This window comes from Dermacentor variabilis, chromosome 6 (assembly GCF_050947875.1).
Source record: "Dermacentor variabilis isolate Ectoservices chromosome 6, ASM5094787v1, whole genome shotgun sequence".
In the NCBI taxonomy this organism is placed as follows: domain Eukaryota; kingdom Metazoa; phylum Arthropoda; class Arachnida; order Ixodida; family Ixodidae; genus Dermacentor; species Dermacentor variabilis.
The window spans coordinates 60,664,155-60,808,333 of record NC_134573.1 but is presented as its reverse complement, the minus strand read 5'-3'; the positions used below and the strand labels follow the sequence as shown (position 1 = coordinate 60,808,333).

Below are 144,179 nucleotides of genomic sequence, written 5' to 3'. Positions count from 1 at the left end.
AATATTTGTGATAACTTTTACGAGTTTGCAATATCATTACCCAACATCAATTGCAGACAACTTCAGTTTAATTTGCAAAGCCGAATGACAGTTTTGGGGGAGGGGCGAACACGGGTATGAACTTGTTCGCGAACAACTATGTACGTGGCTCTATAAAAATTGCCGCTCCCGAGTATTTCTGTCAGAAAAGTTTATTGAAAATTCTCTCAGAGCTGAAATATCGATTAAATGTGTCCGGCCTTGGCGATAGCCGTGGTCCTTTTCTAAGCAAACGTGAACTTATCTATTAAGACTAACGCACAACTCCAACGCGAAAAGCTAGGGATGAAACAAGAAGTATTTTCTCATCTCACTAATACATTGTGATTTCGAAGCCTAACTTAAAGCTGTGGGAACTTTTTCAAAAATTTTTCAATCTCTAGGTTTTCCTAAAGCTTTTGCACAAATCATAATGCATTGGAAAGTTTGCACTTACCGTTCTGAAATGTCCGGCGATTGTATGTGCCACGTGTACATTGCTTTTCTAGAATCCATGTCAAGAGATGTAAGTTCAGCACTTAGACACCTGAACTGCTGAAAGTCTGTGCTTCCCACAGCCAACACCACGTTTGGAATTTCATAAATAGCCTATAAGTAGAATTAAGTTGAAAGAGGGCATCGTAAGTATAGTAGCTCAAAGAAATTTAAATACTGATACTCTCTTTCTTCCCCACGTCGATGATGGAATTACTACAGTTTCGCGGCAAAACCATATAGCAAAGACCTGGAAAAATGAGGAATGTTAATTTTGTGTGGTATATTCTATTTTCGTTCTGCAACGTACATACGTATTAGGTTGATACAGATGCTTACGTGTAATGTTCTACAAATTCATGTGCATTGCCATCTAGTTAATAATTGAAGCACAATACCACAATTCCCAATTAGCCTGTCAACTTCGCGTATAATAATATTCCATAACAAAGTGACGTATGGTTGTGTTGTGTACTGTTACGTTTCGCCTCCGACGTACGGTATAGCCGGCGCGGATGCAACGGACGCCGGGGCTTCCTTCACAGCGGCGGACATTTTGGCCAGTTCAGCGCTGTCCCGACGAATCCTGCTAAGCGCGTCCAGGCATGTGTCAATGCCACGTGTCTTCGTGTGTGTGTGTGTGTGTGTGTGTGTGTGTGTGTGTGTGTGTGTGTGTGTGTGTGTGTGTGTGTGTGTGTGTGTGTGTGTGTGTGTGCGTGTGCGTGTGCGTGTGCGTGTCCTTGCGTGTGTGTGTGTGTGCTTGCGTGTGTGTGTGTGTGCTTGCGTGTGTGTGTGTGCTTGCGTGTGTGTGTGTGTGCTTGCGTGTGTGTGTGTGTGTGCTTGCGTGTGTGTGTGCTTGCGTGTGTGTGTGCTTGCGTGTGTGTGTGCTTGCGTGTGTGTGTGCTTGCGTGTGTGTGTGCTTGCGTGTGTGCTTGCGTGCGTGTGTGCTTGCGTGCGTGTGTGTGTGTGTGTGTGTGTGTGTGCCCACGCTTGTCAAAGCGCGAGCTCCCCAACTGTGAAGCGAGGAGGTCTGACCGGCGCCGGCCCTGCGGATACGTCACTGCTTGTCACAACGTGTCCGTGCGCCGCCGTCACGTGCGCCTCTTCCGAGCCATTTCTTCTTGCCCTCGACTTCGAGAGTATAAAAGCAGCTGCCCCGGGACGCCAGGAGAGAAGCTTCGATTTATTCAGTCGAGTAAAGTGGTCTCCAGTTTCTCCACTTAGGTCGACCTGACCGGCCGCTCATTTGCGATGCTAGAATAAACAAGTTGTTCTGTTAGCAGTCGACTCATCCTTTGCCAGGACCTTCGGATACTTCCAGCTGTGCCCCAGGCCGCCAGGCCAACGCTACCCTTGGGGCTTGCGACCCATTCGCAACAACTGATTGCCAGCGGTGAGATCACGACAACGGAGGCCAGCAGCGAAGATATGCGGTCGACTGTATGCTGAGCAGCACAACGACCATCCGGGAGCAGTGCAACGAGCCCTGTGTGATGACTGGTTGCCTGCAGCGGAACGACTGCGCTGAATTCTTGGCTGCGAGGTTTGGCGAGTGCGGGACTTTCTTCTTCTGAGTTTTTCCAGGCTTTTGTTAGTGTCAGAAACAGAGCTGGTAATTGTGGTTCTCGTTGCTGCCGGGTTAGTTTGCGGCAAGACAATAGTAGGCAGTAGAGAAAGCAGCATTCAGAGCAGCCATGGATCGGAAGTCGTTGCGCAAACCGAAATTGCTGGAGCTTGCAAGAGAGTTGGGTCTGGATGTCTCAGACAAACTCAGAAAACCAGAACTGCTAAGGGCTATTCTTGAGTTCGAAGCTGAGGATGACGAGCTGTCGGAATGCCTTGAGACTATTGAGGAGAGGGAGACGGCAAAAAGACAGGAGCGCGAACGTAAAGAGCCAAAAGAGAAAGAGAAAGAGGAGCGCGACCGTCAACACGCTTTGGAAATGAAGCGTCTCGAGGTAGAGATGGAACGCCCTCAAAATGGAAGTAAGGCACACGGTGTAGGAGAACGAGTATCGTTCAAAATGACTGACCTGATGCGGCCGTTTAAGCTTGGAGAGGACATTGGTTTGTTCCTGGTTAACTTTGAGCGAACGTGCGAGAAGCATGGGTTCTCTCGGGAAACGTGGCCACAGCGCTTGCTCACTGCAGCCGACGTAGTCGCTTGCTTGAAGAGAGAGGAGGCAGAGGATTTCGACCAAGTGAAATCGAGTCTCCTAAACAAGTACAGGCTGTCAGCGGAGGTGTTCCCTCGGAAGTTTCGGGAAAATGAGAAAGGCAGAAGTGAGTCATATGCAGAGTTTGCCTACAGGCTTATGTCAAACATGCAGGAGTGGCTCAAAGAAGAGAAAGCGTTTGGTGACCACGAGAAAGTTCTGCAGTGTTTCGGGCTGGAACGGTTTTATAGTCGGTTACCTGAGAACGTGCGGTACTGGGCCTTGGATAGGCCAGACGTTAGTACGGTGGCTAAAGCCGCCGAGCTAGCCGAGGAGTTTGTGACGCGTCGGGCTCGCGGAGCTAAGGACGGTCAAAAAGGTGAATTTGGCTCCAAGTTTTAGAGGCCGAAGTTCACGACCATGAGAGCTACCGGGGACACACATAGTGCGGATGCGAGTGAAAGCAGTCCGACCGAACGTAAGGAGACGGCGGCAGCCGAAGCCGAGCGCAGAAAGCGGTTCGAGGCGAGGCAAGCGCGCGTGTGTTATACGTGCCAGAAGCCGGGTCACTTTTCGGCGCAGTGTCCAGAAACAAAAACAAAAGTCGTGTTTTTGTCATTATGCAGCACTGACGAGAACATGAAGCCTCTCGAGCCTTACATGCGAGACCTCCTCGTGAACGGGAAAGAGTGCCGAGTGCTTCGTGATTCCGCAGCTACAATGGATGTAGTTCACCCCTCTTACGTAGAAACCGATATGTTCACGTGCGAATGCGCATGGATGAAGCAAGCCGTGGAAGCTCATGGCGTGTGTCTGCCCGTAGCAAAAGTGCTTATTGAAGGACCTTTCGGAGCACTTGAGACGGAGGCCGCAGTGTCATCTATGCTGCCCCCCCCCCAGTACCCGTACATATTTTCGAACAGGTCAGGTCACCTCTTGCGCGAGAAGGGGCTTTTGTTTGGTGAGGCTAGCGTTCACGCCTTAACCAGATCGAGAGTTCGGGAGCTCGCTGCAAAGGTGGTAGTTGCGGGGCTAACGTAGTCGAACAATGAGGAAGGGTCGGAGGCGCAGCAAGCTGATATTCAGAGCACGTCCGAACTGAATAAAATTGAGCCTGTAGCGTTGACGGCACCAGAGGAAATGCCCGACACGGGAAAGTTAGAAGAGCTATCTGCAGATTTGCCCATCGCGCCTACGTCAGATGGAATTAATAGGTTGCTAAAAGTCGGCCGGTCGGCTTTGATATCCGAGCACAAAAAGAATGGCAGCCTAGAAAACATGCGCTGCCATGTCAAGGAAGGTATCGCCAAGAAAAATGCTCGTTTTGTGGAAAGAAGTGGCGTCCTGTACCGGAAGTATCTAGACCGCAGGGGAGTGGAGTTCGATCAGCTGATCGTGCCTGAGTGCTACCGTCAGGATCTGTTGCGCTTGTCGCAAGGGGGTTCGTGGTCCGGACACCTAGGAGTTAAGAAGACTAAGGACCGTCTCTTGCAAGAGTACTATTGGCCAGGGTGTTTTCGTGACGCAGAACACTTTGTGAGGACATGTGACACCTGTCAGCGGGTGGGCAAACCAGGGGACAAATCGAGGGCGCCGTTGAAGTTGGTACCTATCATTACGGAGCCTTTTAGACGGCTCGTTATTGATACAGTGAGACCTCTGCCTGTAACAACCACGGGGTACAGACACATTTTGGCTGTGATCGGCCCAGCGACAAAGTTCCCTGAAGCAGTGCCGCTCAAAGAACTCAGCTCAGTTGAGATAGTCAATGCACTACTGTCCATATTTGCGCGAGTTGGTTTTCCTGCGGAAATCCAGTGAGATCAGGGCACAGTGTTTACTAGCGCTTTGACGACAGCCTTTCTTGAAAGGTGCGGGGTAAAGCTGTTACTCAGCTCAGTGTACCACCCACAGTCGAATTCCGTTGAGAAGCTCCACTCCGTCATGAAGCGCTTGTTGAAAGCATTGTGTTTTGAACAACAAATTGACTGGGAGCTGTGTCTGCCTGGGGTGATGTTTGCATTAAGGACCGCGCCGCATGCGGCTACGGGATTTTCGCCAGCTGAGCTGGTGTACGGTCGCTCGCTGCGGTCTCCGCTTCGCATGCTTCGAGACCCGTGGGAAGGCAGGGGCGACGACCCAGTCGTGGTGGAGTACGTGCTTGGGCTCCTCGAACGTTTAAGAGGGGCACAGGAGTTGCCAGGTGAAGCAATGGCAAAGGCCCAGCAGAGGGCCAAGGTTTATTATGATCGGACAGCCAGGGGCCGTCGTTTTGAGGTGGGCGATGAGGTAATGATATTGGGCACATCGCTAAAAAATAAACTCGACGTGCAGTAGGAGGGCCCAGCACGGGCTGTTCAAAAACTCTCGGACGTTAACTACGTAGTGAGTCTGCCAGGAAAATGGAAAGCACAGCAAGTTTACCACTGCAATCTGCTCAAACCCTATAGACAACAGGAAGCAGTGGTGTGTATGATGGTAAACGTTCCCGAAGAGCTTCCGGTAGAGCTTCCGGGACTAGGCTCAGTGACGAACAGGGAAGACACCGATCAAGTCATTAGAGACTTAATCAGTAAAGCACCGCTGTCGCCTGAGCAGAAACCAAACTACACCAGCTCTTACAAGAGTTTCAAGGTCAGTTCTCTGAGAAGCCTGGTAGGACTTCTGTCCTTACTCATGAAATAGAACTTACCTCCCCAGAGCCAGTACGATCCAAGGCGTACCGGGTGCCACCCCTCCAGCACGATATTATGGAGGCTGAGGTAAAGAAAATGCTACAGCTCGGTGTTATTGAGGCGGGTGGGAGTGATTATACCTCCCCTTTGATTTTAGTTGAGGTACCGGGCAAGGAACCTCGTCCTTACGTCGACTACCGCAGGCTTAATTCCATCACTAAGGATCAAATTTATCCGATCCCTAACATCGAGGAGCGCCTTGAGAAAGTTAGTAGTGCTCGGTTTATTTTCACCCTAGATCTTGTCAGGGGTTATTGGCAGGTCCAACTTACAGAAGAGGCTAGTAGGTATGCGGCGTTCATTTCACCAGTGGGAACATTCCGTCCTAGAGTATTGAGTTTTCGTTTGAAGAACGCGCCATACTGCTTTTCAAGCCTCAAGGATAAAGTGTTGCGGGGACAGGAAGAATTCGCTTTACCGTATTTAGACGACGTATCGATATTCTCCACATCCTGGTCTGAGCATATGGCACACTTGCGGGCAGTGCTAACTCTCCTTCGCGAAGCGGGCTTGACAGTCAAGGCTCCCAAGTGCCAGTCAGCACAGGCCGAGGTTGTCTACTTCGGTCACGTGATTGGACGGGGTCGTCGCCGCCCCTCTGAAATAAAGGTGGCCGCTGTGCGAGACTTCCCGCAACCGCGCACGAAGACCGATATTCGGTCGTTCTTAGGTGTCGCCGGCTACTATCAGAGGTACATCCCCAGGTACTCTGATATCGCGGCTCCCCTGACGGATGCTCTAAGAAAAACTGAGCCCCAAACAGTCGTCTGGGATGAGACAAGGGAAAGAGCTTTTAGCGCCCTAAAGAGCGCCCTGACAAGCCAACCTGTGCTACGATCGCCAGACTACACAAAAGGGTTCGTTGTTCAGTGCGATGCTAGTGAGCGAGGCATGGGCGTTGTACTGTGCCAACGGGAAAATGGAGAAGTGGAACACCCCGTCCTGTACGCTGGTCGTAAGCTGACCAGTCGTGAGCAGGCGTACAGCACCACCGAGAAACAGTGTGCGTGTCTCGTGTGGGCCGTTCAGAAATTGTCATACTACCTAGCCGGCCCGAGGTTTATCATTGAGACGGATCACTGCCCTCTCCAATGGCTGCAGACCATCTCTTCCAAAAATGGCCACCTCCGGCGCTGGAGCCTCGCTTTGCAACAATATTCCTTTGAGGTGCGTTACAAAAAGGGGAGTCTCAACGGTAACGCCGATGGCTTAAGTCGAGGCCTCTAACGTAGGAATCAGCCTCAAAGTTGTTTGTTACTGATGTTTTTCTTCCTGAGGCAGGATTTTTAACATATTGCTTTTGTTTAGTGTTTCACAGTCATGACGTGCTTTCTAGTGCAATTTCCCAATTTGTGGACGCCTTCTGAGTGCTGCTAGACTACTGTAAGGAACTAGGGAATAGTATAAAAGTGGAAAGAGCCTGGCATGGCTTAGTGAGGGTTGTGTCGTGCTTGCTGACTGAGCGGTTGAGTTTCGGCGTAGTGCTAACGCTTGCTGGGAACGAGAAAAAAAATGGCAACTCTCCCGAAGTCACTTTGCAGTGTCCCGTGTGAACCTGAACGTGAGAACGAGGCCTTCTCTGTGCGCTGTGCTCAAGAAATGCCGAGGGAAGACCGACTTCGGTTATGAGCATCATCGAGCGACATCCCTCCGGACAGCGGATGCAGTCCCCTGACCATCGGGATCTCCTTCTCCTGGCGGGGCGGTCTGCTACGTTTCGCCTCCGACGTGCGGTATAGCCGCCGCGGATGCAATGGACGCCGGGGCTTCGTTCACAGCGGCGGACATTTTGGCCAGTTCAGCGCTGTCCTGCTACGCGCGTCCACGCATGTTTCAATGCCAATGCCTGTGTGTGTGTGTGTGTGTGTGTGTGTGTGTGTGTGTGTGTGTGTGTGTGTGTGTGTGTGTGTGTGTGTGTGTGTGTGTGTGTGTGTGTGTGTGTGTGTGTGTGTGTGTGTGCGTGTGTGTGTGCGTGTGTGCGTGTGCGTGTGCGTGTGTGTGCGTGTGTGCGTGTGTGTGTGTCTGTGTGTGCGTGTGCGTGCGTGCGTGCGTGTGTGCGTGTGTGTGTGTGTCACGCTTGTCAAAGCGCGGCAGCCGGGGAGAGGAGCTCCCCAACTGTGAAGCGAGCAGCTCTGACTGGTGCCGGCCCCTGCGGATACGTCACTTCTTGTCACAACGTGTCCGTGCGCCGCCGTCACGTGCGCCTCTTCCGCGCCGTTCCTTCTTGCCCTCGACTCCGAGAGTATAAAAGCAGCTGCCCCCGGACGCCAAGAGAGAAGCTTCGATTTATTCAGTCGAGTAAGGTGGTCTCCCGTTTCTCCACTTCGGTCGACCTAACCGGCCGCTCTTTTGCGATGCTAGAATAAACAAGTTGTTCTGTTAGCAGTCGACTCATCCTTTGCCAGGACCTTCGGATGCTGCCAGCTGTGCCCCAAGCCGCCAGGCCAATGCTACCCTTGGGACTTGCGACCCATTTGCAACAGTACCAACAACACTAGCGCTTTTATTTACTCAATAAACACGATTTAATGCTAGCATGATTATAGCATTATCTTCGTATAGATAACAAGAATACTGTGCAAAAAATTACAAATTTGATTTAAGTTTCCCAGTGTTTCCTCTCATTGTGTTTCTTAAGTTGCGCTGCGGAATTGCGAAGTGAAGCGCGTCGTGTGCAAGGGCTTTTGTTCATTACGCGGCCCCGAAGAGTGTTATAAAATAGTTCGTACTGGTTGTTATAAGGACAATTGCAAATAAGCTCATAAATTACGTTTGTTCATTATATATATAGAAAACGAGAAAGCTGCGGTGTGGTTACCTAAAATGCACATAGCCAATACCGCTGCCACTTACAATAAAGCATCGATGTTTACATTGTAGATGTCCTTGTGCACGTTACAGCAAAATTTGGCTAGGCGGAGTCAAACCGAGTACAAATCTTTTTCTACACAAGTAGTAAAACATACAGAAGATTGCGAAGAAGGGAATAACTAAGTTGTAAGTTTATAAACGTGCTCAATAATACCTTTCAGATGGTCAATTTGCACGAAATTTGGCCAGAAAGCAAGCAAGTCATTCCAGAGGAAGTGTAAAAGATCCAAAAGGTGAAGCTCGCATCTGTTCTGAGGTTCCCGCAGAAGTGCTCATGTTGCTAAGAGTGATCACTTTGCGAATTGTGAGGACGCCCGACTCCACCGGAGTGCGTCGAATTCCTCGAGCTGCCAGTCGTGCGGCAATTTTGCCTGTATTTGCGGGCTTCTTTCTCACTCGGAAAAGCACTTTTAGTGTAGCCCGTATTGAGGAACGGAGAGGCGTATCGGCAGTTTTTCATGCTGCTCTACAATTTTCTTATTGACACTTTTCGTTTAATTATAATAGTTTGAGAAGTTGATTATTTAATTAATACTAATTATCTAATAAGGCGGAATGAGAGAAAAAATAGTTTTAGAGTCTTCAAGCGACGGCAAACAACAATACCTTTGTAATGTCCAGCTACGTGGCATTCGCATATATTTAAACTCTGGCTAAAGTTAGCTCGACAGCCTGTAGATACAGAAGCGGCGATCTTCTCAACAGAGCTTGAAGGAAATATTTTGCACCAGAGCGGCCAAACCCGGCTTGTGGGATACTGGGCGGCATTTCGGAGTTTTTTTCCTGAACATAGCAAAAACCTTTCACTTCTCAGTCTCTCATTTTAGGCTTCACCTGAGCACTGGTGAAAAGTGGAGAACGAGGTAGTGCTCGCTTGTCGGCATGCCGGAAAATTTCATCATCTTAACAAAACTTGTGTATCTGAGCCTCATTTGTAGAGCTGGAATGAAATCTGACGCCCTACCACTACCATGCCTGTATTAAAAACATATTTTCGCAGCCTTGTAGTTGGAGAAACAGATTAATTAAAATACATTAAAAAGGTTGTGGAAGCCTCATTTTTGAACCAAAATGTTAAGTAATATTTAAAAGTACAATTCCTTAGACCAGCATCTTCCCTTCCATAGATAACGAGATAATGAGTCAATACCAACCTAGAGAAATAGAACGACTAGTTCGCGTGGTAGTGCTTCCACCCTTTCGTATCATAGGAAACGGAATGGGCAACGGTGATTGATTAGAGTTCTTATGAGACAAAGCAACGTTCACAGTTTAAAACAATGTATTCACCCTGACAGGTCGCAGTGTTTGAGTGGAAGTTTTCTGCCCCAAACTGACGGTGCAAGCAAAGTAAATAATTATGAACATTCACAAGGTAAGTCACGGTTGCATCGCCTGACGCTTTTCGTGGATGCAGACATACTCTTGGCAAGATGTTTTTACATGTGCTTCATGGAATTTAAGTATCTTGACGGTGAAATCAGCGACCGCACAAGTCGCTGATTTCGTTGAAAAACTTGTCGCTGAAAAAAGTTGGCACATGCGCGAATAAGCATTTTTCTACACCGTGACGCAGCTGGGAATCGTATCGAATGCTGAAACACGAACATTCTCGACAGAAAATCAAGAAAGTAAGGCTGGAACTAGCACTCGCAAACTGCGTTAGACAATGAGCGCGAAGCTGTATAATGCATACTCACACGCAAGCCGTCAACAACGTCACTGCTTCTTTCATCCTGGCTGAAGCATATTGCTGGCATCGAAACCACAGTAAGCGCTAGCACTGTTACGGAGCACATTGCGTTTCCGATCTGATGAAACTCCGTCCGCCCGCTTCCCCTCCAACACACAAAAGTTTTACGCATTCGCCCTGGTTTCGCATTGATATAGGCGAAAACCCGCATTAAACTAAAGAAACAAAAATGCAGAGGACTACACTTGAGTTAGAGGATCTAATTTTCCAGTCCCTAATAGGTTTTTATCGGCTGTACCCTTTTCATTCTGCTCTCTTTAAACAAAGAATGTTCATGGATGGGCGCAGGCTATCTTTTCAAAAGGTGTATTAATTATCAACCAAATGAAAACACTGCACTGCAGCAAAGCAGAAAAAAACATGAACGCTGCAGGCTATATTGTAGGAACTTCTGAGAGGGCACGGCGGCACATTGAACCCTAAAGGTTAGCGTCATAAAGAAAAAGCATGTCATGTTCTCTTAGAACGAAAGGGCGGCGGCGCGCTGCCGGACAGCGCGTGGCTTCAAATATTTCATCGTCGAAGCGGTGCTTGCAGTGCCTGCAGGTCGAGTCAGATTACATTTCTTGGCTTGAAACTGCAGCAACCGCTAAATAAGCTCATCACGCACTTGTCGCCGAGTGACGCAGCAGGCGGAGTTATCTTTTGACACGGGGACAAAGAGTATTCTCCTATACATGCACTTCAAAAGCGAACATTCGTATTTGAAAACATGTGTGCTGTAGGTTTAAGAGCGCGCGAACTGATGGAACTTCTGATTTCTCATATCAAAAAGTGGCTAATTACGGGTCCGCATCTAGCACATCGCTTCGAATGGCCAGCTGGAGCAAAATCGAAGTACTCCAGGTTTCTGTGGCGAAATATACTTCCCGCATTAAATCTCATGAGCAAGCGGGATGCTCAGAATAAAGCGGACGAAGAACGACGTGGCTTACTCAGTATATTTGGCTTGAAGCACAAGTAAGGGGGACAGAAGAAAGGGAGACCACACAGAACGAACACTTCTTTTTTTTTCTTTGCGCTTCAAGTCAAGTATGCATTTTCACAAACCGACCCAAAGTTCAGCTCTTATAAGGTTGTCCCATTGCTTGATTACCTATTTTCTATTTTTTCTGTTTATTGAATCCAAATGCGAAGTTGCCACCATGCCGTGGCGTGCAGGGAAGTATAATACATAAGCAATCTTTTCCTCGAGACAAACTGATCAGTGGCGAATGCAATGATTACTTGCCCCTCCCCCCAGCCTTATCTTATTTTTTTTTCTTTTACAGAGAAGCTGTTTGTGAGACTAGAGGAGCTCGGACACGTTATATGCTTGTTTTCAGGCTGTCCGGAGTGAGGTAAATATTTCACAGCCTTTATAAATGATTGGAGGAATTTGCTGGAAATTTCAGAAGGGTGTGCCTTATTTACTGGCTAGACCTAAAATACTGAGTCCTTTTTTTTCCCCTCTTTAGAGTTCTTATATGAGACACAAAGCTTCTCCGATACCCTGGGAGAAGCAGATATGGTAATAGCTCTATATATTGTGGACTGAGGCCCGTGGCTCCAGAGCCAGTAGCCAGCTGAGTCTCTCCGACACGACGCAGAGTGCAAGGGCCATTCAAGAGACAACCTTCATTGCCCGGAAACCAAGGCCAACTGTCCAGGGTGCTGGTCACCGCTCCTCGCGCTCCGGCCCCAGGCTTGCTGCGCGTGGCACGGGCGCATGAGCAAGGCCCTGATAGCTAGTGACACCACCACGTCACTACCACGTGACACTATGATGGAGCCACAGTGGCGCAGCCATGCAGCCGGCGTTCCCATAATGTGCATAGATTCGCGTTGCGTCAGGGCTGACGCGTGCCGAAAGCTTCGAGTGGGTAAGTTAATTGCAGTCTTTTGAGAAAATTACCCGCCGTGGTTGCTCAGTGGCTATGGTGTTGGGCTGCTGGGCACGAGGTCACGGGATTGAATCCCGGCCACGGCGGCCGCATTTCGATGGGGGCGAAATGCGAAAACACCCGTGTACTTAGATTTAGGCGCACGTTAAAGAACCCCAGGTCGTCGAAATTCCGGAGTCCTCCACTACGGCGTGCCTCATAATCAGAAAGTGGTTTTGGCACGTAAAACCCCCTAATTTCATTTTTTTAGAAAATTACCTACTCAAGCGTTCCAGAGCTTTACAAGCTTATTTTATGACACAGCAAGGTAAAAGGGTGGGCAAGTTTGTCGGTCATCCTAGAACGTATGCTTCCACCTCAAGGCATAATGTGGACAGAGACAAGAAACTGCACACAGCGTTGACTCGCAGCTGCACTTTAATCGCGAAAAGAACGCCTATATAGGGCTGTGCAACAAATCACAAGTTGAAAAACGCTTTTGCCATCTAATCACGCCACGTGTAATCAGTGTGATTTTTGGGGCATGTAGTTATTAACCGGGAAGTTTGCTCAACGTCTTGAAAGAAATGAACGTGCCGCAAATCGCACAATCTGACGGCTTAAAGAACATCTGACGTGTAATGTGCGGGCGCAATTTTAATGCGCCAACGTAAATGCTGCCATTGTTAAGAGTTGCTAAAACGACTACTACAAAGCACAATACGGCCGCTATCTGCTTTTTTCTAATTTTATTTTTACGACACTGCTTCACAGCGCCATTACATTTAATGAAAGATGTAGCATGTTAGGTTTAATGGGCGTGGAGAAACTCAAACGTTTCTTGAATAATAACTAGTTGTGTATATATTTACTGAATCCTCGTTTTTCTCCCTATATGCATGTGTTATATGAATATGTTTGTTTCCCCAATGCCACCGGTTACCAAAACGATTCACCTCGTTTATATCTGAGGAAAATGAGGGGTAGCTTAGGGGAGATCTTCCCACGAAGTGATAGGGAAATTGCAGTATTTGCACCAAATTACCGATATAAGCGTTTTAGAGCATTAAAGGTGCGTGTACGAATGGCGAAGAATTCGGCCTGTCGCCCAGGGAGAAATATAATTGCCACTAAGATTTAATTGCCACTAAGAACACGTCAACGTGCGTTTGAAGGTAAATGTGTCTGCATAAGTTAGTCTCTACAATAAATTCCTCCATGAGGTATTTAAAAATTCTATAACACTATTGTTTCCTATGTTTACCACCTTTCCGAGAGCTCAACGTAACATCAAGTTCACATTTTGTAAATATTAGAGGCATGTTACATATAAAGTGGGGCAATATTGTCACGCATTTGAACAAATTGTAAGCTTTGCAAATATTTACTAAACCCTTCCGCGCTTGACTAAACCAGTCATCTCGTTTATATTCGGTGGAAATGAGGGGGTGGCGGAGGGGAGTGAGGGAGTATAGGGTGATGTGTTGGCAAAGTTCAAAGTGTGTGGGCTAATATATTTTTGCAATAAATTACGCATGGTATAGCTGCGGTGTGTTATATGCGTGTTTACGAACGGTGCCGAATTCAGCCCACAGCTCTGGAAGAACCATACATTGTCCCTGAGACCACATTAATTGAAAAGTGGGGAACATCATTGCTAGTGTGCATGCGAAGATTATTCCATGCGAAATATTTACAGCTTTTGGAAGATTTTCTTGGAAGATCTTTGGAAGAAGACAACAAAATAATAAACAAAAGTGGAGAACAAGCTTATTCCTGTTGTATGCCTCTCATGTGCTTATATGTTTCCGTCGTCATTTCACATAAAATAAAATGATTGTATACCAGATAAAACTTCTTGCATCCAGGCCACTATGTAGTCTGGAACAGCTCATTCTGTTAATATTGAAATTAACATTTCACGTTAAACACTGTGATCAGCTTTCGAAATATCTAATTTTACTAATGCTGAAACATCTACTGATGGTGCTGCAAGTCTAATGCGGCGTTCCATATTTGCATGAACTGACCATATTGAAAATGCAGGCCTAAATCCTAATTGTCTCGACCAGAGATTACGCTAAGAAGTAACGTCATTAAGCCTAACATGGATTATTTTTTTCAATTATTTTGACTAGGTACGGGCAATTGGCCCAATATTATCCAAGACATATCTGGTGCTTAGATATTTAAGTAAAAACACCGGTTATGCAGTTTTCTACGAATTCTCAATCCATGTATGCTGTAGTGAAATGTTAACAATATTCAAAAGTTCATTAGGAAATGAGTTAAAAAATTGTCTAAACATAGCCATCGGGATACAGTCTGGTCTGGAAGCCGATTCACGTGCTGTTCAAATTATATCAAATAATTCCGTCATGTTAATTTCTACAAAAGTGATGTGAAGCCTCTAAGGTCTATGACACAATTTAAAAGAGAGAGCGTGCTTCAAGTCACTTCACGATACCTCCTAGCGAATCAGCTGCTTCTTTGGGGGATGGAACAGCAGAATGTGACCACACGGACTGTTAAAAAAATATCTTATTCCGTAAAAACAAGAAGAGTGGATCTTCCATCTGTTCTTCAAGAAAATAAATGCAGTCAGTTTTTGTGGTCATGTTTAGCAAATGTCAAAGTTCGTTTAAACAGCTGAATAAACTTATAGTCCATTCAATTTCTTTGTGAATGATTATGTTGGAGACTTTTCCATGCTGTTTTCCTTGGTGTATATTCATGTGTGAAGGTTTCATTCCACCAAGAAGAGTTAGCCGACGAGCTTCCACACATAACCGTAAGTTCTGTGGGATGACTAGAACAATTTAAGAGCAATAGCACTGATTTACCTCTCCGTTGCTCATCACATGTGGTCAACAATGGTAATCCTTAATTTATAAGCATATTTATAAACTTTATAACTGACGAGCCACCTTTGCCGTACTATAAGGACTTGATGTGATAGCATAAATTCGAATGTAATGCGTAAGGGATCGCGACTTGTTCCATTGTGAAAGGTGTTCCAAGGTAAAAAAGGACATAAGAGCAAAAAGAGAGTCAGGCATAATGCTGATAAATATCACCCGCGTAGACAAGTAAATCGACCTTATTTGAGGCATTGATAATTTCTTATCCTACACCGAATTCCCCAACAGCTTTCCGCAAACGTCAGTTTTCATTCCCCAAGAAGTGGGGTGAGAATTAAAATTCCCTGCCACGACCATCGCACCTGGCCAATTTCAGAAGAGCAACACCAGGGGCTCAGTGCACCTGAGGCGCTCGGGGAGTACGCATTAACCACTGTAAACGCAGGGAAACCAGTCTCTAAGTATCGACCCTAAAATAGCACAGTTGCTTTATGATAAATTTTTCATTAATCTAATGCTAGCAGCCTACCGCCTCTACCTGGGAGATCTAAACGGAATGGTCAAAGATTAATAGTAAACCTCTCATGCGCCGAAAGCCATGACTCTCGAAGTAAAATAATATCAGAAATTAGTTTGTGTCCTACATAAAGAAGGTCAACGTAACAAGGGGCTAAAGAGGGCTAAAAGGCTATACTGACACGTGTACATATTTATCCTTTTCTCGGCGACTACGGTTCACCAACAACTTGAATTTATCGCTCAGCGCAAGACGGGCCCGCATGATTGGAACTTACTGGAATGTTATCGATGGTTCTATCCGTTGTCTGTTGTCACCGAACCCCGTGTAATCTGATTTTATACGCGACGTGAATTGTGTAGTACTTTCTGGAAGATAGGCATGCCGACCTACGAGACGTTCATTTGAGGGATCGCCAGCCGTTTGTGCGTATGTTGCGAGTAAGAGCAGGCGCGAGAGAGAAAATCTAGGGGCCTTTGCTCCTTGAATATATGACTGTGCCTAGGCACTACGGAGGAAGTTCCATAGCGCGCGTTGTATTTGTTTGTCCCCAGACATGCCGGCATTGCGGAGTGCGGTCGAGTTTGTTTACGCTCCGCCGCTGTCTGCCCGCGCGTTGAGGCAGTGGGCCCGCACGGACGCCTCATTTGGTGATCGCTGGGCCATGTTCTGACTAGTGTTCTACAAGTCGCGAGTCGCTTTTTTCGTCGCGGCATTAGATTGGATTTTTTTACAAGCACTGCTCCAGGAGGGAACATGTAACCGGCAAACGGAGGCCTCAGGAGAGCACCTGAGTTTATAACAAAGCAGGCGGCGCAGGATCTCCAGGGCACCCAAGGGGTAGCGGGGCGATCAAAGCTGAAAGTAGGGCGGTCCGTGGTTTGGGCCCACGAAGGCCGAAGCCTGCCAGGGGGTGTTCGTATAAAAAAATTAGCTGTCCGCTGTCGCGGACAGCCGATCTTATACACCCCTGGCACGCGCAGGCCTCGGCGAGCTCCAACCCACGGACCAGTTCGGGTTCTAGCTTTGGTGTCCCCGTTGCCCCTTTGATGTCCTGGAGGCGCCGCCAGTAATGCGAAATAATGACACGGTGTCGCAATTAGTAAAAAAACACGATTGAATAAATATAATTACGTCCAACCGCAAACTCGTGACGCTAAGTTCAGCACTACCGTGCCCCACGACTTTTTAAATATATGCATCCCGGGCTCTACTACGGTCGCTACTGCTCCCACAGAAACATCTGTGATGTTATTTACAAGGCACATCGCCATAAGGCGCGAGAAAGCCATGAGCTTCCACGACTGACTAACGGCACTCGACTGACGAGCGCCGCAGGTGCGAGACAGTCTGTCCGACACAGCGGCCGCCAAATCGGGCGTCAGTGCCCACTGCTTCAACTATTTTACAGCGCCGGCAGCCAGCGTCCGCGCGTAAACAAACTCGACCCCACTACACAATGCCTGCGCGCCTAGAGACAAACTCCTACACCACGCGCTAGAAAACCTCCTCGGTAGGGCCTACGCAGAGTCATAAGATCAAGGAGGAAAAGCCCCAAGATTTTCTATCTCGCGCCCGCTCCTACTCGCGCCTGCGCACAAATGGCTGGCGGTCCCTCAAATGAACGTCTCATGGCCGGCATCGGAAACTCCGCCGCTTCCGTGGCAGAGGTAATTGGTGCCATCCATCGCGAGGGCGGGAAAGCAACTGCGCTTTCCTTGCACGGCCTCTGAGATTGGCGCGCGCGGCGCGCGCTGATCCAGGAGGCTGTGTCCTGTCGCCCCTCCTCTCAACTCCTCTCCTCTTGCCCTCTCGCTTAACTCCCTCATTTTTGGCTGTCTTCGCGCGCGCCCGCCGGCCCGGCGCCAGTTTAGCCCGTTGCCTGAAGTTTCATGTTTCGTTGTCTGCTGTTATCGGGAAGCGTGCGTTGCTGTGCGTTTACCGACATAGCCTCGATAGCTGTGCGCTTGTGCTCCGCGATGTTTCACCCGTTTCACGACTCGCACCGCTCGTGCATCTGAACAACAACCTTAACAACAAGCCCTGCAAGCTTCTTCCGTGTGCCTAAAGACAACAGGTGAGCGCGCAGACCTAAGGACATAAGAAGACGGATGTGCAGTGCTCGCGGTATGAAACGCGACAGGGAGCATTTAGTAGAAACATGCATATGCGCAAAGTACTCGAGAGTACCATATCATGTCGCTAGGAATCTGGTCACCAAAGGTGACGCTGACTGCGATCTAAGTGTACGCGCCAAAATTACGTCAATGTGTCACGAACTGCAGCCGGTGGAAATGAAATTATGCGCATTAGTTAGGCCTAAATTGACGCGTTTCATTCTGTGAGCAGTGTACACGAACACGGCACTGTTCATGTGTGTGTTCCATGAGTTTTCGGATGTCGTTGAGCCTTGGTTGTGCTACACGTCTCCCTTAACGGTATATAAAGCTGACAAATAGACTTTCCTTCTCATTGTCACTTGGTCTATGGCTTGTTTTTTTGTGCTAAGTCTCATTCTGCAACTTCACTAACACGCCCAGCTTTCCACTCCGCCCTCACTACTTTTTCTGTGTCACCGTTCCACAAATGTACTAACAGCGGAAAAATACCGTTCGTGTTTATGTATTATCTCAGTAATTGGCGATGGCGAAACTGCGCGAACAACCTTCATGTGTAGGCATGACACGCTTTTTTTTCTGGAAAGCATGAGCCTTGCAAGTGTCCTATATGCGTATTTTAGTAGTTCATGTTTTTTACACAAATGAGTGCCCAGTAGATATCACTTAGTGTTTTAAGTGACGTAATTTCGCTGCTTAGCATTGCCTTCGTGGTGAAAGACAAGTCGTGTTCCTGGCTTATTTCACCTGGTCCTTGATTTATAAATACGCCTTTCTGCGAATGTTTTATATGTTCTACTGCAAAAGCTGACTACCTTCTGCTCCCCCTTGCCACTGCTACTAAATTTGTGGCCAAATGCAAAATAATGTGATAATGTGTATTTCCGTTTTCAGTGCAATGTTTTTGTTCTGTCATGTCTTTTTCATTTCGTTCAGTAGTAATGAACATGTGACGCATTTCATATACTTTTGTGCAACTTTATAAGTAAGTTCTCGTGTTTTTTTCTTGGTATGGCTGTCAATAAAACAATCTTAGTATTTTGTTCTATATTTTAGGTATTTCGCCAGTCATTGTTTTTGCCATTACCAGTGAATTTTCCCTCTCTTCAGTTTACATGACTATGTAATACACGTCGTCCAGTGTTGTGCAATATCTCCGTAAGTATATCAGAAGCTCTCAGTGCGCATATCAGACGCTCTTCTACACTTTGGTCTTAAGGGCTAAAAATAAAAATCTCTTATATGTGTGTACATGAACATCCCTTCGGGTTATCTCGAGTTTTATCTATTTATTTTTTATTTCACTGTCTGGTGAACTTTTCTATTGTTTAGTAGTCATGTACATGCAGTGGCGTAGCTACGTCGTCTGGCACCCGGGGCCCATAGGTCTTTTGTCGCGCCCCCCACCCCCTGATGTAGTCGAGGAAGGCGAGCATAACGACAATTTCGAGGTTTCAGCACCAGTACAGCCGCCTTGAATACCGCGCACTTTCCCCGGGTCCCCCTCTCCTTCGCTTTCTTTCCCAGAGATCGCGAATGCAGCAAATATACACGCTGTTTTTCCTGAGCCAAATAACACAGGGTCCTGCACTGATAACGTGTGACAAGCCCATGTGCACATCTTCTGTCAGACTGTAAGACTGTAAGGCAGCCAATACAAATGCGGCATCGTGGAAAACATGACTCACGTCACAAGTAACAAACAATATCTTTATAATAAAGCTTTAATTACAAATTTTAGCGGCAATATTGCATTTGCAAAATTGAAGCCCGACATTCATATCTCGCCCAACAACAACTTCACAAAAATCGTCGTAGGTACTATGGCACGCAGCATTTTGTCGGTGGGCAGCCCGGAACGAAAACGAAAATTAAATTGTTTGTCACTGACGCATTACGAGTTCTCTTCATTCTGATCAATAAAGCCTTGTTTTCATTTGCTGCTATACGTACAAACGTGATTATCCAAGCTGCGGTACCACCGCAATATTGGGAACAGAATAGAGCATGCTTCGCGTCGATTCTTGGCGTCACCATAAAAAAAGAAAGAAAAGGCCGCGATGAAGCCCGTGCCAGTGAAAGCTTGCACTACTGTTGGTCTGCACTCGCAATGGAGAGGATTAAGGGATCAACATCACTGGTCCACTATTTCATATTTATTTCACTGCTGCCATATACTGGGCGCCGCCCGCAGTGCCAAAGTACTGTAGGTTGTAGCACCCAAAGCGATTTTGTTTAAGAAGTTTTTGTTGAGCTAATAATATGACTTTGAGTCCTGAATCCTCGAATTGAAGTGCTTCCTCTATAAGTACTAATTACGCGATTATTAAGGATATCGTTATTACTTATCTGCCATATTTTTCGCGCTACCGAGTTCCTCGTAATCACAAAAACACATAACTTCATAGAATCTCGATCGGGAAATATCCTCACAATATTCACCTTTTTTCATAAAATTCTGTGCAGCTGATACAGACACTGTACTTGTAACATGAAGTCACGCAACAACAAAAGTTTTCTGAATCTTTCGAGGGTAAGAAGGAAAGCATGAAACTTAGTTTCGCAGCGGCTTTTCGGAGCGAGCGGGAGAGGGGAAGTAAAAGCAAGGCGAGCATCGCATCGCGGCGGGCCCGCGACTACAGCCTGTAGGGTCATACGCCGCCAAACTCTTCGGCCGAACCGAGTCTGAAGACGATCCAGAGAATCCCATTCGCGACTTTTGACGGCCCCACTTATGCAACGTCGCTCTCAACGAACGCTTCGCCGTAAACGCGAGTGCCGGGCGCTGTGGTTGAACGCCCTCTTGCTGCTGTCTTTGTTCGTCTTCGCTGCGCGTTCTGAACAGAAGAGGGACCCAAGAGCACCAACGCCTTACAACGCCTCACTGTATGTTTAGCGACTCCTGCTCCCAGCATGAACGCAAAGCACGAGCGCACCCCACATGAAACGTTCCGCTAAGGCGAGTATTTAGCGGCCATTTCGCGAATTAAATATTTTAGCTCGCACATTCGTGCAATTATTTCGTGGGGTGTTGATAGAGCTGCAGTCGACAATTCTGCGGCGCAACGCATCGGGTGCATGAGCTCGGGCTACTGGATACCGGAGCATTCTTTGCAATTTGCGCCCAGTTGCGCCGGGGGAAATAGGGGTGTCTTCAGGCGTAAATGACCCCCCCCCCCCCACTGGCCCCTTGCACCCGGGGCCCAAGGCCCCCCGGCCCCCCCTGTTGCTACGCCACTGTGTACATGTCATGCTTTTTTCACTTTTGTTTACTTTCTGAGCGTGCATAATACCAAGTTATGCAAAATTATTTGTTTTCGGAAACGGTAGTCAGTAAAACGAGGGCAAAAATCTGTTTGTTAAAAGTGGAATTTATATACGTTCTGGCGCATATGGTGGCATACTCAAAGTATGGACAAGACTGCGTGCGTGCTAACGCATAAGGAAACCACGGCTCACCACTCGCCAGTTCACAAACAATACCTGGGGTAGCGCGCACGCACGGTAGAAAAAAAATACGCGCTGTGGACAGGCAGAAAGAAAGCGACAGTAAAGGCGCGCGGGCATGGGGAAGGGTGGAGAGGGAGCGGAGAGGGTCATCACAATAAAAATAAAGAAAAAACAAATGCCGCCAGGGTGAGGAGTTGCCGCGCGGCTGCTCTTCCTATTGCCATGACAACGCAAACAATTGTGTGCGCCGCCATATTGCTAAAGCATCGCCCTCCTCGAGGGCCATAACTGAAGGGGACGTTGACGATAGCGTCAAAAGAGCGCCTGCTTCAAAACAGCCAATGGCAGCCATGCGGAAATTCACCCCTGGTACGCAGGCACTAACGATTACCAGGCCCCGCACACTCTCAAGTTCAACAAATGGCCACAGAGGGCGAAAAATCAATCGAGGCGCGTTTCAGCGTAAGCGCGCAAGTGTAGCTACTGTAATTTGGTCGAATACTTTAATTGGTGCTTTCTCTGCTAGGGGCGCTGAACATGCTGATTTTTTTAATTTACACAAACCATTGACATGAACAATCGAGGTGTCTAAGGATGTTTTTTTACCTAAGGCAAATAGGCAGTTGATTTTTTTTAATTTGATTGTTGAAGCTGCTTTTTAGTCATAGCGTCAAGGTTTTTGCACTTTATTAACCACCGACAGCCGACAGCCTATTGGTATCGATGTGTTTCCTGGCCGTTGGCGTTCGAATACTACGGCGGTAAAACATTTTCGAAAGCATGCTGGTTTCGTCTGCGAGTCGTTACACAGACTTGCTGTAAAGAGGTCTACTCTTGGCAAAAAATAGTGCCTCATTTTGTTTAGACGTTGATTATCATAATGAATGCGGCGGAGGTTGACGGAATACGCTTGAAGGTACGTTTTTATGCCGTTGATCTCCATAACACCGTAAGTACGCAAACCGATGTCACAGAACACCCGATGCATCATTGTGTGTTCTCCGTCATCGCTTGTTTGCTGTACGCCTACTAATTCTTCACTTCTTCTTTAAGTGTTTCATCCTCATTTTGTCCTTGTTCTCTTGTGCTTCACTTACAGTATGTCGTTCCGTCAGCTGTAATGCGCATTTGCAAAACCAATACGTTTGATAAGACGCAGTGGTTATCATAATTTCACTACACATGTATTAAGCTGACATATGTGGTTCAGATACAGATACCTGTATGCGGACTTGCACGACGTTGATGCGGAGATTAGGATAATTATGACACCCGTAAGGAAGAGGCAGCTGACGGCCGTAAGCTGTTGCGTTCTTTTCGCCAAATTACCCGGCCTGGTAGTGATCTAAAGATGCTGTATAAAAGTGACACGCGGTGACAGGGAATTTATGTTTAGCAGCCGACTGTACGTTTTGTAGCTTAGGTCTTCTTTCTTGTGCGACTGTGCTACCCTTATTAATGAGCCATTTCTTGACTATGTTCTTGACTATGTAACCGCGTTTGTGTGGATCCGTAGACGTGTGCTTTTTGTTGTACTTGTAAAATGCAAATAAAATATTTTCAAGCTTACTCAATCTTTGGTGTGTGCGTTTATTCCAGTCGAGGCCATCGTGCCACCTGGAAACCGCACTCTGTCAGTAGCCCTACACGAAATGCAACAGCTGGAGCGCGGCGGCACAACTCGGGGTAACGGCGGCGTAATAAACGAAAAACCGCTCGGGATGCCCTTAAAAGTCAGTTCAGAGTGTGCCTTAACTGGATATGACTCAGCGCTACATATATTCTGCTGCGCCTTGATCGTGCTCCCGCCAGTTTGGTTGCTGTGTGGCAAACGTAGCGCCTACATACGTATGTAGGCGCTACTTTTGCCACACATCAACCTAACTGGCGGGAGCACGATCGATGCGCATCAGCCAGAACCCAGTAGGTAAAGCGACCATACTGTGCAAAACCCCGTTTCCGTTTCCTGTTGTACAGCGCCACCCGTGGTCACATACTTTAGTTCACGACGCCACCGCTACGCTTATTTCCGTAGCACTGTGGAAGGTACAGTTTCCCTTCTCTAAGTTTGTATAGGTGTTCTGTGCGATTACTCTGGAACTTTCGATGACTCATGTATAAAAGCCAACGCGCTTGATCCGCAGATCATATTTCTACGGTAGGCGACTGTGTTCGCCTCTGTCGTTGAGCTTTGAGTGTAGCCTGTTTTTGTGGGGACCAGGCTGGCTAAATAAAAGTTAGGTCATTCCCAGTTTCGCTAATGTGTTCTCTACCGTCCCCACTACGTGACAATATCATAAATGTAAGTAGATGGCTGCGGAAGTGGCGGCTTGCGTACCTGTCCTCTGTTCTAGCCGTCTAGTCCTCTGTTCTATGTGATAAACTTGGCGCTGTTCAGGGTCAGCTCAAACGTGCCCTCGCATCAGTCTCAACTTTCGGTAGCTGTTCCACACAGTGCGTTGGTATTATCACTTTTGCGCAGACGTTCGAGTGCTTACCGCGTGAAACACCTGGATCTACTGCTCGTTGTTCTCGCAAAGGGCCAGCGGCAGTCGTTAGAGATCCAAAGTCGGTGGGAATTGAGATGAAAACGGGCCCGGCTCGTGGCGCGCTGGATATCATTGTGGTATTCGAGAACCTCTGTAAATTTTGCTTCGTATCCGCCACAGTCGCTCACGAGGTCTTTTATTATTGCGTTTATTTCAGTGAGGCAGCAGTCCTTGCCATCGACTTTGGTTAAGAGCACTTGCAAGTCGATAGGCTTCGGTTCGGTTTCTTGTAAGGCTTTGGTTGCAGCGGCGATCACTCAGGTAGCGGCGCTTCTAGTGACGCTGCGCGGGCAGCGTAGTCGGTCCCTGACCCAGGGAACCAAGTTGTCTACGAGACCACAAAGAGCAGCCAGCACCGAACCCTCTATTTAGGCACATGCCGAGTGGTTCACGTTGTCTGCTCAGCAAGACAGCAGCCAGCACGTACCTAGTAGCCCAAGCTGGTAGGTAACTTGGACCACCGGGTGAAAGAGGTTATTCACACCCAGACGTGGCCTTGTGGGAGCTGTACACAGTGCGTTGCGAAATAAGATTTCGTTTGTTGTAGGGCGTACTTCTGCAAGGATGGCGCTAAGAATATAAGAAGCAATCAGTGTATGCTGAGAGTGAGAGAAAATTAGAAGTTGCTAGGCAATCCAATTTGCAACATAGTAGGGCGCCAAAACAAATACAAAAGCTAGCAATACAGCACTCGCTAAATACTTCTCTATGAAAATTTCTCATATAATTATGTACTGTGTAGGTAAAGAAATAGGGCGAAAAACGTATATAGATTACATTCTTTTCTATATTCCTGCTGTGTCGTTGAGCAGAATACAGGCCTAAAGAAACGATGTAGACATACAGACGCTCGTCTTTTCTTTTCGCCCTTATAGTGCTCACCCACACAATATTATGTAGCAGCTGGTGCAACAGTCAATTATTAACTTTGTTTCTATACTCACCACCTCCGGCCACCTTGTGCGATCCTTAGCTTATCGCATCAGCGCTACAGTGAGTGCATTCGAGCGTATCACAGGATAGTATACATGAATTGGCCAACATTGCAAAAAGTAGGGAAGGCTCCACGCGAAGTCAACGTTTCAACACGGGGAATTGTGTTTGCGCTGATGAACATTTGGCCCAGTGGGTAAGACGCCCTGCTCGGCTGCGGGAGCTGCGTGGTTTGATAACCAACACCGGGGTCACCATGGTTATATAATGGGTACAAGCAGCCCCCCGGCCACGCATCCCGATTCTGGGGACTGCGCTGCTTCGTCGAAATTTCCACAAACAACTATGATTGCTGTTCAAGGACGAAGACAAGCCTAAGCCATACACAACATTCAAAGGAATGATTGTAAACCCCATTTGTGAAATTTCTGGTCAGGTGGTTCTCCTACTCTCCTTCCAAAGCATTGAGGTCTCTGAAGGTTAGCAAAGGCACATTCCGAGGCGTGGGGTACGGGGAACCTGTAATGGACGAGGAGTTCTTACGACACAAAACATTATGTCAAATGGACATGCAGGCACTACTCATTTTAAAAGCTCAATCAAACATAAAGGGTACTAAACTAAAGCTAGTCAGTCTCACAAGTTCGCATGCGCGAAAGCTGAAGACTTACGGTGCTTCCCCTTGCGGTAAAACGACACTGCTGCGATGACAATTTTACGGAAGAAGGCAGCGAACTCGTAGAGTTTCAGCGTCGCACTTGTCGCGATGAGCCGCGCGCTCTCCGTCCTGCAGACGGGCGCGTGGTCTTCAGAACAGCGCGCGTAAATGTCGTCTCAGTTGTCTTTGTGGGCCTGATCATGCCTACCTGGTCCAGCTGCGTTTGAACGACCTCGACCGACAGCTGTTCACTCGCGCTGCACGAGCGATTTTTTTTTCTTGCGCTGCAAGAGACCTTTCTGTTTCGCTTGTGCTTATTTTACCGGTGGTTATCGGGTGATGCCAGTGACTCAGTTCCTCTCACGTTTGCAGCGGTTGTTCAACCCAAGGCTGTACTTGATTGGACAGGGGAATCCACTGCACCTGTACTCAGAGTGGTGTATTCACACAGAGACAGTGCCAGCATATGTCATCTTCTATATGCGACCTTCTTTTTTGATACCCGAGCACGTGGGGGGAAGACATCTGTACCCATTAGCCATCACTGACAGCTCGGAAGTGGCCTATCACAATGCACGACAGCTGCTCAATTTAATGGTTGTAGTGTACAGGCAGGAGAGACCGCCAGCAAATGCGACCCCCTAGCGTAGAGGTCCGTTAAGCCGGGGGCGCCAGCACTTTGCCAGGAAGACGCCCGTACCATCTTTACAGATAGGTACGTGGTGTGCTTTTATCTAAAAAATACAATGCCCACATGGTAAGGCGGATGACATAAAGCAGAGCCACCAGTGTTTCGAAAGACATGGGCGACCAAGGAGTAATCCAGCTGAACTGCATTCAAAGCCAGAGCCACTCTAGTCAGCGCATTGAGATGAGGACTCACTTCACGCAGCCGAGCCTTAGGCAGGGGTAGTGCTCTACCCATTAGAAAAGCACTAGGTTTCCAGTGGCTCCGTAATTTTAAACCACTACCCTGATGCATACAAGGTGGATGTTTTACCACTTAACCACCGCTAGAGCAGCAAAACGGTTTCGGTCAGAAAGTGCTTCGGTAGTTCCTTAGCTGACACTTCCTGAAGTGTACTGACACGTGTGACGTCACCGGTGGGTTCGCGCGACAATTTGATGAATTTGTTCGCTTCGATTTATCTATCAAACCGCGTCCTTCAGGTATCGGTGGGGACCCACGCGTCTACAGTGACTACTTCACGATTTCGTCAGTGTGAATATGAACTGAATGTAACCGTGGTCATAAATAAATCGAAACCACATTGTTGTCTGTTGTTTGTGTTGTTTGTTGCCGTATTCGCTCCATATATCGCGTAATAACAGCTGTAACTGCTGTTCGTTACCGTATTCGCTCCATATATCGCGTGCCATGCCTTCTACGACGCCAACTCCGCGTGCAGAAGCAGCGATGGCGCTGCGCATTTCGACTTCGACCTCATCGCCACCAGCTCAGTGACGAAACGCGCCCTCGGAGATATGTGCGCGCAAGCCATGAGCAAAGCCGGCGCGTGCGCACCTTGGAGGCCACGGACAAAGACAGCCTAGAAAACTACGATTTTGTTAAGCTACTGCGCGTTCCGACCAGTTCTTTCTTTTTTCCTCTTTAGTTGCTTGCGGCATATGTAAACAAATGCTCGCGCAAATGTGCCCCAAATGTTTCCACGGCGCAAAAATTTTGCGCGATGTACGTTTCGTATGAACCATTACTTGAACTTGCTTGATTGGACCCGATATCGATAAAGAAGATAGCAAGACTAACGTTTGGCCGGGACACTGCCTGTCGGATGGATAGATAGGAAAACACAGTCGGGATTCCGTCTCGCCGCAGCCTCAGCTTCTTCAGGGGTATTCCAAACTCGGCAAGCAGGCGCAAATCGTCGTTGTAGCTGCCTAGCGGAAAGTGTTCCGAGAACTAAACAACAGCGTCAGATGAGCGCTAGTCCTTGCTGCCCACATTCATCTCCCAAACCTAAATACGGTACGCAGCATTCCTTGCTGCGTTCGCTCTGGCACCCAACAGAGCTAGATAGGCGCCGCGGTGGCATTGTTTCAGCCGCTGCAAGTTGAACAATTCCAATGGCAAGCTGAAGAAAGCAAAAGTTTACCGCACGCGCGCACAGTTGAAACACGGATTCTTCACCGGAATATATATGCTCGCTCGGCAGCGTGCAGCCTATGACGCCACGGCTAGCGAGTGTGCCAGTGTTGCTCGACTGCTATGCTGTTCGAGTGTAATGTAAAAAAAAATCAATTGCAAATTACGTGCTGGCTCAAATGCACCAAAATTTTGCCAACGTGTTCTGGAACGCACAAGGATTATCTTGCGCCGTACAGGTTACGATCGAAAATTGGGTATCATGCCCCCTTTGACAATGGTTATTTCGCACACTACAAAACGGAATGTCAAAGAATAGGTTTATTGCGCAGACAATTCGACTGCTTGACGCATGTCACACAGAGTGCGTGCGGGATCTAGGCGTCCTGCTTAATGCTGCAATAACGTTCCGTGCACACATGTCCAATATATAGTGAACGCATCTTACAGAATATCAGGTGTGGTCTGAAGGATCGCAAAATGTTCTTCATATTAAAGATGTATTTTTTTATTCATTTACTCTTTAGCGCAAATTTTAGTTTTGTTCATTGGCCTCGAACGACGTAAACCCACGTACTCCCAAAGAAATTTCAGACTTTAAAAAGGCACCTTATTTCCGTGCTCTGTGTCTGTTTGCTGGGGCGCAAATAAAAATATTCATGACTATGACCATGTTTTGCAGAAGTTCAGCGTTACCTCGATTGAGGTACCCTGTAAATTGTATGAGGATGTGTTTTGCTCAAAATCAACGTTGATGGTTAATTAATGATTTTCGAGCTCCCACATGGTTTCTTTAGAAAAATACATTATTAAGCATGAGTACTACAATATCAATGGATAAGAATACAGAAAGGTACTGGAAAAATAAAGGCTAGAGAACTATCTTGTTTTGGTTGTAGCGCAAGCTGAAAAAGGACAACAGGAAGGCACATCTGACACACACAGCGCTAGCGCAGTCACGTAGATGCCTCAGATAAAGATTCCAGTGGAACTCTGTCATTTGGTCTGCCAGCGGTAAGTGCTTTCGGACTTGCACTTCCGCTGTGTGGTTCATAGGCGCTGCGCAGCTGCGTCCCCTGTGCAGCAAACGTGCCTTTCTGTTGTCCTTGTTCAGCTTGCGCTACAACAATATAAGATATGCCGTACCAACAAGCCCCTATAGTCATCCTCATCGGCAAGAGAACTAGACTGTTGCAACGCCAAAATTTTCCAGGCGAAGCTGAGAATCTTGTTAAGATCTTCCGCAACCCGTGAAAAAGTGGCAATGCTCCCATTGAGGTCTCGCGCGATCTGTCTTCTAAGGCCGCCTCCGCATGCGCCAGAGCCTTCGGCTAACAGCGGTCGGCCAGGGGCGGTCGGCGGCGCGCGCTGCATTCCTTTTGTTGTTGTTGTTGTTTTCTTTTGTTGTTGTTGTTTTCTTTTGTTGTTGTTGTTTTGTTGTTGTTGTTGTTGTTGTTTTGTTGTTGTTGTTTTGTTGCTGTTGTTGTTTTGTTCTTGTTTTGTTGTTGTTGTTGTTTTGTTGTTGTTGTTGTTTTGTTGTTTTTGTTTTTGTTGTTTTTTTTTTGTTGTTGTTGTTGTTGTTGTTTTTTTTTGTTGTTGTTGTTGTTGTTTTTTGTTGTTGTTGTTTTTGTTGTTGTTGTATGCGCCGACTGGAGCAGCCGGAGTAAAACCTGCGAGCACGCGCAATCTCGGAGGCCCTGCTCAGTGACTCAAGTTGGTGCTACGAATTGTTTCGAACCCTGTTACGTCGGCCAAGCAGCCCGATGCGCTACCCATTCGACGACGGGCTACCCAGTGCCCCATGTAGGCGTTAAAACGGTTAAAGACAGTCATACATAGATACAGAACCCCCGGAAAGTCCATGAAGTACCCTAAGAACGCTAACGCATTAAAAGATGGAAACTCTTCACTAAATGAAAACGCCGCCATTGCAACTCGTTTTCTTCAAGATGTTGCTGTCCGGCTTTTCCTGCCTTCCAAACTCCTAGGCGCAATTCGCGATACAGTCAGGAGTTTTCTCAGAGCACTGTTAGGGATCCAGGCACGCCACCTTCGTTGTATAGAATTTTGGTGGCCTTCGTCACTCGAAAACACGTAAAGACATACGGACTAACAGAGAACCACAATCAAAGCGCGCAGACTCAGACTTCCCAATTAGGCACAAGTACGGAGAGACTTCGTACTATGGAGCTGCAGGTTGCGCGAGCAAGGAAAGACGGGATACTCGAATTCCGATAAAGAGCTATCCGTGGTGAAAACAATCATGCATCAGTGGAATTGACAGCAAACTGAACCATTGAACGGTAGCGATCATGTGATGGCAGGGCCTTTCACCGAGCTCTCGGGCGAGCAGGGTTTCCTTGATACCATTGGCGCTCCACTGATTTTTCAAGAAAAAATTTCTTTGCGTTCAGGAAAAACAAAACATTTATACGAGTCGAGATTTGAATTTATACCTTCCGCGTAGTAGGCGCGTACAGTAACGCTGCGTTCAGAACAAAGTTAGTTTTTTTTCTTTATTGCTCGGAAATATCAGTAATGTTGACCAAACGTTATTTACATTACATTCAAATATATACATGAAAAACAAACGTTCCCATGCTACACAATCAATGTAAAGTTCCAAAATCCGGCATACAAACACAAGCGTAAATTTGTGAAAACCACTCAGGAAGGGGATCGAATGTTTCGACAACGCTACGCACCTGGGCAGCGTCTTCTCGAACGGTAGACCTTGTCGAGCGAGGTGGCTCGGCGTGCATATCCATTATGGGGCGCCTCCGGAATGAATAAAGTCCCAATAACATTAGCAACTCACACGATGTATTACTGATAATCGTTTTGAACGGGAAGAACCAGGTACCGTAATCTGTGATAGGAAGTTCTTTTCTCCTCTCTCGGACAGCGTTGTTCTCATGGGCATTTCAATGTGTTGTAAGGCCCCTTAGGTTACTTTCGCAATATCTTTTTCTCATCTCAGCTTGTTAGGACATATTTGCGCTACATTTTCGGCAAATTCTGCACAAAAATTGGCTCTCTACCAGATTTGCAAACTGCGGTCACGCCTAAAAGCTCCTTTCGTTTCAAAACTACGAGTGTTCACTGTATAGACATTTGCGGTCACAGAGAAACAGGGCATCCTGGATGGGATAAATAGTTGTTTGGACGCACAGCTGAACGGCTTGATTAACAGTTGACTGAGCAGCGTTAAGTTGTGTACGTACATAACCGTAGCTGTCTATCAACGTGCGCGTGCAAGCAGTACGCCCGGTTCACATCGGCCAGAGCTCCAGCTACACGTCCGCGACCACTACATCTTGTCGTCTGGCAGTGTGGCCTTAGATGACTGGTCCTTTCGCCCTTGTGCTTGCTGGCTTTGTAGCTGTTTTGGGTTCGTTTCTTGTCTAGTGTGCACCGTCTCGTACACGAAACTTCGCCCGATGAAGCGCGCGTAACTGCCTGCGACGGTACAAAAAACAACACCGCGGAGGTGAAGCTGGCGAGACTCCGGGGGCAGCCATTTCAGAACGTCAGGCAAGGCGGCCTGAAATGGTGGCTCCTGATTGGTGCGCGTGCACCGGCGCATGCTCGTCGCTTCCGGCGGCGAAGTTCGCCCAACGGCAACATACGTGAAGATGGGCCAGGCGTCATGAGCTCTTTCGCCGCAGGACATTTCGCCAGCGGGTGAAATTGCGCCGCTTTCGCGCCGGATATTCGCTCCAGGAGGGCTTGCCTTATATAACTATACATGTTTGTGCGCTTGTATGTGGAACGTGGAAGCAGCGATTTGATTTTGGCAAGAACCCTTCGTGCTCAAGTAAACACTGTCGTGGCAAGTAGAGCACATCTGTGACAACACTAACTGCTACAATATTAGCCACATGTTGTACTTTAGAAGTAACACGAGAATAAGGTATACTTTCTTTAATACCTGCGACTAGCCATCGAGAATGCGAAAATTCCTGCACATCAATATCGGGTATGAGAAACACCCTAATAGAGAAAAAGACACTGAAGAGAAGAGCTCCGAGCTAACATTCAACAGCTTGGTTTCCCAGCACGGACGGAAGTCTAAACACGCGAGCGTTTTCAAAATTACTGACTGGTTGGGGTGGCCACAAATCCAACCAGTGGCCTCGTTCCACCATAACCACTAAGCTTTTTGTAAAGATGTTGGACATATTGCTGACAGTGAGCGAGGTGTCAGAAAAAGAGTTAATTGTAATTTTCATATTTCCTACATTATATCTTCGGATTGAGAGGCGTTGCGCTTTCGCAAAAACTTGATGTAATAGAACAAGAGCCTTGGCTGTGGTTGAAATTTGTTATATTTAAAGAATAGCATGAACAAAACACTAACGCGGACCCGCAGGTCTTTGTACTATGGTTTTCGTTTGTGTTTGCAGCGTGTTATTCCTTACGAACAAAAGCAGCCTGGCGGCAGATCATAAAGAAGTGCTGTAACTACAGGCAAGACATAACCTTACTTCTTGACACGCAGACAGTTGTGACAACAGCTGGAAACACCCGCAATGGGCATCTCGGTATCCGTGAGAGAGCAGAAACACCAACCGTCGTGGAACCTCCACAATGGGAATACGCGCATCTTTGGCACAATATTTATTTGAGGCCACTCGTTTGGAAGGCACATTTCAAGTCGTGTCTGAAGGCTCGACAACCGTGCAAAGTTTAAATGTGCCCAGCAACATTCAAAGATAAGAATCCCATGCGCGTAAGTGATACGGAAGTATCAGTGAACAATTTAGTGGGATTTGGCTGGAAGGCCAGCCCTGGAAAAGCAAGCTCTTTGTCATTGCGCTTGTACAAGTAATGGGTCAAAGAACAGAAAGATACACCATGAAAAGGTCAACCGCTGTTATATAACAAAGTACCGACATAGCATGCAACGCCGGAAAAGCCTAACTTTCATCTCCCAGTCAGAACTGCATAGTCATCGATTCTTCAGCTTACTCCAGCAATTAAGTTTTGCCTGCACGCTGTCCAGCACGACGAACACACGGCAGTGTGAAACGCTGCGGTACTTATAGGCTGCCTGTACTTGCATTTGTACGCGACTGTAAACGCTGTATACTTCGAGAAACGTACCTTAAAACGCCGCTCCATGAGAGGTTTCTGCCAGTTACATGTGACCAAGGACGCGTCCTCACCGTGATCAGCAAATTTGTTAGATATATAGCCGACCATTAATACTGATATCCCTTGCAGTTCATAAGCATGCATTGCCAACACGGAAAACATTAGGGGCGTGCGGACAGCAACTTTGTGGCAAAATTAATCGAATTTGAATCGAAGAGCTCCAGAAACGAATCCACTCGAATAACAAATAATTGTCGAATGGCCTTCAAATAAAGGACAGCTGTTTTCCTGAATAATGTAAAACGATGTTCACGTCCTATTATCACAACGCTAGCGAGTTTTAATGTCATGGCAAAACGGACGCGATAATTTGCGGCAAGCAACAGACGCGCAGGCGCACATAAACACCCAACTACACAAAACAAACTGGTAATGCCAAGCACTTATTTGCCTAACAAAGCTTTCTTAGCAAATTTCTGTCATATCATTCTGCACTATGAATCGTGGTTTAATAAGTGCACATAAAGGGCATTAAAAACAAATAAGCATTCTACATTCTGGACTTTCCGGAGCCCATATTGTCACCCCTTACCAAAAGGAAGATTAAAACAGCATTATTGTGGACTCCCAATCTAACATGTGACGATGGCTTTTAAGACTACGCGCACTGGCACATTTTCCTAGGGCGATACTATTCAGCGTGCTTTCCAGCAAGAAAGTGTAATCCCATACACACGCTCGGCTGCCCTGTGGTGGCGCTGCTAACCGAGGGCTCTGGTACTGTTTGTCACCGCCTCGTCTGAAAGGTCATGCCGAAATATCAGCATCATCTAGTAATTAAAATTGAAGGTTTTTACTTTTCTAAGAGATATAACGATGCCTTAGAACGTGCAGTTATAAAGTAAGGTACACCAAGGAAGAAGCAGCACGGTTTGTATTCTTGAAGGGCACATAATTACCAATACTAACAAAACCAGGCGATTGAAAGCGTACAAAAGAACAAAAAGAAATACAAAGTCTTTAATTTCTACACTAACATATAACACATCAGTGACGGGATACCTCACATCGGACAGATAGTATTTCAACGTGCCTGATACAAGATGATCATACGAAAATAAAACGTGATCACAGAGTACGCTTAATTTAAAAGGTAATGAAATAGATCTTCAATTCATTGTGAGCGATATTAGTGATGAGAATGCTTTTATTACGGATTTTGGCAAACTTTGTTTGTTGATCTGCAATTTATATTCTGTGCAAAAGCGTGGTTGAAGACAGGGATCAGGGTTTCCGAGGTGTACCAGTATTTCATAAGTTGCAGAGTCTTTACTGATCTAAGAATATTCCTCAACCTTTCTTTTTCTTGCAAAATAAAATAGCTATAGAACGCGGTACTCCTAATATATATCTACCTTATGACTTGGTATTTCTGTGACAAAGCTTTTCTCGTCGATATACTTGCAATGTGACGCAGGAGTACCTTTTGTATTCGTATTATTTTATTCATGGTTCGTGATGTGGTCCGCCGAACTAAACTACAATAGTTAAACTGCCAGGTAAACAGTGTATGGTAAATTGGCGGCTTGGTGTTTACCGGCATGAGAGCTCAAGAGCGCGCCAGCACCCCATCCAAGGCAGAAAGCTTACTGCGCATTATTAGTAAAATAAGCATACTCACTTAATCGACAACAAACATTATCCAGCAATGTTATGCTGGTTAACAAGCCCAATATGTATATCTCATAAAGTAACTGAGTGTCAATTTTTTGTATTCCTTGTTTCGAAAAGACTACCTTTCGCTTTAGTAGTGTTAAATACGTGAAGCCGTCATCTTTTCAATCATGCAAATAATCCTTTCACATGCGCACTGCGCGACATCTGTAGCACCGAGAGTTGCAGTTACGTGAACAGGAGATATGAGATGTGTCCCACCAGGATGCCAATGAGCTCATACAGGCCCCTATAGGAAAAGAAGGAGAGAAATGACAGGAAGTGAATAAGTCCTCAATTTTAGTGAGCACTGCAGCACTTTGTTCATAGCTACACAGATTGACAAGGATACAGATCAAGGGAGCTCTATTTATTCCACTGTTTCTTCGCTAGCTATTATGTTCAGGTGGAGCTGTTTCATTAGTACTTACACATCGGCGTTCTCCAAGCAGGAAACTACGTAGTCAATAGCTCTGACAGGCAGTATTCGTAGGTTTTGTGATAACTGCTAGCACGGCCCTGTGATTCCCGCGCTCCGCCTCACCAATTTCATGCAGTGCTGCGAAGGCTGGGGGTCATGTCACTGATTCAGTAACAAGAGCCGGCTGCGTGTTCCAGAGAAGGGACGGGAGCTCGCCCATAGTACGCTACTAAACGTTCGGCGAAGTTGCGCTTCTGTCGGTGTCTTGCGGAAGGCGATCAGAGGCGGATAAAGGAGGAGCCCTTCTCGTTCTCTTCTGGTTGGCTGACGCGACAATTAGCTTTTTAAACGCTGCGCAAAGTTGGCGAGAGGAAGTACAGGCACTATTCAAAGAATGGTCTTGGTGCTAAAATTAGGAGGCTTGGTATTTCCTCTAAGTATGTGGTTTCGTTAAAACAATAGTAAGAGGGAAAAACCACAGAGCGTGCACCACAGAAAGGCCATGCTAGTGAAGCCCATCACAAGCGCACTGGTTTTAACACTCTTAAAGGTATAAACGACCTTTTAGGGTGTCAAGGCAGAGGGACACTTTAAAAATCCTGGTGGTCTTGCATAGCAGTTTATGATTTGAAGCAAGGATTGACAAGTGCTGAAAGTTGGGTTCTTGACGCTGTGCTTGCATAGCCTCCACGCATGTTAAAATAAATCTAAGTTATTAAGCCAGCCAGAAGATGGAATTGCAGACCACATGTTACAATGCATTCTAGATTGCATGTCGGAACATAAAGCGTAACAGAGTTGTAAAAGCGAGAGCTTGAAATCTGAAAACAGCCGCAAATGCCAATGGTTCATGTCATTCGTCTAGGGAACGATGCAATCACATTTTCTCTTACATGTTATTTATCATAAATGTACCATTCCTTCTGTCGAAACAGTATAAAAGTACTCTTTTATTCCCTACACAAACCTACACTAAACGACGGTCACTGCACAAAGTGCAAATCAATGTCGATAAAGCACCACAGCACAAAACTTCTCTGCGGACCATTTTCACTATGTTGCATGACTACACGCGCAGCATTTGTACATCGCGCTAACTTATGCACTTCCTCACACACACATGCCGACTAGTTCTCTGTGAACAAGACACATTTCACTGAAAGAAATCATCATGACAATGCATACCACACTGACTTTCCTTCTTCGCTTTCGGCCAATATGCGCAACAGTCCTCGCCGATTAACGTTTGAAGAATAGGCCATTTGTCTTAACCCTGCCCTTCAATGAAATTTCTGTAACAGATCTGGGCAATGCATTTTTCTTATTTTCATTTTGCGTGCGTTGATTATGACTGTAGTGCCACGGTTTTTCTTGTTTTGCATTGTCGCTTGCTTATTTTTAGGGTAGGTCGCTATCTCTGAAAAACTATTTTCTGTAAATGGCTACCCTGCCTAGGCTACCCTGTCGCTGCGCCAAAAGAAAGCAATCAAGTATATGGTGCACCATCTTCCTTTTGAGCGTCGCCTATTGAAAATTACAAATAAAACTACAGCGTACTAGATATAGCTACAGCTTGAGTGATATTGTGAACAAACATTAGAAACAACTGCGAGGAAATATTTTTTGTAACTTGTTTGGGCAGTAACTAGCAATTGTAATGAGGTCCTGTACGAAGGACTGGGGGCCAGAGACCGCATTTTCTTAAGCTTTGACTGGCTGGTCGGATGATCTCGTTTTGTCCTCGCAACAATGCCCGGTTGCCCTCGGCTGAGTGCCCGCCTAATGACTCTGGCTTTTGACTCAAGGTCATTTAACTGTCGTCGACAACGGGAGCTAAAAGCATTCCATCCTCTACATCAAGACGAGCGGTAGCTCATGCAAGAGGAGACGAAGTCGCATCCAATGGAAGCCCAAGCTGACTAATTATTCGCATATCGAATTCTTAACAATTAACGGCATGACGAATTCTTCACATATCGTATCTTGCTTTGGTGCAGGAACGCTGAATACCTGTGAACACGTGAGCATCAACATTTGTAAAATACCGCAGTCACAAGGACGGGGGGGGGGGGGGGGCGCAAGCGATCACAGGAAATTTCGTTCAATGTTTGCTAGGAGCACACACATAATTGTGAGATAAATAAGTACTTCATTAATGCTGATTTGCCTTTCGATGCAGCACATCAGTACAAAACAGCAAACTTGTAACAGACGTTATTGACAAGCAGCACACTTAGGTTTTCAATCGCAATGATTTTCCAGAGTATTTGCTGTTGATGAGTTTGCTTTCTTGAGGATCTTGTCTCAATAAACATGTTTGAAACAAACACCCCTCTAGCTTATTGCACCTTACACTTCCAAAGAGCATGGTACAGGTATTCTTTTTCGTAAGCATTTCTCACAAACTTGCGCCATACAACCTTTCCACACCTTTAGTATTGTATTGAGAACACAATTTATTTGTCATAAATTTTATGCAATGTTCGCAACATTTTAAAATAAGTCCAAACTTGCAGGTATGAAACATTGGTTTCAAAACTGCGTTCTCATTTTTGCCAGCACTTCATGTTCGGTATTTGCTTAATACGCGAAAACTAATAACAATTCTTGTACTGTAGATTTATGCATGAAGTTTTGTGCACTGCTCCTTTATGGAAAAACCTGTGCAATACACCGAAATAATCTGAAACGTGCGATAGAGTTAGACTATATGGGCAGTTGTTCGGAGAAATGTTTGAACAAAATATTTTTTTTTATTCTTTAGGGTTTTTTAGAGAGAACGCGCTTCGGCCGAATGATTTGGGAATAATGGTGGTTTATTGCACAACCCGATGACATCGCCACATACCTACCTGCCAAACCATCTTTCCTCTGCATCTTTCAGTTTGCAGCAATGACTCCTCGCATGGCGGCCATAGTTTCGCACATTTTTATTCGTGAAAAGCATGTCTTTGCTGGTTTCATAGTCAAAACATATTTACCGCGTCAACTATAAAGAGGAAACTAAAATTTTCATTCTCAGACTGAAATTCTAAAATTCTTTGGGACAGGTAGCGACATGTCTTAAGAGAGAATACTTTTATTTTATCTGTTTTGATACAGCACGATAAACGATGATAAGCTAAACGGGCCTAAAATACACCATTACATGTCGTCAGAGCTTTGGGGAAATGAAAAGAACATGGTTATATTTATAGAATCGAACAGTATATGTATGGTTAAATTAGGCATTACATTCGTTGACTGGAACAGAGTAACGAAAAACTCGATCCTGCAACACTCTAATTTGAAACATCGCTCTAGCTTTGGAGCAACACCACGTCTTAACAGATTCATATAGTTAATAAGTTGGGCGAGACAGGTATATCCACGCGTTTCAGGTAATGTCGGACAAGGATCAGCCCAGCTCCTCAATGTTGCTTTGCATTTTCTAGCGATGCCATGGACGGGCCTAGTTTTGTCTCAGTGCTTAGTCGTCCTTTTGTTACATGGCAGCATAAAATGCATGACACAGCGCAACAAAATAAATTTATTAAATGCATACAACATTTATATGCCTACCTAACTAGAATATTGTCCATCACGTAAGACAACTAATAGCTCATACCGTCTTACGCAATGGCTCATACACCCGTGAGCAAGCAAAAAAAAAAGCAATTGGTCATAGCCGCGTGAGGCAAATGCTACCAGCGCTCAGGAAAGTGAAGCGAGCAGTGCATACATTCATTGAGATCACCCATGCAGCAGACAGAACACCATACGTTTCAATAAAGAACAAGCTCAAAACAAGCATCCGAACCATCAATAAAGGATTACATATACCCCTCAGAAAATGTAGCGGTGGTTTTGCAACAGCTTCGCTAAATTAACCCTAATTCGCCTTAATTAGCACCATAGGTCGGGAACTTGACTCCCACCAATAGTAGAGGGTACGAGTGCCTTAATTAACTCTGTCTTAATTAAATGTGGCTAAGTAACTTTACCTTAATTAAAACGAATATACGTGCGTTCAAGTGGCCTACTGAACTCCATCTTAAACCTGCCTTCTCATGTTCGCTATCAAACACGATAAGCGAACGATCGGTGAGGGTCCATAAGGGCTTATACTGGTCGTATCAAGTTCCGTAAGATTGATAATGACACTGTGCTGGGGGGGGGGGGCGAAGATGATCAAGTGGCACAATGCTTACGCGTACTTAGACAACTACCAGAGAAGTTTCCGCGTGAATTTTCCTTTCTGAAGAGGGAAAGCATGTTGGCAACTGGGGTCCTTTGAAATTATTTGACCAGTTTCGGTCAGAATTGAGGTGATTAGCGTGGCACAAAAGGGGATAAGTCAATATGTATTAAGTGGAACATACGTTGGGCTTAAACATGCATTCTGTATTTCGGCTTGGTGTTTACCCTTTTTTTACATGCGTATTAAACTATAAAAATATTTTTACGTCTGCAAATGACGCTGCTGTACAGGCAACGAATGAAACGGCACAACCAATGTGCGGCTGCTATCATGCTGACTTACTGCTTTTTCCACCATATGAGCACGCAAACACGATCATTACTAAAGGTCAAGACATTGTAAAAATGTTCCCCGACGTTTCTCTCGTTATCGCTGCAGAATCGAGAACTCTCAACAACAAGAGTTCTACTGCATTAAAGAACATAAGTACCATTAAAAACGGCTAATCTCTTCAAGTGATGTACACAGAAAGACACATGTGTGCGATGCGCTTCGTCTGTTTTCATCGTTACCGCGCGAAAATACAATCTATAACACGAGTGTGCGAACCATGTGAGCACGTGCCAAGCTCCCTCTCCGCGCCACCTTCTGGTACGACGCTGGCCGTCGAGAGCAGCATTAGGCCAGAAATGTCATCTTAATGTTCGCCAGCGGGTCCAGTAAACTGTGACGCTTTTAATGCGTAAGCATTCTCTCGTCAGTACCCCAGCAAAATCTGTCCGTAACGCGAAAAGTCTCACCCCCTTTATCTGCAAAATAAAGGCATAATTACCGAAGTTAAGGCATTTAATCGTTATAATGGTATAAATATAGATGATTGGCAGATTGTTAATTGATAAGGAAGGAATTTAAAATTGAAAGAAATAGGAAAGAGACAATCGCTCTCCTAATGCCCCTTTGAAAGGTTACTTTTTCTGAAAGCTTGCTCTCTCGCATTACCGGCATGCGTGCAAACAAGCCTGCTTTGAAACGATGGAGTATGAAAGAAATGATAGAGTAGCTAATTGGTCGATGTGATAATACTGTTACACTAGATGATCGGTAGGCTTAAAGAAAGAAAGACTGGTTAGGTCACCACGCCCAGGTCGTAACAAAAAGGAAATAAAATAATATGAATAAGGTTAACCAAAATTTAATTTTGCAGAACGCAGCAGTCAAAGCAGATTGTTACCATATGTGATTGTACGGAATAGAATTGTAATTGAAGAACTATTATATGGTTTAAGTAGGGGAGGCATGATAAACAATAAAAATGCTACAGGAATTCTTAGAAGTGTCCACTAGTGCGTAAACATTATTTGGTACCGGAAAAGCAATGGGTAGATGTGCATAAGCCAGGAAAAGCAAGTAAGCGAAAGCGAAGTAACACCCGAGCCAAACAATGCTCACGCATCACTAGACAATTCTCAGAATTTCTGTAGCATTTTTCTACTTCATTATTCTCACGCAAAGCATCCATCTCAGAGGCACGCACTGGTCTCAGAACAGTGGCACGCGGCTGATATCAGTTGTGATGATGCTGCAATCGAGAGCGAAATGCGTTGCCATGACTGCCGAAAAGCGCGTTGTATGAGAAAGCAAAAAATAAAAAATCCCCCGGCCAAGCTAGAAAAGTGACACGTTGGCGAACAACAAAGTACACATCCCTGGCCCCAGGCTGCTCTTGGTGGTATTTGACGTTTCGAAAATGTCGCGGAGATTATGTTTGGCAGGCACTCGAGAGGTGTGTAAGCCTTTCTTGTCGACTGTACATTTGTATGCACTCCTCCGTGAAGCTGTCAGGATATTCTCGCTGTGCAATTTCACACGTTCAGACCCTAGAGCTACAGGGAGGTTTCATCAGAAAGAGGAACGACATTGGTGGATAACTTACCCGCCACTGACCATCAAGTTAAGCACAAACAAGACCCAAGGAATGTAGATGGCCTGCAATACAGTTAAAGGAGAAGTCATGTGTTAATCAAATATCGCAATGTGAACATACTGGGTATCATTTTGGTGCTGTTTTCATTGTTTGGTGCACAAACTTAGACAAAATAACGCAACTAAATAAACACACGTAAGAAATCGAGGAAATGGGAACACCTCAATTCGAGCTTAAGTTTCTCCTTACCAACGTACAAGTATGGTATATTATTTCTGTTTCGTTTTCTTATTAGGTGCAATACCAGCTGCATTAATGTTTTCCCGTGGTTCAGTAAAGCTGATAATTGTCTGCAACAACAGTAGTCGTAACATAGCCCAGGCTTCTGACAACATGCTTTCAGTCTACACCAACCCTCTGTGTGTCATCACTGTGCAAGCCACACTAAGAAAAGTTTTTGCACATTTCAAGATAGAAGCAGTCAACATTGAAATCCTAATTCATTATGTTTAACGTTCCAGCTTTTCTTAGCTCGTTACGAAGTTTGCACCTCTCTCGCCACAGAGAGAGAAGTGAATGAAGAGGTGAGAAAGTCGAGAGGGACGCCGGAACGGTGCTTCCATAGGTGGAAGTTGTTACGTTTCGCCTACAACGCGCGGTTTTGCCGGCGCGACTGCAACAAAGCGGCAGACATTTTGGCCCGTTCGGCGTAGCCGCTACGCTCCCCGCCAAGCGCGTCCAGGCATGTTCCGATGCCACGTGCCTTCATGTGCGTGTGTGAGTGTATGTGCCATTGTGCCCGACCTGAGGCGCTACGAGAGTAGAAGTCACCTTCTCCTCCCAGCCATTGTGCCCGTCCGGAGGCGCTACGAGTAGAAGTCACCTTCTCCTCCCAGCCATTGTGCCCGTCCGGAGGCGCTACGACAGTATGCGTCACCTTATCCCATTGTACAATCACGTGCTCGTCTATTGAGGGGTTCCTTCTTGCCCTCAACTGCGAGAGTATAAAAACAGCTGCCCCCGGACGCCAAAAAGAGGGGCTCCGATTTCTTCTGTTGAGTAAAGTGCACTCCCGTCTCTCTACTTCGGTCAACCTGACCGCCAACTCTTTGCGATGTTAAAATAAACAAGTTGTTTTGTTGTTACCAGTCGACTGATGCTTTGCCGGGACCTTCGGATGCTTCCAGTTGTACCCCAGGCCGCCAGGCCAACGCTACCCTTGGGGCTTGCGACCCAGGTGCAACAACGGGCGTCAGCGCCGAGTTCCCAACAGGTCGTACCATCGGTGCGACCACAACAACCGTTGCCATCGGTGGGATTCAAACAACTGTCTGCCAGCGGTGAGATCGCGACAACGGAAGCCAGCAGCGAAGAGATGCAGTTGACTGTATGCTGAGCAGCTCAACAACGATCCGGGAGCAGTGCAACGAGCCCTGTGTGATGACTGGTTGCCTGCAGCGGAACGACTGCGCTGAACTCTTGGCTACGAGGTTTGGTGAGTGCGGGACTTTCTTCTTCTGAGCTTTGCCAGGCTTTTGTTAGTGTCAGAAACAGAGCTGGTAATTGTGGTTGTCGTTGCTGCCGGGTTAGATTGCGGCAAGACAATAATAGGCAGTAGAGAAAGCAGCATTCAGAGCAGCCATGGATTTGAAGTCGTTGCGCAAACCGAAATTGTTGGAGCTTGCAAGAGAGTTGGGTCTGGATGTCTCGGACAAACTCAGAAAACCAGAACTGCTAAAGGCTATTCTTGAGTTAGAGGCTGAGGATGACGAGCTGTCGGAATGCCTTGAGACTATTGAGGAGATGTCAAAAAGACAGGAGCGCGAACTTAAAGAGCAAAAAGAGAAACAGGAGCGCGAACTTAAAGAGCAGAAAGAAAAAGAAGAGCGCGAACACGCTTTGGAAATGAAGCGTCTCGAGGTAGAGATGGAACGCGCTCGTAATGGAAGTCAGGCACACGGTGCAGGAGAACGCGTATTGTTCAAAATGACTGACCTGATGCGGCCGTTTAAGCTTGGAGAGGACATTGGTTTGTTCCTGGTTAACTTTGAGCGAACGTGCGAGAAGCAGGGGTTCTCTCGGGAAACGTGGCCACAGCGCTTGCTCACTTTGTTACCCGGCGAGGCGGCCGACGTAGTCGCTCGCTTGGATAGAGAGGAGGCAGAGGATTTCGACACAGTGAAATCGAGTCTTCTAAAAAAGTACCGGCTGTCAGCGGAGGCGTTCCGTCGGAAGTTTCGGGAAAATGAGAAAGGCAGAAGTGAGTCATACACAGAGTTTGCGTACAGGCTAATGTCAAACATGCAGGAGTGGCTCAAAGAAGAGAAAGCGTTTGGTGACCACGATAAAGTTCTGCAGTGTTTCGGGCTGGAACAGTTTTATAGTCCGTTACCTGAGAACGTGAGGTACTGGGTCTTGGATAGGCCAGACGTTTGTACGGTGGCTAAAGCCGCTGAGCTAGCCGAGGAGTTTGTGACGCGTCGGGCTCGCGGAGCTAAGGACGGTCAAAAGGGTGAATTTGGCTCGAAGTTTGAGAGGCCGAAGTTCACACCCATGAGAGCAAAGGGGAACACGCGTAGTGAGGATGCGAGTGAAAGCAGTCCGACCAAACGTAAGGAGACGGCGGCAGCCGAAGCCGAACGCAGAAAGCGGTTCGAGATGAGGCAAGCGCGCGTGTGTTATACGTGCCAGAAGCCGGGTCACTTTTCGGCGCAGTGTCCGGAAACAACATCAAAAGTTGTGTTTTTTTCATTATGCAGCACTGACGAGAACATGAAGCTTCTCGAGCCTTACATGCGAGACCTCCTCGTGAACGGGAAAGAGTGCCGAGTGCTTCGCGATTCCGCAGCTACGATGGATGTAGTTCACCCGTCCTACGTAGAACCCGATATGTTCACGGGCGAGTGCGCATGGATCAAGCAAGCCCTGGAAGCTCATAGCGTGTGTCTGCCAGTAGCAAAGGTGCTTATTGAAGGACCTTTCGGAGCGCTTGAGACGGAGGCGGCAGTGTCATCTATGCTGCCCCCCCAGTACCCGTACCTATTTTCAAACAGGTCCGATCACCTCCTGCGCGAGAAGGGGCTTTTGTTTGGTGAGGCTAGCGTTCAGGCCTTAACCAGATCGAAGGTTCGGGAGCTCGCTGCAAAGGCGGTAGTTGCGGGGCCGACGTTATCGAACAATGAAAAAGGGTCAGAGGCGCAGCAAGCTGATATTCAGAGCACGCCCGAACTGAATAAAATTGAGTCTGTAGCGTTGAAGGCGCCAGATACTAGAGAGGAAATGCCCGATAAGGGAAAGTTAGAAGAGCTATCTACAGATTTGCTCATCGCGCCTACGTCAGACGGACTTGATAGGTTGCTAAAAGTCAGCCGGTCGGCTTTGATAGCCGAGCAAAAGAAGGATGGTAGCCTAGAAAACATACGCTGCAATGTCAAGGAAGGTATCGCCAGGAAAAATGCGCGTTTTGTGGAAAGAGGTGGAGTCCTGTACCGGAAGTATCTAGACCGCAGAGGAGTGGAGTTCGATCAGCTGATCGTTCCTCAATGCTATCGTCAGGATCTGTTGCGCTTGTCGCACGGGGGTTCGTGGTCCGGACACCTAGGAGTTAAGAAAACTAAGGACCGTCTCTTGCAAGAGTACTATTGGCCAGGGTGTTTTCGGGACGCAGACCATTTCGTGAGGACATGTGACACTTGTCAGCGGGTGGGCAAACCAGGGGACAAATCAAGGGCGGCGTTGAAATTGGTACCTATCATTACGGAGCCTTTTAGACGGCTCGTTATTGATACAGTGGGACCTCTGCCGGTAACAGCCACGGGGTACAGACACATTTTGACTATGATCTGCCCAGCGACAAAGTTCCCTGAAGCAGTGCCGCTTAAAGAACTCAGCTCAGTTGAGATAGTCAATGCACTACTGTCCATATTTGCGCGAGTTGGTTTTCCTGCGGAAATCCAATCAGATCAGGGCACAGTGTTTACTAGCGCTTTGACGACAACTTTTCTCGAAAGGTGTGGGGTAAAGCTGTTACACAGCTCAGTGTACCACCCACAGTCGAATTCCGTTGAGAAGCTCCACTCCGTCATGAAGCGCGTGTTGAGAGCATTGTGTTTTGAACATCGAACTGACTGGGAGCTGTGTCTGCCTGGGGTGATGTTTGCATTAAGGACCGCGCCGCATGCAGCTACGGGGTTTTCGCCAGCTGAGCTGGTGTACGGTCGCTCGCTTCGGTCTCCGCTTCGCATGCTTCGAGAATCGTGGGAAGGCAGGGGCGACGACCCAGTCGTGGTGGAGTACGTGCTTAAGTTCCTCGAACGCTTAAGAAGGGCACAGGAGTTGTCAGGTGAAGCAATGGCAAAGGCCCAGCAGAGGGCCAAGGTTTATTATGATCGGACCGCCAGGGCCCGTCGTTTTGAGGTGGGCGATGAGGTCATGATATTGCGCACATCGCTAAACAACAAACTAGACGTGCAGTGGGAGGGCCCAGCACGAATTGTTCAGAAACTGTCGGACGTTAACTACGTGGTAAGTCTGCCAGGAAAGCGGAAAGCACAGCAAGTTTACCACTGTAATCTGCTCAAACCTTATAGACAAAGGGAAGCAGTGGTGTGCATGATGGTAAACGTTCCTGAAGAGCTTCCGGTCGAGCTTCCGGGACTAGGCTCAGTGACGAACAGGGAAGACACCGGTCAAGTCATTAGTGACCTTATCAGTAAAGCACCGCTGTCGCGTGAGCAGAAAACCGAACTACACCAGCTCTTACAAGAGTTTCAAGGTCTGTTCTCTGAGAGGCCTGGTAGGACTTCTGTACTTACTCATGATATAGAACTTACCTCCCCAGAGCCAGTACGATCCAAGGCGTACCGGGTGTCACCCCGCCAGAGCGATATTATAGAGGCTGAGGTAAAGAAAATGCTACAGCTCGGTGTTATTGAGGCAGGTGAGAGTGATTATACCTCCCCTTTGATTTTAGTTGAGGTACCGGGCAAGGAACCTCGTCCTTGCGTCGACTACCGCAGGCTTAATTCCATCACTAAGGATCAAATTTATCCGATCCCTAACATCGAGGAGCGCCTTGAGAAAGTTAGTAGCGCTCAGTTTATTTCCACCCTAGATCTTGTCAGGGGTTATTGGCAGGTTCCACTTACAGAAGAGGCTCGTAGGTATGCGGCGTTCATTTCACCAATGGGAACATTTCGTCCTAAAGTGTTGAGTTTTGGTTTGAAGAACGCGCCATACTGTTTTTCAAGCCTCATGGATAAAGTGTTGCGGGGACAGCAAGAATTCGCTTTACCGTATCTAGACGACGTAGCGATATTCTCCGCATCCTGGTCTGAGCATATGGCACACTTGCGGGCAGTGCTAACCCGCCTGCGCGAAGCGGGCTTGACAGTCAAGGCTCCTAAGTGCCAGTTAGCACAGGCCGAGGTTGTCTACCTCGGTCACGTGATTGGTCAGGGTCGTCGCCGCCCCTCTGAAATAAAAGTGGCCGCTGTGCGAGACTTTCCGCAACCGCGCACGAAGACCGATATTCGGTCGTTCTTAGGTGTCGCCGGCTACTATCAGAGGTACATCCCCAGGTACTCTGATATCGCGGCTTCCCTGACGGATGCTCTAAGAAAGACAGAGCCTCAAACAGTCGTCTGGGACGAGACAAAGGAAAGAGCTTTTAGCGCCCTAAAGAGTGCCCTAACAAGCCAGCCTGTGCTACGATCGCCAGACTATACAAAAGGGTTCGTTGTTCAGTGCGATGCTAGTGAGCGAGGCATGGGCGTTGTACTGTGCCAACGGGAAAATGGAGAAGTAGAACACCCCGTCCTGTATGCTAGTCGTAAGCTGACCAGTCGTGAGCAGGCGTATAGCGCCACCGAGAAAGAGTGTGCATGTCTCGTGTGGGCCGTTCAGAAATTGTCATGCTATCTAGCCGGCTCGAGGTTTATCATTGAGACGGATCACTGCCCTCTCCAATGGCTGCAGACCATCTCTCCCAAAAATGGCCGCCTCCTGCGCTGGAGCCTGGCTTTGCAACAATATTCCTTTGAGGTGCGTTACAAAATGGGGAGTCTCAACGGTAACGCCGATGGCTTAAGTCGAAGCCCCTAACGTAGGAATCAGCCTCAAAATTGTTTGTTACTGATGTTTTTCTTCCTGAGGCAGGATTTTTTTAACATATTGCTTTTGTTTAGTGTTTCAAAGTGATGATATGCTTTCTAGTGCAATTTTCCAATTTGTGGACGCGTTCTGAGTGATGCTAGACTACTGTAAGGAACTAGGCAGTGGTATAAAAGGGGAAAGAGCCTGGCAGGGCTTAGTGAGGGTTGTGCCGTGCTTGCTGACTGAGCGGTTGAGTTTCAGCGTAGTTCTAACGCTTGCCGGGAACGAGAACAAAAATGTGAACTCTCCCGAAGACACTTTGCAGTGTCCCGTGCGAACCTGAACGAGAGAACGAGGCCTTCTCTGTGCGCTGCGCTCAAGAAACGTCGAGGGACGCCCGACTTCGGTTATGAGCATCATCGAGCGACATCCCTCCGGACAGCGGATGCAGTCCCCTGTCCATCGGGATCTCCTTCCCCCGGCGGGGCGGTCTGTTACGTTTCGCCTACAACGCGCGGTTTTGCCGGCGCGACTGCAACAAAGCGGCAGACATTTTGGCCCGTTCGGCGTCGCCGCTACGCTCCCCGCCAAGAGCGTCCAGGCATGTTCCGATGCCACGTGCCTTCATGTGCGTGTGTGAGTGTATGTGCCATTGTGCCCGACCTGAGGCGCTACGAGAGTAGAAGTCACCTTCTCCTCCCAGCCATTGTGCCCGTCCGGAGGCGCTACGAGAGTAGAAGTCACCTTCTCCTCCCAGCCATTGTGCCCGACCGGAGGCGCTACGAGAGTAGAAGTCACCTTCTCCTCCCAGCCATTGTGCCCGTCCGGAGGCGCTACGACAGTATGCGTCACCTTATCCCATTGTACAATCACGTGCTCGTCTATTGAGGGGTTCCTTCTTGCCCTCAACTGCGAGAGTATAAAAACAGCTGCCCCCGGACGCCAAAAAGAGGGGCTCCGATTTCTTCTGTTGAGTAAAGTGCACTCCCGTCTCTCTACTTCGGTCAACCTGACCGCCAACTCTTTGCGATGTTAAAATAAACAAGTTGTTTTGTTGTTACCTGTCGACTCATGCTTTGCCGGGACCTTCGGATGCTTCCAGTTGTACCCCAGGCCGCCAGGCCAACGCTACCCTTGGGGCTTGCGACCCAGGTGCAACAACGGGCGTCAGCGCCGAGTTCCCAACAGGTCGTACCATCGGTGCGACCACAACAACCGTTGCCATCGGTGGGATTCAAACAAAGTCCACGCGACACAACGTGCACTTCCATCAGAGACAGAGACATGTGTACTATGGAATAAAATGAAATGACGTCGATAAAACGACACGACAGCATGACGACGGCGCCAGTTATTATGGAATCACGACGGCTAATGATGACGATGCATGAGGCGGCGTGCTGTTGTCATGCAATTGTCTCCATGGTTTTGGCATTCCATCGACGCCATTTGTTCATCACTTTGTCATAATCATTCTGTCATCATACAATTATTGTTATGACACAGCTGTCATACCATCGTCGTCATATTGTCGTCGTTGTACGGTCATCGCCATGCATTCGTTGCTGTACCGTCGTCGTGATGCCATCGTGGTCATTCCATCCCCGTCATTCCAGCTTTGTCATCTGATTCTCTTAACGCTATCGTCGTCACACTATCTCGCACCATTGTCGACATACGTCCGTCGTCACGCCATCGACGTGATACACTCGTCTTCATCCTATTACCCTCATGCCGTTTCGTCACGTTGTCGTCATTGTGCGATCGCCATCACTTAAGAATCATCATTGCGCCGCTGTCATAGGCAACGTCATCCTTTTCTTGTCAAGCCGCCATCATCATGCCGTTGTGTTCATGCCGTCATAATTGTTTCAGTGCCATCATTTCAGCTTTCTCATCCATTCGTCTTCACGCCGTTGTTATCCTACACTAGTTGTCACGTTTTTGGATTAAATAGGTACGGTTTAATACAGCGAAGATGTATACCTCAACAGTCCAAGGAAATTTTCGTGTCATTGTTGGCCTGAGTGGCTATGATGTTGGGCTGCTGAGCACGAGGTCGCGGGATCGAATCCCGGCCACGGCGGCCGCATTTCGATGGGGGCGAAATGCGAAAACAGCAGTGTACTTTGATTTAGGTGCACGTTCAAGAACCCCTGGTGGTCGAAGTTTCCGGAGTCCTCCACTACGGCGTGCCTCTTAATCAGAAAGTGGTTTGGCACGTCCAACTTCATTATTCGAATTCGTTGTTGGCGCGGTAAGCAAAAAACTCTCCATACGTGGGCCAATCCCGAAGATGTTGCAATGCCGGACCGACCCACAACGGAGGTGAAACAGGCGTTAAGTACATAATTGGGCCGATCTTGAAGCTAGTGCAATACCGACCCGACCCGTGACGGAGCTGAAGCAGGCGTTAAGCACTGCCTATAAGTGGGCCGATCCAGAAGATAGTGCAATAACTGCCCTACCCGCGGCGGAGGTGAAACAGGCGTTAAGCACTCCCCACACATGGGCCGATCCCGAAGATAGCGCAATACCGGCCCGACCCTCGGCGGAGGCGAAACAGGCGTTAAGCACTTCCCATACTTGGGCCGATCCTGAAGATGGCGCAATACCGGGCCGACCCGCGGAAGAGGTGAAGCAGGCGTTAAGCCCTCCCCATACGTGGGCCGATCCCGAAGATAGAGCAATGCCGGGCCGACCCGCGGCGGAGGTGAAACAGGCGTTAAGCACTCCCCATACATGGGCCGATCCTGAAGATAGCGCAATACCGGCCCACCCGCCGCGGTGGTGAAACAGGCGTTAAGCACTCCCCACACATACGCTGATCCCGAAGGTAGCGCAATACAGGCCGGCCCACGGTGGAGGTGAAACAGGCGTTAAGCACTCCCCATAAGTGGGCCGATCCTGAAGATAGCGCAATACCGGCCCACCCGCGGCGGAGGTGAAACAGGCGTTATACCCTCCCCCCACGTGGGCCGATCCCGAAGATAGCGCAATACCGGCCGGCCCACGGTGGAGGTGAAACGGGCGTTAAGCACTCCCCACAAGTGGGCCGGTCCCGAAGCTCGCGCAATGCCGGGCCGACCCGCGGCGGAGGTGTAACAGGCGTTAAGCACTCCCCATACATGGGCCGATCCCGAAGATAGCGCAATGCCGGGCCGACCCGCGGCGGAGGTGTAACAGGCGTTAAGCACTCCCCATACATGGGCCGATCCCGAAGATAGCGCAATGCCGGGCCGAACCGTGGCGGAGGTGAAACAGGCTTTAAGCAGTCCCCAGAAGAAGCCCGATGCCGAAGATAGTGCAATACCGACCCGACCCGCGGCGGAGGTGAAACAGGCGTTAAGCACTCCCCAAGAGGTGGGTGGGTACCGAAGATTGCGCAATACCGGCCCGGCCCGCGGCGGAGGTGAAGCAGGTGTTACTGCACTACGAACACACCACGGCACGCCGGAAAGTTAAGGTTACAATTATTATTTTTCTTCTTTTCAATACACGGTTCTCCCTACTGTGAGCATCGGAGGAAATACCGCGCATCGCCCCCGGTGCCGGTGCCCACCCACCCATTGAGGGGCGACTGGACAGGCAGAATGGTCGACCAGGTAAAAATATTTGATCACGCACGAAAATATTATAAAAAAACTTCAAGTAAACGTTGAAAGAAATCGCAGTTCTCTAGTGTGCTTGCGAGAAAAATCGAATGAAAATTCGGCCTGTGGGAGGTTCCATCGCACCGCAGATTGACCGCAGTGACTCCGTTGGCGCAACGCCAGGAGCTTGGCAATGTCGTAAACAGCAGAGATCAGAGGTTCAGATAGCTATGGCGCTACATTTCGGTGTGTTAATCTCAAAGCAAAAAAAAGCAAGCAAAGAGAGTAAAAAAACTGGCATTGCGATTCAATGCTGCTGCCACATGTGGAACGAAGCACTCTTATTAGCTCACGCTGATCTCAGTCGCTCGCATGTGTTTCGTGTCCATTTTTGACAGCGGCAATTCACGCACTTATTTAACCTCGAGCCGTTTGGCGATAGCGGCGGGCGGCGTCCCTGGCTCGCGTTTCCTTCGATGATGCGCCGAAAATGTACAAACGCTCAACGTACCGTTCAAATTGGTGGAATAGTCGGATCGAAAAGTCAAGGAAAAGTCTATTGCGTGTGCACTCCCCTTTTTAAAGTAGCGTGTCTTTTTTTTCTCTCTCTCTGTCTCTTGTTAACGCGTTCGAAATGCAAGAATGTTGCATTTAACATACAAGGCGGCGGAATGGTCATATAATAAAAAGACAAAGGAAAAGACAAGAGGAGTGGTTACTCGTGTCTGTACCCCCCTTGCCCTTTGGTCAGATGTGCGCCCGTCAAAAATTTCACTCTCGGTATGCCAAAGTGTACGACCCCTACATGGGCAAGCTTTCCTTTCAGCTGTAAAGTCATTGCGTGCGTGCGCCCAAATCAGCCTGCTATTGCTGATATAGGATACCAGACAGGAACATTACAACAATTTATACTGGTAGAGCAATTTCTGAAAAGCTCAATTTTCATACATTTAGTGATATAGACCAGAGCATGCCGCACCTGTAGGTGGCAGCCTTGCTTTTGTAGGCGCTGCGAGGAATGGTGGAGCGAATGGTCATGATAGTGATCGGCCTGTTATTATTAGACGCGTGCTGCCAGCGTTCCCTCGTCTAGGCATTTTCATCAGTTGCTTTTTCAAAACCGCACCCGCGTCCAAGGTGTACTGTCAAATGATGACGGGGATCGAGAAAAAGTGCGCTTGCTCTATACAAAAGTACAAGAGTAAAAAATTCCGGTGTTTTAGCAAGTGATGTCGAACACTTCCTCTATTATCAGCTTCATGACCAGTGTTGCCAACGATATAAGTATTATCATCCTCATCAGCCTGTTTTATGCTCCCTGCAGGACGAAGACCTCTCCCTGCGATCTCCAATTACCTCGGTCCTGCGCCAACCGATTCCAACTAGCGCCCGCGAATTTCCTAATTTCATCGCTCCACCTAGTCTTCGGTCGTCCTCAATTGCGTTTCCCTTCTCTTGGTACCCATTCTGTAACCCTAATAGTCCGACAGTTATCTAACCGGCGCATTACATGACCTGCCCAGCTCCATCTTTCTCTTTTGATGTCGATTAGAATATCGTCTATACCCGTTTGCTCTCTGATCGAAACCACTATCTTTCTGTCTCTTAAAGTTATGCCTAGCAATCTTCGTTCCATCGCTCTCTGCGCGGTTCTTAACTTGTTCTCAAGCTTCTCTGTCAGACTCCAAGTCTCAGCCCCATATCTCAGCACTGCTAAAATGTACTGATTGTACACCTTCCTTTTCAATGATAACAGTAAGCTCCCAGTCAGCAGCTAACAATGTCTGCCGCATGCGATCCAACCAATTTTTATTCGTCTGTGAATTTCCTTCTCATGGTCAGAGTTCCCTGTGATTAGTTGACCTAGGTAAACGTACTCCTTCACGGACTCTAGAGGCCGACTGGCTATCCTGAACTCGTGTTCCTTTGCCCGGCTATTTATCATTATCTTTGTCTTCCGCATAGTAATCTTCAACCCCATTCTTACACTGTCTCTGTTAAGGCCCTCAATCATTTCTTGTAACTCGTCTGCATTGTTGCTGTATAGAACAATGTCATCGGCAAACCGAAGGTTGCTGAGAGATTCGCTGTCGATCTTTACTCCTAAGCCTTCGCAGTTTAATAATTTGAATGCTTCGTCCACGCACGCAGCGAATAGCATTGGAGAGATTGTGTCTCCGTCTCACCCCTTTCTGGTTTTCTTCTGTAGAATTAAGGTAGCTGTAGAACCTTTGTAGATATTTCCCGAGGTATTTACGTAAGCGTTCTTTACTCCTTGATTATGTAATGCCGCTATGACTGTTGTATCTCTGCTGAATCAAATGCCTTTTCGTAATCTATGAAAGCCATATAGAGAGGCTTATTATACTCTGTGGATTTCTCAATAACCTAAATAATTACATGGATGTGATCCATTGCAGAATATCCCTTCCTGAAGCCAGATTGTTCCCTTGGTTGACTAAAGTCCAGTATTGCCCTTATTCTATTGGAGATTATTCTGGTAAATATTTTATATAATACTGAGAGTAAGCTAACTGGCCTATAATTTTTTCAATTCTTTAACGTCTCCCTTTTAGTGAATTAGTATAATGTTTGCATTTCTAATGTTTTCTGGGACCCTTGCAGTCGATAGATGCTTCATATAAAAAAAACCGCCAGTTTTCCAAGCATTATGTCTCCTAAGTACAAGCATAATGTCACTGATTTCTTCGCGGTTTCGCGTACATAGGCACTTGCAAAGCAGTTTCAGCTTTGCAAAGCGAATAATTTCGTTTTTTGCCTACTTTGAAATGTAATGTGATCCTACGCACTCACCCTGAATTGAGTGCCAAACCAGAAGTTGACGATGACGTTCTCGTGGAGCTGACACCAGACGTAGAGGACACTCAGCACCATGGGGTCCATGAGAAGCTGTCGAGTAGCGACGGTGAGACAATTTGACAACAAATGCTCTCGGCGACTGGCTGTACAAGTCATACGGTGCAAAACACATTTAAAGTTCTCTTAATTCCCACCCATTTGCGATTACTGGAAACTTGTGAAACAGGAAACCAACATGAATGTGTAGTTGGCCTTAAACTTTGTGATGCCCTGTACCTGAATGCAGCTAGCTTCATCTCCCCTTCTTAAATATTGGTGAATGACCATGGTTGTCTGCAGGAACCTATTTTAGCTCCCTCTTTCCCATTATTGTTTTTATCCTATTTCCTACTACGTGCATTTTTCTCAGTTTTGTGCCATCGATGAAAGGCTCCAAAACACAGAGACATACATAACGCACGTGAGTGCACTTACAAGCAGGTCTGACAGGAGGGCGACAATCTGGATTCAGAAGTCAAGGTCTTCCACGCATTTTACAATACAGCGTATTACATAAGGCGCTGCACCAAGTGACCTTCTAGGATGACGGAAAATGTGTGAACCCTCCACTATGAATCAAGTGGTACTTGCAAAAAAAGCAATTCTATTTAACTCGAGCCCACGCCTAACGTTCCCATCTAAATCAAACTTTCAGTTACTTCAAAAAGTTTAGGAGCATCCAAAAAGTTTCGCGAGAAGTCAGTGAGAGAGCCACTCGCTTATAACGACCAGGTGCTCTGCTCAGTTCGGTTATAGCGAACGGAATGCACCACGATGTGTCATTGTCTCGGTGAGCCGATGGAAGGCATATGGCTGCACCGCGCAAGCCACACGACACAGTAAATCAGCGCAGCGCCGCATTTTGATGTTTAGCTTTTTGTTGCCATTCTTTACTCCTGGATGCGCTGGCTCCACAATTACATCACGAAGACAATCACGGCTGTGTTGCACGTAGTTATGTCAAAGAAAATTGACTATATTGAAGGAGAAACAGAAGTGCTACTCTGGGACTAAACATAAGATGCAAAACTTAGGAAGTCGTTAAACTCGGGTCCCATAAAATTGATGACGCCTTCTTCAAATGTTTCATGAATGCCAGTACATCGAATTTTCCCACCAGTAATCCCGCAAGGTAAGGGCATTTGTCTCAATTATGGAAGCCCGCAGAAATAAGCTTCTTTTATAAAGCTTCCATTTTCTTCTGCTCGACGATGTCTACGAAGACCTAATGTTGGACGGCAGCTCAGCCTTGTAGACCCGTGCAGGCCTTGCCGACTGCGGCCTAGCGAGGGAAAACTGTTGTGGCGGACTACACCACAGATGTGTCCTAGAACATCTCTGGTTAAGCTATTTTTGAAAGGTGTGACAGCTTCCGCATATGAAGTGTGCCAGTGAGGAGTATAACCAGAAAGCTGCCGATCACGGCAACGCGCCTCCACTCGTGTGGATATCGCCTGTCTTCGTAGCCTCGTAGAAGCATCTCGTACATACGTCAGAGGCTCGACTTGCGATGATGTGAACAACGTGTAATGGTAGCTCATGGCCTCCGAGATTCGCACGCTCCGGCTGGTTTTCGTCCGGCTGTCCCAGTCGCACGGAGAGAACGTGCTAATTTCAGGGGTGGGCGTGGCCGGCTCCTCATCCGCGCCGCCGCGCTCGCAACCGATGGGAAACACAGAGCGCTATGGGGATACGATAGGTACGAGGTACAACGGGGTATGTGGAAGAGTGTAATGGTTCTAGGACTTACATTTGGAAATGCGGTTGTTTGCTTGAAATCAGGGGTACAATCAGGACTCAATGGCGTGCCAAAGGTCAGTGGGACGCCTCGCATTGGACGCTCACGGGAAGGCTACAAATGAAGCTGCACAGGGTGATATGGGCTGGACAATCTTTGAAGTGAGAGAAGTTGAAAATTGATTATGAACAGCGACTGAGGAATACGGTAAATGGGCTGGAAGAGTTTTCATGTATTTGTACAGAAAAAAGATCTCAGTGCCCTTCCACTCTTTGAAGAAGGATGGCCAGCGAATCTGTGTATGCGAGCCCCTTGATGGCGAACTGCACCTCCGCCGCGGGTCGGCCCGGCATTGCACTATCTTCGGGATCGGCCCACGTATGGGGAGTGCTTAAGCCCGGCTTCACCTCCACCGCGGGTGGGGCCGGGCGCATGCATTTCGAAGTCGCTCCTTTGAACGGGGCAATCTTGTCAACGTGTTACTTGCGGCCCTTCGCCTCGTTATCCGCTTCTCGTCGCCGCTCGAGCGAGCGCGTCGCTTGCGGTCCACTTCTTTGACGCTCGCCCGATGCTCGGCCTCTAGGTTCGAACGGTTTAGCGTACGACGTCTCTTCGAGAGCCTATATTGCTCCTTTCTACTCGCATCGTATTCCCGTTGCTCCTCGGGAGTTCATACTTTGCGTGGCCTACCCATAGCTCATATTCTAACTAAACCGCGTGCGTACGTTACATACGATGTGTGGTTTGATACGTAAACCGAGACATACGTATTCAGACACGCCTCGCACTAACGCCACTCCCTTCTGCGCAGGAACCTTACAGCAGCTCCAACCCATTGTTCGGCGACTCTCACCGCGATTCATCACGCACGGTGACACCCTGCCGCCCGTGTGCACGTGCGCTGCACGTGTTTTTTGCGCTAGATCGTCGATTTCTAGAAAGCCGAGTTTTCTGTGGACCGCCACGAAAGAATCGCTGGTTGGTAAAGGTAAACAGCTCCCCGCAGGGGCGTCTGCGTCAGCAGGCGTTTGGTGTGTTGCGACACCACGTACCCGAGCACACGAGGGTTGGACCCTCCCGCGTGTAGCCGTGCGCGGCTTAGCCGTGTCCGGGGAAAAGGGGATTCCGGGGGTTGAGCTGATGCCGGGTGTTCGGACCTGTAAGGCCCCCCGGCGGAGGCAACACACCTCTTTGGCCTCTGCTTCACGTAGACGGCACCCCCGGACTGACCCATCCGGGGGAAATCGGTAGTTGCCTTTTCCTGTCCCCCTCTCCATTCTGCGTCTTTCTCTCTTCTTTTCAATCTTTCCTGTATTCTCCTCTCTTCTATTTACTTCCGACTTTTGTGGCAGCGAGGGTTAACCTTGTGTGGGTGGCCAACTTTGGGTACTCCAGATTGGGTTGTAGTAGCACCGTACAACTGGCGAGGGCCGGTCTTACTCCTAAGACTTGCCCTGTCCCCATGTTGGGCTCGGTGGTGGGCGGTTGGCGCTGCAGCTGAACTCAAGACTCCTGTATGGCTTCTAGCAAACCACTTTCCCTTCATCGCCCTCTAAAAAGAGGGCACCGATGCAACGTTCCAATTCTGTTTGAAGAACAATCAAGAACACTTTCCTAAGTACCAAGTAATCCACAGTGAAGGCAACAAGAGCGTGCGTAAATTCTCCCCCTTCTTAGTGGCGAAATGCCTCGCAAACACTATAGGACCTGGCTACAAAGCCACAAAGATGTCTAATGGAGACCTGCTCCTTGAATTGAAGGATAAAACTCAACATGATAAAATTAATGACTTGAAATGCATTGGCGATGTAGAAGTCACTGTGTCGGCACATCGAACCATGAACACGAGCCGTGGAGTAATATCTCAAGACGACTTCTTGGACCTTAGTAACGAAGAGTTGCTTGAAGGTTTCCAGGACCAAAATGTGATCAAGGCAGAAAGAATCCTAATCCGCAGGAACAATGAACAACTCCCAACAAACCACATTGTATTAACCTTCGGCACTAGTGTGCTGCCTAGTACATTGGATGCAGGCTATATCAAAGTACGTGTTAGGCCGTACATCCCTAATCCTCGACGGTGCTTTAAATGCCAGAGGTATGGACATGGATCTCCGACATGCCGAGCAAGGCAGACTTGCGCAAAATGCAGCTCAAACGATCATCCATCGGACACTTGTGACTTATCTCCACATTGCGTGAAGTGTGATGGAAGCCATCCAGCTTACTCCAGGACGTGCCCTAAATGGAAAAAAGAAAAAGAGATCATTGCATTAAAAGTCAAAGAAAATATAACATTTCACGTAGCAAGGATACGTCTTTCGTACTTAGATCACACCAGCTTTTCCGAGGTGGCACGACGGGGGGCAGCGTCACAAATACCTCGGGAGTCTACCGCAGTCACTGATAGGGGTCCGGTAAACACTCCGCCTGCCCTTCTGGTGGCAGCAGCAACTGCTGCTCCATCAACATCTAAGGTGGGCCTGCAGACTTCGGTTCCGCAAGCTCCAAAGCTAAACCAAACTCCACGGCCTGGGACGCAAGTCTCAGCGCCTAGTTCACGATCCTCCAGCGCCTCCGAGAAGGTTATGGAGGTCGATCAAAAATCCCCGGCGTCATCGACGCCGAAAGATCAGCGCTCTCAGAAGCGCGCTAGGAGAGAGAAAATTCCTGTAACTGCTCAAAGAAAGGGACCGGTAACCTAAACGGTTACCCCCATTGAATACATATCCATCTATCTTTACCACGTGCTCTTGAACACAGACAACAAGAATCTTCCTCGATATGGCTGCACAAATTATTCAGTGGAATGCCAGAGGCCTATTTCGCAATCTAAATGATGTGAAAGATCAACTAGAGAAATATCAGCCACGACTGTTCTGCGTTCAAGAAACACATTTAGAGTGTACACACAAGAACTTCTTAAGACAGTACATAATTTTCCGTAAAGATAGAAATAATGGTAATTCTTCTTCAGGTGGTGTGGCAATCATAGCCCAAAAGTCAGTAGCATGCCAGCATGTATCCCTTTAGAGTTCATTTGAACCAGTGGCAGTTCGGGCTATATTGTTCAACCAACTCATAACTATTTGCTACATATACATACCGCCTGATGAACGGTTTGACGCAGCAGAAGTTGAAAAGCTGACTGACAAGCTTCCCGAACCCTATATAGTAATCGGAGGCTTCAATGCTCACAGCACATTCTGGGGTGACTCAAGATGTGATGCGAGAGGACAGGCAATAGAAAAGTTCATTCTTTCTTCTGGAGCCTGTCTGTTTAACAAGGCAGAGCCAACCTTTTACAGTTCCACACACAACAGGTATTCATGTATAGATTTAGCCATAGGGTCAGCATCACTTCTTCCATACCTGGAATGGAGAGTTATCAGTAATCCATATGGGAGCGATCATTTCCCTACACTCCTAGAAACAACAAAGTGGCACGATGGACCAGCTTACCCCAAAAAGTGGAAACTTCATAGTGCAGACTGGTCGAAATTCAGAAACATATGTAAACTCTGCCTGGAAGATGTGGACCACCTAGGTGTAGAGGAACTGGCCAGCTTCGTCACTGAACATATCCTCTGTTCTGCTAAAAACTGCATACCTCAGTCCTGCACAGATAAAGTCAATCCAAAGCCGTGGTGGAACAGAGACTGCGAAACTGCAAAGAAACGCCAGAACAAAGCATGCAGTAGATTTTCACGCTATCCAACCACAGAAAACCTAATATAATTTAAGCGGTGCAAAGCAAATGGCCGCCGCGTCCGCCGAACATCCAAAAGAGAAAGCTGGTCACGCTACGTATCCTCCATAAACTCATACACGGATGTTAGTAAAGTATATAAAAGGGTACGTAAACTAAAAGGTCAACGTACAAATCCTTTTCCTCTCATCCCTGGCTCTGGCGATACATTAGAAGATCAAGCAAACACTCTTGGTGAGCACTTTCAGAGAGTATCAAGCTCCGAAAATTATTCTGAAAAGATTTTAAACCATAAAAGAATAGCAGAAAATATTCCTCTGGGTCCGAACAAGTCATCAGAACGATACAATAGACCGTTAACATTCCATGAACTCAAGCTTGCCCTAGGCTCTTGTGGTAGCTCGGCTCCAGGTTCTGACACAATAACTTATGAAATAATCAACAATCTGCCTTATGAGACCCTAAACTGCACTTTAGGCCTTTACAATAAGATATTTGCTACTGGTCATATACCCTCATCTTGGAAAGAAGCAATAGTCCTACCAATACTCAAACACGGCAAAGACCCTTCCTTAGTTAACAGTTACAGACCAATTGCACTCACTAGCTGCTTACTCAAGGTATTTGAAAAAATGATTAACCGTCGCCTTGTGTTCTTTTTGGAATATAATGGTATATTTGACCCTCGCCAATCTGGCTTCCGAACAGCGAGGTCTACAACCGATAATCTTGTTCTCCTTGAATCATATATACGTGATGCATTTGTACACAGCCAATACTGTCTATCTGTATTCTTTGATCTTGAGAAGGCATATGATACTGCCTGGCGATACGGTATTCTGCAAGACCTGTCGTCCCATGGAATTTGTGGCAGCATGCTGAACATTTTGCAAAATTACTTATCTGAAAGAAAGTTTCGCGTAAGAATTGGTAATGTACTATCACGCACTTTTATTCAGGAAAACGGTGTACCACAGGGAGGAGTGCTAAGTTGCACACTTTTTATAATCAAAATGAACTCTCTCCGCTCTGTTATACCACCCATGGTGTCTTATTTTATGTGGACGATATCCAAATCAGCTTTAAATCTTGTCACTTATTAATATGTGAACGCCAGATACAGTTGAGTGTTAATCGGCTCAAGAAATGGGCAGACGAAAACGGGTTTAGATTTAGTGAAGAAAAGACTTCCTGTGTGCTGTTTTCTGGACGAAGAGGGGTATGTCCGGACCCTTGCGTTACGATGCATGGGGAGAAGCCTGATAAATAGAAAAGAACAAAAATTTCTGGGTGTATTCTTCGATACTAAGCTAACCTTCATGCAGCATATAAAACATTTGAAGCTGAAATGTCTTAAAACTATGAACCTTTTAAAAATTTTATTTCACCAGTCGTGGGGAACAGATAGACACTGTCTCCTATCTCTTTTTAAAAGCCTTGTGTTGTCCCGCATAGACTATGGATGTATTGTATACCAGTCGGCTTCAAGGACAACACTTAAAGTACTCGATCTTGTATATCACTTAGGTATCCGCCTAGCACTTGGTGCCTTTCGTACAAGCCCTGTCCAAAGTCTCTATGCAGAGTCGGATCAATAGCCACTGTATTGTCAGCGTACATATCTCGGAGTCACCTATGCAATAAGAACCATGTCCCTAAAGCAACATCCATGCAAAGCACTCATATGTGATCAGTCCACATGTCAGTTGTATTCAAATAGGCCTTCACACGCCCCGCCATTCCCGTTAGCAGTAAAATCTGTTGCAGAAAAGCTCGGAGTAGATTTCATAGATCTGCAGGAAAGTGACAATGCTGAACCCATCCCACCTTGGGAGCAATGTACAGTCTCCTGTGACTTATCCTTTACAGAACTTAAAGAGTTGTCCAAATGCCCTCATCCAGCAACATTTCTTGGCCCTTGAAGACAAGTGTAAATCTATGGCAATTTTCACTGATGCTTCAAAGTCTGCAACTTCGGTATCATGTGCAGCCCATGGCCCAAACTTCTCCAACTATAAAACCTTACATAAACATAGCAGCATCTTTACACCAGAAGCGTACGGTATTCTGATAACTGTTGAGCATATAGTACAGCACAAAATACGAAAGTCTATAATATACACAGATTCTTTAGGCGTTGCCACAGCCCTGTCCTGTGGCAAAGCAAGCCGAAGCCCTGTATTAAGCATGCTCTTTAAAAACATTCACGTAGCGTATAAACAAAACCTAGCTCTTGTTGTATGCTGGGTGCCAGGCCACTCTGGGATCGCAGGCAATGAAATGGCGGACAAAAATGCTGGACAAGCGGCTCATTGGAATACCGTTGATGTAAGCTGGATAGCTGGTGTGGACATGAAACCTGTGGTATGAAAGGCGCTCCGTAATCATTGGCAAGCTGAATGGGACAAGGAAATTGAAAATAAGCTCCACCTGCTTAAACCGCAGTTAACCAAATCTTTCCCACTGAAGCTTGATAGACACACCGAAGTCGCACTGGCACGACTCAGAATAGGACGCACTTATGGCACACACAAATACCTCTTGACTGCAATTGACCCACCGACGTGCACACGCTGTGGTGAGAACTTAACCGTCCTACACGTCCTCATTCAATGTCCTCAACTTTACCGAGAGCGAGTGGCTCATTTTAGGGAACTTTTCTGAAATCATATACCCCCCATCCCTGAATGTTTTTATCAGAGGATGCATTTTCTAACTTTAAAAGAGTGCTTAATTATCTTGCAGAAGTTAACTTTCTAGACATCATCTCATATCATCCCAACCATCAGATTGTGCCTCACAGGTGAGGCACAATCTGATGCACAAAAGTATGTCTGAGCTCTCTTGCACTTCTTGCGTACGCAAGAATTGTACGGCAAGGGACTCGGGCAATCCGCAATAACTTATCATGTGTGCCTATAAACAATACATTTAAGGCTTTATATTTATTTACGTAATTATTTTAGAATCGATCCACCAGTATTTATAGATTTGTCTTAGGTGTAGGCCTCTATACAGCCTCTATTTGAAGTCATAGCACTAAACCCACAATTTTACACAACCAAAACATGTCCTGGCGCTCTTTGGCCTTAGATGCCCTTGCGCCAATAAACTTCAATCATCATCAAAAGTAAACAGCTTCGCTGTAGAACATTGATTCACAGTGGAGGAAAAGAACTAGGAAGCTTACCAGCAAGTATGCGACCTGTTTGGTGAGCAGCATGGGAACAAACAACATCAAGCAGAAAGTCGGAGAGGCTGAGATAATCTCATGGGTGGCGGCAATGGAAAAGAAACCTGCTAGGAGTAAATATTTAAGAGGAAAAAACAAAATCAGGAAAGAAACAATTTATGATAACTCAAGGAGAAGCTCATTAGCTCATTACTTTTCGAAAGGAGATCGGGGATGCTTTGTAACACGCACTTATAAAGCAAGTCTGTTTATGCGCAAAGTTTTCCACTTGAGACGCTTAAGAAACCTCGTAAGGCTCGTAAACCCTGGGTAAGCGCCGAATGTCTGCATATGATGAAACAAAAAAAAAACGATCTTTATAACCGCTTCATCAAAAGCAGATCACAGGATGACCTGGCGCGTTTTAAGACGTATAGAAACAAAGTGACGTCTTTTCTAAGCCGAGCAAAACAAGAGTATATGGAAAAGTTATTCAACCCAGACGTGTTAAAAAGGAGTGACCTTGTATGGAAAACAATACATGAAATCTTGAATCGAGGTGCACATTCCAGCGGCATGCTTGAAGTCTTAGTAGACAACGTACCACTGGGTGGAAAATTATTAGCCGAAAAATTTAATGATTTTTTCGTGTCTTTGGCAGATAGCAATAGTGCCCCCCCGAATGTCAAATGCCTTGACTCGCGAGTTCCTTCCACTGCATTCTTGATGCCAACGGACACCAGCGAAATCGAAGCTTGCCTCTTGACCCTCCGCAACAGTAGCTCACGGGACATAGATGACCTTAAGATTCAGCCAGTAAAATATGTAGCCGATATAGTAAGCCCAGTCCTAGAACATATTTTTAATTGTTGCCTCGAACATGCAGTGTTCCCTAAACGAATGCAGATTGCTAAAGTAACCGTTGTTTATAAAGGTGGATACAAAAACGACCTATCAAACTATCGCCCAATTTCTATTCTTCCAATTTTCTCAAAGTGTTTTGAAAAGATACTGTATACCCGAATGTCTAGTTTCTGTGGGAAATTTAATATACTAACGCTAAGCCAGCACGGTTTCAGGAAGAACTTTTCGACAGAGACTGCACTTCTAACCCAAAAAGAACTAATCTTGGAATCCTTTGAGCAAAAGCTTTTCACTCTTGGCATTTTCATCGATTTCTCGAAAGCGTTTGACCGCATCAATCACCAAACAATGTTAGCCAAACTCGAACACTATGGTTTTCGCGGAAAATGTCTTGACATAATTAGATCCTACCTCAGTTCTCGCGTCCAACAAGTAACAGTAAACAACGCACTATCAGATGTTAAACATATTTCTTCTGGCGTTCCCCAGGGAAGTGTTCTGGGACCTCTGCTCTTCCTCCTTTATGTCAACGACATAGTCTGTTTAAGTAAGATCCCAACATTTGTGATCTACGCAGATGATACCACTCTGTTCTTTCGAGCAGCACATGTACGAGATCTTGAACAGCAAGCTACAGAGTGTCTGCGCCGACTTCATGAGTGGTCTGAATCGAACTCGCTAATCATAAACACAGAAAAAAGTAAAGCTGTATTATTTAGGCCTCGTAACAAAATTGCTTCTACTCCACAGATCTGCTTAGAAATGGGTTCGTCGTCCATTCAAATAGTTCCCGTGGTCAAAAGTCTGGGTGTTTTCTTTAACGAAAATTTATCGTGGGACGATCACGTTGAAATGGTCAGGGGCAAGTTGTCAAAGGTTGTTGGTATCGTGTCCCGACTGCGATATTTCCTACCGAAGCGTGTTAAGCAAATGCTGTACAATGCACTGTTTTCTTCAGTCGTTAATTACTGTATCTTGGTCTGGGGCACCACGTCATTTACCAATATCAGACGGCTGCACATGCTTCAGAAGAGAATTGTTCGAAATATTGTTAATGCTTCGAGATTTGAACATACCGCACCGATCTTTGCGTCACTTGGCATCGCCCCCCTTCCCCAACTGCATGAAAATTTACTGTTAAGGCGGTATAAAACAAGTATAAGACAGAATAATACATTCATGTTAGACTTGGCAATGTTGAAATGCAAGGAACTTAAGTATGCTACCCGCACTGGCTTCACGTGGTTTGTGCCTAAAACGCGAACGAATTATGGTCGCCAAATGCTTAGATACATTCTTCCACAGACGTTAAATAACGCGCTGTGAATTGATGTTAATTTATGTACTGCTGACACTTATGTCATAGTGCTTTGTGCTTGCTTTTGTTTTTGCCTGTAATGTTCAAATACCGTTTCATTTGTGTCAATGTTGTTATTGCGTATGCTTTACACATGCTGTATGATACACTGCGATACTGTTGCCAAGTCATTGTAGGGTGCGTCGACCTCTGTCAAGCCTTTCTTCTGGCTTTTTGTCGATGCACCCAACATCCTCATGACGATGTTGAATAAAGAATTGAATTGAAAAAAAAAGATATAAGAAGGAAGAAGAAGCATGTGCTTGGTGCGGTAAAGCTAGGGGAACGATAGAGCACGTTTTATTAGAATGTGAAAATATCTGCCCAGCGGTCGATTTAGGCCTCTCTGGCCTCCTTGAAGGCTTTGGGTTCAGCGAGAGGAGGAGGAAAGTAAACACGTCGGCAGTAGAGATTAGTAAGAGGCGATTGGAAGATTGGTAGAAGAAAATTAGGAAAACGACAAACGGAGGAGTGCGAAAGCAAAGTTTACAATAGGGGTTCAGAAAGCTTGGTCATGAGAATTCATCATTCTTTCCTTTTATTTTTCTTTAACATAGCTAGGACACTAGCCAACATAGTAACAAGAGTTTGGTGGCGCAACCCACAGCCCCGTTCCAAAGGGTACGCTCATAGACTCCATCCATCCATCTTATTCATGCGTCGGGGAGGCTTTCGGGCACTCTTGTACTGTTTCCACAGCTTGGATGAGGCGAGAAAAGAATGTTTCTGCGCTGCTTTATGGTCTTTTACTGATTTGGAAATTACGGCCAAGGTGTACGAGGGGCAAAGTGCATGCTGTAGCCTATTTTCTCAAACGCCTAATTTTTCTTTCTGCAGACATGCACTCGCTACATTCAAGCGAGTACGTACTTATAAAGCGAGATATAAGAATGCAGAAGAAGCATGTGCTTGCTGTGGTAAAGCTAGGGAAACGATGGGGCACGCATGTGCTGCAAACGCACTGTACTTCGAAATTTACGGGTTATATAGATATGCTGATCATCTTGTGAGTCAGTTTCGAAGCTGGCTCACCAAAGTAGCCAGTTTCAAAGCAGGTTCGCCAGCTGTAATCGGCGCTTGCTTTTGTTTGCGCGTTTAGCCGTCGTGATATGGCGTGAAGCAACACGTAGCACGACCCACTCACACAAACATGCCGTAATCACGCGTGCAATTGGGTTGAGGTGCACGTTAGAGATCCTCATGTGACCAAAATTATTTCGGAGCTCCGCGCTACGGCGTTCCTCATATTCATGTTTTTTTGCCCATACATCAAGAACTGCCCGTATTGCAATAGCGAGTCTGTGAACACTCCAAGCAGTGACATCGACATTTCCTCTCAGTTGCGCTGAACGCTAGCGCGGCATCCGAACAAGAGAACAGCGCAAAGCCTTAGTTTAAGCAGCACGCACGCGTTACAAAAAAAAAAGGTCGAGCGCACACTGACACTGGTACTTTACATAAAAATCAACTGCAATTTTTATTGTACAATCAGCACAAATTCAAATGCTAACGTTTCAAAATGAGTAGGATGCATTGTTATAGTTCCAATTTGACCTGTATTTCTAAAGGTAACCTGATTCAGGTATCAGAAACATGCATTTCCGTCTAGCTATGCTTAGAAACATTCGCATTCCCACGTAATAAATTGTTATGCACTCTAAAACAAGTATGCTTCATCTGCTGGTATCTTGGCCCTAGACAATCTTCGTCATCTGTCTTGCTTGCATTTGTTGTCCTAAAAAATTTCCGCTTGCTAGTTTCTTGTGAAGAATGCTATGGCATGCTGATAACGTGCGTGTCCACGACCTGGGAATACCGGAGGCGAATCGCTAACGTATAGGAAAGCAGATAAGAGAGAGGATGGTTATTGTTTGCGGACAAAATCAGTCTCGAAGGGCGCAAACTTTTTTTTTAAATGTGCAGAAGTTCTGATCACTTATCGCGTTTCAATCAATTATGATGGGGCTTTGTAGACCCTGTCCTGCGCATTGCTATATACCACTACACCAAACTGCTGGGCTCTGTTTGTGAAATGTACAACACACACGTCGCTAAGATGGCGCTTCCACTGACTTTCAAAAGAACTGCCACACCACAAGGACTTAAGGCCGGACCAGAAGTTCTAAGTTTCCAACGAATTTCCAACATGAGCGTCAGTCTGCGTTGACGCCCACGAATTTTGTTGGCATCTTGAGCATAATGTTTTGGCGTGCAATAAATGTTGCACACTGCAGCTGAATCCACCCGCTTCAAATGTTACGAATCATGTGGGACGCTTTTGCATAGACTATTCGCTACACAATCATAGTTTATATTTTACCAAAGGTCCTTGCGGTCTTCGCGTCGGCCCTCTAATCAGAAAATGAGCGCATGGGTATACTTCAGCACTACACTCCGCTTTTCGTCATGATCGGTCAAAAGAGAAAGGCGCGTAAACCAAGAGGAATGGCACACCACAAGTTTGGTCACGGTCTGTGAATGGCCTCTGAGACGAATCACACTGGTACGCAGCGTGCTGTGCCATTTGGGAAGTCATGGTCCGTGCTATTTGCTTTCCTCCTGCTTCTTGATCCCCTACTGGCAATTTCACTGGGATCTGGCATAGGTAGAATTTGGCGTCAGGAGAGCGTTACCCAGCATTACATATTTGTTGATGGTGCCATGGAGACTCCGGGTGACTCTAGCTGGCCCACCATGCTGAATGCCTGTCGGAATTGTGTTTTTCGTGGTTTCCACTTAAAAGCAAGCACATACGTGACCGATACCTAATGTTATCATTATCTGCGCTGACACTCATTGCGACTGTGTTTTATTGCTTTGCCAGCAATGCATAGTGTAGATGCTATGATTGTGTAAATATCTGTGGGCAAGCATTTAAGGAATCCATAATGCGAATCCACTCAAGTGCTACTTTTATGACGTCAATCTCGGCGTGGGCTGACTTGAGTATTGTGTCATGTGGTACACAATCTGCACCGCAGATGGCACTACGATTCCTCTTGTGGGGAGATGAATTCAAATATATGTAGTAACTTGCGTTCCACAGGGCTGATTAGTTCATAAGCGTAATTACAATTTATTGACCTAACAGCAACTAAGGCCGTTCAGTGCCAAAAGAAGGGTTATTGCTGCTATATTCACGCCCATTCTGCAGGTTGTTTTCCATGTTTTGAGGTTAGATGTGGCAAAAATGTTACATGATAACCAACTTAGTCTGAAAAGCTGCAAATAATTCCTTAAAGAGAAGTGGTTTAAAGTGGTAAATCTCAACAAACATAAATAAATCTTGATAAATGTCTCGGAAAGTCTTCCCGTAGTTTACTGTCTGTGTGTTTGCGTGACAATAAAAATTGAAAAAGGGTAAAATATTCAAGGGGTATATTTGCAGCAAGGGCAGTCTTTCCTCAAAATAAGATGGTCATGCATTAGCAGTGAGTGACCAAACCTATGCGCAACTATATATTTACTTTACGTGTCCCTATATTGCGTGACAACCGATAAATAAAAGGCTATATTTACGCTGTTCAACTCAAACACAATTTGATCCATCTTTCTTTCTGTCTGTCTCTATTTAGAATATAATATATATATAGAATATTTTTTCAGCCCGCCAAAGCAATGATGTATTTGAGCGGGTGTGGACAGTGCGCTGGCCTGAATGGCACAGTTATGTCTTCTACGAACAAAGGAAACAATAGGGAAAATAAATAAAATAGACGATCTTAATTTCTTTACGTGCCACTAACATGTAACTCGACCTGAAGTCCACGAAAACATCCACGTTTTTATGCGCACCACTGTAGACTTTCCTTCAGCATGGCACAGTAGAAGCACTGGATTATGTTTTTCCTCCATTCTTCCCTTTCTATTTTTCTCCGTTGCTTGACTCACTCCTAAATGTTCCTGCACAAGCAGTAGTTTAAGCAACAATATATTTGAGCAGACAAAATGTTATATCTACAACACAACCCTCTATTTGATCATATACACTAGTCAAATATTTTGAAAAGATGAGTGACCCAAGACAATTAAAAGAAAAGACGATCTCCTAATCTATTTTATAGAATAGTTAGCGAAACGTCATTGGAAAAACTCCCGTTGCGTCGTTTTCTCTTATTATTCCCTGTCATTTGTTAGAACCGTGCAGTGTACAAAATCTTTTGTTTTTCGGAATGACGACACATTGGGAAGTTCTGGTGTAGTAATAAACTATAACGGTACATGAAATGCTCTCGTTCCTTTAACATAGTTTGTGAACGCTGTAGCCCGATCGAACGTCTCAGTCTTGCGCAGTTCACGTTTTTACGTTCTCTGTTTTAAATGATTTGAAAAGATTTGCGTCCGCCAATTGGTTTCACTTATTTCCCTGACGTCAAACGGTATCGCGTGTTCAAAACGGTTCTTTTCTTCGTTCAGATCTGCCTTTGTGTCACTGGTATAAAAATTAAACCTGAAAGCTCTGGGTAAATTTTCCGGGTGATGCTACACCATGACTAGTGCTCAGCCAAAGGCAATATTTTACATTAGAGGAACGCGTTTTCATTTTCCAGTTAGCCTAGCATTAACACTAGCAGAGCAAGGTCATTAAGCTCTGAGCGTGCTCCAGCTGTCTCGGCTCTCTTTGAAGCTGAAGGGGAAGTGCATTGCGTTTTTCTGGGTAGAGCTCTTATTGGAATTCTTAGGTTTCACCGACTACAGCGACGAAATCTTTTCCAAACGCATAGCAACGCTGCAGATGACGCATACTTCTATTTTCCCTTGATAGAAGAGAAAATTGAGCGTTGCAACTAACCGTTACAATGAGCGCATGCACTGCACAATTTTATCTATTTGGGAAATGTGAACGTGAATGAGCCCGCGACTTAGATAAAATAGTTGTATATGCGTGGATACCGTTACACACGACAGCCAGTACATATTCTGGTATACACGCTTTCCCATGCTTTTTTGCTCGCTGCTGTTGCACATTTCTTTCTGGTAGTCCACACTGCGGCCTGCCCAATCCCTGTACCGTTTTCTCATTGCTAAACTAGTAGAAAATCTGTGCCAGCAAACTACGATACAGAAGTTCACTGCAGTAATTGTGCTCTTCTCGGATGACGGGACTTGTTTACTACTCTAGTCCGAGAGGCTGAACTCAGCCAACTGCCAACATAGAAGGATACAACTATGCAGATCCAGTTGAAAAGTAGCATGAAGAAGTAATGCGCCGGGTGCCCACCAAAATGGCCTGAAAAAAAAAGAAAAAAAAGGAAAGCAGGAGGCATGCGCTGTAGCAATATGTAAACTAGGGAGAGCTCAGGCATCATTAGCGAGGGTGCTGAAATGAAAAGCTATAAAGCCAGCGTTTCTTTTACTCTGCCGAATAGCTATTGACCAGGTAATTGCTGTAACTAACTTCAGCCTTATCAAAAAGCGAGTATTAATTTGTACCTTATTCTTTGCTGACGCTATATTTTCATTACAAGCACGACCAAGTGTCAGTGTTATTATTATTATTATTATTATTATTATTATTATTATTATTATTATTATTATTATTATTATTATTATTATTATTATTATTATTATTCGTGTCAAGGATGACTGAGTCAGGATATTATTTTGGGGGTTCGAGGGGGGTCTTGCCCCTATATGCACGTACATGCGTGTGCTTGTACATGTCCCTGTATATATGCACATGCTAAAAATTTCGACGGATTTGAATCCTAGTCCTCTCCGGTTACGCCAATGGTTCGAGCATAGCCTGCATTAAAACGTGTAATCTTGCTCTGCACTTGCGAACAATTGCCGCACGTAGCTCGTGACCAGCAGACGAAAAGGCAAATGGAACACCACGCGGCATTTGCCAGCTGCGCGCGCGAGCAGTGGCTTCACTGCAAGGCTGGAACATAATGACGGACCTATGCGCAACTCTGCTCCCTGCGGGAGCATATACAGGAGTACCACCCGCCGGAGGCAGCCAGCGACGTCTAACAATAGCTGCTGGGTTCGAGATAAGGGGTGTCTGGGCACGCCAACGTTTGCAGACTAGGTCCAGTTGTTTACCTCCCCGTAGGCGCCGTATATCGTGGGCGCTCCCGTGCCTTGGTTTGCCGCCAGAAAGAGGGAGCGCCACAGGTAGCTCTTTTATTTCTTGTTTAACCTAGGTAGGACATTAAACGGTATAATAGCAAGAGCTTCGTAGCGCAACCCACCGCCCCTTTCCGAAGAAGACGCTCATAACATCCATCCATCCATCCAGCTCTACGCGGGTGCAGCTTTGCGTTGGCGAAGTTGCTCGGGGCCTCCGACTCCGCAACTTACGAACGCAACAAGTGTTTTCACCGATGCGTTTTTTAATGTTGTTATAGTCTCGCGTTTAGCAGACTGATTAAAAAACTTTACGTAGCTGTGAAAATGCTGCTGCGCTCCCCCGGAGGCGTATTTGGAATATTCAGAAGGGACAACGCATGGCAACCGCAGCGCCACGCTATTGGCTTACACGCCTGCGGGACGCCGTGATGTCACTCCTAACAACGGCGCCAAGCGATAACTCTCGTTCCCGGTGCTCTCCTGTTGACCAGACCTGACTAGTCTACACCGTGTTCTAGCCGTCGCAGGCTTGGTTCTTCGCCCTTTAACACTTGCTACCTAGTGTTAGGCCAGGGCCGCAGCAGCCCCGGCCGTCCACTTAGCTCTGCTAATCAGCTGTTGCTGATGAGTGACTGTAAGTAACTGATGAGTAGCTGTAATCAGCTGTTGCTGATTAGTACTAATTATTTATTAATACGAACGCGTTGTATTGCTCATGAGGCGGCGTTAGTGCGACCACACGATGGTCGAAAAAGTCAAGGGAGCCCAAGTAAGCCAATCGAGGCAGTTGACGGCGTCAGTTAAAGCAATAATAATTAAGGCAGAGTGGATTAAGGCACAGATAATTGAAACAGAGTTAAGGCACTGGAGCACACGACCATTGGTGTAAGTCGAACCCGCGACAGTTGGTCTTAATTAGGGCGAAGTGAATTAATGCCCAGTTTCTAAGATATAGTTAAGGCACTCGAGCCCACTACCTTTAGTGGGAGTCCAATACATAGCCTTTGGTGTTAATTAAGGCGAAGTTAATTAAGCTAGAGTGACTTAAGACATAGGTTTATTTACGATATAGTTCATTACGGCACTCGAGCCCACAAATGGGAGAAGTCGAACCGACTACCTTTAGTGGCTATTAAGGTAAAGTTAATTAATATAGAGTTAATTAAGGCACTCGAACCCACAGTGATTGGTGGCAGTCGAACCACGGACATTTGGTGGTGACAATGTGTTCGCCTTCATCCACCTAGGGATAAGTCTTTCTTTTTAGAACATAAAATACACGCGCCGTAGTGGCTTAGTGGCTATGGTGTTGGGCTGCTCAGCACGAGGTCGCGGGATCGAATCCCGTCCTCGGCGGCCGCATTTCCATGGGGGCGAAAACACCCTTGTACTCACATTTAAGTGCACGTTAAACCCCAGGTGGTCGAAATTTCCGGAGTCCCACACTACGGCGTGCCTCATCTATCTACAACCACGCAGCTTATTTAGACGGTACACGAGATATCGAGTGTACTTGACCAGGCTGGCCAAATTGACATTCTGTTTTTAGACTTATTGAAAGCCTTCGATAGAGTGCCTCATGGAAAATTATTGTATAAATTAGAGTGCATAGGGTTACCTTTGTACATTATTCAGTGGATTGCCTCGTACCTAGTTGATAGAAAGCAGTTTGTGGAAATTAATCATTGTCCGTCTAGTGCGCTGTCTGTTACCTCGGGCGTTCCACAGGGGAGTGTTTTAGGTCCGCTGCTGTTTCTTCTTTATGTTAATAATTTGGTGGACGTAGTGCCTCATGATGTATCCATAAGAATGTTTGCTGACGATTGTGCTGTTTTTAAGAAAATATCATCCACAAATGATCATTTCTTGTTGCAAAACACTCTTTCGGCAATCGATGATTGGTGTATGCGTTGGGGTATGGCGCTGAATTCGGAGAAAACTGTACTTCTGCGTGTCACAGAGAAAAAATGTCCTAGTTCTTTTTCTTATCAGCTCCAAAACCAGCCTGTATTAAAAGTTTCCCAATATAAGTACTTAGGCCTGACTCTAACTAATAAGCTTGCTTGGTCGGAGCATATATTGGACATTTCTTCATCAGCCCTGCGGAAGCTGTGGTTCCTTAAAAGAAAACTTAAACACGCTCCAGTTAGCACCAAGATGTTAGCTTACAATACATGTATTCGGTCAAAACTAGAGTATGCTGCTGAAGTTTGGGATCCCCATTATAAAAAAGATGTTATGCAACTCGAAAGAGTCCAAAGAAAGGCAATAAGATTTATTTTTGGTAGATACAGAAAGCACGATTCGCCATCCTTATTGATGCAGAAGTACAATGTACCGACTGTCGAGGTTCGCCGGAAAATTAGTCGTCTTGGCTTTATTTCTAATTGTCTTGCAGGGAAAACTAAATTAATACTTCCCAATTGCATAAAACCTTTAACTACAAGGACAAGTAGACACAGCCATGAATATTCTTTATCGCCAATTTTCGCTAGAACCAACGCGCACAAGTACTTTTTTCCCTCGAACAGTGTCCGAATGGAATTCTTGCCCCGACAGATTTTTGAATCCGCCGACTTTAAGAAGGCACTGGATTCACATAGTGTAAACTCCGATGGATGAACATTGCTACGGTCTTCGTGTTCTGTTGATTTTTGTTGTTGTTGATCTTCCTTACATTGAATGTATCCTTTGTAGCCCCTCCTGCTAGGGCCAAATTACTGGCCTGCAGTATTGTGTAAATAAATAAATAAATAAAAATAATCAGATCGTGGTTTTGGCAGGTAAAACCACGATCCACGAGGTAAATTTTTTAACATACGATATACAAATAAAATATTTCGCCAGCGCAGGGCCCCTCGAATTTTAATTTAGTCATGTAATTAAACTATTACTTTATAAGTACTTATGTTGCTATAATCAGCTGTTGTAGCTGTCCGCAGGTCAATCGGGTAGCTAATTATTTAGTTAGTACTAATAGATACTACTCATCAGCAGTTGTATACGTCAGCAAGCCGAACGGTGCACTTTAAAATAGTAGGAATAAATCCAAGGCACCTCTCGATGTATAGGGTGTTCCAGCTAACTTTAGCCAGAGCTTAAAAAAATGTGAATGCCATGTAGCTGGACTGAACCAAGGTAATGTTTGCCGTCGCTTGGAGATGCTCAAACTATTTTATTTTCATTCCGCCTAATTACATTAGTCTTAATTAATTATTCAACTTCTCAAATATTATAAATCGATGAATAGTATCAATGAGAAAATTGTCGAGCGACATGAAAAACTCCCGATACAGTTTTCTGTTCCTCAATACGTGCTACATAAGTGTTTTTCCGAGCGTGAAAGAAGACCGCGAATACACGCGAAGTGCCTTGAGCGTCCAGTCGCGCGGCAATGTTGCGTGTATTTGCGGGTTCTTTCACGCTCGGAAAAACACTTATGTAGCACGTATTGAGGAACAGAAAACTGTATCGGGAGTTTTTCATGTCGCTCGACAATTTTCTCATTGCAACATTTCACCTGACTATAATATTTTTTGATTAATTAATTAGGGCTAATGTAATCGAGCGGAATGAAAAAAAAATAATCTATCTTCAAGCGAGAGCAAACGACATTACCTTTGTTCTGTCCAACTACGTGGCATTTGCATATATTTAAGCTCTGGCTGAAATTAGCTGGGACACCCTGTATATACGCACTCAGCACTTCATTTCGAGATGAAAAAAAAAATGACGGTGGTACTATTTCTTTCATCAGAACACCACATTCACAAGTGCAATGTTAAAACCTACGTGAGCTTTGCTAGCTTTCGAGCAGACTGGCACATTTACGGCAAGTTGTCGCTGCAGGAACAGAGCAAAAATATGCCATTCGCAGCAGCAAATAAAATTGAATGATACGGACCGTAAACTCATCAAAATATAAAGGGCATTGAAAACGCACGAGAGTGTCGCAAAAAGCACCGAGACTGCAGCAAAACATGCATGTGTACAGACAGCCAAAACACGCGAGCAGCCGCGGATAATGCCTCGCCGCCCCGTGCGCGCCATGATGACCGAGCAAAGTTCAAGGGGCTTTAAGCAAAGTGCGACAGTAGCGCCACGAGATGCGAGGATCGGGGGTGGGTCAACGCAGTTACAGGAGTTTGTAAATTTAACCTTGTGTAGTGACCTTGCGGCACGCAGCGGCCAACCGATCTAATCTCGCGTCCAGTCACTACTGTTAGACGTCGCTGCCTGCCTCCGGAGAGCTGGTTTTGAAATGAGGGAAGCTCGCAGTGAAATTGAGTATGAAGAACGGCTGAGGAATATGGAAGAAAGTAAATGAGCTGGGAAAGTGTTCAGGTACCTGTGCAGGAAAAACATTGATTCACAGTGGAGGAAAAGAACTAGGAAGCTTACCAGCAAGTATGCGGCCTGTAGGGTGGGCAACACAGCAACAAAGAAGGTCAAGCGGAAAGTCAAAGAGGCTGAATTAATCTCATGGGTGGCGGTAATAGAAAAGAAACCTGCCATGAGCAACTACTTAAGAGGAAAAAACGAAATCAGGAAATAAGCCATTTATGATAACTCAAAGGGAAGCTCATTACTTTTCGAAGCGAGATTGGGATGCCTTAGAACACGCACCTATAAAGCGAGATATAAGAAGGAAGAAGCATGTGCTTACTGCGGTAAAGCTAGGGAAACGACGGAGCATGTTTTATTAGAATGTGAAGAAGTCTACCCAGCGGTCGATTTAGGCACCACTGGCCTCCTTGAAGCCCTTGGGTTCAGAGGGAGCAGTGGTAAAGCAAACATGTCCGCAATAGACATTAGTAAGACGCGATTGGAGGATTGGTGGAAGAAAAGTAGGGAAACGACAAAAGACGGAGACGTACAAAAGCACAGTTCGCAATAGGGGATCAGAAAATTTGGGCGTGGTAGTTCATAGTGTCTTTTTTTTTTTTCATTGTTTCACCTAGGTAGGATATTAGGCAGTATAGTAGCAAGAGCTTGGTGGCGCAACCCACCGCCCCGTTCAAAAGGGGACGCTGATAACATCCATCCATCCATCCAGCCCCCGCGGGCATCGTTCCCGCGCTCTACACAAGAGTGACGTGCACTGTACAAGCTCAGCGAAGCGCAGTAGTCTCGACTGTCGATCAAAATGAAATATTCCGCTCTAGTATTACCAAGCATGAGCAAGTTGCGGGCTAGCATCAGGGATGCAAAAGAAGAGCAGTGCCGGAAATCCAATGTAACGCCCGCTATCTGAGCTTGCTTTGTCCCTGCTTGCACTGCCTCTTTCAAACGCACCTGCCGAAAGCGTGTTGTTCAGCCAGGTTTCACTGACAAAGAGTGATCCGAGAACCTGCATGTCGAATGAGACACTGCGTTAAGTTTGGTCTGGCGGAGAGTGCATGGGGATTGCTGGTCTGGCGGAGAGTGGGATTCTGTATGGTCCAAGTTGAAGTGGGAGTTGACTCAAGTAGGGCTGGATTCTATATTTAATCCATTTATGTAAATCCCCAGCGTGAGAAGTATCAACTAGGACTCTACGCAATTTTTTTCGTTTTTTTTTCTTTTAGTCAAGCAGCTTTGTGTTATGCGGAAGTTCCGATCGGTATTTTGGTACTTTTGATTAGTACTTTTTGACTGGCACTCTTTTTACGTTGCATATTATTACAGTGATAAGCTCTGTAACTATATGAAAAGAATGTTCATCCACAGTGAAGGTGGCAAGGCCATTGCTCACCAAAAGTCGGTGAGTGATTGTCTTGCCAACATCAGGATAACTCGTCGGTTTTCATACTGTACTCCTGCGACAATTTTTCCCCTTGAAACTACGTGCGGACGAGTAATTACAATTATGGCTTACTTTTTATATGCACATTACGACCACTGTAATCCCTCTTTATTCGTCTTACTATCCATTACATTGTACTTTGCTCATACGTATTTTCGAGCTGTGATGAAAATAAAACTACGTTCGATATACTTAATATGTGTTTGCGGTACCATTACGTCCTTATTTTATTATTTTTGCCCACTTCACAGTGGTGATTCGGGTGATTAGGCAAAGAGTTATCGTCAGTTTTAAACGGTATGCATAGCGGTCTACCGACTTCCTTTCCTGGTGTATAGTGCTTCAGTTTGTTAGACAAAGGGGTTTACGCTGTACTTAACTTCATGACAGCCGTGCGCGACCCATAAAATTGATTTTGTCTGTTCCCTAGTGTAATTCCGTTTCTTTATTTTTTAACTCACACTCAAAGTGAAGTACACAGTCCCCCCTCAAAAATCTGGCAACACACGCATTCCTGCCTGCATTCACAGAAACCTGCGTACACGTTTTCAGATTGCACGAATCTTTCAGCGAATCCGTGTTTAAATATTGCGCAGCTAGTTCAACTCCTTTCGATACTAATACCATCTGGATTATTGCCATCGCCGTTATCCAGGTCGCAAATGAAACCATAAACTTTCATTCGCCTATTCTGTTGTGGGCCAGCAGGTCGTTCTGCCTGTTCCCACTCAAATGCGAATTGCAGCCACAACTACCGCTTCTTCGCAAGAGAAAAATTAGAGGTTTCAAGTTTTCCCCGGTCCAGTGTGTCTCCAAGCAGCAGGATTTGCTAACTCAGCGTCGAGCTGCTTTCGCGTAAATTGAAAAAGAAAGAGAGAGCCCGAGAAATAACATGTTTATTTTATAAATCAAGTCTATAGGAAAGGCATCCCTATTTTAATGCCTTGAGTTGGGGCCGCCTCTTGGGCACTCGACCGTGACCAGCCGAATCTGATCCTCGAGGTTGGAGCTGACACTATTTTGCCCGACTTTTACTAAAATATTTCTCGGGTAAAACGAGGCGTCAACTAAAGTTAGCTAAGAACGGGGCCTAGTAGATATCAATAACGCCATGAGTAATTCTGAAAACAAATTATTCGGTTCATTGTAACAATAAGTAGTGTCTAAATCCGCGTCTGAGTGGCAGATCTCACTAGAAATCTTTAGACAGATCTTGAGGCCAGTGTTGTGCTGGTTGCATGCGGCGGAAGTAATTTTAGAGCCGGGAAAATATGCGGTGAGATTTGAACACCATCTGCACCATCTATAAGACACCTGCAGAACATCATCAAACGTTTTGCCTATATTTTTGGCTACTTTTCGCTCTCGGAAGCTTTTGGTCTGGCTATTCTTTTACTACATTTTGAGATCATTTGGCTACATTTTGTTGGGGCCATCAGGCAACCCTGTCAGCGACGCAGGGTGGATTTGAAAACGTCGTTCCAAGGCAAACGTCAACTTTTTCGTCCTCGTGCTGAGTAATTTGTTTTCTCTCGAAGCCCTCGCGGTTTCTTTTTACCATTACGTGTTAAAGCACTAATAAAATGTCTGCTATGAAGTTGTGATCAATTTGAATGTATAATCTTAGTTGTAAATTATGGTTAGCAGCAGTTCAAATTTCGTGTCCTCGATCGGGCACTGTGGCTTCTTCAGGCCACACTATCACTTTCAGGGAAGTACCTGATTGACGTAGAAATGAAAGCCCTCCTGCAAGAGAGTGATGCCAATCTTTCAGATTCTAAGGACCCCGAGTTTATTGAAATAATCTAGATAACGGCAGCGACACAGAGGCTGAGAGTGATGACAGCAACGACCACCAAGATGCCGCAAATCACACGACGCCTAGAACACTGAGTCCGCTAAAGTGAAGGAGCAGTTGGTTCGTATGTTTTAGTCATTCCTGTCAGCGCAACACAATTAGGAAGCGCTTACTAATTGTTTTCCATTTTCGGTGACCGTGGATGTAGTGAACTTTCTTGTCGTCGCCATTTCAACGAGCAGACGGCGGATGACGAGGAAGTGAAGTTTGGGGAAATCGTTCATTGATAGATCAATGAGAGTAAGAACTCCAACTGAAGCATGAGCTCCTCCGGCGTTCGAACAAGGATGAGGACAGGCCTTAGTTTGTCTGGCCGAGTTCTTCGTGCTCGGGCCTGCAGCCTGAGCAATTTTTTTTTAATTTAACTTTTTGTTTTGCGCGTCCGCCCGATGAAGAAAAGGTTCGCTGCTCGCACGAAGTATGCATCACACACGCTGGGAAAGTAGTGCAAGCTGTGCGATAACACTTTCTTTCTTTATCTTTTTTTTTCATCAGGTTTGCTGACATCTTTATTGAAGAAGTAACGGGGGAAATCAACGAGCCGGCACACCTTTCACCTGTTTTCTGAAATACTTTCAGCAGGACTTCAGGGAGGAGTGTGCATATTGACTTCACTTTCTACGTCGGTAAAGGCACAGTATCAGAAGAGAATATGTAGGATTTTTGGCTTGGCGGAAGCATAGTCAAGAAGCTCCTAGAAACACTTGGAAGAAGTGAACAGACTTCTCTGTTCACATACAGATATTTTACACGTATATGAAGGTAGCAGAATATCTAATTGTCCAGAATGCCTTCTTGACAGGACCAATCATAGCTAACGGAAGAAGTGGAGTTGCGGCGACATTTTCTCGAGACCGATCGCTACAGCGCGGCGAGTCACACTGTAAAGTGCGTAGTGACGAAAAATATGCATCGTCAAACGGTTAGACAAGTCGGCCTTGCTCCTGTCGAATAGAGCGGTCGGTCTAGAAGTCGGTCTTGCCCCTGAGCTAGAAGGTTCTTGTGACAGGTGGTCGAAGGACGAAAAGAAAAAGGTGAAGGTGAATCAGCCAGACGTAGTTGCTAAGTACAAGTTCACAGGCTGGGTCGATTTAATCGGTGGTTTTGTATCCTATTACTGCATTTCTTTGCGCACAAGAACGTGGACTGTCCACATGGTCGCACACTTTTTCGATATGGCCTGTTGTAATGGGTGGATTTAATATACGAGGGTGTTTGAGCAGGCAATGATCTCGATAGCCCAAGGACTTGGCCTGCTTGAATTCAAAATGCACATTGCAACATCTTTCATTCAAACGGCAACCTATGTGTCTAAGAGACAACGAAAAGAAGAAAGAAGTGAAGAAGAAAACGAAATCGAATAAAGACCGACTGGCCGACAGAGCAGCAAGGTCGTGCCATTGCCTCACGTCGATGTGGGATATCGCATGAGAGGGCACTCTTGAACACCTAAGGCTTGGATCACATAGGAAGTGCAGAAATCTAGGATGTAGAAGTAAATCTAGATTGCAATGCCTCCAGCGTGGTGCTCCCTTTGCCTTTAGAACAGGAACTGCTTTAAGGACTTCCACACCTGCTAAGTTCCACAGCGCCCATTCGGGGACAGCCAAATTTCGCAAGTTTTTTTTTCTTTGTTCATGCGACGTAAATGTTTTCCTGTTTTCTTGTATGCTTAGGAGCAAAATAAAGAAGTTTGAAAGAAATCGACCGAAATTTTTCATCTTGGGACTGAAAAGGTTAAGGCATACGTAGGCGCCAGATACTACATACTTCCGGCATGTGTAGGACCAATTATTAAGTACCCCCGCTGTGCATCAGAGGATAAATTATGATTTCCTAAGGAATGCAAAAAGCGTAATGACACTACTTACATCGGTTACTTTCTTTTGCTGAATATTGTTTCGTGTGAAGAAAATGAACGCTTAAGATCGAAACGTTCGATGATTCAATGCCATATATAAATGCAGAATGTTAGCTAGTCATAACCTCTGACAGTTCTTTTGGTAGTGAAAGCGCGAACTTTTTCGACAAGACAGATTGAAGTTTCTGTATGTAACTCAGCAACAGGTTCATTGGAGATAGCGGCGAACCCTTCCAGAACGTCCAAAGTAAGCCCCACATCCTGTGTCAGAGTTGGTCCCGAGCATTGAAGTTTCTCCATGACGTCTGTTAAAAGAGTGAAGTGAGTGCACAAGTAAGCTAGGTCACTCTGGAATGTATCCTGTCGTAGCGCAGTTAGAGTCGTTCCAAGAGCGATGCTCTCGTCTGATGAACTGTTAACAGCCTTTACACCGGCTAAGTGTTTGTGGTAATAATCGCCCACCTGAAGCCTACTTCTCCAGTAGGTGATCATATTAAAACAAAATGAGGCTAGGACAGAACATGGAAAAGTTTATTTTTAGGCTCTGGAAATTGAATACTTATAGGCACAATAAAATGCCAGTAAAATGTTTCTAGAGCCATAGTTTGTGAATGATTCTTTAAATGGGCACGATAAATGCGTAAATAAAATACGCATTCTGCCTAAAGTTCTAGTCTGCAGTCATTGTATTCACAGGATTATTATCAGTAAAACTGGACATACACAATCCATGATTTATAAGACGAGACATGGTGATGAGTAGCTTATGACTCGGCAAGTTTCCGTTTAGGTAAAATGTTGAGCTTACGAAAAATGCAGCAGGTTCATTTCGCGAGATTCGCGGCCATGACCATTTCAAAAAAGTGCGCGACGTTATATATATATATATATATATATATATATATATATATATATATATATATATATATATATATATATATATATTATGTCGTCCACCTGCTTCTTAAGCCACTAGGTATGTGCTTCTGGTCGCGATGCCACAGTTGTCCTTCCGTCCTCGTCATTGCATTTTCGCCGGCCGACTTCGTCATACTATCGTTGTCACGCCATTGTCCTCATTCCGTCCTCGTCAAGCTATCAACGTGCCCTCGTCTCCATTTAAGAATCACCATGCATTCCCGTTGTCGTCATGCCGTCATTGGCATTCCCCCTTCGCCGTTCCATCGACGTCATTCCTTCTGCTTCATTCCATCGTAATCATGTAGCCGTCTTTCATTCATGATTACGGCGCCTTTGTTAAGGCATCGCGGTCGTGCAGTCGTCCTCACGCATTTCTTCTAACACCGTCGTCGTGATGCCGTCATGGTCCTTCCAACTTCGTTATCCATTTATCGTCATACTGTTGTTGCGTCGTCAAATACTCGTCATTTCATTGTCCCCATTCAATCGTCATCGCGCTGTCGTCTTTATACCATTGTCACCATTTCACAATCATCCCGTTGTCGTCATACCGTCGTCATCATAGCCACTTCGCCGTTCCATCAACGTCACTTCTGCGTCATTACATCGTCCTACTGTGTTGTCGTAATGCCGTTACGGTCATGGTAGACCCTCGTAAGCGAGTCTCACGGCAAAGTGGACAGATCGCCGGATACAGTTTATTTCGCATTTAGCTCAAGCAAAGAAAATCTGAGTAGTCACTACGGATTCTAAATAAGGATATCGAGCAATGCAGTGTGTCACTACATTGCTTGAATGCTAACCGCCCTAGCGTCAACGGTCATCGCAACATTGTATCTGCCGGTATTTTCGGCGTCATCTGTAGTACTGCCACAATAGTTAACGGATGTTCCGCTTTCTCTGATCATGTGTTAAAATTTAATTCTGAGATGTTATGGGCCAAGACAACCATATAACTATACGACAAGCCATAGTGCGTGACTCCAGGTTAATTTGACTATCTCAGATTCTTTAACGTGCACTTAGATCTAAGTACACGAGTGTTTTTGCATTTCCCTCCCATAAAAACGCGGCCGCTGTGGCCGGGACAGAACCAGTGGCCTCGTGCTCAGCAGCCCAACGGCAGAGACACTGAGCTGTCGAGGCATGCAGGTTCACATCGTGAATTTCTTTTCTCTGTTCCTCTTAGGAATATACTGTGATCTACAATACTGAAATGAGGACGTTAACTTGCTTTATAATGTTCAATTACTGCCCTCTGTAAGTGTTTTTGAATTTTCTTTAATAAACAAACTGAATGGCATGCATGAATATTGCGAGGTGGAAAGTGCATGCGGTATGGTCGGCATGGCAACCGCACCAATGGGAAAGGAAAACTGAACAGGATTGAGCACTAAACTTCAAACTGGTGTTTGGGTAATCAAAGCGTGGGCCTAAACGCATTCATTTCAACAAATCACCCAATTCAAGTCTTAAATGCTCAGTTCTATCTACTTCACTGCTGCATTCATTTTCAGTTTTTTTTTTTTTTTTTGCACCAAGGAGCACGTGTCAGTAGACACTCTCAGACAGTCTGAAATTCTAAAAGCAGCAGTAATAAAATAAACGGTTTGACAACAAATGTGCAATGAAAGCATATTCTGTGGGAATATGCTGTGGCAATATGCGTAGGTTGAAGCTTCAATCTACGTTACAATATGTAACAGAGAGAAGTTCAAAAGTGCGCAGTATCACCGAAAGGCGAAGCATTCATAGTGATAGCAAAGCGTCACACAACTACACGAAGTAAGGTTTGCAGTTTTATCGGCCGTATAAACTGCAGTAAACATTCGCTTGCTAATTAAATTAGCAAGCATCGTGTCCCGCGCCGCACAGGCAAACATGAACAGATCCCACTCTATGACAGCGAACACTTGCTGTCACAACGCTGGCATGATGAAGAGCGCAAACAAAGAGGAGCGAACGCTTCCGTTGCCTTTCCCGTCAACGTGTCTCCAAAACTTGACAACGTGACCGCCAGGAATAGGCGCGTGCGACGGCAGCGCGCATGCCGCCACCAGCCATCTCTGCCTTCCCAGCCTCTGCCCCCATCGGAGATTAACTTCCTTAGGGTACGGGCGGCCCACAGAGGTGTTATAGAATACGTACGCTCACCTGCACCCCCCCCCCCTCTCAAGCGAGCACTATATCACGTGACCCCCAGCATTGGGCACGCGTAAAGCCATCATCGTTCTCGGCTCATCTCTGCATTGCACGCTTCCCCTCGCACCCACAGCACGCCACGCGCGAGGCGCGATAGGGCCTTATCGAACTTGGACTTTATGCTTACCCTCAAGGTGACGCCGACGAAGACGGCGAAAATTTGCCAGGAGTGTCCGTATAATTCACATGACAATAAAATTGGGACCACTCACCTGTTTCCAGGCGTGTGGAGTATGTGCACAGGATGTAAAGATTCTCCAGGTAGTGGAAATTCATTGGGTAGACGAACATGGCTGTGACTGGCCGCCATATCTACAGTGACAAACCAAGCCCATAGTTACCCATTGTTCTCTGCAGCCCCAGTTATAAATAACAGCCGTGTTTGATAACTCATACGCAGTAAGCCTATAAAGTTTACAGGGCATGGGATTTGTGAAAAATCTCAATTTTCGTTACACCCAGCATTCTTCGTTCCATCGCTCTTTGCGCGGTCCTTAACTTGTTCTCGAGCTTCTTTGTCACTCTCCAACTCTCTGTTCCTTATGTCAGCACAGGTAAAATGCACTGATTGTATACTTTCTTTTTCAATGATAACGGTAAGCTCCCAGTCAGGAGCTGACAATGTCGGCCGTGTGGCATCCAGCTCATTTGTATTCTTCTACGTATTTTCTTCTCATGATCGCGGTTGCCTCTGATTAATACACCTAGGTAAACGTACCCCTTCACAGACTCTAGAGGCCGACTGGCGATCTTGAACTCTTGTTCCCTTGCCCGGCTATTCATCATTATCTTTGTCTTCTGCATGTTAATCTTCAACACCACTCTTTCTCTCAGTTAAGGTCCTTAATCATTTCTTGTAACTCGTCTGCATTGTTGCTGAATAGAACAATGTCATCGGCAAACCGAAGGTTGCCGAGATATTCGACTTCGATCCTTACTCCTAAGCCTTCCCAGTTTAATAGCTTGAATACTTCTTCCAAGCACGCAGTGAATGCCATTGGAGAGATTGTGCCTCCTTGTCTGACCCCTTTCTCTATAGGTATCTTCCTTCTTTTCTTGTGTAGAATTAAGGTAGCTGTGCAACCTCTGTAGATATTTTCCAAGGTATCTACGTAAGCGTTCTGTACTCCTTAATTACGTAATGCCTCTATGACTGCTGGTATATCTACTGAATCAAATGCCTTTTCGTAATCTATGAACGCCATATAGAGAGGCTTATTGTACTCTGCCGGATTTCTCGATAACCTGATTAATGGCATGGATGTGATCCATTGTAGAGTATCCCTTCCTGAAGCCAGCCTGTTCCCTTGGTTGACTAAAGTCCAGTGTTGCCCTTATTCTATCGGAGATTGTTTTAGTAAATGTTTTATATAATACTGGGAGTAAGATAACGGGCCTATATTTTTTTCCATTCGTTAACGTCTCCCTTTTTGTGGATTAGTATGTTTGCATTCTTCAAGTTTTCTGGTACCCCTGCAGTCGATAGGCACTTCGTATAAAGAGCCGCAAGTTTTCCAAGCATTAGGTCTCCTCCACCTTTGATTAAATCGACTGTTATTCCATCTTGTAAAAGCTGCTTTGTAGTAGACTGTTCAAAGAACAGTCAGAAGCAGCAGCTGTGCGCGTTGCCAGATGTGAATGAATCTGCTTTAGGCTTCCTTTCGTTTCGCCGTTGGCGCGCGTGTCATGGCACATTTTATGCACATCATGATGATGCAGTTTTTGCACCGACAACTAATTTTGCTCATCTGCTGCAATAAAGCTGCAGCTAAAAAGCGCAAACACAGCACCTTGATTCGCCTGGTCAATGCGAAGGTTAATTATCAGCCCTTTACACGATAACGATGGTGGACTAGACCCAGAAATGCCAAAAGCATAGGGCATGTTGTTTGATGCCACCTTACCTTCGCGGTGCCTAGTAAATACAGAGAAATGAAAACCCTTAAGTAACGATAAAAACAGAATAATTCTATTTATTGTTATCGCAACAAATTCCAATCATTTTCTTCTCAGTTTAATATTTTTTGCAGTTTTCTGTATCCGGCGTGCATAAGCATCCTCCAAAATACTGGCATATTTCTCAGTGGTCATTGAAGTGCCCCGTAAGGCAGCGAGCATGGCATAAGGCCTTGAGTTTTCAATGATTTCAATGGGTACTGATAATGTATGGGCAACGGGGTAAGTATACGAAATTCCGTAGGTTTGGCGCTCTAAGACCACTGTTGCTATAGCGCCATTAAAAGCTACAATTAAAAAAAGAGGCATCAAACACGTTAGCATTAACATAGTCAATTCTGGTAATGCGCATTTTGCGCATGTAGCAGAGATTTCTAACAGTTCACATAAAGATCAACGGGCCAAGCTATTTTCCTGGTAAACTAAGTAGCCTTGTCGACATGTTGCAATTTCTTGAAACGCGTTCAAACGCCAAAATGAAAGATGAGGTTGTTCTTGTATTTGCCATTTGTCATTATTCAGCTACACATCAAGTGTCAATGAGATATTGATGTTGTTTATCTACCTATATTTCATTCCGATAACCAAGGTTATTGTTCATACAATAGCGATCGCCAAGAATGCCAACATCTACTAACACAAAACCTAATAAATTAAATCAGTTTATAATGCGGGCAGCGTTCGTAGGATACTTTATGCACTTTCAGTATTTATCGATTTATCTATAATTGAATCGAACCACTTTCTTTTAACGCTAACTTGGAGCACTGGGTAGTACACGGTCTAAAGGATAGAGCGCCTGGTTGCTGTGCTGAGGAAACCGGGTTCGAAATTAACCGTCGGAGCAACATGAAACTCGAAAGCCTTAAATGGCTCAGGAGGCGGATAATCCGGCGTTGGCGGCGTTACCTCACGATTATACAAAAAGGTTACGAACCCTCGACTTTTGGTGGGAGTCGAACCCACGTTCTTCGATGCTAATTGAGACGACGTTAATTAAGGCACAGTTAATTAAGATCTAGTTCATTAGCCTAGATAGCAGAGCAATGCACAACCAACGAAGAGCCAGCCGGTATTGTGGCAGAAAAGTGGACTCATCATGAAGAACCGTATCTTCAGCGCCAATGTTGGCGGAAACAACAACGTCCTCGTAAAGTTTCTCTAGTACTGTCTCGCACACCAAGATTTCGGTTACACGGACACCACACCCGTTTCCCCTTTTACATCCATCTTTTCGCTAATGCCTCAGGTACTTACGACGCTCCGCACATGTCAGCCCGCGAAACTCCACGCAACATTTGTGTGTCGCCATTTGCAACCTCTGATTCTTAACCCTCTGAGGCATCAGCGCGGGCCCTGACGCGACGGATTCGTGCCTGACGGTAACATACAATCGCGCGATGACGTCAACATTACTGACTCGATCGAGACGTAGTATGGAGGTTGTTTTGAAGGCGAAGGAAGCAGGCGCAGCGACTCGCTTAATTTTGTGTCGGAGGCTACTCACCTGAAAGCCTTTGAGGAAGTCGACGTAACTGAGTACTAAATACTGAGGGTCCACCAGCCCAAAGCGGCTGAGAATGGGGAACAGCACGGACAAGCCGAACCAGCAGCGTGTGAAGACAGGCAAACTGAGTAACCAGTCGGTGATATCCGTCATTACAGTCATCGCTGGTGGGTTCGGGTCCGGACTCCACGCTCAGTGCACCCCGAATTTTTTAGTGGGGAACAGCACGGACATGCCAAACTAGTCGGCGATCTCCGCGATTGCTGTCGTATCCGGCGGGGTCGGAGACTGCACTCCGCCCTCAGGACATCCCGAATTTTGCAGAACCCGCTGCTAGAACCGCGGGTACATTTGTATAGGACCCTACCGTGTTGTTGTTGTTGCCTTTAACACAAGACACATACCCACGAGTAGCAATTAGTCAAGGTTCACAATGGGAACATTTAAAATATTAATTCGTTCCTGCTTACTTAATGGTCTGTATTACCTTGATTTATGGTATAATAATTATAAATACTAAAAGATTGCTTAAATGTATTCATGCCAATTTTTAATGAAACCACAAGAGCATAAAAAATGCAAATGAAATGTTAAAAGGACCCCAAAAACAAATAATAAGTCAAGCTAAAGTGAGCGCTCGAGATCGTCTAAGGCATAAATATTACGAGCAAGGTTTTAATGACAGACGAATTGAGGTAAATGCAGGACACAATTAGTTCATGTACTAGCCCGATAGCATAGATACTCATTATAGTACTAGTACTATATTTAGTGACTATAGTGTTACTACTATAGTCACTAGTACTCAGCCACATTTATTTAAAAGATCATTGCATTGCATTATTATAATACTGAAAGAAATGCTACTTGTCCAATTCTATTCAATTATTTTACGACAAAGAGCTCATTCCCGTCACCCTTGACAAAGAAGCGGGTGGTTCAAATATGTTTTGTTCTTCCTCGACATCGCGCCATGCTTTCGCCTTTCACTATAGTTTCGTTATCACGCAGTGCTGCGCTGGTTTTGGGGACTCGCAAAACTCACACAAACTACAAATAGCAGAGTGTGCCCCGGCGATGTGACGTCGCGGGTTTCCCGAACGCTCCACGCCACTTGACCAAGGTAAGTTGCAGCGCCGAATCTGATGCTTGGTCTTGACTCGGTTTATACATGGCTGTGCTTTTGCTTTTCATATTATTCACTGACGGCAGTAAAAGGCAGTGATGGCGTATGCAACGTCACCGCTTCCTGCTCGGAGGCGGAATATCTGAATCGCGTTAAAGGTATGCGGACACTTTGGGCCATCAGGGCCATCAGGGCTTCGGGAATGCCAACGGTAGCCCCGGACTAGAGGGTTCGCCCTGAATTCTTAGAAGATGAGCAAGTTCTCTCTCTCTCTCTCTTCTCTCTCTTCAGACGCAATTTTCTCCGGCTTTCATTGCATTGTATAAGCGCTGCAAGGTATCTGGACTGCCATTATAACAGTCCATGTTTACTAAACATTTGCTTTTAGTGTCCCTTTATTAATGAGGAAAATGGTGTTTAGCATGTCAGCCTATCTGTAGCAATCATGTGCTCATGCGCTTCCTGACGTGCCTTTTAGGCACGACCAAGGGTGCTCGCACCAAATGATAAAATACTATGTTCTGAAACACGAAGATCAGTAGGCAATAAAGGTTGTTCAAAGTAGCTTCAGGTTTATACCTTCGGCAGAAGAAGGCTAAATATTAGTGATATGACATCCCCACATCACGCCAAAGATTTGATGGTGCGAACCCACACCTACTCATGTAAAGGTTTAATTGCGGTATTTGATACCTCAGAAGAGTAATCCATACTTCACGTTACCACGAGGGACACGAACGGACATTTCAAGGAAACGCTAAATGTCTGTATTCCGGAGCAGCAAGGAGGAGCTCATTTTTGCGGCCAACAAATAGTTGTCGTCGGAATCTTGTCATAGTCATAAGGGTAAAGTTCGGCATAAAAAGAACAGACGGGCCCATTGAGCGCTGCCTTTAACAAACTGCCTGAATCTCATTGTGTGCAAGTCCACAGTGTTCAGACAACTAAAGAAGCAAATTTCCTCCGGCATGAGGAGGTGTAAATGTGTGGATTGACTGGTGCAGTAGTGAAATATTTTTACTTTCTAGCGACATAAAGATTGAGAGACAGCAGGTGAGCATGATTGCAGCTGACACATTGCTAAAAAATGTTGTATAGGACCAAGCAAATAGGTAAGAACCTGGCCACAAAAATTGTAATCCGGAAGACGCACAGCACAGCGCCACGATAGCGATTCAGGGCAAATTCCAATTGCCGATCTCTCATCTTCTTGCGAGGCGTCCGTGTACGCTACCGCATGTGAAGTTAATCAATATAATAATTAGTCGAACCTCGTTATAACCAAGTCGCACCTGCCACAAAAATAGCTTCGCTACACCCGATATTCTGTTGTATCTGTTACAATGTAGTAGCGGGGATCTTTTATGTACTTCGTTATACGCGATGTTATGTCCGTGTTCCTCATATCCAGGTTCGATTTAATTCGTAAAAACAAATATTAGAGTAAGTTATTCAAGGCAAGCTGCCACTTGCCAGTATTTCTTTTCCATGAATTTAGAGGAATCGTACCTTCATTTAACGCAAGGGATGTCAGCCTGAAAATGTCCTTGCCATTGTTAAACCGGGAAGCAGCAAAAATGAATGGCGATGCCACCCCACTGGTGCTCGCCCTCCCATCGCGCATACTGAGAGCATCTGGTCGGGCCTACAGAACTGCTATTGCTCCAGATCTATACGCTGCATTTCAAGGCAACCGAAAACTCTATTTATCAAGTTTCAGAAATTCTTCCTGGGCTAACAGCCCAAATAACATACTTCAAAATTCGTGACGGCACCTTAACGCACCGGCGCCGAGGTTTCCATGCGAAAATGTAAAACATGCAATTATGGCCATCATTTCTCCCAGTAATAACCCGCGTTTCTTTGTCCACCAAAACAACGAAAATAGCGATTTTAAATAACAATTAACTAGTTCTAACCCATTTATTGCCTGCCTTTAGCTACCCATTAATACAGGAAATTACGGTGAAGGCCACAGTACAATGCAAAAATATCTTATTCATGATGTCCTAGCAAACACAGATGTCGTAAAAAGTTTCAGTGCCCTTCCGCACTTGAAGGATCACCAGTGAAGCTGCGATGTGGGCCCCTTAATGGCGAACTGCACCACCGCCGAGGATCGGCCCGGCATTGCACCATCTTCGGTATCGCCCTATGTATGGGAATTGCTTAGCGCCTGCTTCACCTCGGAAATTCACCTCGGCCCGGCATTGCACTATCTTCGGGATCGGCCCACGTATGAGGAGCATTGCGTCTACATACGGACACGATCCTGGACGGGAGAACTAGCCCTTAACAGCTTCGCCGTAAAATTGCTTACGCCTTTGTGTTTAATTATTCACGACGACGAACGCGGGAGCAGTGGCACGAGTGCGTTGGCACCGAGGGGCGCCAACGAGACAGGCGTGGACGACGACGACAATGGAGCCAATCGTGATGATGATAGTTTTGTGCTAACACACGGACACGATCCTGGGTGAACTAGCCCTTAACAGCTTGGCTGTAAAATGAATGAAATGTATGAAGAGTCAATGTTGAAACAGCAGTCCCATCAGCCTGGATGGTAGCACGATGACGGCGGAAATGGGCGTGACGAAAGCGACGAGTCGATGGCTACTGTGATGGCGTAACTAGGGCGGCTAGTGCAGCGCGCTGCTACGTGCCACAGTAATACGACCAAAAAGACGACATGCCCAGCACGCTGATGGTGCGAGGAATCGGCAGATGCAAGATCGAAGGCCAGCGGTGCTTGGTCCAGCTCCCACCTGATTGAGCGGGCCCTATTAAAAATATAATTCGTGGACACCACGCACCAAAGCCCGTCTGGTTTTTCCTCACCCACAATGGCATCACGACAATGACAATAGCAATGGCACAACTACGAAGGTCTGACAACAGAATGACAGCAGTGTGGTGAGGCCAACAGGTGATGTTGACAACAGAAATACCACACAAGGATGAAAATGAAACCAACAAACAGAAGCAGGTTTGGTTTGCAGTTTAATCAAACACCAATATTTACATCATCTACAACACTCAAGAACATGCACACTGGCTTGGTAGTGAACATCAGTGATTCCCAACACTTTCGAAACGTCCTGTAATGTGCACAACAAATTCTGTGCTTTGCTTGCAATTTTTGGGTGGCAAAATGCATACACACATTTCAGCAAAACGAAGATGCACAAGCTGACAATTTTTTTTTTCAACTATGAGAATGATTTTTTTTTTTTTTTTAGATTGCAGCAGCCAATTCAACTTTAACATGCAACTAAGAAGAGGGAAGATTGGGCAGCGGTATGTAGCAAGAATCTCTGCAAATACCTTTCGCAATTTATCTCAAGGCTTCCGGTGGGTGAAGTTAACAGATAAGCCACTTGCTCTGCTTTACAGAAGCTGCGACAAGAGGACACTGAACAAGCAACAGCTGACAAGGGTTTGCAGCAGTTTATGGAGAAAATACACGGATATTTAAGAGCTTCCAAGCTGTGACAAAGAATATTCATGGATACTTAAGTTTCAAATCAATACATCGGCTCTTAGTCAATGAGAAGACCTTTTATTGTACACAAACTAGACGGGTATACTCAAAAAAGCCACACACTGCCACTGCAAGGATGTTAACCAGCATTGGTTGGGCTCAATATCAGATTGCACATACATTTTGTTTCAATACATCAAAAGAAAATCTCCTAAGCTTAGCAAAAAATGAAAAATTTCAAACACTACCCTAAAGTGCTTTGAAGGCCTTGAAAATGCCATGTTGATATTCAAAAGCTTTTCAAGGACCGCTGTATGCCAATGTAAGTGAAGAGATTGAAAGGGGCAGGATGCACTAGGAAAAAAAATTGATGCAAAGTATCAGACGTCCTTTTAGATGCACACCGACCTGCACAATAGTTGTGCAATTGCATTTGTCATGTGAGGTCAAGCAAGGAGTGAAATTTAATCAGCGCAAGCCCTTATTTGCTAATTCTTATCCTTCCTTTTTTTGGTGCGGTAGTTCTTTTTCAGAATTTTGATTTATTTAGGAAAGCCACTGTCCAGGACTTTGGGACTAAAGACAGCATATCAGCCAGACATGATCCCAAGCCCCTGTCAACACTCATGCAATGCCGTATAGAAATTGTAGAAATTTTGCATCATGCATTCCATACTTGTGCAATGAATTTGCCTGAATTTTTATACTTACGCATTCACTCGCACACTACTTTAAAAAATAAGTGTGAGGTTTAATGTTCTGAAGATTCTCAATGAACTAAGAAATACTGGAGTGGAGAACTCTAGATTAATTTTGACCAACTGGGTTTTTGTGTTACATACACGCAAAGCGCAGTAGATTAGAATTTTTTTCATGCTGCTCCCATCGAAATTCAGAAAATGAAACAGGGACTCGAACCCTATACCTGATGCTCAGCAGCACAACACCATAGCCACTAAAAGCCACAGCAGCAGGTACCCCACCTTTATAATATGTTCTAACATTTCCCATAAAATCTAACAATTCTTTTCTGTGGGTCACATGAAGGTGAATATTACAGTTCACAATCCTGCATGGATACGTTGTAAAACTCCTTACATGAAGCTTCATTTCCTCAACAAGAGATGGTGACACACTACGAGAATCAGACTTTCTCTCGCTTAAACAATGCCTTCTCGTTTAGATGCCCAGAATTTGCATCTAATGAAATCATGACAATGGGCTTGAAGAGTTTGTTAAAATGAAGAAGTCAAACAAGTGACAACAAATTCTTCTGTAATATTTTGCTCATTTTTTCTTAGCACCAAGGCGTTTGCGGGGAAGGGACCTGACTAACTTTCTTTATTCACTAATGCCTTTTCTCACATGGTGCTTCAATGCGTTCAGCGCACGGGTGCCAGTCTAAGGATATGCCCTGTTCAGTATGCTAGGCGCGATCGGGAGCTGTCCTGGCCTTCTGCTGGCGCATTGACATCCCGCAGCAGCTCAATAGAGTTGATGCGCAGTATGGTGTAAGAGAACCGGTAGAAGTAGTGCCTCTCGTAACGGCTCCGCCTTATGCAGATGAAGTTTCGCTTGGTTTGGGACAGCGTCTTCTCTACGACAGTGGCATCAACACGGACCAGGCCACGGTCAAGTAGAGGCCGGCCCAGTAGTGTGAAGTCGCGGGCACCGACCATCAGCACCTAGAAAGTTACCAAATTGTAGCTGTGAACAGGTGTAATAAGAATTGGGCCTTCCATAGGTGCCGAATATGGCCCCTATTTCAACTGTGAACACCATGCACAGAAAACGCATTTAAATTACACAGGAATAAGTTAATTACGTTTTTAAAGAGGTGGAGGTAGCCTACTAATAATTATTTTTAACAGTATGAATAACCTATGCCTAGAGAATGAATATGTTGCTGTATGTTCACCTCACTTCTAATTCCTTTGCATGTCTTTCTGACCCTGATAAAAACCTGCGAACTTCAGTGACCCCTTTGGCAGGGTCTTTTATCAACAGCATATAAAATGCATGTGAATAATACATCTCAGTATTGCTGCTCTTTCCATTAGACAATGCTAAGGACTCATGAAAAAGAAAACAAAAAACTCCCCTAATAATTTACAACATTTATAAGGAATGGAAAGATCACCACTTGCATGTAAAGGTTATAAATATACATAATTTACTCAATAACTCCAATGAGGCCAAGACGGATTCAATTTAAATCAAAATCTATACTAGACATGCACATCAGTGCTTATACCTGGACTCTCAATAAATAACACAAAAGAAGAAAAAGAAAGATGAGGCTTAAGTTTTGCCTAACAGGCGAATCAGTATTAGTGATAGTGAAGTATAATTCAGTTAAACGAAGGAAGATCTTTACTGTTTGGGTATTCAAAGACACCTAGTTGCGCTATTTGTGAAACTGCACATCTATGCTGCGCATTTTCCTTATTACTTTTTATTCATCATAGGCTGCATCACTGCTCAATAATGCAATCCACACTGTTCCTAATTGCTCTTTTGTCCCTTTGAACTTTTGAGATATCGCTGTCTCTTATTTATGCATTTATTTGTTAATACTGCTACAGACCAGTATTTATGTTGACCAAGAGGTGAGCACTGAAGACGGCGATGACGACTGGAAGCTAATGCGGGCTGTTGCTTTTCGGTCAAGTTCAGCGTACTAATTTTGTATATGTACAGGCGCCGACAAAAGTGGTATACTCCACGCCGTCCGCGCTGCGGGAGCCGGAGCAGCGGCACAATGCATTGCGACGCCATCTACAGGCGGCATCTGGGATCGAGACAGCCAATGGGTGCCCTTGATTATTGACAAACATGATCCCAGATGCTGCCTGTAGATGGCGATGCGATGCAGTTTGCCGTTGCTCCGGCTCCTGCAGCGTGGACTGCGTGGAGTATACCAGTTTTGTCGGCGCCTGTACTTGTATATAGGCTATTGTCTGCATCTTCCCAAGTAACATATTTGATGGAGGTAGATGTTCCGTGTCCTCGTCATGGAGCTTCGGAATGAATGGTCCGTCAAACCTTCAATCGTGGCTCCCGGAGACGACAGTTCGACCCAACCAGCTCAGACACCTGCTGCCACTCCAATAACCTACATCGCAGTCTCCGCTCCCTGTGTTTCTAGCGTATTCTCTAGAAAAGATGTCAAGGGATGGATCAGCCTGTACAAACACATCAGCACCAATGGGTCCCACCATCAGCACCGGTGGGACCATACTGTCGTGCTTGCCAACGTAGTATTTTACCTTGGTGGCACACCTCGAGTCTGGTTTCAGACACACGAAGATGAGCTCACCATTTGGGATACACTTTAAAAAAGCAGCAAAACTTGTTTGGAGACCCTTAAGATCACCAACTTGCTGCGAAGAAGGCAAGTCGCATGCAGACGTCAACAAAGCCCTATGTCCTGTACATTCGAGACGTCTTGACTCTATAGCGCAAAGTTGACGCATGCATGACTGAGCCAGACAAGGTTTCCAACATTCTCAAAGGTATTGCCGATGCCGCCTTCAACTTGCTCGTCTTGAACAACGTGGTGACAGTGGATGCAGTTATCCAATAGTGCCGCAGCCTGGAACTCACAAAAAACTGACTTATCTACCAACAGTTTGCCCATCTACCAAAGTGGTACACGGGCATTGTTTATTGGTGCGCCTGATAATTTATTACTCTATAATCCTTTATTCCTCCACTGGGAAATAAGAATGAAACCAATGGCATAAGGAATGCTTCAACAAGTAAATAAACTATTGTTTTTGTAATCACATTGCTTTATGCTGATAATTCTAGTCATAGATTGGGTTCATAAATTGTTATATATTTTGTAATTTTTATATATTTTATGTCTTACCTTCTCAAATGACCTTTCGTCAGGAAAATATTTTTTTATTATATCTTTCAGTATTAAAAGTTTCACAAGGCGTTACATGGCTTTGTTGATTCTTGTATATTTGTGCAACTTAATACGTGCAAAACACATATGTACGTCTCCCTAACAAGCTGAACTGAATCTGTTTGTCGCATGACTCGTCCGAGCCACACCATGTAGCGGTGAGACTATTGCTTCCAGAGCCGGTGAAGAAGACTGCTCAAGTTCAGGTAGCACATGTTAGCGTGCTCACCCTGAGCAGCCACGGTAGCTACCGCTCCCAAGATCGCGCGGCAGCATGGCTGGCTGGCCTATATGAAGCGTGGTTACAGCGGATACCTTACTGTGCTGCCTCCCATAATTTGGTGTTCCTGGACAGAGCCCAGCCATGCTAGTGTCAATGCACCAACTCAATCAAGGCGTGAGTGACACGGCATCACACAGTCCAGCAGATGTACCACAGTTGTAAGGTGCCCAGGAAGTTTACATCAACATGCCGGACATCTCATTCATCCAGCTGGACAGCCACTTCTGTATAAACAAGGTTTAAGGCTCTGGCTGCGTTCCAGATTCCGGTTGCTACCCCTTGCCACTGACTGCTACAAGCGCTTGTGGGCAGCCATCCTTGCTTACTACGCCACCTCGAGCCCTCAGCCTCCTCCAGCTGACGCTCCGTCCCAACAGCTCTCGCCATCTGAACCATGGCATTATTCCATGTTTTGTCGTCCCACATTGCCTGCGTCCACCTGTGCCTATCGTCAGCATGTGCTGGCCCCAGCATAAAACCTTTACTCAGTCTGTGGGCCTCCTCCCCAGCTCAAAAGCATCTGCGTGATGACTCTTTCCAAGGAATTCAATTGGAAAGAGTCATAAGTGCTTTTGGCTATTCTACGACCTGCCGCTCTCCTTCCTTGCATGTTCCCACAAGCTGCCTGCTTTCCGTTCAGGGGTACCTCACTCATGACCTATTCAGAGGCTCTCCCACTGGCTCCAATAGGTGTAAATTTCACTCTCGCAGGCCCAGCGACGCCACAAGCACAACCTTCGCGATGTCTTCAGCGACCACCGCAACCCTGATGCTATCAGCATTTGAGATTTTGCCGCAAGCAGCAGGAGGCGAGCCTTCCGATGTTCTGTGGTCGCACCTTCCACGAATCCATGGCCTACCAAAGTTTTGCAGGAGTAGCCCTGCCATCTGGTTTCTTCAGCTCGGCAATCACTTCTACATCAACAATGCGAGTGACCAACACTTGTGCTATCATTACGCAAGTCGCAAACTGCCAGACGGTCTTCTTTCGGAGCTCCGACTTCTACCAGGCCCTGGCATCTACGATAATCTGTGGCAGGTCGTGATTTTGCGCTACAGCAACACTGTGGGTGCACCTCGCTCACAACCTACACTGCAGGTGCTGCCCGATACATCTCTTGGATTGTGTGAACCCGGCACTACCAACGACGTCCTCAATACACAAGACAATGTGCCCTGTGTCCAGGCTTGGTTTTCCTACAGCACTGTCTGCCCATTTTACCTCGACTCCTTAACGGATGCTAATCCATAAAGCGTAATCACGCTTCGCACTACGAGGGGGGCCCTGTAGCAGCGTGACTATCGCCTCCACAGCCGGTGAATAAGACTACTCACGTATGGGTAGTGCAAGAAATGAGCACACTAGCACACTGAACCTGAGCGGCCGCTGCCGCTCCCAAGATCCCGCGGCACCACGGCTGGGCGGCCTGAATAAACCATAGTTACGGCAGCTACCTCTTTACGCTCCCTCCCACAGCCAGTCTCCTGGTGGTGCAAGGGGTCTCGGGCTGTGAAACAAGATCTTGTAAATACTCATATAATGCCACCACTTCAGTGAAAAATTCTCCGAGGCCACTCAAAGTTCCTTCAAGTATAAGTGCTACTAAAGATTATATATATATATATATATATATATATATATATATATATATATATATATATATATATATATATCCCACCTGCAGCCAGGTGCTCTTTCATCCACTTTCATTTCATTTATCATTTATTCCGGAGAAATTAAAACTTTCTGCCTTTGGGCCCTTCTGCTATTTACGGTCCGTTTTTCGTTCAATCTCATTCCACGTTGCCCTATTTGACCTCCTTTGTATGAATATGCATTTTGTTGCTCGGGGATGTGTACCTTCTCGAGGCGCAGCTTGTCCCCGATGTCGACCGGCATGTCTGCGTGAACGAGCACCAGGTCTTCCGCAGTCACCTTGAACTGCCTGCCGTGGATGAAGACGATGGCGAATAGGCGGCCCGTCGTGTTGCCGGCGATCTGCGCGTTGACGCTCTCCAGCACGCGCCGCGTCTCTTCAATATCGTCCGACGAGACCACGCTACCTTCGACGACCGGCAACCGGTGCTCGGGCGACGTTGCGGCGACGCTAGCCACAGGTTTCAGGCGCATCGCATCTGAACGCAAACCGCGAGTCGCTGACCACGAAGTGACGCCGCCGAACATGCGAAAAGTCCGCGGCAGAGACATGCAAACACTCCGGCCACAGGACAGCGCCATTTTGATCATGTTCGTGTTGCTTGGCACGTGAAGAGCGCTGAGCCCACATTGCGCGGATTCATGCCCTTGTGTTAAAATGGTAGAGCGCACCACCGGATCTTCATTTACATCAAAACATTGCCTCCGAGATCACCTCGAAGGGCTTGACTATGTTACGGAGAAAGCAAAAAATATTAAACATATGTTTGGCGACTGTGTCTGCAATATTGCAGAGCCGAAAACATTTTGAAGTTCTTAAAGCGTATGGTTTTATACAGTTTTATGCATGAGTTGTGTTCAATCTCATGCTCTAGTAGTCACGCCCTGTGAATTAAATATGCGAATCAAACGTTGTGTTTTTGCTGTTTGCATGTTATGGAAACGACTGTGGGAATTGGCAGAGGCGCCTCAAGAAAACATTCCTTATACTACAACGCGAGAAGGATGGAAGGCCTTGCTTTCCCGCCCGTAGGAGGCAGCTGCCGTACTGCAGGCGCGCAAAAGAGTTCACGCCAGGGGAGTTCTAAAATAGGGACCTTGATCAGCCTGAAGACTGCTATTTTGCACAATAAAAAGTTTTCTATCTGGGAGCCAGATACACATCATAGGCGTCGGGCACGTGTACACAAACGACTACAAAAGTCAAGACGCGTCACGGTCACCACGTTCTGAGCAACACCACCACTACTACTAAGTCCGACTACTACGTGTGAGTCGCTTCGTTGGGCTGTAGTAGTTACCATCACAATTTAATTAAGTGGGCTTTCTGCGACGTTTTTCTCAGTGCATGTTATTCTATGGAATAAGCCGACGCTGCTTCGTAACTCATCGCCAGGGCCACAACGCCAAAGACATCGACATTTTCGATGGCCGCACGCGCGGCGCTCCGGGCGCTCGAAAGTACACGTCGTTCTAGGTTCTAGCACCGAGTTCTGAAAAATTCGAGGTGTGATAAGCGCGGTGTGTGGACTCCGACCCCGCCGGCGACGACAACAGCAATGACGGAGATTGCCGACTGGTTCCGCAGTTTGCCCGTCTTCACACGCTATTGGTTCGGCTTGTCCGTGCTGTTCCCTATCCTCGGCCGCTTTAGGCTGGTCAACCCGCAGCATTTAGTGCTCAGTTACGACCACTTTGTCAAAGGCTTTCAGGTGAGTAGCTGCCCACTCGAATTAACGCGATTCGCTGCGCGCGTTATTGTTTCGCTTTTCAAACAACTTCCGCATAAGTCTCGTGTCGGTAATGTGGAGGCCATCGCGCGACGGTACGTCACCGTGACGCACAAATGTATCGCGTCATGGCCCGCGCGGTCATTGCGTGGTGACGAACCAGAGGCCGCAAATTGCATTAGACAAATTATTTGCAGTGCTGCCCGAGCTTGTGCTCCGTGTTGCGCAGGCTCACGTGTGGTAAGCGTCGTACGTACCAGAGGTACTAGCGAAATCACAAACGAGAAACGGGTACGGTCACAGTGAAATAACCGTAAACTCGCTCCACACGATCGTACAAGAGAGACCTTACGAGGACGTTGTTTCCGTAAACATCAGCGCGGAATATACAGATCTCCTTGGAAGGGTCTACTTTTCCGCCGCGCCGTCACTGCTTTTTTTGGTGGTTGCGCATTGCCCTGTGATATAGCTGCATTCAGTAGACTGTCCTCGCAAAAATTAAGTCTTCTCGCCGCCGGCATTTAACATTCGGATGAAGGCAGACGTCACAACGTTCTTTCGATTCGCGTCTTGAGCCATCTCGCGACATCACTAAGAGGAGCGCGAGGCAGTGTCACGTGCGATAGTCACCGCGAAAGGGACTTCGGGTGTCGGCGTCACCTGTACCGCACGCTTTGTCACATTTTTATTTTACTTATTTTCTGTTGACGGTTTTCGAGGTACAAAGGGCCTTAACCAATAGCCGACCTACAAGCCTTGCAGGTGTGGTTACGTTTATCATTTATTTGTTTGTTTGTTTGTTTTTCATGTTAAAGTGTTTGTTGGTTAGTAGACAGTTTCAGAAAAAAAACTGCTTTATTTATTAGCACTCCCTGAGCTTAATCGGCGCAGAAGTATGAATGGATGAATAATATAAATAGCTCATGAGTGCTTGAGTACATAGAGTTTCTCACTTTAACACCTAGAGGGTAATCTGGCGCCACCGTCTATGGGAGTTTCTTAAGGGGGCACCGTGCCGTCATGGGAATGACGGTATATGTGTCTGCGAGGCTCGTGTTGGCTGGTGTTCTAAGAGGCTTCGTCTAAAACGTGGATATGGCTACGCAAATAACGCGTTCTCAAAGTAAAATCTTCATAAAATGTTTCTATTCACGCATATTACATCTTTACTCACCTACAATGCAACACCAAGCGAAGAAAAGCAAGAAAAGACGACCAACTGTTTCAAAGCGAGCGCGAACCTTGTCGTCTGTCCTCCAACTTTAGCGGCCCGCTGATACTTTTTACGTAACATATAGTCGTACACGCAATAACAAGTTCTCATAGTTAAAGCATATTTTCGCGTAATAATAAAGCTAATACAGCTTTTCACGTGCTGTTTTAGTAGAAAATGAATCATTGTGACCGACGGAACGGTACTTGCCAAGCGCGTCTTCAGAGGGTCCTGTCTCTCCGAAAACGATGCCAATCCGAAGTCACAATATACCGGCATTCCCATGCATACCACAGCGCAGCAGTGCCAGATTTCCCTCTAGGTAATGTAGTGAGAAACTCTTATGCTTGAGTAGTAGCTGAATAATGACAAATGGATGCATAACATAACTACCCCATCAGTCATTTTTAAGAATTATTCGTGTTTGTACTGGAAACACAGCAAGGAATTGTAACATGTTTAACAGTGTGGCATTGCGAAAATGCCTTCGCCATTAGATTGCCAACAGCCCCACCAGGGTAAAAACATCAGATCATGCAAGTTATGCTTTGGCACCCATCCTGTCATATGTGCTCTTTGCCCTCGTACAGTTCTCACTATAAATTCTCTTGAATATGACTCGCAAACTAGCTTGAACGAAGATTCTGTTAGGTTACCATTGTTAGCATTAACTTAGGTTTTTTTTTTATTTGATTGATTTTCAGACAAGGCCCAAGCGGAGGCTGGGGCTGAAGGCAATAATTTGCCTGGCTAGGCCACAACATTATTCACAAAATGCATATGACATCGAAACATATTCTTTTTGTCAGTTCACACAGCTGTAGACACATTGGTACATGTCCAGGACAAGAATTCAAAAGGAAAAATGCAAAGTATCTCCTTGGCACAACGTATAACAAAGCTCATGTACATCAGTTTGCAAGTAAAAAATATCAGTTATAATAAGACAGTCACACATCTCGGAGAAATGCAACACAAATTTAAAATATGCACAGCATAACGAGGTGATAATTCAGATATTTCTCACATTGCAATGACGATGCAATACAAAGAATAAGTACAGTTAACAATTGGTTGTTCTCTCTTCATCAAAATAGAAAACTGGATAAGTAGGTATAGGTTGACCACTCAACTGTAGCCCAAAAGTTAGAGCACAAGAGGAGGAGGAAGAATCCCCATCGGGTATTTTAACGGCATGATTAATTTTTTGCACTTTGTAAAGTATGTCTTCTTGACAAGCAAAATGCAGGCATGCATTAACAACTTCACGCAAACCTTTTCCTTCCGTGGCTGAAGTGTTTAATCCCCCTTCTGTTGTCAGTAGTGTTAAATGGCGTGAAGGCAGTAGTAGCCATCAGTGCCAAGGCTATTGAATGATGTTTACTGCCCCTGTCACTCATACAGTATCAATTTCCATTGAACATTCAAGGGCCGTTGACATGTACTGCTGTCCTATCGTGCACTTCAATGGTGATTGCGAAATGTGCAGGTGTTTTGGAGGATGCTTGTGCATGGTAGCTACCGCAACCTACAATTTAGAAAAAAACATGTAAAGCTGAAATGAAAATCATTGGCATTCATTGCACAGGGGAACACCGCAGAACTGTATGCAGGGGTGGGACTCCTGCGCCTTGTTGCACCATTTTCATACAAACACAAATTCCTGCACCATACACGGACAATTGACAAAAATTGTGCCACGCTGTGCCAGACCGGCTTCATCATGTGTGCCCCAACAGTGGCTGCAAACAGCAAGCAGATTCGTTCTTCTAAAAAGATTGCAGCCATTCACATTCTGGCACCTCCCGCAGTTTGTTGTAATTTTCGTGCTTATAACACTGCCCTTTTTGGCACTCCCAGCAAGTGGCCGGTGCACCTGGCTGTCGTCGCTGCTATCGGAACAGCCAGGGCTTAGACTGTTCTAGTGAGCCGAGCAGTGCAGCACTCCCTAGCTGAGGCACAAAACAACGAAAAGTAGGTTGAGGGTGCTGCGAGAGAATTAGATATTAGGGACGGGCATGCTGCAGTGAATTCAGCTGGTGGGCATCACTGTTCCCAAGGCCAGTATCATGTAAAACTATTGTAATCTGTTTTTGTACCCATGTGGGCAAGGCCTAAGCCATTTTGACCTATCAAGAAGCGGTATTGGTGGATTTGGAATAAAAACAGAGTGCAGTAGCTTAACATTATACAAGCCCAGGGTTGATTGCGGCTCTGTGGGTCTGCAGGGACATATGGTGACCCAGAAATTATGCTACCGCACCGATTGCACCACATAATATGAGAACATTTTCTGCTATCATCATTAGCGTCGACATGGGAATATATAGTTTAATCATAGTAGCACTGATGTTTCCAGCTTTACAAGAAAGCATGCACCATGCCACTGTTTGACCCACTCTTCCACATTCCAGTACGCTATTGCTACAAAGTGCGCTTCTACCACCCTGCATTCTGATTGGATTGCAGCAAGGCCAAACTATTTCTATTATGTAGAAATGGCTTTCAATAAGCCACAGTAGTTCTGGCTTCTCCATACAGTCTGTTGGTGAAGTGCATTTCTGGGTACTTCACCCGCACTGTCGAAACATGAAAGAAAAGTGTGTTTATAAAAGATATTGCGCGCTACTCTTCGAAATTTCGTACTCACTACTTCAGTATGCATGTTTTCTTTTTTTTATTGCTACTACTAATTAAATATATACATGCACTATTACGAAAATTTGCATGTGCTAGGCGGTTTGAGTATGAGGGTAATCTGCTTCGAAGTTCAGCTTAAGATGTTGCTTAAGACAGTTGCAGTGCAGCGCTCGTGTGGGTTAGTCTGTGTTCCATTGTGGTTTTGTTAGTGCGCCGCCATATTCCATTATTCCACCGAAATTGAGATTGGCCTGCTTGCTTCGAAATGAAATTTTATCTGCTCAAAATTGCTCCAAAAATTATATTTAATCTGTTCCAAACCACTCCAAAATGCAGTTTTACTTGCTCCAAAGATTGCTCCACAATGACTTTCGGCAGTCCCACTGCCGTGTATACCATGCTCCGGTGCATGAACCCAGTCAAGCCAGGCTTTTTGTCCATGCTCGAAACATCTGACAGATGTTGAATAAACCTGAACTGAATTGAGCTGAAGCCTGATAGATGAAAAGAGGCAGAAGGAAGGCACACTGAACACTGAAACATGGCTAACTCACAAGTCCAATTGGGAATGCGGTTCATTGTAACAATTATTAAACGTTATTAATTACTTGTGAATGTTACTTCAGTTATACTAATCTTCCATTCACTGTGCACCACGCGTTTAAGGCAGCATCAAACGACCCTATGCATTTGGCGTTTATGGGGCAAGTCAACTACTGCAGTTGCGTTCTGAATGGGTCGCCTTCCCATTGACCAAGACCACCAAGCTGCTACTTTTGCAACTTGGAGCTGTGTTCCTGTGGTGCCGCATGAGCAAATGGAGTTTTCACAGAAAGCACTGCATTATCATGATGTGCAAAATGTGCCAAATCAATATGCGCCAACATCAAAACGTGCGAAAGCCTCGTTTACATCTGCTAATCTGCAGAAGCTGGATCTTCTGACAGAAAACAAATGGTTCCCTCCAAACTTAGTAGTGTCAAAGGTTGGGCTTGTTCCCTTCAAGTGTTCTGCCACAAAACATCTTTTACGGAATAAAAAGGAAATTTATGTGTTGGAATTTCAGAACTATATTTATTAAAGTGTTTGTAACATGCGAGACTGCTCTTAAGCATTCCTTTAGTTCTTGGTTCTCTTCCACAATGTGGCACCAATTTATTGGTCACTGGAAATGACCGTGTGTCCATGTTAGAACCCTGTTGACATCCCTTGCTATCATCAGAAAGACCAGACGAAAAAGAGCATAAGACAGGACATGCAGGACATGAATTGCTGCTGTCGGTCAGCATAATTGCAATTGTCACGGGCACTGTTGAACTACATAGTTGGTTTGTCACTGCAGATATGGCGGCCAATCACATCCGTGTTCTTCTACCCAATGGGTTTCCACTACCTGGTGAACCTTTACTTCCTCTACACATACTCCATACGCCTGGAAACAGGTGAGTGGTTTTTTTTTTTTATTTTCTGTTTCATTTCAAATGGTCTGCTAAACATGTTGGCTGAGAGCATGATTCTGTTGCTTATTCTGCTGTCACACCATTTCTTTTGTTACAGCTGCATTCGGCAGATGAGACTATGCCTGTCTGAGGTTCGTTAACTTGTATGCTCTGCAATTAAATGAGCACTGGTTCATTTGCAGCCATTCCATAAACACGACAATTAGGTTGTCTTGTTATATTGGAAGCTGGTGCATGCAAATGTTTAGCCCACAAAACTGAATGAACAGCTAGGAATTCTGAGGAAACCTATATCTGCAGTGAGTGGATGGACTTGTGTGGCCTACTCAGTGACGTGTATGCAAATACAGCAAAGTATTGGCTACAGAAAATGACCAGTGTCTCCATTTGCACTTTTACGTCTTGTGAACATGGTAAAGCTTTAGTGACGAACTGCAAACACACAAAAAAAAAAATTGTGCACCCTTTAGGATGCAGATTTGTTGCCCAACAGTGGTCATCATCAGCCTTGTGTGAGTTTTGTTAATGTTGTGTGTCCCCATGGCATTACTTACAGGATAGCACCAGGCACACAACATCAAAGTGTGCATGAGGTTAGTGGTGATCATTGCGTTACTAAACTGCATTTCTCAGCCAATTTTGCCGCGAAATTTTTTTTGCTTCTGACCAAGGCATTTTGCGCAGGAAAGAAGCATTCTGCCAAGAAAATGATCCCACTGCTTGTAAAGCACTACGCAAATTAGTATAACACTGCTGCATTACCTTTGAAATCTCTGGCATAGCACATTGCTTCATAACGGAGTTATCGGAGGCCCAGTTCTGCTTGGTTGTGAGGCACGATTAGCTTGCTAGATTTGAGAGCCATGCTTCACATGAGGTGGCCATGTGCAACGGCACTCACTACTACTACTTTTAAGATATCTTTTAATAGTTAACAAATTGACCAACCACATTTGAAAAAATGTGAGAGACAGATGCTGTTCAATTTATTAGGTGTGGATTCTGCTAAATGTTTGCCCAGATCTAGGGAAATGGGTTCTGTAATACTGGCAAATGTTTCTCGCACTGGCTAGCACATAGGACAGTTGTTGCACTTAAACACAAAAAAAGACAAAAACAAGGCCAAAGCTATTAACAACAATGAATAGTTTTTGTGAATATTGTCGTCTTTCTTTGGCAGACCAATTCGGGCTTGAGCAATGGCCCTGTTCACAGAGCTGCTGGTAAAATAAAGTTGTGGCCTCCTTTAGTGCAATAGCATGTAATATATGGACACATGAGGCATGTTCAATCCTGGAACCATCATGGCTAGCTCCATCGTGGTATCTCGGGCACGGCGGTGCATGCGCGGCTGCACCCATGTGACTGAGCACATGTGTACTAAGTGTTTGGGGTGAAGTGTTCTGCTGTGAGTGCTAAGTAAGGCGAGCTGAGAAGGCTGGTTGCCTTGATGCGTGCTCAGTGTTGGAAGTCGCTTGATCTGGTTGGTTTCAGAAGCATGACACAATGAAATGATGAAAGCAATGGCAGTGCAGTTCTTTTTTTTTTTTTTTTTTTTTTTTTTTTTTTGCACTCAGCTGGCACTTCTTATCACACGAGTTTTGTGAACATAAGTGCTCGTGGTCATTGAGAGTGAACTCTGTTCCTGTGCATATTTATGTGCATGGCACCACATGTGTTTAGTTAGTAAGTGAACAGTTTACTGCAATTTGCAGCACCTATGAAACTACACACCTTATTTTGTGTAGCATTTTGACACATTGCTATAGCTGATAAATGCTTTGCTATTTGAGAAAAAGTGCAGCATTTATTTCATATTTCTTCTTTTTATTATTGCAGTGGAGAACTGTCATTAAAGTAAAGGAAATTTCGTAACTTAAATATGAAATACTACAAATGTTCAGAGAAAAGCAAGCACCACAAGCAGTATTCAAATTGGTATCATCTCCTGAAAAAATGATACTACAGCTCACTGCACCATCGAACCAGTTGATGAAGCTGGAACACAAATACAGCAGTGACTCATGTAGGCAGTGCCTCCTTGTAATGAAGTAGGAGGGGGAGCGAAAATTACTTATTTGTATCAATTCTTAGCATTTACTGTAGCATATGGCCACTGCGCCTGCCTGCGCGGCACACCATGCAGAAGTGAGTATGCTAATTTTTCACACCGCCGCAACGTAGCCGGGTTGCGGCTTGTGTGCAGCTATGCATGGCGGTGGGAAAGACCAGTGTTGCTCAATAATGTATTTGACGCGGGGTCGCTGGAGTTTTGAATTTCCGCACGAACGAGTGCTGGACTTCTGAGGAAAACAACATGCTCGGCAAGCAACGGTCAGACATTTTTTGGGTTTTGGAAGCGAATTTAGTTTGTTATATTTGTTGGCAGAACAATTTCAGTTCATTAAAATGAGGTTTTAACTAAATGGATTTCCATGGGAATGTCAAGGGGAATTTCGTCTACTGCATTGTATTCGTTATTTGTCATATCTCGTTTCGTTGTACAAGGTTCAAGTGTATTTCCTGTGTGCATGAGACAGTCTCATACCAGAAAGGCAATGATGGTTTCACCATCGATGCGGAGATTGTTGATTTCAAACTGTGTGGGGCTTGAGTGCTATTTGCCCGCTGCTATCATTGTTTTTTAAGTGATATCCAGGCACAATGAAATTAATCTACTTGGTTCAGTTACATTGTCATTACAAGGACAGTAAGTCAGCAAGAAGTTGACGAGGCCTGCCCACATTTTATTAAGATATTACATCATCTGTAGTAATAACGTTTACTATAATGTCACCTAGTAACAGTAAAGAACCAGACAGCGGCACAACTGTGAATCGCAAAAACTAAATTTTTATTGGGCAAATTTTGCCTAGAAAAGCAAGTAACACTCAACCACTACGGTAATGATGTGCGCAGTTGTTCGTCATTGAATATAGGTCATACATGTCGGCTGTTTATATGTTACTCATCGTAAATTCGAGCGTAATCGCTGGTGCTTGCTTACATTCTCAAAGGTATACCATTTTTTGCATCACATAAGCTATGTGATTAGAGGAATTTCCCACGGCAACAATGTTCAGGAAAGATACATGAAGGCATGTCTTGCATCAAGTGATGGCTTGGGAACTGTGCTTACGAAAAACGATCAGCAGAAAAACGTAGACAATTTATATGCGTGTTAATGCCCCCCTCTTCCAAAGCGTCGACCTGATGCTGCAAACAGAATATTAAAGAAAACTAACAAGGCAAGTAAGAATTAAAGTGTCTTCACAGTTCGTTAGTGCGCATGAAACAGCTTGAGGCTGGGTGCCCTACATGGACCACTTCAAGTCGTGCATGGCGCTACTGTGATTGCATAACACTGTTCACCATGGCGTCATCATTCACTGCACCAAGACATCAAAGTATTTTGTACGGTCCTAGATATCATCGCTGAAGTCTTTCACCCAAGTCCCCGTCTGCATATCAGCAACCGAACCCAAACAAGGTCACTGGGCTGGTATTACACACAGCCTTATCAAAGATTCTAAGGTCAGCTGTCTGTCCTTTGTTAGTTTTTGATGCGCAAGCAGGCGAATTGTCACGCTTAGCCATAGTGCACTGGAGATAAGCTTCTAATCGGGTCTTGAAATGATAAATTGAATTGCAATCCTGAAATCTGGAGATAGTAGCAGTGGTTGGCCAGTGAAAAACAGCCACTGAAAAACTAGCAATTTTTACGTGTGTCAATATTCAGGCTTTGACTTAAGTGTTCGTACAATTCCAAAAGTGCATTTATTAGAGCACCTGCAATAATAATGTGCCATTCTTGGTACTCCTTAAATCGAAATATAAGCTGGTCATAGCAAAAGCAGCAGGGATTAATTTACTTGTTACTTGCTTATACAAATGAGGTTTGTTAACACAATTACTGGATAAGTATCCACTTGTTATGCTAAAAGAAACATTGACTCTTTTATGATTTTTTGTCGGCAATCTTGCTAATGGGGCCTGAGCTAGTCTTAGTGTACACATTTCTAAAGCGCATGCCTCCTGTGTTCTTTTTATTTTTTTCCCAGGTCTCTTTGATGGGCACCCGGCCAATTACCTCTTCATGCTGCTTTTCAACTGGATCTGCATAGTTGTATCCTTCTGTGTTGGCAGTCGTTTGAGATCAGGCTCACTGACATGCATGCTACATATATTCTATTATCTGAGACGATCATAATTACTGCAGTAGTGTCTGTACTGGATCTTGTGGCTACAACTTCTTGACACAAAAACAGTGCGGAAGCAGCACAGGGATTGAACGGATCGCAGTGTTGCATACCAGAAAAAGTGTGTTAAAGCAGCGTGTAAAAATAAGCATGTAAACAAGAGCACTGTAGTAGTTGTTGTGTACATAAAATCACTAGGCGTAGACAGCTCTTCTAGCTAAGCTGCTAGCTCATGTTAAAATGCAATGCTTGACTCATTTAAACTAAATAGAGGAATGCATCATCTGCAGTGGTACTAGGCATCTGGAAAAGCTGTCATTGTGGTGGATGGGGGTGGAAGGGGGGGGGGGGGTAAAAGAAGTGTGCTGTTATGCAGAATGGTATTGGACGCTCACTATTAATGCATGAATATCTTAGGAAGATCCCCCTTGCTGCTGAAGCTGGCCTCATATTTTTCACAATTATTCACATTCTCACGTCATGCAAATACAGAAATCAAACTATGAGAACACACTCAAGATACAATACTTATCAGCATTTAATTTGTCTTTAAAAAAAGTTTACTAGTGCATTAAATTGTATCGCTGCAGTAATTGTGGCGATGATAAGGTTGGAGTTTGCCTTGGTGTTGAGAAAAGACGTATGGCGCATGACTGGACAGTCAGCATCTTAACTCTTCCTCCGCCGTCAATTTGTCCTCTCTGCAGAGATTTGCAGCTTTCTAAACTATGCAGGTTATCAAGATAAAAACTGAGCCACCTATAAGCTCAGGAATATTGAAAACAACTGGCAGACTGGAACTGAAAGTAAAATTAACAGCGCTTCTTTTGGCACTTAGAAGGGCTATTTTTGGCACTGTTGAGCCTGTGTTGCTGTTGTGCCAGTAAACTCCGAACACGCACATTAACTACCGTACTAGACAACTAGGAACTCAAGCTCGTTTTACATAGATTTAAAAAAAGCCTCCATGCAAGACGATTTGGAGTGCCATTTGGTATGTAGATTGTATGTAGATTGTGTACCAACGGACACATCACTAAGGAAGCCCATGCTGAGATTAATGTGATGCTGCAGAATGATGCAGTGCTTCAGAAGACTCGTGTTAGACTTCCTTAAGTGTTCAGTATACAGATATTGGCACGAGCACACTATCTTTTATGTGGAATGAAAAACAGTTGTAATGAATGTCGAAGCAGTCAATGAAAACATCTAGTGGTCAGTTGCACGCTTCTTGTTAAGGTGAAATGACGAGGAACAAACTTCAAACAGATTTTCAGCATGGCCACCAGCTGGCGTCCTTATGGCAGCATCCAAAACACCGCGACACTAGGTCATGCTCCCTCAGAGCTAAGGTCTGCCCATGCCAGATTCCAGTGTGTGGCTCAAGGAGCACGAGGAAAGTGGCGACAATGGCTACGAGGTGGCGCCGGAGTAGCATGCGCCATCTGTATGGAAACAAAGCGCTGCACGAGTGGAGGCCCATCTGCGGCGGCAGCTGTCAGTCGCGTCCACGCGTCACCCACGCGCTGCCTCTCGCAACCTCCAGTAGCGAGGCGGTTAGGCCACACTTCGCCCTCTTCGTAATGTGCCGCACGAGACAGATTGTCCCCATCAGCCTGTATATCACAAATTGAAAGCACGTATAGAGCTGCGCTCAAATTTTGCACTCCGGAGTATTGTAATCGTCGGTGAATTTTTTTCAAGTTTCATTTGTCCATGACTGCACACTATGCTTTCAAAGTGAAAATAACCAAAAGGCAATGAGTTTCTATTTCTCTTATCGAAAGTGCAGCTCAACTGAAGTGCACTACAGCTAAAGGAAGCTAAACAGACTTCTTCACTATGTTTTTGTCAGGAAACGTGGCATAGCCAGCCAGCTACTGAAAGGGAGGCTGCTGTATGATAGCATTGCTCATTTTGCAAGCTTTACTTGCTTCTCAGCGCGGTTGTTGCACATTTGCTGCCACCTTGCCACTTGGCTCTGGCTCCTATATAGCGCCCTCTTTGGTAGAATTCCTGATAAACCTTGACTCCTGAATCCAGATTGTCGCCCTCTTGTCAGACCTCATGGTGAGTGAGTGCATTCTCATGATGTGTGTGTCCGCGCCTGTGTCTTGGGGTCCTTCATCGATGGTGCAAGATGGAGAAAAATTAGAATAGTGGAAAGTAGTTTAAGGAACAACCACGGGGAAAGAGGCAACGAAGTTAGGTGCAAGCAGACAAACATGCTCAAGCTCCAATATTTAATGAGCAGGAGATGAAGTTACTAATAGGCACGAGGCACAGGCTATAGCAAACAACTAAAGGCCAGCTACCCATTCCTGGGTCTTTTCTGTTTCACAGATTTCAACTTATTGCAAAATTGGTGAGAATTAAGGTCTTGGCGCTTAACTCCTTCTTGCATGAGTTTCGATTTTCTTCTAAAAAATCAACCTTTGTTTAGACCAGATAGGCCTAAACCAACCTCACTTTTCTAAAGAAGTGCTTGGTCGCAAATTTATGAGCAACAGTTTTCGCGTATCATTTATGGTACACCATGCAGTTGCAGGTATATTTTTTGACCGTGTGAAAGAATATTTGAATTCCAGAAAACTTGCAAGAATACCAGAACCATTCAAAAAAACTTGACACATTGCTTTAAAAGGTGGAACATATCTCTTATAGCTTCAGCTAGTGCAAGTTTCATTAAAATTTGATGACGTCATCCTTGATTGACTGATTCATACCTTTAACATCTAGGCCAGGTCATTTATAGACCTTGACTTTGTAATTTTTTCGTTGCATCACAAGCCCAAAGAAAAACCTTCCTCTTCTTGCAGGAGTTATTTGTTGCAGCTATTGTTGTTAGCTCCTGGAGCATGGAAGACAGCACGCTATCTTCATCATGAACACTGCTGGCATATTCAGTTTCTCACCTATCCTGCACCAGTAATTGTTCTAAGAAAAAGTACAGCTCATGCAAACAATAAATTATGCTACCAAATTTGTTCTTTCACAGGGAAACATATCTCTACTGTCTTCCACAAAAAAACCATTACTTGAGTACTAAAGCGCCAAACAGACGACACAAGAAGAGACACAGACGAGCGCTTCCGTGTCTCTTCTTATGTCATCTGTTTGGCACATTAGTACTTCAGTAACATGCACCAACTAGCCCAACAAAAAGTTCTGCTTGAATATCATTACTTCATGCTGTGTCATTATGGTACAGCAATTAATGCTTGCCTCACAGAACCACACGATCGTATTTCTCAATGGAAACATACAGTTTGCTAATAGAAGAGTACAGAAGGGTCCTGATATTTCTTGTGCGCTGATTTCAAGCCTATAAATTGTGTAAATAACCCGTTTATTTATGAACTTCTTGTGCATCGTGTGACAAGCTTCAACCATACATCGTTAAAGGAAGAATGACTGAAACACTATTTCGACTGTTCAAATCGTTATGTGTTTCATTGCTAGAGAGGACACAGATTCTGGGTAAATATGTAGGATTTTCTTTCTTTTTGATTCTGTTATGCTTAAAGTTGCCCTGTGTGTATCATCCATGATGCACCATACAGTGGAGGTTGAAAAAGTGCTTTGCAGTGTATCACTTAGCTAGCTAATCACTGAGAAACTTTGCTTCAAATTTTTGCATTGTTGCTGCACAACAGCTTCTCATGGACCCCTTGGTGCTGAGTGTCCTCTACGTTTGGTGTCAGCTCAACAAGGACGTCATCGTAACCTTCTGGTTTGGCACCCAATTCAAGGTGAGTGCATGAGATCACATTGTGTTTCAAGGTATGTAAAGAGTCAAATTTATAACTTTCCAAAACATATTCTACATGGCAGCAGCCAAAGTACACAAAACTGCAAACATATCACTGACGTCATAATTATGTTGTTGGCACCCCAGTTTAGAGTATAACAGTATTTAGGACATAACATTTCAAATAGGGGAAAAAGTTAATTGTAGGTTCAACTTTCTGGTGTGCCATGGTTTTCTCATGATAGCAAAAAGTCTGGAAGCATGCTCTGTATATTAAGTGCTGTCTAACTAACGTTATTGGAACAAATATATGCACATGGAAGTCTAGCATCACTCCCAAATTTGTGATGTTCCACTGTCATTGTTGAATAAGCTTGTTTGGGATCATTTCACAGTTCCCTTGGTCAGCTCCTGAGGCATTGCTAAAAAAAAAATTCCACATTGCGTTGGCTGCAGTGTCTTCATAAATTTGTAAGCCATAGGCCATGTCATGCCAGAATTGCAATTTTTGTCAGATTTTCAACGCTAAGCATTACTGTGCTTACTCAGTACAGTGGAACCCCGTTCATACGTTTTTCACCGGACCGGGGAAAAAAAACGTAACAGCCGGGAAAACGCAACAGTGAGGAAAGCTCCGAAAATGAATGAAAAAAAGTGCAGCTTCAACTATAGACAATTTATTTCCACAGAGTGCGCTTAGGACCTAAAAAAAAGTCCAGAATTGTGGCTTGCCGTTTCTTTCGCTCGCTAGAAATCACCACACGTTTCTCAATAGCCTGGAAGGCCGCATTGCTGTCAGCGTCGCTGTGAGGTGCGACGTACCTGCGGAGGAGGTCCAGAGCCGCAACGGCTTTTCGAAAGCTACGATTTGGCAACTCCCCGGCATCATGCGGCTCGTGCATCGCAGTCTGCGACTTCACTCGCGACCGAGATCCCAACGATCTCGGCGATGCTCTGACACTCTGACGTCCCGACAACAACATCCACGGCGACGTAGTCGTCGTATGTGACCGCCATTTTGGCTTTTGGCGAGTTTTGGCCGGGCTTGGCTATGGAGCTGGCTGCAAGAAGCCGCACGCCAATTCGATGGCGGCCTCTCGAACTGGCGTGCGGCTTCTTGCAGCCAGTTCCATAGCCAAGCCCGGCCAAAACTCGTCAAAAGCCAAAATGGCGGTTGGAGCGCGTTGCCTACTTTAGCCCAGGCGGGTTCGGGGGGCTAAGTTGCGACGTATCATGCGGGAACGTTTTCACAGCTACGACGTAACAGCGGGGTTCCTTATACATTGGATCCTATGGAAGCTATGCCGGGACCGGATGAAAACGACGTAGCAGCCGGGAAAACGCAGCAGTGAGGAACGTAACAGCGGGGTTCTACTGTATACTTAGGAGAGAGACCATTGGAAGTTCTGCGTGCTGACGGCCTCCCTGTGGCCGCAGAAGACTACCTCAAGCATATCCCTTTAGCAAGACATTTATGACATTCGCACTAGATGTCCCCATTGTCCGAGCCTGAAGAACCGCTTTTGTAAATCGTTAGTAAATTTCTGAGCTGGGGAAAGGAAATGAATTATGTTTCCCATGTTCACTGCTTCCATCCTGATAAGCATGAAAACTTTTCTTAAGGAGACACCAAAGGCAAATATTAAGTCAACAAGGGCAGTTAAAATACCATTCCAGAAACCTCGCAGTGCTTGTTTTGTGCTAAGACTTAGTTTAAGAGAAAACCCTGTCTGCGGGGTCCGCATACCCTAGCACAATTCAAGACGCCTGCCCCCAAGTGGGAAGTGGTGACCTTGCAAGCGTCATCAGTGCCAGACAGATGGTGCTATGGTTCTTTTGCGCAAGAGCAAATGTGCGGCCATGGGGAAACCGAGCCGCCAATACCGAGCGTTGCATTCGCACCTGCAGCTGCGTTTCGTCAAGGGGCATGAACCATTTGGGTATCCTGCGACATAACATGGACATGGAATTCTCTTCTATGTGCAGTTTGCAAGTTTTGCGAGCCAGCAAAACTAGCCCAGCACTGCTATAACGAAACTACTGAAACGTGAATGCACAGGCGGTGCACAGTCGAATGGAAACAAAACCTTTCGACCGCTCACATCATCATGAATCAATGAGTTCTCTTTTCTAAAAATTTAATAGAACTGGACAACTAGCTCTACCTTCTGTCTTATAGTTCAATGCAGTTATCTTTTTATTATGAGTGCTTGAGTACTTGTGACAGAATTAAAATTAGGAGTGCCGATGCCGTCTGGCTAGTACTTGAATATCCCGGTTGAGTTGCAAATTGTGTCCTACATTTACCTAAATTTCTCTATTACTAAAGCTTTGTTGACTGTAATGTTGATGCCTTAGACATTCTCAAGCAATAATCTATCACCTTAGCTCACCTAGTATATGCCTTTAGAGTCCTTTTAAAGTACCTTGGACATTGTGGCACACAGCGTATTAGTGTGGACTGAAAGTCCACTGAAGTGGCCGCCTGAGCCATGTGATGATTACTGTTGCTGCAGACCAATGTCAGCTTTACTGGACCACACACACATAGTATAAGGAACAGTAGTGCCACTGATCGTGAGCCTAAAAAGAAAGGCAAGATGAGAACAATATAAACTACTCATGCATTTGTCAAACCGAACATGTAGTACTCTGATTGACATGTCGCCGTTTGATAGTTTTCGTACTTGCATCCATTTATTTTTTCATTTTTGTCCAAGTTTGTGTGTCACAGTATGAAAGCAGAGCACCGCAAACACAGCCAAGCTTTCTTTTTTTACTTATTGCTGTAATCTGTTAAACACATGCCTTCTTGTCCAGGCAATCTACCTTCCCTGGGTCCTGCTTGCATTCAACATGATAATCAGTGGCGGGTGAGTTGACCAGTTCATGCCATTTCTCCATCTGATAAGGCCTCCCTGTAGCTCTTGGGCCTTTTGAGCATGTGAAAGTGGGTAAAGAGCATGTTCCAGTGACTTCCATAAGAGATATATACAAAGGTGTCATAACGCTGGAACAATTGACGATGACTAAACAACAGACAAAGCATGTTGTCAACGTGTGTCCTTCCTGTCTGAACTTGAACTTTATTTGTATCTATACAACGTACAGATGATAGGGGCACAGACAAAAAGCCACAAAATCGGCTTGACAAGGTCTGTGTCCCTTATTGGTTTCTTTGGCAACATGTAGCAATGCATGCATAAATACAAGAGGAACACATGTGTTGGAAAAACAATATAAATATAAACAACGCGTGGATAAATGGGACTATTTATACAAAGTTACTTTCACACAGCAGCGAAAAATTGACATGAATGCAGAAATTGTAATTGTCATACAAGTTACGAAAGACAGGAACAGGAAAACAACAAAATACAGACATTAATCACTTTTCGTTTATGGGTAACATTCACAGAAATACAAAATTAAATAAGTCGCTGTGCAATTACAGCTGAGAATGCGTGTACATCGGAACAAAACACAAAGAAAAGCACTAAGCATACACGTGAATGACAAATATGAGTGGCAAGTTTGGGCACCTAATTGAAATGATAATAAATATGGCGATTAATGAAGAGAGTTAAGTAGAGATGGTAGTTCATGGCGCAGCATTTGATTCCCGTAGTTAGTTCTTGAGTGCGGAATATGCAAAGTTTCTCTGTGACGTGTACTGAAACTGCTTGTATTTAATGTTAGCCTTGACAAGTGTTCAAGGAAATTAGTGCTACCTTTTCTTTCTGTTAAGAAGTGTTTTAGCAAAATTGTATTGTAGACCGTTCTTATTGGTGCTGTATCTAATTGACAAAAAGGAGGATGACTATGTGCATCGAATGAAGCGTTTGAAATCGCACGTATGGCTTTCTTTTGCAGTAAATATAGAATATTGATGTTATTGCTAGTGGTGTTGCCCCATACGAGGTGACAGTAGTTAACGTGAGATAAAAAAGAGAGAATTATAAGATAGGAGCTTCACTCTTAATGGTAAAAGGAAGCATAATCTTATTAGTATTCCAACAACTTGTGCAAGTTTGTTAGCAATAATGTTAACATGGTATGTTAAATGCTCATTCCACAGCATATTCTCTTGCAATATGACACCTAAGCTTTCAACCGATAGTACTATGTCTATGAAAGAAGTACCTATCCTTAGATGTCCGTCAATGCTATGCTTTTTGCTTTTTGGCTGAAAAAGCATGCCTTTTCTTTTGGTAGTATTAATAGTTAATGAATTGAATAAGCTCCACTTATTTATTTGGGCTAGTGTATCATTAGCAACACATAGCAATTCGTTCACGTCCATAGAAGGTCTGAATAAACTAGTGTCGTCGGCATAGATAACAAATTGTGTGCCGGTATTGATATTAGTTATGACATTTATATACAGGTTAAACAATAGTGGTACTAGTATGCTTCCTTGAGGAACTCCAGCAGATATAGTCAAATTTGTTGGACAATTGTTTCCTACGACAACGGTCTGATACCTGTACTGCAAATAACTTCTAATTAAGTTCAGGAAAGTTCCCCTAAAGCCATAAACATCAAGTTTTGTTAGTAGAGTATTGTGGTTAAGGGTGTCAAAAGCCTTCGAAAAATCAATAAAGATGCCGAGAGTAACTAAATTGTCTTCAAAGCCTCGCAAAATTATCTCTTTTTGCATCAGTAAAGCTATTTCTGTTGAACGACCTTTTCTAAACCCATACTGGTAATCTGTAATTACATTGTGCTTTTTACAAAAAGACGTTATTCTTGTATTAATCAATTTCTCGAGACATTTAGAAAAAATAGGCAGGATCGATATTGGCTTATAGTTTGAGAGCTCGTTTCTGTCGCCAGATTTGAAAAGTGCTGTTACCTTCGCTATTTGCATGGCCCGAGGAAATATACCATTCGCCAGTGAAAAATTGCACACATGCTCTAAGGCGGCAGATTAGGTCTAGAACATGTTCTAGATAGACCGGTCTAGACAGACTGGCAAAATGCGGCAGCGGTGACGGCAGCACTGCCACATCTCTTTGTAGTGCTCACACACAGGACAGCACTCATATGAATGGGCCTATATTTAGCCCAATCTGTACTACTGCTACATGTGTCCTGGCTGCCGGCTTGGTTCCTAATGGAATTACTTGGTGAAACAACAGACGGTACCTAAATATCCTCAGTTCAACAAATACACGTCTTCAAGCACACAGTTCCTGTAAAAAACGCAAACCTCTGCTCATTTAGCTTCTTGCCGAGTAAGGTGAGCCGGTCTTGGAGATAGCGCAATATCGAGGAGCCGGCATGATGAAAAGTTTGCCAATTCTGGAGACAGTGTAATCTACAGTTACGTGTACAACGAGAGTCACATGGTACAGGTTTTCATATCTTGCCGATTCACCAGGCAGGCATGTAATCGCTTTGCTCTGAAATTTGTTGCCGAAGATTATTAATAGTCTTACAGCATTAATTAAGCGCTTCATGTATATTCTAAAATGTGCGTTGTAGCTGCGTAATTTTTATGGTAGCACAGTTGAACCCACTTATAACAATATTCAGGCGCCACGAAAATTCCATTGTTATAACCAATAATTGTTATAACCGGGTTACATGAAAAAATCAAAATCTCGGGATGGCAGAGCTGTTGTGAGAAAACTATAATGGCGGGGAGGCCAGTGCCCCTCCCCGCCACCTTCCTCCACCCAGCTGCTGATTGTGTTCACTCGTTTAACTGCTTCCTGGGCACTCTGATCGTTTGTAACAAGCCGCGGCTGTCGGCGTTAAAGAATGGCACCGCTATAACAACTTCAGAGAGGTGTGATGGGTGGCAAGCGATATGCGAGTGGCGCCGAGGCATCTCTTTGGTGGCCCCAAAAGGGGCCTTTTAAAAATTGCTAGAACACTGCCACGGCAACCTGTCAGCTTGAGAAATCCAGGAGAAACGCTAAGGTTGGATCGCCACAAGCATATCGACATATACTTCTCACTGGCTTGCACGAGAAAACCGTATGTCCCTCAGCTTTGCATGCTTTACGCGAAGCTTGCCGACATCCTTCTCCAAGACCTCCAGGTGCTCCACGTAGTGCAGCAAAAGATTCCTCGTGAAAACGAAGCACCGTTGCAACTGAATCATCTGCCGGCCCTCCTCTGAGGACAGTGTTGAGGCAGCCTGCCCTACCTCGTCATCGCTGCCGTCGTCACTGTCGCTATCTGATGCAGACACGTTCACGACGATCGTCTCATCGGGCAGCCTTCCCTACAGCAATAGTCCCTGCCCTCGCTATCTGATGCAAGCACGGTCGCGACGATTGCCTCGTCGATTAGAAGCACTTCGTTTCCAAATCTACAGCCGTGTGCTTTCTTTTCACTGGCAACGTCGTGCATTGCTGATGATTAGCAGGCAGATTAGCCATCTTCTGTTTTGGCAGCGAGAAACCGTGTGGCCAGGAATGATTTCGACGCAAACAACAAAGACCAACGTGAGTGATAAGCTGTTTGCAGAACTGCGCTGAGTGAGGAGCCAGTGATCAACATGCAAGCAACCTGCAAGCAGCACAGTTGGTGCAGTCCATTCGTGTTTCGGAGGGTTGGGGGGCATAGAGCTGCGGGCGCAGCCGAGCTGTGCGCGCAGCCCATTCGTGTTTGGAGGGGGGGAAGGGCGACGGGAGAGAGGCGCGCAGAGATGGCTAGAAAATTATCATGCGGTGGCTGTTGCAGTAGCAGCCCATCGTGCAGCAGCTTGAATTTATCGTTTTCTTTTTTTTATTTTTAAGGATTTCGCCTTTCACTACCGTTCGGCTCGGACACCCTGCAGCTAAACTTCATCGTTATAACTGATATGCAGCATCTGGGCATTGTAGTAAGCGGGTTATTTCACCATAAAAACATACAAAAGCTGACAGTGCAGCAGCTTCTCATTGTTATAATCGATACAGTCACCGACCGTTTATTCGGACCTCACGGGGACTGCGGAAATGTCCAAATAAACAGGTGTCCGAAAAAGCAGATTAGGAAAAAAAAAAAGAAATCCTTTATTTCCACGCACTTATTCGGGCTCGGCAGTAGGCTTGAAGAAATCGTGAATGCGCCGTTGCATGCTGTTCCGTTTGCGCAATCAGATAAGCCTGAATCTCGAAGAGGGTCGAACGATCACTATAGGCGGCTGAAAACACAGTCACTGCCTGTACACACTTCGCATGCGATGGCAGCGTAGCACATGGTGCGTCATCTTCCGACTCAGAGTCATCGTCCAGCGATGCAGCAGAAACTTAACGAATAATCTCGCCGTCGTCGAGTTCTGCGCATGTCAGTACAGCAGTGTCAGCACCTGTGAAACTGTCAAATGAGACGGTGTCCGGAATCGCAATGCAACTACTGCGCAGGTCACAGCAGAACATTTTTGGCGTCAGTAGGAAGCACATCAGAAGGCGACAAATCCTAAGCCTCCCGGCACCCGCTTGCCGGCATTCCTCAGCGCAGTCTGCGTGGGTACTGTCAGTGCCATTAGACACTCGACGCGATGTTTCCATATGCCATGGTAAATCACCGCAACCTCGACACAGCACACAATGCAAACTTCACCACGGCGTCACGCTGACACCAGTCGCACAAACGAAAAATGTGGCCTACTCGCAGCGTCGTGCACGAAGAAACAAATCAGCTGCTGGATTGTATTGACATGGTTTACTAAGCTGAGACCAGAACTGCTGTGGCCACGAACCAGGCAGAAACGAAGACGATGAGCTGCCATTTGCAGTAGTGCCACTTGGTGGTGCGGGAAGGAGGCTTCGTTCAAAACAAAAATGGCGCTGAGCAAGTTGAACCATGCACCGGTTCATGCACCATGCACCGAGTCGGTGCATGGTGCTCTCGATCGAGTTGGCTCAAGGAGTGTCCGAAAAAATCAGAGAAGAGGTTGCAACATGTCCGAACTTTCGGCAGTTATACATTATGGTATATGGGGAGAATGGGGGCGGTGCTGCGAAGCAGACCAAATAATTGAGCATGTCCGAATTTTTGGAGTCTGAAAAATCAGTCGGCGACTGTAATTTGCAACAGCAGCTTGTTAAAGAAATCGGTCTGTATGTGTCTATGTGCAACCTATTGCCACCTTTGTGAATTGGGATTACTTTTGCGACAAGCCAGTCTGAAGGTAATGCAGCTGCTTGAAGCGATGCTGTAAAAATCCTGTGTTAAGAACGGAGCTAGTTGGGCAGCAAATCGTTTTAGAAATGTATTGGAAATATTATCGAGGCCTGGCGTTTTTTTGTGTCAATGTTCAAGAGCAGGTTCAGTATGCCTGGCTCAGTTATAACTACGTCAGGCATCGCTGAATCGGATGCAAAGAAAACATCACTTGGGCAGGGAGAGCGTGTGAACACGGATTGGAAATGGGCATTAAAAGCGTTAGCAATAGTGCGTGCATCACGGGTAAGAGATCGTTTGATTTCATTTTGCACTATTGGGTTTTCAGGTTTTGACAGATAGCGACAGAATTTGTGCGGCTGACTGTGCATGAAGTTCATCAGAGTATTCGAGAAAAAGTTCTCTCTCGCGTTTTTTAATTCGAACTTCAATGCAGCTGGAAGATGCACGATTTCCAGTGGGTTTTGTTTTTTCCTGCGCATCCTTCGCAATTTTCTTTTCAAGTGGATGATACTGCGGGTTATCCAAGGTATTTTTCTATTTGTTCGTTTACGTATTGTGGGGATAAAATTTTCTTCACAATGTTTTATGGCACCCTTCAATTTCACCCACAATCCATTAGCATCATATCAAGGCAGTGGTGTGAAATCCTCAAACACAGTTCCTAAATAATCTATGATGCTGACGTCATCTGCTGTTCTTTAAAATCAATGTAAGGATGATCTTGGTGACCCGCCTGTGATGGTTCATTGACGCACTCGCTCATTACGCGAGTGTGATCACTATGCTAGTAAATACAGTAAATCGTTCTTAGCCTGTTCGATTCTACTGATACAAAGCATGCTCATTTCATTTACATCAACTTGATCTGCGGGTTGTCGATACCTTTAGGCGCTGTGGTACCCACGTCAAATCAAATAGCCCAAAAGTGTGTTCTCTGTAATGTAAGCAACAGAAAAAAAATGCTGCAGCACTGCCATCACATCAAAGTGGCCGCCTCGTACACGCTTCGAGCCTAGCTGCCGTAGCTTTCTCCATGTGTTATAGTATGTGTGCTTAGGCAATGCTTCCTTTGGCTTAGCTTAGTGCACTGTCTGTCTTCCAGTCTGTCTTCCATGCTGATAAAGCCTTTGCTTTATCAGCATGGAAGTACCGACTGTAAAGACATGCCGAGTTCATCACGATGCTGCCATTAACAGGAAGGCGATCACATGTTTGGAGATAGAATGAAATCGGGCCGCATCACGGGTGTTCAGAGTTCCCAAAGCGGGACTGGCGCAAACAGGAGAGGCGTTTTACACTGGCAGCTGCTACGTATGGTGCAGCCACACAGCCCCTAACTTGAAAGCGATCTATGATGGTGGCAAGAGTCTGTGCATCCAGGTGCACCACGCTGTGTTCTTGTAGCTTAGGTTGCATCGAAGCAAGAGGCCTCATAAAGGCTTCGAAGCAAGAGGCCGCACAAAGGTCAATTCCTTCGCTCCTGCCACTGCGCTTCCTCACTCCACCGTTTAAAGAGTTTCCGCGGTTGTTGAGTGAGACGTGTTCATGTTTGCTTGCGTGCGCATGACACCATGCTTGTTAAGGGTACACTAAAGGCAAATACTATGTCAAGCTAAAGGGATAGATTAATGCTCGATTAGTGCTATCGTAATCTATGCTTCACCTTTCGGGCGAAACTGCAACTTTCTTTATTTATTGCAACTTTTGTGCATTGGGAGTGAATCTTTTTTTTCAAACGAGAGAAAATTGTATTTCTGTATAAAAGAATGAGGTGCGCGGTACTGTAAAGGACTTTTCTTTTGTCACGGAAGATGGATGCACGTTACAATCAAGGGCGCGTTATAATTGAGTAAATACAGTAAGCAGAGGAACAGCCATTGAGAAACACAGACATTTGTCTAGATCAAGAGATTATGAGCAACACTGAGCACTCTCCTAAAGTCTTAAATATGTAGATATTGTAGTGGGTAATACGCATGTGGCACTGTGTGGACTGCCACCGCTGCGGTGCGAGACCCGAGCTCGGGCTGTTGATGCGAAGCACTAGGACTCGTGATCTAGAGCTACCTGCGATCCCTCGAACGAGCTGCAATAAACCCCATTTCAATATGTTGTTCCTATGGATTGCTAAGGCCAGGTCATGCGTCAATTCATCTAATTACGTTGTACAAGAAAGCCCCTTCCTAAATCGATGTTGACTAAAATAAAGGAGGTTATTGTGTCCAGGATGAGACATGATGCAACAATAAATCACGTGCTCCGTAACCTTACACGTAATGCTGGTTAAGGACACAAGTCCGTTCTCCTCATCTCTGTTTCTCTGCCCACATTTATGCACTCGTATATGCGAGCCAGTTTCCAATTACCAGGCAGAAAACACTCATTTGCCATTGCATGCCTCACATCACAAGCCACTGTAGCCATGGTCATCCTCAATAAACAGCACTCAAGAGTGGCGCTCACACAACCCATGAATGCTGCCTTTGGAAGCCTTTGACAGCAGTTTTCTGCTTGGAGAACAGTGATGTATAGGTAGTAAATGAAATAGCTCCGCCTGAACATGATACATAGGTAGTAACTGAAATGGCTAAAACAAGGAATTTAGACTTGTGTCCTTGTCAGTATGTGTTGAATATTAACAAAGCACCACAGCTTTCGCTAAAATTGTGCATGTATTGTCTGCCCTCCTCCTATCCCTCTGCTTTCATTTTTTTTCAGGGGCCTGTATGAGCTTATCGGCATCCTGGTGGGACACCTCTACTTCTTCCTCATGTTCAAGTACCCACAGGAGTTTGGTGGCCGCAACCTTCTCCAAGTGCCCTCCATCTTGTGAGTGGGAACGCCTGTGCCAGTGCTGGCTCACCTTAGTGCCCATTGGGGCAGGTTGCCATTACTGACTCACATAGGAGTCATCTTGCAGGGGCCGGCAAAACATTTTTCAAGGCATACTAAAGATAAAAAATATTGAGCGGCACTAGTAAACTACCCATCTACGATATTTGCAATATCTGCTCTTACCATGATGGAGACTTCGCAAGGTTGGAAAGACACAAAAACTGAAGATGAGGGCCACCTTTATGTTCCCATACCAGTTTGCCATGACAGTGTGCATCTGGACACCATCTGCTCATGCCAAGACTATTCTGTGTTAGTAAAGATGGGCCATGTAATATTTCAGAAGAGGGAACATAGCAAGCTTCAAGAACCTTTACTGAGCCACTAGGGCCTTAATACTAAAGATTACTTTGAAATCCGTGATGTCAGACTGATATACCTGAACTGGCGTTCCAGCATGAAATTCAATAGCTGGAACTTTGGCCTTCATGTTTTCCTCCTGTAATTAGTTATTTTCCTTGAGGTGAAAGAAGCACAGTGAAAGAAACTTAATTAGTTGGAACTGATGTAGTGTTCCTCTTTAGTGGTACTTTAAGAGTAAATTAATATTGTGAAACACGGCACTAAGGAAGATGAAGGGTGTGCAAAGGAACAAACACGAGCGTGAGCATCATGCCGTCAGTGCTCCTCCTATCATTTTGTTCACTGCTGACCTCGTTTGTATTGGTGCTCCATTGCAAGATCACAGAACCAGTTTGTCTGTCTTTTGGTTTTGTGATATCCTCTTCAGCCACGAAATATGTACTGTTTATAAATGGTGTCAAGGTTACATAATTTTATTCCATAGTGCCACAGACTTCATTGAAAAGAAAGTCAAGGTGGTAGGCTGATGCTTTGTTCATATGTATTCAGTGTGTCCTTGTAATTACAGATTAATGAAATATTGATTTATTAAACATATGTCGCCTTTCCTTTCATGCAACAATTCAATCAGTGGCTCGAAGTTCATGCACTAGTTAATTATTGGAAGTTAATCATTTATGATTTCTGGCAATATGCAGCATGCCAAACTTCCTGTCAAACGTGGTAGGAATGCCTTCAGCAAAGTGGAAATTACTGCACGTAACAACACTCAAAATCTTTACAAAGTGTTGACAGTTACTTTAGCATAGACTAAAGAGGATGAGAGAGAGAGCCTGCACGCTAATGAGACATTAATTAAATTACTTGACATTCTGATTAGAATGTGTTGTGACTTCCTATTACTTATTTTCTCCCACCAAAGGTTGTGGGTACAAGTCCCACCAATATTCGTGGGTTTGACCATCAGTGGTGGCATCATCATTTTTGGTGCCATTGAATTTTGGTCCCACCAAGAGTCGTGTGCTCAACTACAACCTGTGGTCGTGGGTTCGACTCACACCACAGGTTGTGGGTTGCACCATCAATTTTGGTGCCATTGAATTTTCGTGCCATAACACCAGATGGTCAATTTTTCTGTGATGCCGGACAACGGATTTGTCGACCCATGAGGCACCTAAGGCTTTCACCTTGGAACATCTCCATTTGAGGATGCATGGCTCTTCCACATCATAGCTTCGGGCAGCAGCTTTGTTCCCCCCCCCCCCCCTTCTTTTCAGCGAACCTGATACAGTAAAATGTTGTTAATTTGGATTTCATGCAACCAAAGAAAGTGTCTGAATTAAAGAAAGTCAAATTACCGAGAGTGTCAGCAAAACAATAAACATATGCTTACTGCATCTGCACGCTTATATTTACTAAATGTATCAGCAAATCCTGTTTCTATTTTGTACAAAATCAGTGCAGAAGCAGCAGTTCTCATCATCTAGACACTAATTAGCGCTCGCAGCAGTGAAGGCCTCATGACTTCCTTCGCAGTGCAGCCGCGGCACACATCTTCATCTGAGACACACTTTTGACTACTGTGCGCACATCGCAATTATTTTTTCACCATTATTTCAATTATTTTTTCATCATTAAAGCTGGATGCCAACAGATCGTTGGTCCATCACAATGTAGCTGGTGCTCTTCATCCTCCTGAGCTTTGCACGGAGTCCTACGAAAGTACTGTTTACCGCCATCGATGCGATCATGGGTGGTGACTACGCAGTTATGAAGACACATGGCCGACATAATCTTACGCACAGTGGTAAACACATGAATAAAGGCTTTAAAGGCACAGATAGGCACGAAACGTCCTGGCGTTGCTGTCATTGGTGTACAATTTCCGCTGACGACTATGGCAATCTGGACTCCACCGTTTTAGTTGGATGCTAGCACCATTGTTTGCTCTTCTGCGTCGCACCATTTGCAGCGTTCCGCACAAACTGAGCTCAAAAAGTTATCTGAATGAAGCGATGTACGACCAAATATCTTCGAATTAATAAGAGCTTGATTCCATTAACAAATTCACTGAGGATTGCGATATTTCCTAATATGAAATTTGAATGCAGCTGTATACGTGTTTTCATTTCGCGATATATTGGCGGGCGCGGACAGTCTTATCTCATGCGGCGCATTGCAAACGAAGGAAGTGTGGCATGACTGCCTTGCTAATCGAGAAAATGCATGAGGCAACATACCGGTGACACGTGGGCACAGCTCAAAGTAGCCGCCACAGACAGGCCTCCACTCATGCAACGCATTGCTTTGACACACTCACCACATGTCTTATTGATGGCATCATCGTGGAGTGATTGTCACTGCAGAAAGCCCCGTACACACAAGTGGCAAAATGTGCATGACACGCCGTCGGCGTAAAAACACTGTTGTGGCAGTCACGTGACAACTTGAAAGTCTCGCCTCCCTTCTGTAGGTGCGAGATGTCACTCACGTGCTTTCTCTTTCGTCTGCTGAGTGTTCAGTGCTGTGTTTACATTCTTCATCCTTTGTTCTTAGCGTGAGTCATGTCTTGCGAAGATGACGACATTGTTGTCACCGATCATAATTGTGATGGTATGCTCTCTTCTGTGGCGGCATCTCCACGTTCCAAAGTCGAGGAGGATGAGGTACTGGGTTTCGCCTCCACGTCCTTGTTCAGAGTCTGTTTTGTACAGAATGTGATATGGTGCACCGCCTCCAAAAACTTTTCCATCAGGACATCTCTGTTTATACTCACCTCGAACAATAACAATCGAAACAAGTGGGAGCTTGACCATACCAGGCAAACCGAACAAGCGAGAGCTGGCCAGAGCAAACGTTAGTACGAAATGAGCAGTTCGGCTGAGACCAGATACGAGTACGCATCGAGTGGTCAAGCAGGTTCGCATGACACCAGTTCCCGCACGCACGTCACCGGAAGGGCCACTCTCATTGGTCTCCGCCGTCTGCGGCTCACGTCTTTCATCTCCCACTCCGCGTTCGCTCTTTCATCCTTCACTGTTGTCCTCATTCACTCAGTTACACCAATGCTCACCGCACAAACAGGCGCCCAAGAGCTGCGCTCTAATAATGCGTACACCTACTGGAACCGAAGGACGAGTTCAAATTATCCAATTTTCTGAATTATCGAGGGTCAAATTGAGGTTTTACTGTATAGCTGGATTCGCGTGGCAGACATTATCACGGACGAATCAGTCACATATCATGTGACATAAACCGGACCACTCAGCAGCTAGCATTCACTTGACAGTGGATGACGGTGCAGGCGGAGCAGCCCTCGCATGGGCAATTGGGACAGAGGAAATGGGACCGAGCTGAAAAATCCCAGTAGTTATTTGGCTCTCAGCCGTATTGTGAAGCACTTCATGTGAACCGAGGGAGCATAGCGGAAATGGGGGACGTATGATATGCAGTCCGCAAGTTCCAAGTCGCGATTTGCTCCGCCATGTGAATACAGGTTTATCTTCAGCTTCTGCTGCGAAGTACGGCCGTTGAGCGCAGCTCATCATGATCCAAGTTCTCGTTTTCCAGCACTATTTGCTAACTGTTGAATGCAATATGGCCATCGGCTGAAAGGAGACGACCATGAGGGACAGGAGAAGGGAGCTTCGACACTCAGGGATGGCAAGATGACTCCCTAGAAGATAATGAAACTTCAAATGGTGGAGTACCTTCTCTTGAAGTGCTACTTTGCAGCAGCAGAGCACCACACTGCCGTGAAGCCATGCCTCAAGGCAAAATTTGCGTACAACCTGCACCCTGACTTTACTGTAAATACTGTGAAGATGGTGCGGGTTACAGTCAGAAATAAGGTAAACCTGCAGATGTCAGTGTGCAGCTGTTGCTCTGGTGAGTCCTGTAAGACACTCCTCCAGCTTAGTCTATTCTGTTTCACAAAACTACGCGAAACTACGGATAACGTTCAGCGATCCGATAACTTCCCCGAGAGCAGGTGCTCGGGAGGGCTCATAAGCGTCGTCGTCGTCACTGTCATCGCACATGGTCGCATCAGCGGTAGCTTCACTCTCCAAGTCTGAGTAGCATATTTGGTGATCATTTTCAAAGTTAAGATATTCAGCGAAGCCGACTGCACCGGATTCGCTATCCTCTACACAGAGTGCATTGATGCAGTCGCAATACTCGGCTCCTTCTTCATCAAGTGCACATGAATAATAAGCATCAGCATCGACGGTGCTTTCCTTCGAGAAACCAACGTGTCCAAAACACTGCATGATCAAAGTGGGTTCCACTTCCTTCCATGCATACACAATAAGACATATGACCCCGAGGGGGTCGATGGAGTACTCCTTGCCATTGTCGTAGCAAAGGAGCATGCGCTTGAGCAGGTGGTGGCGGTAAATCTTCCTCGTGTGGTGAATGACGCCTTGGTCCATTGGCTGTGAGATCGACGTGTTGTCCGGAAAAAGAAATACCATCCTGATAGCTTTCAGGTGTGGGATGTCACCATGTGCCGGACAATTGTCAACAACAAAGAGTACATTGCTGCCTGTGGCCACGAACTTGCGATCAAGCTGCCGAACATAATCTTCAAATATTGTGCCTGTGACACAGGCTTTCTTTTTGTGCCAGTAGATAAGCTCATCCCTTGGTGGCAGCCATGCATATTTAAAGCAGCAAGGCTTCCTACTCTTTTCAACTACAGTCGAACCCGGCTATATCGAACTCGCAAAAAAACGCCTATCAGTTCGATATAGAGCATAATTCGATATAAGCCTGCTAAATAATTGGATGTCATAAAAGCACATACCATTTATAAAATCACTTTATTGATTAAACTAGCTTAGTTTCGCACGAAACAGTCCTGCATTTTCTTCTGCTTTGGCAATTTCGCTGCCTGCGACGCACGCACTTTTCCACATTGAGGAGTCGGAGCAGCTGAGGCCGCAACTTTCCGCATTCGCACAGAAGCACCGGACTAGTGCGAGCGTACCAATCACTTCGGAGGATGTGGGCCAAGGACCGTCGTTGCTTTCGTCATTGTGCCCACTTTCACTTGTGCTCGGTACGATGTTGGCAATGTAGTCTTCGTTTTCGGGCTCTCCCGTGGTCGCGACACATCATTTGCGCTCACAAACTCATCCACCGTTGATTCGTCAACAGCTTCCGAAAATTCTGACAGTTCGCTCCAAACTTCGGCAACACTGGCGACGGCTTCGTCGCATTCATCAGAATTTACGGTCATCACCGAGCACGCGGAAGTCGGCACGGCTGAAGCAATTTCAGATTAACCACTCGTACACGGCCGTGCATACAGGTCGGGCACCACGGGCACTGGGTGGCGAGTTTGGACGCTTTAGCTCTAATCTCCCCCTTATTCTTCAAGATCGTGCCGAGAGTGCTCCTCGGAATCTTGTGCTCTGCGGGAACATCCGACTTCTCACCGCGTTCGACACGATTTATGATTGCGAGCTTCACGCCGAAAGGCAAATTTTTCCGCTTCATCACGGCAACACTGCGAGGGAAGGCCTACAAGGCGCACACAAAAACAGCGAGACAAGTCGCACTTTCGCCATCTTGCATGACGAGGGCACAAGGGCATCTGATTGGCTGTCTGAGCAAGCGCTGTGGGCGGGCCAGGATCATTTTTTGCAGGGGGGGTGCCGATGGCTCGTCCGAAGCAGCGCGGTCGGGCGCAGTCACGGTAGGGAGAGCGGTTGGATGGAGCCGCGCAGCCGGATTTTCTCCGCCACCGCGAGGGAAAGCCAACTTCCGGGGGCACTTTCCGCCGCTTGACGTTCGATATATCGGTTGTTGCTGCTATTTTTGTTCGATGTAAGCGTAATTTTTGCGATATATACTCATTGTAACTATATCGTGTCCAGAAATTGTTCGATATATAGAATAATTCGATGTAAACGGGTTCGATATAGTCGGGTTTGACTGTACGAACAGTAGCAGCTTGTGTTTACTGCACGTGTTCGTGCCGAAGTTAATTCTTTCCTTGCCCTGCTTTCGACCCTTGACCGCGGTGTCCTTCGCTGTGAACGTCTTTGTGGGCAGCATCCTGTAAAAAAGGGCTGCCTCGTCGAGGTTGTTCACATCGTCTGCACCGTACTCGCTAAGCAACGGAGCCAACGTATTTCTTCCAGTCGTCAACGACGCTCTCATTTGCGCTGCCGCTCTCGCCACAGACGTCTACGAAGCCTAAATTATTGCGCTCTTTAAAACGTCTGAACCGTTCATTGCTACACTTCAGCTCTTCGTGCCCAAGTTGTAGAGCCAAGTTGTTGGCCTTCTCCAACAGTATCGTTTCATTGATGAGAAGGTGGGCTGCATTTGCTTTCTGCAGCCAGCAAAGTAAAGCTGATTCTACATCTTGATACGTGGGAGCCCGTACTTGCAACCGCTTCGAAGAATATGTCTTACTGTAGACCTTCAGTACCTTCGGCTTGTTCTTCAATATTGTGGACAACGTCGAGAGGGGCATGCTGTGCCTTTCAGCCAGCTCGGCTTGGAACACGTGTTCTTACCTGCTTCTTGGATCAAGCAGAACTTCTGCTGCAGCGTTAAAGTCTCATACTTTAGCATCTTCACTCACTGGCACCTCTGCACAGTTCAGAAAAAAAAAAAGAAACACTAGCTGCAACACCCCTAACCACGGCACGCAAAGAAATGGCGCAGACTGGCGTTGCGCGTACATATGTTGCCGCAGGCGGAGAGAGAATGGTCGAATGGCAACCAGTGGCAGTGGCACGAAACACGCGCTGATGCTGCGACCGCGAGGAGCTTGTGGACTGGGAGACGAGAGCACATGACAAAAACCAGTATGCCCGCTGCGTTGCAGTGAAGCACGTCTTCTCTGCAGGCGCGCGTTTCGCCGGTGCACAGGGCATACCGTGGACTGATTTTTGTGCTAGCAGCACTACAGGTCAGGCGCTTCGTCTATAAATAATCACAATTACTATGTGGTGTCGCCTCGCATCTCCGAATGGCCGTCGTTTCGTTGGCTTTGCAGTGAAATGGGGGTCGGGAATTCTCGCATAGCACCCGAAATCTTCGAATTAACCGGGTTGGCCTAGGCCGCCGGTTCGAATTATCCGGGATTTCAAATTAACCGAGTTCTAATTAACGAGGTTTTACTGTATATACGGTATGCATACCGAATGGAGGTGACATCCCAGAAAAAGTGACGCTGCAAGTGCTATCTTGCCGTGGGCGTCAAAGAAGCTGCAGCTCAGGTCCATACTTCGCTTAGAATTGACACATTGGGGATGAAATCACGCGAGTATCTCCCTTTCCGAATGTTCACTTGTGCTCTCATGATTCACCAGCACCACACTTTCGGGGCTAGGCCCTTAGTGCCCCCCCCCCCCTTATTTTGATAGAGGTGTACTGCAAGAACGCTTGTTTACTTTGGGTGCATCCTAATGAGCCCTGGATAGTCAAAATTGTTTCCAAGATTCGCATTACAAAATATAACAGAACCCTTGTCTTGCTTTGAAACTTTGCGACTACTGTATGTGAATAAATCCAGCGACTTGCATGAGAAAGCTGCATGTAGTGTGAGAACAGTATGACATTGTACTTTCATTCAGATAAACTGAACACTGGCAAACATGAGCCTGCAGACGTCAAATGCTTTCATTATGGAGTGAGCGGCACCTGGTTATACAGGTCACTTCGTTATAAGGTTTTGTCATTTAAAGCTTTAAATAAGGCAGGATGAAACAAATCAGTTTATTCTGACTAGGCTGAGAGGTTGACCTTCAAAAAATCAGGACAGATGCCACCAGCAGAAGCGAGCACCTGTCTTACAGTTGTCACTCGCAGAATTTCACAGCTTTGCACCTCAAAGTAAAAGTGCAGAGAATTCGGTAGCCTGTTCTTTCAGCACTGACTGTAGTGCATGTAGCCACATGTCTCAGTTTTCTGTGTGTGTCTCTGTTTGCACTTCAGTGCCATAAATTTCAGTTTTCCAGTGCATAGTATTGATCTGGCTGTGTACCTTGGCAGAACCTCATTCTTAACGACAAATGTGACGAGGGACCTATAGAGTTTTGTTTAAGAGTTTAAGATGAAAATTTGTTGTCAAATTCTTCATTATAATCGCACTCACAGTACATGCACAAGATAGGAAGCTGGCCAGGCCATATTGTTCCCTGTGTTATGCAAGTAATTTCGTAGTAAAAGCGTTTGTTCAACTGAATTGGTGGTGTTGGCATAGTGAAAATTACATTGAGACCATTCTCTTGACAGCAAACCCATTGCTTTCCCCTTGTTGTGCAGGTATCGCTACTTCCCAGACCGCGTTGGTGGTGTGAGCGGCTTTGGCCAGGCTCCAGCGCCAAGGAGACCGGCAGATGGTGGCAACAATGACCCCAATGCAGGAGGCGGCTGGCACAACTGGGGAAGGGGCCAAGTACTCGGGAACTAGGGTCCCAGACAGCATCGCTCCGGACGCACCCTTCTGGAGCTACCCGCAGTGGGGCACAACCCACTTTCCTGAGGAGGGGGAGCATGGGCAAGAACCTCGAGTTCACCACGCGAGTGTGGTGGCAGTCACGTCAAAAGCCAAGTGCATGGCGCTGAACACCATTCCTTCCTTGTCGTGGTGTAACCCCTCCCCCCACCTCTTTCCTGACTTATGTGACCCCAGTCTCTTCCCTCATTTCCTTTTTCGTGCTGGGCACGAGTTGGTGATAAACTTCAGCTTTAACCACATAATGCTAGGGGAAGAGGCAAGATGTTCAAAAACAGAAAAGTAGCACAAGCGTTCTTGCGACGAGTCGGGCCAGTATTGTTAGAAACGTGTGTCGCACAAGGGATTGTCATAATCAGAGCCAAGCCTTATATATAAATTATTTTTCAAGTGTGTTGCTCGATTTTCCTGTCTTTCAAATGAGTGCCATGCTTAACAATTCTCTGGAGCGACATCAGTTGACGTAACAGTTTCTGGATGCTTTGGATCAGCTGTTCCAATCATACTCTCAGGCCAGAAAATTTAAAATAAAATTTGCACCTTTTTTTCTTTAAGCGAAGCCCATTGGTTGATGCACGTATAGGTGTTGCTGCAAAGCAACTGTAGTGAGCACCTATAATTGTGTTTTCTAACCTTGGCAGCTGCTGATGTTAGAGCGCCTCGAGAATTGCTGAAAGCTTGCCGAGTTTTTGTTTGTTGAACACGGACTGAATCGCACATGCTAGGTTGATAAAATGTGTTGTGGTTGAGCTTGCAGTCACTCCATTTTCTTTCTGTCACGGACGACCATTTCTGCCGATTACAACAGCTGCATTAGGCTTCTTTGCTTCGCAGCTCAGCTTTACTTGCTTCGATTGATCTGAGAATGTGAGCAGATCTTTGTTGGGATATGTATTGAAATAAAGCAGTTTTTTATTTCATGGCAGAGGAGTGTGTGTGTTTGTGTGTATGTGCGAAATGACGTAGTCAAGTGCAGCCATATTTTATTAAAGCAATACCGTTGCTTTGCCTAGTTTTTGTGGTTGGTATGTCTAATCTAGCCTCATAGCACCACGCCAGCACATCGAGAGTGCGAGAGGCATTATCGTACCAAGTAGAGACAGCACCTACTCTGGACGCACCTTGAATGTTATTGTTTAACCAGAGTGGTTCGCCCTATGCAGAACAAGATGTAGAAATACTGTAAGATGTTTTTTTACATCAGAATGTGCAACAGATGGCCAGCATCACTCGATACGCTGGAAGTGAGCTTCACCTCAAGCCTTGTATATGGGGTGAAGCACGTCTATGGTTTTGTATGGAACTTATCCAGTAAGTTATCGTCTGATCTGAAACAAAGGTGTGCATTGCATTCGCTCTACATTACCTGTGTGATACCACTGCAACCGGATTGCTCTCACTCCTTGTCCCTTGACCTTTGCTTTCAAAAGTTGGTTGGCCAGAGCAAGTAGTGCGTAAACTGCTACTTCATAGTCCTCAGTTCTTGCTCTAACCAACAAATGATGCTTGCTGCCTGCCATTCAGTGGCAGCCGAAGGCATTTAGCTGGAAATTCTACGTAGAAGTGAAACTCTGCAAGAAAAAAGTATTTTTCTGGTATGTTGCCTGTAGACAATGCTCGTGCATCAAAGGGTGGAATCACAGCCGAGTGCGTCTCCGCTGCAGCACGACTAGGAGAGAAGGGGAGACAACTTTGGGGCTGATTATTTCCTAAACGTTGGCCGGCACCCACTGTTGGAAGGTGCTGTTCTCGCCCCATGGCCCAATTCCCTGACTGCAAGGCCTGCAGCAAAAGCCTTGGTGGAGTTCTACATGCTACTGTGGCTGGACACATGGCATTGGCAGAGCTGCTGTGTAATGTGCATCCATGCCTTTGTCATCGTCACTATACCTTAGCTTCCCTTAGTTCTTCCACAGTGCAGGGTAGCAGGCTAGAGCATACCTACTGAAGCCAAACCTCTTTTTATTTTCTCTAGATAAAAATTAATCTCTGTTACAATGAGCTGATTGACTAGAGTACATGTAGTGTACTAGCGAAACGTGCGCTGCTGCACAAAAAGTTACCCAAGTACACGATGCAAGCTTGCTTCATGTTAACCTTTTCGCGGACACAAAGGATTGCATTGTGTTGAAACATCGCGAGAATTGTTCACATAAGGTCAAATGTGAAAGCTGAGAAACAGTTTGAATAAGAAGCCACCTAGGCTATTTTACTCAAGCAGTGCATATGTATCCTTGTTGCCCTGCTTCCACCTGCTGCCTGCAAAATAACACGCGCAAGAATCTACAAACGTCCAGCATTACAAAAAGGAAATTCGTCTATTGTACAGCAGGAGGGAGGAAAAATTCAGTACATTTGGCCATCCCGACGGGTCAAGTCTGGATGGACACTGGACATTTGCCCAAATGTCAAGACCCCCAAAATGCACGTTTTGCAAACCTTGTTAGGGCTGTCCAATACGACAGTTGTTGGAATATACACCTTGGAAACATTCCTCAAAGCCTCTCAAGCTATGCATTTGTTATATTAGCAATGGGATGTGTCAACGAGACAAAAAGTGTCAAATAATATTGGTAGGACTGGGTATCGCTAATTGAAATAGTAGTGCCACCGTAATCAGAAAAGCAGCATAGCTGTTACAAATACACTGCAGGTCATTTTAGTGAGCATATAGTAGTAAGGCAAATGGGCTACGAAAATTTTTTCAGACAAAGCCCAGAAACAGCCATACAGAAAACCTAAATTGTACTTATGTTTCATTGCTATATGAAAGTGAAGTTGCCCTGAGAAGCAAGACAGGTATGTTCCACTGTCTACCAAAGGGTTCACCCACTGTGGACCAGTGTATGTGTTGGAACCCATGTAGTTGCTCATCTCGGTAGCCGATCAAGACATCGTACCGAAGGCGTATTTACAATTGCTAGTAGGTACAGCGGAGTGTAGCACTTGCCTCCGGAAGTGCTACACTCCGCTGTACCTACTTGCAATTGTAAATACGCGTACCGAAGACATTTACGGGGAAGGCAGAGGGGTCGACCTGAGCTCATGCACTTAGACTGCTGCTCTGTACTGGGAGAGAGTAAATGGGAGTGAAAGTATTAGGCTGGATGAGAAGTGGTAAGTGTTATGTATTTATGTATCTATGCTTATGTATGTATTTGACAGCGGCCTTACTAAATTGATGCTTTCAATGATATTTTATAATGCGCTTAAAATGTGACAAGAAATACATTAGAAAACAGGTGCCATGCAACTAGCGAAGCACACTCGAGCTGTGTGTGGTATGTGCCATACTTGCAAAAATATGTGATCCCAAATATAAACCTGTCAACTAAAGAAAAAAAGTAGCAATTAAGGCAATTCAAGCTCGCAATGCGCGCAGCATCGGTCTCATTGGGTTTACACTTGGGTCTTTTCAAACCTGGCATAAAAAATATGGAAGCTTGCACCAGAAGTGCATTTAATTGCATAGTTGTCTATCTAACTTCAAGCACATTGACGGTTGCTATATATTCAGTGTCCCTGTGCTTCAATTTGTTGACTAATTTGGTCTCGCTGTGCAAATTGCTAGCCTACTGGTTAGGTCAGATGCTTCAAGTAATTGCTTAGGAAGGGCATTGTACCTGGTTCAATCCCTATGTCAGGCCAAAATTTTCTCCAAGTATGAAACCTCTGAGAAAAACCATGCTCTTCTCTCATGGACGACAGCTATTCCCTTTCATGAAATGTCTTCGACCTTGCAGACTTTCACAGAACTGATGTGTTACTTGCATTTGCGACGCAGCCATAAACTCTTCAGATCCTGTGTCCATCCCTGTTTATAACAGCTGTCATATTGAAACTTAAACCACAAATAACCTAAGCCAGAATAATCAGGTGCAGGCGACACCATACGTCAAGTGCGTAAAAATTTTGTTCACACATTGTTTACGAGAAATTTGATACTTTGTGTAAAATGCACCCCTGCATTGTTGCCAATGGCAATAAATGAATGTGTATGGACATTTCAAATGCCACCAGACAATGTGGCAGTCCACGTTGAAAAGTGGAGGTGAGGAACCACCGTGCAATGTTAAGCCTGCATCTTTGTTTAGGAGAACTGAAGGGAAGTTGAGGAAAACTGCTTCTATCTGGACAAACTATCTGCTGTGGTGGCTTAGTGGCTGGCATTGGGCTGCTAAGCACGAAGTTGTTGATTCGATTCCCGGTAGCGGTGGTGGCATTTTGATGGATGCGAAAATTCAAAAAAGCATCTGTACGTGTTCTTAGATTTAGGTGCATTTTAAGGAACTCCAGGTGGTCAAAATTAATTCACAGTCCCCCACTATGGCACATGCCTCATAATCTGATCAGGATTTTGGCAAGTAAAACCCCACAATTCATAATTTAATTTTTTTGTGGCCTCTCTACATATATGAAGGTCCTGATGCGAGCTTGTGTCCTTGCGATCTGATCAAGCAAGTACTTTTTCAGAATCTTAACAGACCAGTTGACAGCAAGAACTGACTGGTCACTAGGATATTTTCAGGCCTGAGATGGGTATAAAAGGCGTGAAGCTGCAACCACTGGCTAAGGGGTGTAATTGTGTCAAACATGGAGAAGTTTTCTCCCCACTCAACACTCCTTTAGCCATATACAACATTTCTTGAAAATTAGCAAAACGTCTTGGCAAGTGTTTTAAAATGGTTATATAAGATGTCGTCTAGATGTTTACACGAGATATTTAAAGCTTTTTTTATCTGTTTTACTGCAACTTTGCCGGATGTATTAAGACGTCTTGTAGCCGCCGTGAAAACCGTCTAATGCACCGCCTCATAAGAAATATAAGGCGTCTTGTATCCATTATAAAAACGGCTATAAGAAATGTCGCGAGCCATTTTGTAGCCGTATTAAAATCTCTTAATGGTGTAAACATTCTAGACCAAAGTATGACACCTTCTAGTCAGTATTTCCGTAATGTAGCCCTACACCTTGTTGCGTAAAAGGAGAATTTGTTCATTGGGCGTGGGAGTACTTGCAAGGATGAAAAGATTTATCAAACCTGTCAGTTCAGAGCTGGAACACTATTGTCAGGGGAAGCACTAGCACAAAGATAACGGCATTTTAAATAGTCTGTATATGGCAAAAATTCAGTCTCATTATTGCAAACCAGGTGGTCTATCACTTTACAATATCAACTCTCCAATGAAATGCTGCTTATAGCTTCAGTGATCTGGCTAGACCAGCATACACTGCATATTTGCGATGGTCTGGGAAGAACAAAGGTCATTTAATTACTTACTTTGTGAACACTAATTTGCAGATGAAATAACATAAAGGACTCCCGCACACTGTCACAGAAGTTTTTAATTTTGCATGGATGTTTGGCACAAACACAAGAGTTTAGAAACACAAAACACCCTTCCATTATTGCATTAATTATAAAGAAATTGAGTGTATCCTGCTACCTGCTAAATGGACAAACGAACGTACGGGAAGGTTCTGTAATCTTTTCAATATTGAAGAAAAACTTAGCTGTACCGATAGCACCAACGTGTATGGCCCATTTCTTACCACCCACCAATCAATATTGGCAAGGCCAGAAAAGTGATAACAGGTGTTCCATGCTTAACATAAAGCATGATTAACCATACAAATGAAGGGCTAAAGTGGCCAAAGGCTTTAAAGAATTTTTAATAAATCAATACCACACCACTACATAGCAAAATGTTAATGCACCTTCTCGAGTTTCCCTTCGTATAGTGTTACGATCGGCCAGCAGGGAAAGTGGCTTTCTAGCCTCTCCTGCCCTATTGACGCGAATCGCTTCGAGAAGCTAACAATGCATTCCCTCGAACAGAACAGCGGCGACGCCAAGGAGAGACACGTCTGGTGGATAGAGTGTTGATGGATGGTACACTGCCGCTGTGCCTGATGACGGGAGCAAGATGGAAAAGGACGTTCTACGCCATTTCCTCACTACCACTGCTACCCCCTAAGGTCGTTTGACAGGCGCTCCAGCTAAGTGCTGGGTCCTCCCAGGAACCAAGTCACGCCAGTTTGAGTCAAACGTGACAATCCCTGTCTACGAAACCCCCTCCTTTCTGACGGTGTTCAGTAAACAAAGGTACCAGAGTGATTGCGCGCACTCTCGCCCTCAACGTGGATCTTTCAGCGACTTTGGACGCACAGATTAGACGAAAGTGTGACGGCATATTTCCCTGGCCTAGGGATCTAGGGAGGACAGAGGGGATTTAAGCAGACTTTTTCGGCTCCTCAGCGGTTGCTTCAATTGAGTCATGCTGGACTGTTGCGACATAACGTCCTCTACTGCTCATGCAGATATATTGCCCAGTACTCTTCGTTCTCAATGAACCTGTTCCAATTCCTTCAACAACGTCCTTAGCGTGAATGAGTTGGACGACGGCATGGGCAAGCCGGCCCCTACCCCTTTTTACATGCCCGACCCCAACTCTTACAATGGCTGCAGTGTGTTATCATTCTCACTCTACGATTCAGGAAGCTGGCTTTTGACAGTTGCACAGGCTGATGCACCCGCGGAAAATTCAGCTTGCTCGTAATGATGCTTGACCTCAGTTTTGGCGCCTGTTAATGGAAGGTAAGACAAAATAATATTAACAAATATGTCTTAGTGAATCATCGTTATACGAAACGGGATATAACGAAGCGAAATTCCCGTTGAAAACCGCATATAATATATCCATGTATATCCAAAACGTCGTTTTATAACAGTAAAATTATCGTGCCAATAGATCTACTAGCTAAACTATATATTTGTCCCTGAAACAGAAACAACAACAAAAAACTGATATATGCGACCCTTGCAGGGCCAGTATGTTTTCAGCGAGGTGGGCACACATTCGGGGACGAAGTTCCAACTTGGATCCTTGCCCTGAATGTGCCGTCAAACATTGGCCCTTCACGCCACTGCGCGTAGCCAGCAGTTCATTATTGTCATCGCACTTTCACCACAGCGCCGTGCAGGCTTGTGCCAACCAGGTGCCGCCTCGCAGATTGTATCTGATGATTGTATCGGTGCAATCTCAGAGGCCACGCCTCCCTGTGTGTGCCATGTGTTGCTCAACCACGGCGAACAGTGTTCGTGTCACAGCGTGCAGCATATTTTCTTCAACTGCGTCGTCCTTTCGCAATGCTGGAGACAAACCAATTGGAAATCGTAAATAAAAAAAAAATGCGGTAACTCCAGTGTAGTTGTCTAGCATGCATATAAGCATACCCCCAAATTTATGTTAGCCCACCCCCAAATTTTAAGTTTCCCCCCTTTCTCAACTTTGCAAATTATCCATTTTTGCGCATTACAAGGCACTTTTCGCATGACGGGTCTGAGGTACTTGCCAAAGAATGCTTGCGCATTAAAATCATTGCATTGAAACAGAAGGTAGCTATCAGAAAGGCAGTCGTGTTAGGTGCCAAGAAGTCCTGTGCTGGGGGCGCAGAAGTTTCTTTTGCTGTTCTCTTACAATTTCAGTGCAGTACATACGTGGCCATGTAGTGGTCCTGCGGGATGCAAGGCCGTCTTCTATGCATGTTCACGCTTGTGTGCACCATTGGGCACATATTGCAGTGCGTTTTCCATTTGTATGATTGAGAATAAGGTGTCTGTATTCATTGACGGAGTTTCAATGGCCTTAGTGGACACGGGTGCAACCGTTTCAGTGATGAGTATTGCGTTTAAAAGCCTCCTAGGATAAAAAGTGATATTTCACTGGGATTCGTTTCGCGGAGTGAGGAGTTGTATCTTGTCGGCATGTGCAATGTAGACGTTATGTTGGGTGGTCAAATATTTAATGCAGAGTTCGCTTTTTTACCTCATTCTACGCATGACATAATCTTGGGCACTGATTTTCTGAAACTGTGTGGTGCCACTGTCGACTGCAGAATGGGAGAAATCAGTGTAGGTACGAGCTTTTCTGCTGCGTTAATGGAAGGCCCACCGTATCATGAAAGTGTGCTTTGTGTATCCAGGGATACAGTTGTGGCTCCGTTATCCGCAATATGTGTTTCAGTCGCCTAATTCCCTACCACCGACAGAACATTTGACGCTACCATATGGAGCCCCTTCATCCGAGTTTCATCAAGAGGAATGTGCTGATACCGTATTGCACGCTGTCAGTTGTTCAGGGACTCACTAACCTATGGACCGTAAACTGTTCCAGTGAACCTGCACTACTACTACAGGGTCTCAAACTTGCCACCTACCATGAAGATCAAGTGCTGTCGCTCGCCATTCTGACAGAGGCCCCTGATTCTGCGGATGAACGCCATTTCGTTAATGCATGACCTGCTGCACACTCCTCAATTCTAACAATGGTGAACAAGTCACTCAGCACTAAGCAGCATCACGAAATGGCGAATATATTCTGCTAATTAAAACATGCCCGATTGTTTGACTTAATTAATTCGCAGCAAGAGGGACCACCATTGTTTCCTCCTTCTCGTATACATCATCGCATAGGTACGGGATCTGCCCAACTTTTGCGAGAGAAGCCGCACAGAGTCTCAGCATCGGAACGCAAGGTAATCAACGACCAAGTCTGCGAAATGCTAAATAAGAATGTAATCCAAGAATCCTAGCTGTAGTCCGCGTGGGCGTTGCCCACAGAATACAGGATTCTTGTTAATGATTCTTGTTAATGATTCTTGTTAATGATTCTGGCTAAAAAGAAAGATGATACATGGCGATTTTGTGTTTACTACTGCCACCTCAACACCATCACTAACAAGGGCGCATAATTCATTTTCCAGGGCAGCAGGGCCCTCGACTGTGGCGCCGCCGCTGGGGAGAATGTGAACGGCGGCACGTCGACTCTGGGCGCTTTTGCTCCCTAAGAACACCATTTGTCTAGGTACAAACGCAGGAAACGCCCCTGGGTCCATTCGTCCCTAGCTACGCTACTACACAACTTGAAACACAGCCACGACGAAGTGACTGAACCAATCCTCCTGCATTAATTTTTTAGAGCGCAGCTCTTTGGCGTCCGTTCCTGGGTTTCGCGTCGTCGTCGGCGTCGGCCTCGTAACCAGCTCCGCCCCCCTTTCATCCCCCCAGCGCTAGCAGCGACCGACTGATACCGCTGGATGCCGCTGACGCCGCTAGAGAGTCAAGATAACGTGACTGCATAGAACACCGTCGCCGCCATGCAGAAAGAGGAGGAAAGGGTCCCCCCCCCCCTGTTCTTGTGTGGCGGATAGCTAGGGTTGACTCACTATCGCCGTCAGCGGCATCAGTCAGTCGCTGCTATCTCTTCCCTCCTCCCTTTATCGTGTTGTCCGCTTGCTGCGCGCGCTTCTGCCCCCATCGTTTGCCGCTGGGTGTACACGCCGCCCCCCTCCGCTTCCGCTTACTGCTGGTTGCTCTCGACGGCGGCGATGAGCCTCCGCTTCGGCGGCGCGAACTGTAGGGTCTTCTCGGCGGCGGCGATGAGCTTCTGCTTCAGCCTCGCTTACTGCTGGTTGCTCTCGACGGCGGCGATGAGCCTCCGCTTCGGCGGCGCGAACGGCAGGGTCTTCTCGGCGGCGGCGCTTAGCCTCTGCTTCCCCCACGGCTGTGACAACCTCGCGAGGCACTTGTATAGATCTCGTCTTTGAGAATCAAGCATTGGTGTACCAAGTCGAACATATATCAGTCTATTTCTCCGACCACAAAGCTTCCTTCATGACTGTCAAGAACTGTTAGTGGAGTCTTTGTTAAAGGAATACGTGTGAAAAATAAAAAAAAAATTATGTGATAGCGCATACATGTGTTGCTCGATTTCTTTGCCTCAATCTATCCAAAAGGTGAAACAGCTTATTTGCTGCGCTCAAATTTCGCATTAGGAAGTAACGTAATCGTCGGTAATTTTTTTGTTGCTCTGCCGTGCTCTGCGGTCATAAATCGTCTTTTCTCTGTCGCGATGGGGACATATGAAAACCCGCTAATCGCAAAGTGGTAAGTAAAGCATTTCAAATTAAAGACGTGGTATCAATATTTCTGGACTTTCGTGCCGAAGCATCGCTCGTGATTCTCGTGGGAAATTTAAACTCACGCGAATCTACCACTGAATTTCGCATATAAATGCACTTTGAGGTTCTGCGTTTACGAAGTAACCTGCAGTGCAGTGCAATGACTGTAGAGAGTGTAAAAGCTGCACAGCAAAGGCAGATTTCGCCTGCGTGGTATAAATTCATAGCGTTTTGCACGAGGCGCAAGATAAACGCACGCCCACAGTGGAGCTACTGAATTGTAGAAGTCACGAACCGCTTCTAGTAGTCATTAAAGGGACCCTGAAACGCTTTTGACGATTTTCTACAAACGTATTGAGTCGTTAGAGTAGGTCCTTCTGATCATTAATTGACACATCTAAGTGCTCCGCGTAAAGCGTGTAATTTATTATAAGGTTTTAAATATGCACATCGCTGCCGATCGCCGCACACTGCTCGGCGGAATTTTAAGCCGCCCCTACCCATATGACCGAAATCACCCATACGACGTCAGTGGGGCGAGCTATCCGATTGGCTGACAAGGGCGCTTGATCGATAATTTTTCAAATTTTATGGTAAACAAATGATCTTCGTAATAGTTGGAATGTTAGTTAATTTGTTTTTATGAAAAGAAAATAACATAAAGAGAGTGCACAAGAATAATTTTTCAGTACACTTAAGCACTTCCGGCACAGAGCGTGTGTCGTCTGCTTGTGTTACAACGTACTCCATTTTGAAGAGAGCTCCGCGGTCAGAGTCGGTCGGTGTCAGTCTTTTCGCGAGCACTATGATTCTACTTTGTTGCCTTGTGGACTGCAAACGTAGCGACTGGCAATATGTCAAGCTGCGACATCGTGTCCCTCTGCAAGGCAGCGTACGAGCGAACTGGCTGCTGCGCATCGGACTGCCGCTATCCGATCGGCGCCAGGATTTGCGCGTTTGTGGCCGTCACTTTACACCGGAAGATTACTAACGCAATAGCGTTTCGCGAGTCCGGTATTAGGGAAAACGCAAGCGCAAGGAGACAGTCTGGCCGCTTGACTTTGCCGTAACGGGATGAGCCATGGGATGAGCAGAAAGGCAAATGCGAATGGTCTGCACGGTGCAGCCACCTGGTGGCACAGAGCTCAACCATACACAATAGCAACAACGAAGTGTATTCTTCTTTGCTGCTGGTGTGTATTTTTCGCATGAGTGTAATCATGAATACGTTGTTTTTATAAATGTTTAAAATGTTTTACGCTTGGTTAGACCAATATTAGCGCTTTGTTTGGCTGGTTAAGCTCTGCACCAACAAGTGTATGGACCGTGCAGACCGATCAGGCCGCTCACGTATGTCTACGCTAAAGTTCCTTCATCAGCTTGAGTTTATGCCTACAGTCATTTGCCGAAATGACCAGCTTGCCTGTGGTTACCGGAATACCAGACACGTTCGGCGCTACGACAGAATGCTCGCAACACACGCTGCTTCGATAGCTCTCGCTTGGGGTCGACGGCCAAGCGGCTAGCGGAGCGGTCTCGCGCGGGCGGGGGCGGGCTCCAAAACAACCGGAAGTGGACGATGTGACGTCGCATCGTGACGCTGAACCAGTGAAGGCGGAGCTTAGCCCCGCTGGCTCGGCGAACGAGTTGAGGAAGAAAAGCATGGCTAGGGAGGAGGGTAACAGCTAATCGCTTGTAGCTCCATTAATACGTAACGCTTCACTTAAATTGTGGTGCGAATGTTCTACTTAAGCTGTACCCTACGCGTCTACAAAATTTGTCCGAACCGTTTCAGGGGCCCTTTAAGCTGTTGCATTTGATGGCGTTCGTTTGTAAACAGATATAGGTGCGATAGAAATGGCTTTTTTGTTCCATGGTTATATTGCGCTTAGTTTGACACTGACGATATTAAGTGAAGGACAGGACGTGGACGTACGTTGATCCTGTCCTTCACTTAATATCGTCAGTGTAAAACTAAGCGCAATATAACCATGAACGTTGACCAACTAGCCCCCTTCATTGCTTTACTAAATATTATTTCTTCCGATGTGCGCTTCCAAAATGCCCTTCGTTAACTTCTTGCAACATGGAAAACGACACGCGTAACTTTTTTTTCTTTTTTTGTCTCCGTGCAGCGCAGGAGCCACCATCAATATTTTGTGCTACAAGTTTATGTCGCTCTCGTAAGTTATGCAAACGCTTCAAGCCGGCTTAAACCATTACTTTCTAGGCCAGGATGTAACTAGCTGGAAATCACATGCTCTTGATTCCCTTTTAACCCCGTAGTGCATTAACTTTTATTTTGTAAAAAAAAATTAAACAAACCTTTCTTTAGGCCAGATATGCCTAAGGCAACCTCGCTTTGCTAAAGAAATGGCTATAGTTGCAAATTTATGAGCAAGAATTGTCGCATATGACCATGCAGTTACGGGTATATTTATTGATCATGCAAAAATACATTTGATTCTTGGCAAACAAGCAACAGCGCACAGAAAACGAACACGAAGGAAGCTGTGGACACAACATAAGTGCTGACTTTTAACAGGAAAATTTATTGAATGAACGATTTATTAAATTACTTAAACTGCGCATGCGCCTGCAAAGCAGCGAACAATTCATGACAAGCATTAGTAGTGAAATCATGGGGATACTCAAAAATAATTAACAACAATCTAAAACAGCGTGTTGTTCGCCTATTAACGGCGTGTGTTCTGGTACTGCACAATCTGGCTGACTAACACAATCTGTTAGTCAGCCTTCAAGAGCCCACCAAGAAAAAGAAACTTCCTCTTTAGACCACGCAAATCGTTGACAGCCGAGCAGCACACTCGGTATAAAATTGCAGAAAAATTGCAAAAAATATCAGAACCATTGAAATGACTTGAAACATTGGTTTGCTTTAGCTTATGGAATGTATTTCTCACAGCTCCGGTCAGTATGCAAGTTTCACTAAAATTTGATCTCATCATTGATTGGCTTATTCACGCCTTCA

At 45.6% G+C, this 144,179-nt stretch overlaps 3 protein-coding genes across 3 annotated transcripts; 1 reads left to right on the top strand and 2 right to left on the bottom strand.

Annotated features, from left to right (window-relative positions):
* Positions 1–34,078: 34,078 nt before the first annotated feature.
* Positions 34,079–86,117, bottom strand: LOC142586154 (derlin-1-like). Its single transcript, XM_075697406.1, has 7 exons — positions 85,965–86,117; positions 82,714–82,813; positions 68,965–69,029; positions 53,395–53,421; positions 52,915–53,010; positions 40,424–40,476; positions 34,079–34,139 (listed from the first exon to the last, which is right to left on the bottom strand). Exons 1-7 carry the CDS (start codon positions 86,115–86,117, stop codon positions 34,079–34,081), a joined length of 555 nt encoding a protein of 184 aa, XP_075553521.1.
* A 4,213-nt stretch (positions 86,118–90,330) lies between these two features.
* Positions 90,331–97,040, bottom strand: mRpL21 (mitochondrial ribosomal protein L21). Its single transcript, XM_075695081.1, has 2 exons — positions 96,632–97,040; positions 90,331–92,256 (listed from the first exon to the last, which is right to left on the bottom strand). The coding sequence occupies exons 1-2, from the start codon at positions 97,016–97,018 to the stop codon at positions 91,990–91,992; spliced, it is 654 nt and encodes a 217-aa protein (XP_075551196.1). The 5' UTR covers positions 97,019–97,040; the 3' UTR covers positions 90,331–91,989.
* Positions 97,041–97,816: 776 nt separating this feature from the next.
* On the top strand, positions 97,817–132,149 carry Der-1 (derlin 1). Its single transcript, XM_075695080.1, has 8 exons — positions 97,817–98,139; positions 103,353–103,452; positions 107,532–107,596; positions 109,713–109,739; positions 111,326–111,421; positions 114,241–114,293; positions 122,266–122,376; positions 131,032–132,149. The coding sequence occupies exons 1-8, from the start codon at positions 97,987–97,989 to the stop codon at positions 131,177–131,179; spliced, it is 753 nt and encodes a 250-aa protein (XP_075551195.1). The 5' UTR covers positions 97,817–97,986; the 3' UTR covers positions 131,180–132,149.
* Positions 132,150–144,179: the final 12,030 nt, after the last annotated feature.

Bases quoted from the DNA above. Each gene is read 5' to 3' on its own strand.
- mRpL21 (XM_075695081.1), bottom strand. From the start codon at position 97,018: ATGATCAAAATGGCGCTGTCCTGTGGCCGGAGTGTTTGCATGTCTCTG. The intron at 92,257-96,631 runs GTACACATCCCC...GTAACTTTCTAG, and splicing joins ACAAGCTGCGCCTCGAGAAG to GTGCTGATGGTCGGTGCCCG.
- LOC142586154 (XM_075697406.1), bottom strand. From the start codon at position 86,117: ATGACGGATATCACCGACTGGTTACTCAGTTTGCCTGTCTTCACACGC. The intron at 53,422-68,964 runs GTATCCTTCTAT...TTCTGAATCCAG, and splicing joins TCAACTGGATCTGCATAGTT to ATTGTCGCCCTCCTGTCAGA. The intron at 40,477-52,914 runs GTGAGTGCGTAG...ACTGTATTGCAG, and splicing joins GGTTTGGCACTCAATTCAGG to GCCATCTACATTCCTTGGGT.
- Der-1 (XM_075695080.1), top strand. From the start codon at position 97,987: ATGACGGAGATTGCCGACTGGTTCCGCAGTTTGCCCGTCTTCACACGC. The intron at 103,453-107,531 runs GTGAGTGGTTTT...TTTTTTTCCCAG, and splicing joins CTCCATACGCCTGGAAACAG to GTCTCTTTGATGGGCACCCG. The intron at 107,597-109,712 runs GTATCCTTCTGT...TCCTGAATCCAG, and splicing joins TCAACTGGATCTGCATAGTT to ATTGTCGCCCTCTTGTCAGA.